This window comes from Aquarana catesbeiana, linkage group LG01, assembly GCF_042186555.1.
Source record: "Aquarana catesbeiana isolate 2022-GZ linkage group LG01, ASM4218655v1, whole genome shotgun sequence".
NCBI lineage: Eukaryota > Metazoa > Chordata > Amphibia > Anura > Ranidae > Aquarana > Aquarana catesbeiana.
Window position 1 is genome coordinate 193,804,526 of NC_133324.1, and position 144,179 is coordinate 193,948,704.

The 144,179-nt window shown below is 42.8% G+C and overlaps 1 protein-coding gene across 2 annotated transcripts; it reads right to left on the reverse strand.

Annotated features, from left to right (window-relative positions):
- Positions 1 to 1,856: 1,856 nt before the first annotated feature.
- CCDC112 (coiled-coil domain containing 112) lies at positions 1,857 to 47,913 on the reverse strand. 2 transcript variants are annotated; one of them, XM_073624640.1, is made up of 10 exons: positions 47,761 to 47,913; positions 35,931 to 36,049; positions 33,672 to 33,793; positions 32,680 to 32,769; positions 31,859 to 31,934; positions 20,646 to 21,030; positions 19,195 to 19,611; positions 17,268 to 17,363; positions 16,098 to 16,216; positions 1,857 to 4,219 (listed from the first exon to the last, which is right to left on the reverse strand). In XM_073624640.1, the coding sequence occupies exons 1-10, from the start codon at positions 47,806 to 47,808 to the stop codon at positions 4,189 to 4,191; spliced, it is 1,503 nt and encodes a 500-aa protein (XP_073480741.1). In that variant the 5' UTR covers positions 47,809 to 47,913; the 3' UTR covers positions 1,857 to 4,188. The 2 variants fall into 2 exon arrangements, with proteins under 2 accessions (XP_073480741.1, XP_073480742.1); XM_073624641.1 differs by lacking the exon at positions 35,931 to 36,049 and having other exon boundaries at positions 47,761 to 47,864.
- Between the last annotated feature and the right edge of the window lie 96,266 nt (positions 47,914 to 144,179).

The window sequence follows — 144,179 nt, forward strand, 5'->3', positions numbered from 1 at the left end:
ACATGGTGCGTTACCACAGTTTTTCAGTGTGTTTTTCGCACTTGGGGAGCCTTTAACATGTGATGACAACACAAACACAATGCACATTTACAGCATTTATGAAACGCATGGCAAAGTGCACATTTTCTGTGCAGTTTCACATGCGTTTGGAAACACACAGATGTAAACAGAGCCTCACTGTTCTTCTGTAAACACACCAATTTCACTTTCAGGCCCCATTTACACCTAGAGTAGTGGGAGTGCATGTTTTTTGGCTCGTTTTTCCAGTGACACACATAGGGAAGCCAGTTGATTTTAATGGGCTGCGCTCCACCTGGCAAAGTAGCCCATAGGACATTTTTGTAAATTTGTTACTCCATTTGTCACCTGTTTTTTCATGTGGCAAAATGTGCGTTTTCTTCTGTGTTTGGTGTGCCGTTAATGACACTGAAAGCGCAACTAGGTAATTTTAGGTGTATAAATGTGGCCATACACTATACAATCTGATTATACACTCTCTTTACAATCTCCTTTATATTTAGCAAAACTATATAATAGGAGGAGACACCATCAATTCAATCACTCTGTATCCAATCAGGCAGGCACTTGCACTACATCAGGGATGTCCCGTGGGCTGCATGTGGACCCAGGGAATTTAACATGCACCCTGAGCCCATCCAAAGGGACGCTGAGGAAGTCAGGCAAATTCACACATGGAGGAATGCCGGGGGTACAGTGAAAACTTAGTTGATGTGTGAAAAAAAAAAGGGTGAACTTAGCCTTTAAATGTACCAGAAGATTTAAATACACTATCAAACTGAGGCCAAACTCCAGCTAACACTTTATAATCAGTTACAGCTGTGTTTTTTTTCCCTTCATGATAAATGTTTACATAAATAAAAGCTGATCAATGTAAGCACCCCTGTCAGTGTTAAATGGTTTCTCTCATCCCTGTAAACTCATGCATCTGGAAGAAAGCTTGTTCTTTAAAAAAAAATCAAACTTACTGGCCGAATCACCAGGTGAAAATAAAGGAAAGAAAGACTAAAAAAGAAAATGAATGCAGCCATCACATCTAAGAATTTTGTAAGCTGCAATATAATAAATGTTTGCTTTTATGTTTAACCCTTTCGAAGGTTTTCTGAAAGCACATGATCAGTAGAATAAAATAAAGGTGCTACTGATTTTTTAGACCCCGTGTTATTTGCGCAAATGTTTATCAAACCAATATATTTGCAAAAAATACACTAAAACCATTATTAGCAGATAAACAGTCAGTTCCTGCTAAAGCCCTACTAAATATAAAAGCTTAACCTGTACTGAGTTAATAAATAACAAATATTTGTAACTTTTAAATTGTGCCTTTTTGCGAAATGGTGAAAAATGAACAGATGCAAAAGTGTAAATATCCAAATTTCTCTAAAAATCTGAAGGTTTTAAATTTTTCCCTTACAGCTTTCAGAATTTGTGAAAGACCCCCAAAAACCATATTTTCTGAAAGCATACGACCTCTAGAATAAAAAGAAGGTGCTACTGATTTTTTAGACCCCGTGGTATTTGCGCAAATGTTTATCAAACTAATATATTCGCAAAAAATACACTAAAACCATTATTAGCAGATAAAAACACAGCTAATTTTACAAAATTCCTTTTAGATATAAAAGCTGAACCTGTATGGAGTTAATAAATAACAAATATTTGTAAATTTTAAATAGCGCCTTTTTGCAAAATGATGAAAATCAAACTACCCAAAAATTTCTTTAAAAATTTGAAGGTTTTCATTTTTCACTTACAGCTTTCAGAGTTTGTAAAAGACCCCAAAGCATATATTTGCATATGACCTCTGGAATAAAAAGAAGGTGCTACTGATTTTTTAGGCTCTGCGGTATTTGCGCAAATGTTTATCAAATCAATATTCTTGCTAAAAATACACTAAAACCCATTATTAGCAGATAAAAACACAGCAAGTTTTACAACATTCCTGCTAAATTCCAACTAAATATAAAAGCTTTACCTATATGGAGTTAAACTTAATACATAACAAATATTTGCAATTTTTACATTGCGCCTTTTTGCAAAACTGGTTAAAATCGAACTTACGCAAAAATGTAAATATACAAATTTCTCTAAAAATCTGAAGATTTTCATTTTTCCCTAATGCCCTGTACACACGGTCGGACATTGATCGGACATTGGATGGATGTTGGCTCAAACTTGTCTTGCATACACACGGTCACACAAAGTTGTCAGAAAATCCGATAGTTCTGAACGCGGTGGCGTAAAACACGTACGCCGGGACTATAAACGGAGCAGTAGCCAATAGCTTTTGTCTCTTAATTTATTCTGAGCATGCGTGTGCATCCCTGTAAAGGTACGCTGTGTATGCCCTGTATGAACAAGGCCTTCGACCCCTTTTCACACAGACACACCGATCAGATCTGCCTGTCCGTTTTTAGGCGGGCCCAATCGGACCACACATTGTTCTCTAGGGAGAGGCTGATTTAAATGGGCGCGTGTCCGTTTACACCTGCCTTCATCCGATCAAGTCCAGTCCGCTAAAAACAGAGTGACGGTTGTTAACATTTAGGGTTAATAACTCTGATCAGCAGGTTGTAATTCACTGATCAGAGTTGTAGAGTTGTTCAGCAGAGTCTGAACAATTCTGATATAAGCTTATGGTCATTGAAGTGACCATAAGCTTATAGTAGAGGGATAAATGAGGTCCGTACGGACTTGGCCACCTGCAGGCACTTCTGTAGGTTTGTACGGCATATGGACTTAGCAGTTAAAGGGTTAATACTGCTTTAAAAGCAGTAATAAGTCAATAAGTTCATTTGCTGGTGGCTGGGAGTACTCCCTGCAAAGGTTTTGGGGGGGGGGGGGGGACATCAAGACAACAATGATTTACAAAAACATGTTACCTCTGTTATTGAAATTTGCAAGTCCCTCTCTAGGTGTTTTCACTGCATATTCTGTCTACCTTTTAAGCGCACATTAGAAGATTTTCCTATTTAAGTCTAGAGAGGACTGCTTTGATATATTCTAGACAAGCTCGGCAGGCGTAATGTTCCAAGTGCCTGCCATAAGATCTTCTGGTTGGCAGATCTCAGCAAAGGTCTAAGTAACATATGTCTTCATCTTATGCACCCTAGACCCTTGGGTGGAGTTTTCCTTTAGATATAAGGCTCCATTCACACACACTCCATTCACAAGTCACATAACTTTGGATGGGTGCAACTTGGATGTGACTTGTCCCTCTCCACTTGACCCACTATTGCACCACTGTTGCATGTAAAACATTCAAGTACAACTTTCATGTAACTTTTGAGGGTTAAAAGGGGTTGTAAACCCTTGTGTTTTTTCACCTTAATGCATCCTATGCATTAAGGTGAAAAAACTTCTGACACTGACCGGCCCCCTAGCCCTCCCGTTTTACTCACCTGAGCCCATTCGTTCTCTTGGCGGAGACGCGCAGTACCTCTCTGCCCGGGGATCTCGGCTCTTGATTGGATAGATTGATAGCAGCGCAGCCATTGGCTCCCGTTGCTGTCAATCAAATCCAATAACGCAGGCGCCAGGGGCAGGGCCGAGACCAGCATTCTGTGTCTAGTGACGCAAATGCTGGACTCGGGAGCGGGCCCGCAAGGTAACCCCCAGGAAGAGCGCTTCTCCTAGGGGGTTTACCGATGCGAGGAGGAGACGTGAGTGCCATTGGGGGACCCCAGAAGATGATGATCGGGGCCACACTGTGCAAAACAAACTGCACAGTGGAGGTAAGTATGATATGTTTATCATAAAAAAAAAAAAAAAAAAACTAGAGTTTATAACCCCTTTAATATTGAAGTGTATGGCCCTCAAGTTGCACTCCATAAGTTGCGTGATTTGGAGTCGTACAAGTGTGAATGGAGCCTTAGTAAAGTAGTGCCAACTGGTCTGGTGAAAGCACAGAGGGAGTTCACAAACAAGCCACTTACAAATGCAGTCAACAAAAGTCCATTCATTTGCATCAACATCAGGGCAGGGATTGGTGGTGCTTAAAATAGTCATATATTGAACAATATCAAATGTTAGGTGAAAAAAGAAGGACTCCCTGGAGCCGCACATCCGTCCTGTCCCTGTGCTGGGTATGTGAATGGTCACGCCCCCAATGCGTTTCACTTTGCCCCTCGGAGCTTAGTCATGGGGATCAAATGTTAGGCACCATTCTAACTATAAGCCTTGCCTCCATGATGGGACAGCTCTGAAAAAAAATACAGAAAGTATAGTTAATAATAATAATCAACATGTGATTTAATTAAATCACAATATCTGTATTGCCTTCTGTCATTGCTCATGTTCTATATGTGTTGTCTTCCTTTACCTGCTGCAATCATTGTATGCATTGAAAGAGCAATTTATCAATAAAAAAGTTTTGATTAAAAAAAAACATGTGATTTAATTGTATGTCACCATCTAAAAATTTCCAGTTATAACACAGCTTACTCAGCATTAAGTTGTCACCAAGGCAGCCTGATAGGTAAGTGATGAACTGCTTTGCTGTGCTAGGATTTAATCTACACCAGAAACATTATCTGCATGGACTTGGAATGTTCTCTCCATTGGTAGCGTGGGTTTAATCCAAGTATTCTGACTTTCTTCCTACCAGTATTGGTAGGATAATGCAGCTTTAATCATGGTGTGCATATCGGTTTGCCTTACCTAGGGAGATTATCCCGTTAGCTCCTTGAGGATCTGATGTGAATGATTTACGTATTCTGTACAGTACTACATAATTATTCTGCACTATAATGAATTCAATATAAATTATACAGCATTAAGATTAGTAGTTTATGCTACCAATCTCCTACAGCATAAGACTGCAAATATCTAGTAGTTATTCACATTCAACTGGACTTGTTCTGTAATGTTGAACTGAAGACGTGGCCGAGACAAGCTAAGAAATGTCTTAGTCCAGTTGAATGTGACTAACTACTGCTAGATCATGGATAAAAAAGAACCTTCGCAGACATACAGAAGAGTGCAATTTTACTTTAGACCTGCTGGACTTTGCCATTTCTCCATTTCCCACAGCCATTACATGGAATGCTTAAAGGGGACGTACAGCCAAAGCTTGTTTGGCTATACTTCTCCTGTGGATCAAAGGAGTGCAGATCGTTCCGCACTACTGTGACCAGTTTTTAGCAGACAGCGGGCTAAAGTCCACTGTCGGGCTGATATCACAGAGCCAATCCAGGCTCGGGAAAGATCGCGACCATATGGTTGGGATTTGCCCACATGCCTGGACTGGCACCCGGCTCAGGCTCTCAGCAAGCCTCTGAGAGCCTGAGCTGACCGCTCCCACTCCCTCCTCAGCCCAAAGCTCCAGTGGGGGGGGGGGGGGGGGGTGCTAATTGGGATGCAGAGCAGAGAGCTGGTGACTGACACCATCTCTCTGCTCATAGGACTCTGAGAACCGAGCAATCAGCAGTGTTAGATCGCTTGGTTCTCAGCCTTAGAGCCGGCGGGGGACAGATGTAGCATCACACCAATGCTGCATCCACCCAGGTAAATATGACTAAAAACAAATTCCCATGCTTCTCTTTTAAACGTGAACTGCAGGCAGATATAAAAGAGATAAATTAAAGTCGTTAAAAAATCTTGGACATGAAACCTAACCAAAGCATATCCATCCACAGTGTGTACTGGTCTCAATCAGAAGCACTAAGTTTCTTTTCTGTCTGCCGCTTCGTTCCTCTGCTATCAGCATGAATCATTTCTAACGTGTTCCTGACAACAAGAGAAAAATGGTGACAGGGGAGGGAGCTCCAACTGATTGACAGCCTCAGCTCTGTTCCTGTGTACTGTGAGAAGGGGGTATGTCCCTTTCCTCCAATCAGCTCTCAGAGTCGCCTTACTGAGCTCTGCAGAGTAACTTCAACTTACCACTCCCCTCCTTTTTTCTGACAACTCAGACACTTTATAAATTATGGACTTTGAAGTGATGTAGAGAAGAGAAAGACAGCAGATAAATAGGTACAAGCTATGTAGGAGGATTTCTTTAATCTGCGTATCACCTGAGGCCAGTCACTTCACTGGGTATATGCAAGGGATTACAACCACTTTAATATAGCTCTGTAGTTAAAACCTGAATGCACTTTTTTAAATGCAACTAGTGAAAAGTACCTGAATTTATTTGATATCAGCTTCTTGCATTCCCAGTAGACTGGAAGAGGAAAAGGCACTGGGAGCCAATTAGGGTTGCTACATACAAATGTGCCAACAAGGTACAGACGAGCACAGTGATGATCTGGTTAGTCCCTTGCAACACCTGCAATGTTTAGTCCGAAGGCTGGTGTGTTAACTCCATTCTTATTTCTTAAGAGTAACAGAAAGTAGTGTTATCCTGTTGGTTGTTCTGTGTGGCAGGGCTGTATTTTTCTCAGCACTGCATGAACAGAAATACTAATTATTTAGCAAGCAAAACAGCTCCCTTATATGCATTTCATCTGTGTATTTGGCCAGTTTAGCTTTCATGATAAAAGAAGGGCCGATTTACCTGTGAAATGAATATTGATAAACTAAATATACATTAAACACACTGATGAAAAGGTGTGACTGTTTGTTGTAATGTAGAAAGGAAACGTGTCAAGCATAACTATGTATGCTGTGGCTTATTGAATATATTGAGTAAAATAAGAATATGTATTAACTGAGAAATGTTATGTGCCTTTGTTCTAAAGATCTGAAACATAAGATCTATATATAGCAAGATATTTTATATATATATCAGTGGGGACGGAAAGTATTCAGACCCCTTTAAATTTTTCACTCTGTTATATTGCAGCCATTTGCTATTTGGGGATCCTCTGCCATTCCTCCTTGCAGATCCTCTCCAGTTCTGTCAGGTTGGATGGTAAATGTTGGTGGACAGCCATTTTTAGGTCTCTCCAGAGATGCTCAATTGGGTTTAAGTCAGGGCTCTGGCTGGGCCATTCAAGAACAGTCACGGAGTTGTTGTGAAGCCACTCCTTCGTTATTTTAGCTGTGTGCTTAGGGTCATTGTCTTGTTGGAAGGTAAACCTTCGGCCCAGTCTGAAGTACTAAGCACTCTGGAGAAGGTTTTCGTCTAGGATATCCCTGTAATTGGCCGTATTCATCTTTCCCTCAATTGCAACCAGTTGTCCTGTCCCTGCAGCTGAAAAACACCCCCACAGCATGATGCTGCCACCACTACGCTTCACTGTTGGGACTGTATTGGACAGGTGACGTGCAGTGCCTGGTTTTCTCCACACGTACCGCTTAGAATTAAGGCCAAAAAGTTCTATCTTGGTCTCATCAGACCAGAGAATCTTATTTCTCACCATCTTGGAGTCCTTCAGGTGTTTTTTTTAGCAAACTCCATGCGGGCTTTCATGTGTCCTGCACTGAGGAGAGGCTTCCGTCGGGCCACAAAGCCCGGACTGGTGGAGGGCTGCAGTGATGGTTGACTTTCTACAACTTTCTTCCATCTCCCGACTGCATCTCTGGAGCTCAACCACAGTGATCTTTGGGTTCTTCTTTACCTCTCTCACCAAGGCTCTTCTCCCCCGATAGCTCAGTTTGGCCGGACAGCCAGCTCTAGGAAGGGTTCTGGTCGTCCCAAACGTCTTCCATTTAAGGATTATGGAGGCCACTGTGCTCTTAGGAATCTTAAGTGCAGCAAAATTTTTTGGCCAGATCTGTGCCTTGCCACAATTCTGTTTCTGAGCTCTTCAGGCAGTTCCTTTGACCTCATGATTCTCATTTGCTCTGACATGCACTGTGAGCTGTAAGGTCTTATATAGACAGGTGTGTGGCTTTCCTAATCAAGTCCAATCAGTATAATCAAACACAGCTGGACTCAAATGTGTAGAACCATCTCAAGGATGATCAGAAGAAATGGACAGGATCTGAGTTAAATATGAGTGTCACAGCAAAGGGTCTGAATACTTAGGACCATGTGATAATATTTCAGTTGTTCTTTTTTAATAAATCTGCAAAAATGTCAACAATTCTGTGTTTTTCTGTCAATATGGGGTGCTGTGTGTACATTAATGAGGAAAAAAAAATCAACTTAAAAGATTTTGGCAAATGGCTGCATTATAACAAAGTGAAAAATTTAAGGGGGCCTGAATACTTTCCGTCCCCACTGTGTATATTATTATTTATATATATATATATATATATATATATATATATATATATATATATATATATATATATATATATAGCAAGTTAATAAAAATAGGAATTTTTATATTTTTATAGCAGCTTATCTGTAAAATCCTTTTCTTTTGATGTACATCACGGGACACAGAGCCTCAGTAATTACTGATGGGTTATATAGGGTATCACTGATTGGACACTGGCACACCCTTAACAGGAAGTTCAACCCCCTATATAATCCCCTCCCCTTACAGGGATACCTCAGTTTTGTAGCAAAGCAATATAAGTGTATTAGAAGAGGGGCGGGACCTCTGTGTCCCGTGATGTACATAAAAAAAAAAAAAAGGATTTTACAGGTAAGCTGTTATAAAAAAATCCTATTTTCTTTCTCGTACATCACGGGACACAGAGCCTCAGTAATTACTGATGGGACGTCCCACAGCAATGCTATTTGAGGGGAGGGGACCACACACGTAGGGTGTAATCAGACCTGAGGACCTTGTACTGCTGCCTGCAGCACACTACGCCCAAAGGCGATATCCTCATGTCTTCCCACATCCACCTGATAAAATCTGGTGAATGTATGGACTGAAGACCACGTTGTGGCCTTACAGATTTGAGCCATAGAGGCCCGGTGATGCACCGCCCAAGAGGCACTAATCGCCCTTGTGGACTGTGCCTTGACCTGCAAATGTGGAATTTTTTGTTTCAAACCGTAAGCCTGAATAATCATTTGTCGAATCCATTTCGAAAGGGTAGACCTTGACGCTGCCTGCCCTCTATTGGGACCTTCTGGTAGTATGAACAAAACATCCGTTTTGCGAACTTGAGCAGTTGCTTCCAGATAGGTCCTGACTGCCCTTACTACATCCAAAGAATGTAGTGACCTTTCTTCCGAGGAACAGGGATCTGGAAAAAAGGAAGGCAGAACAATATCTTGGTTTAGATGGAAATCTGAAACCACCTTTGGTAGAAAGCTAGGATGAGGGCGCAATACCACTCTATCCTTATGCATGATCAAATAAGGCTCTTTACAGGAAAGGGCTGCTAACTCTGATACTCTTCTAGCAGAAGAAATGGCTACCAGGAAAACTAACTTCCTTGTCAATAAGACCAAGAGAATCTGACGTATGGGCTCAAAAGGCTGTTTCTGTAAAACCGACAGAACCAAATTCAAGTCCCAAGGGTTTAGGGGCGCTTTAACTGGAGGATTAAGACGCGTCACCCCTTGCATAAAGTTTCAGACCAAGGAATGAGAAGCAAGTGGTAGTTGAAATAACACTGATAAGGCCGAGACCTGGTCCTTGATGGTACTCAAGGCCAGCTTCATCTCTAATCCTATTTGTAGAAAGTCAAGAATTCTACCAATGACATATTTTCTGGGATGCCAACCCCTGGCTTCACACCAGGATACATAAGTCCTCCAAACTCTATGATAAATCACTCTGGAAGCTGGCTTCCTAGCATTGATTAAAATAGAGATCACAGGACCTGAAAGCCCACGACTCCTCAGAACGTGGGTCTCAACAGCCAAACCGTCAAATTTAGCGTTTGTAAGGCAGGATGGAATACTGGACCTTGAGATAACAGGTCTGGACGTGACGGTAGGGTCCACAGGGAACCCACTGTCATTCTTACTATCTCTGCATACCAAGCTCTTCTAAGCCACGCTGGGGCCACCAGAAGTACTGACTTTTTTTCCTGCTGGATCCTGCGAAGGAGCCGTGGCAGTAGCATAATAGGAGGAAACACATAAATCAGTGAGAACTGATGCCACGGAATCACCAACGCATCTGTCCCGTATGCAAGAGGATCCCTTGTTCTTGCCACAAACTTGTCGACCTTGTTGTTGATCCTGGACGCAAAGAGATCTACATCTGGTATACCCCATCTTTGGCATATGGCCCAAAAGACATCGGGGTGAAGAGACCATTCCCCTGGGACTAACCGTTGGCGACTCAAATAGTCCGCCTGCCAGTTCTCTATCCCTGGAATGAAAACTGCCAATATGCATGGCACATGCTTTTCTGCCCAGACTAAAATCTGGTTCACCTCTCTCTGAGCTGCAAGACTCCTGGTGCCTCCCTGATGATTGATATAGGTTTTTTTATGCCTGTACCTTCTTGTTCCAAGCAGACAGGATACTGTGTTGCAGCAGTCTTGAATGAAACTGAGCATAGGGAACTGCTTCGAATGAAGCCACCATCTTTCCCAGCAGCCTCATACAAAGACGGACCCTTTTTGGTCCTGACTACCTGAATCAGCTCTCTTAAGGCACTGATCCTTGCCTGAGGTAAAAATACCTTCTCTTGGCTTGTATCTATGACCAGGCCAAAATACTCTAGTCTTCTTACTGGTTTTAAGAAAGATTTTTCTAGGTTGAGAATCCAACCTAGGTGTTCCAGGTAGTTGACTGTGGTCATCAAGTTCCCGCTCAAACAGGCTAGCGACCGGTCTATCAAGAGCAGGTCATCTAGGTATGCTATGACAGTTATACCCTGAGCCCTTAATCTGGCCAGAGGAGGAGCCAAGATCTTTGTAAACACCGAGGTGCAGTGGCTAGCCCGAAAGGCAGGGCCACAAACTGAAAATGGTGTCCTTCTATTTCGAAGCGCAAGTACTTTTGATGAGCAGGAAAAATGGGTACATGCAGATACGCATCCCTGATGTCTATTGATGCCAGAAATTCTCCTCCCTGTAGGATGGAGACTACTGACCGGATTGATTCCATGCGAAAGGATCGAATCCTTAGGAATCGATTTAGATCCTTTAGATCCAGGATGGGTCTGACATCTCCATTTGGTTTTTGAACCGTAAAAAGGTTGGAATAAAATCCCAATCCTTGTTCTTCCGTGGGAACCACCACGATAACCTAGAGTTACCGTAGAGATTACCCATCTGTCCTGAAAATCCTCCTGCCAGAGCTTTGAGAACCGTAGCAGTCTTCCCCCCACCCGAGCGAGCGGGGGTGCTCCTTCATAAAGAGGCTTTAGCGTCTTGTCTAGTAGGCTTCTTCCCCCAGGACTTCTTTTTACCCTGGGGTCGACTCTGAAATTTATTTCTTGACCCTGACGGAGGAGGCCGTCGCGACTGCCTGGAGGCTGATGCTCCTGGCACTGGGGAAAGAGCCCGTTTGAAAGAGGGACGCTTACTCCTTTTCTTAACAGGTAAGAGAGTGCTTTTCCCACTAGAGATCCTTTGGATATAAAACTGTCCAAATCTCTCCAAATAGCCTTGCACCACGAAATGGAAATCCAGTCAGAAGCTTCTTACATGGTGCTTTGGCTGACCAATTTTTCAACCATAAGATTCTACGCATATGCACCAACCCAAGTGAAAGATGAGAGGTTTTGATAAGGTCGCTGGAAGGTTAGCCAACCCCTGGGTCTGCTGTTCAGGTAGAACTTTGAGGACCTGCTTAACACGGTCTCTCAAGTATTGACAGACTCCGATCGCTGCCACTGCAGGTTGAGCTACTGAACCTGCTAAGGAGAAAATATTTTTCAACAGGGATTCCATCTTTTTATCAACAGGATCCCTGAGCATCTGAGCATTGTCTACAGGGCAAGTCAGAAGGTATTTACGGAGGAAATGGCGGCGTCAACAGCCGGTATCCCCCACATCTTTATAAACTTTTCTTCCATAGGATAAAGTGTTGAAAACATTTTAGGCGGAAAAAAACGTTTATCTGGGTGATCCCACTCAGAATAAATGAGCTTTTCTAGTAAATTATGAACAGGAAAAGCATGTGTTGTTTGAGAAGGCTTCAGTGAACCCAAAGAAGAAGAGGGTTCTTTAACTGACTCAGATACGGGTAATTTAAATGTGGAACGGACCAATCCAGCAAGGATCTGTACTAACACCTTCTCATCCTGAGAAGCTGAAGAGGGCCCTTCTCCACTTGATTCCTCAGAGGAGGAATCATCAGTCCCATCCCGATCCTCTGAAAGGGATTCTTCTCCTTTTTCCCAGGAGTTCCTCTGCCTGAGGGTCCTGGGTAACAGAGGAAGACCCATTGCGTTTTCTACCACTGAGCGAAGATGCGATTAAGGCCATTAATCTTTCCTCTAGTCCATTAATGGTTGAGGAAAAAACCTCCTATATACAGGGGGCTGAATTGCCAGAAGCAGATGCAGCCCCTGCCCCCGACGGCTCTCCCAGGCCGGCCATCCCAGGTCCTTCGGGGGGGGGGGAAAGGCGCTGCAGAAGGGGGGTCCTCAGAGCCTGAGGGAGATCCCCTAGAGCCTCTGGTTTGTGGGGTATTTGTACCTCTTCTACCCATAGTGCAAAGCAACAAGGGGGAGGTATCACACAAATAAAACACTGACTGCTGAGCGATGTATTACAGCAACTGTCGCTTCTACCAATGCCCAGTCAAATGTTTCTAAGTAAATGCTGCCTGGGAGAATGCCTGTGTCCCACCTTACATGCGACCGTCAGCTCTGTGTCCCTCCATAGGCTGAATGCACCTGAAAAAGTGTGCTTTTTATCGCCTGTGCAGCCAGCGATGTGGGCGTCTAGGCACGCCGGACATCGCGCTAACGCTCCGAACCCATCCCGCCCCCCTCCTCGTTTTTTTAAAAAACGAGCGCCTTCCCGCGCGAGCCGACCTTCCGGGACAAGTATGGAGGGGAGGCTGGGGTGGAGGAGGAAGGAGAGAGGCCGGCAGATGATGGGATCTGCCAATAGTAGTGGCGGCGGTAGCGCGGTGTTCTACCGCCTTTCAAACCACCGCGGCCCCCCTAATCTTGGGAGGAATATCCCTGAGGAAGAGCCCCCCATCCCATCCTACCTGGAGCTCGGCTGGAGGAGCTGTGCAGCGTGAACACTGAGACAGACAAATCAAGCATGTGAAGGTATGTGCTCTTGGCAGCCCCCGGTGGCGACAATAGGCATAGCATACATTTACTTAAAGGAGAAACCTACTAGAATTAAAAAATTCTGAGGAATCTCCCTTACCTTATCTAGCTGCAGGGTTCTGTTATACAGACCCAATCTTGACCTCTCACGGTGGGCTCCGTTTGGAAAACCTTCAGAGACAGGGGCCCCCTAGAAAAGGAGGATCCACAGTTCTGGGCCCGTAAAGCACCCCGCCAGGGATATGGCTAGAAAAACCAAATACTGGATCCCGGGGTCCAGCTCTCTAAAAAGAGAAGCATTACAGGTAAGAACTCATTTCTTCGGGCACGAGGCCCTGGGTACCATCCAATTCGGCCTAAAAAGGACACTTTGAAATGGATCCGGTTTGCATGGCTTGCCCCAGTATAGGATATAGGATATTCCCCTTGGAGCTCAGCACAGCACATCTTTACACGTGACCAACACCTAAGACACTGGTGAAAAAACTGAGGTATCCCTGTAAGGGGAGGGATTATATAGGGGGTTGAACTTCCTGTTTAGGGTGTGCCAGTGTCCAATCACCTAGTGATACCCTATGTAACCCATCAGTAATTACTAGGGTTGTCCCGATACCACTTTTTTAGGACCGAGTACAAGTACCGATACTTTTTTTCAAGTACTCGCCGATACCGATTACCGATACTTTTTTTTTTTAATGTCATGTGACAGTTTTTTTTTTATTTTTAATAATGCTTTCTTTTTTTTCGGGGGGGGGGGGGGGGGGGTGAACGGTGTCTGTTTTTTTTTTTTTTTTTATTTACAATTTTTATTTTTTACAATAATATTTTTTTTATTCATTTTTGCAATATGTTTTTTTTTTTTTTTAATCAGCCCTGTTGGGGGGCTTTGGTGAGATATCAGGGGTCTTAACAGACCTCTGATATCTCCCCCTTGAGAAAGAGACCGAGGATAGAGATTCCTCAGTCCCTTTCTCTGCAGCCTCAGCTGCACTGAGAATGAATGGAGAGAAGACAGCGGCTCCTCTCCATTCATAAACTGACACATTGTAATCACAGGAGATTACAATGTATCAGTTATGTGAATGGACAGAGTCAGTTGACTCTCTACATACACAAAGGAAGGAGGAGGAGGACGGCGGAACGGAGGGGACAGCAGAACGGAGGTGGACAGATAAGGAGAGGGGGACAGAGGAACGGAGGGGGACAGAGAAGGAGAGGGGGACAGAGGAACGGAACGGAGGGGGACAGATAAGGAGAGGGGGACAGAGGAACGGAGGAACGGAGGGGGACAGAGAAGGAGAGGGGGACAGAGGAACGGAGTGGGCATGGAGGAGGATGAGGTGACAGTCAGCGGTGATCGCGTGGGGAAGTTACAAGCACCGATCACCGCTGTATGTCACTGAAAGCCGCGGGGGGGAAGCTTGTAACTCCCCCACACGCCGATCACCGCTGACTGTCATAGTATCGGCGGAAGATCGGGAGCATTTGCCCGAGTACAAGTACTTGGGCAAATGCTCGGTATCGGTGCCGATACCGATACTAGTATCGGTATCGGGACAACCCTAGTAATTACTGAGGCTCTGTGTCCCGTGATGTACGAGAAAGAAATTGTAAATATGTGAAAGTGAAAAATAAAAAATAGTTAAACTGAATAGTGAATATAGTCCATTTATAAATTTATTTATGGACTTTTTGATAATCGCACTGCACTATTCAGTTCAACTATTTTATTTTTCTCTTTCACATATTTACAATTTTATTAACATTATATATATATATATATATATATATAAAAATAAACAGAGTCCATTTAATGGAGAAACCGATAAACATTGGCCACTGTGTAGGTGTGTTTCCAAATAAAATGTGCAGGTGTTCAAATCAGTGCAGCACCTCCACCATCAAACTATTTAGCCGCTCACCTTATAGATATAACCCCTAAAATCAGGATGGTCAATATGCGCTTTGCCCTATGGGGCAATAAGGATCCTCTGATGGTAAGAAGCACTCAAAAGTAACGGTTCCTTTGCAGTATATATAAAACAAACAGAACCACATATAGTGCTCTCTGCTAAAATCGATATATAATAAAGGATAAAAGAAAAGTCCACCCAGGACGTAACGTGTACGGGAGAGGAGCCACCTATGACATCACCTGTGGCCATCGGTTATAATAAAGGGTAAAAGAAACTCACAAATCCAGCACTTGCATCAAAGGGCAAAACACGAGCGCTCCAAGATTACATCTCAATGTGGAAAGATGGCCACAGCCTCTGCAAACTATAAATCTATCTCTGGCCACAAGGGGGGTGTGTTAAGGTACCCTGTGTCACACACCACGGATGCATGTCCGATGCTCTATCTTGCCAGACCAACGGTGGAAGGGCTTGTGTATGGTGCTTTGTTGCTGGCAGGTGCAGAGCAGCAAGACTAGCCTGTACTGTTCATGAGCTGCCTATGAAATTAGATTCATGGGTGGGGAAAGACTGATAGGGTTCTGAAGAAAGCATCCACCCACTCTTTGCATGACATCATTGCTGCAGATTGTGGGACTACAAGGGGTTGTTACATGGTCATCCTGTTCAGGGGAACGCAGGGGCAGCCAGTCGTATGAAGCAGAAATGCAGGGCCAGAGGAAATATTTAACCTACATTAATTGATTTATGGTCACTTTTGAAGAAAGCAAAGCATGTTTCAAGTAGGCTATGAGAGGACTATTGCACACATACTTTAACCCCTTCCCGCCGATCGCCCCCGGCCTTTACGAGTTCTAAATGCCGGGAGGCGAGGGCAGGCATTCCGGTCATGTGACCACTATGATTGGCTGTCACATGACCGGAAAGCTCCTGAGTGCAAATAGGCATTTAGGAGTTTCCATTTCCAAACCGGTAAGTGCGCTCTCAGCACAGAATTGTTTACAATTCGGATGCATATATGTGGCCTCTCTGTGTTAAAGCCCACCTGTCGATACTCCACATATATGCATACAACTGGTGGGAACAGGTTAATTGTTGCACTTGCAGTTCAGCTGTATAAATACTTTGTTATGGTTTAACATGTCAGCTGCCATAGATTATTAATTATATATATAATTACCGATGAGGAATGTGTAAAAGTGGAGTTGTTCCCGACGGCCCTGTATTTTTGAAGCGCTCTTCCCATCCTTTTGTAAGCTTACATAGCCTGGAAGGATCTCTATCAACATGAACTTGTACCTATAATAAAAATAGAATTTTAGAATGTGGATTAAAATAAAAACTGGAGAGTTGCCCCTAGGTTTTGACAAGTACCCGCTTCCACTTCTGCCCAGGTTGCAAAGGTAATTCCAGCAGAAGTACACCCACCCCAAACCACAACCTTCTGGGACACACTACAGGTCCCAAAAGGCTGTGAGACCATTCACAAAATGCAGCTTGCGAATGCGCAGTGGGCAGCGACTGTGAGACTGTAAGGAGTCACAGGTGGCTGCCCAACGTCGAGGACTCGAAGACTGGCGAAGAACCAGTCCAGGTGAAGAGGGCGCTAGATCCTTGGACAGGTGAGTGTCTGTTTATTAAAAGTCAGCAGCTACAGTTTTTGTAGCTGCTGACTTAAGCTCCCCTTTAACCTGTTTTAGTCTAATATCACACATTAAAGAGGAAGTCCAGCCTAGGCTTGTTTGGCTGGGCTTCTCATATGGGTCACAGGAGTGCAAGTCCGCTCTCTGCTGACGTCACGGATATCAGTCCAGGCACCGAATCAACTCAACAATGGGAGTCTGGATCCGCCAGGTGCCTGGACTGATGCCCACCTGGACTTTACAAGGGGTTCTATGCATTAAGATAAAAAAAACCTACTGTGTGCAGCAGCCCCCCCCTCCTCAGCCCCCCTAATACTTACCTGAGCCCCACCTCTGTCCACAAATTCCTCAGTGATCTGGGACTCTCCTACTGATTGGCTGAGTCACAGCAGTGGAGCCATTGGCTCCCGCTGCTGTCAAAGTCAGTTAGCCAATAAGAAGAGAAAGTGGGCGGGGCCAAACTAGGGCTCTGTGTCTGAATAGACACAGAGAGCTGTGACTTGGCTTGGGTGCCTCCATGGCAAGCTGCTTGCTGTGGGGGCACTCAACAGGAGGAAGGGGCCAGGAGCACACAAGAGGGACCCGAGAAGAGAAGGATCTGGGCTGCTCTGTGCAAATCCACTGCACAGGGCAGGTAAGTATAAGTGTTTGTTATTTTTAGAGAAAAAAACGAGACTTTACAATCACTTAACTTAATATCAGGTTACCTTTTCTTTTAATTTCTCCAGTCGCTTCTCTTTTTCTTTCGCTTCTTCTTCTTTGGCTCTTTTTTCTTGCACTTTTTCCTCAATTTTTCTCTGATCCTGAAACAGGGTTACATAAGTCATTAAAATTCTGAAAAATATCTGCAAACGCTTTGTGGCAGAAGAAAATTAAATGCACCTTTTACTGTTTACAAACTAAAATATCCCAGTGAGAGATGCGATTAGTCTTAGACGTCCAGAAAAACACTTGTTGGTTTATTTTTTCTATCAGTGCCCCATTGTAGAGATTTCCCTTCACTTTCTGTCCAAGTGATGCAACAGGAAGAGCATTCTCTGATTGGATGAGGTGGAGAAGGAAGGCAGTGGCGTCCCAATCCCCACCTCATTCAATCAAGATGACACTTTGCATCTATTGAAAAAATTGAAAGTGCTCTCTTAATGGTGCAGGTGCTGAGCAAGCGACCTCCTGTGTTCAGTAAGTACAGTGTAGCTGCTCAGCGTGGGACTTGAAAGCTAGCAGCAATCACTGTAGTAGCAATTACTACTACAGTAATGTCCAGCTTCCAGGTATGAAACAAATACTTAGAGAATGGTACAAGTTGGACAAATGTAACTATGTGAAAAAAGCCATATATTCAGTTCAGCTTTAAAAGAGAAGTATGGGAATGCTTTATTTTTCTTGAATCATGCTTAGCTAGGTGGATGCTGCATCTGTCCCCCGCTGGATTGAACACTGAGAACCAAGCGATCAAACAGCGCCGATCGCTCGGTCCTCAAAGCTTCGTGAGCAGGTGATGGACTGTCAGTCATCCATGCTCTGCCCCTCGCTGCTCAGTGGAACGATGGGTTGTGGAGGGGGCGGGATAGGCCACTGACAGCCTAAGCTGGGTGCCGCTCCAGGCATGTGGGAAAATCCCAACCATATGGTTGCCATCTTTCCCAAGCCTGGACCAGCTCTGTGGATGTCAGCCGACAGCAGACTTTAGCCCGCTGTCTGCTGAAAACAGGTCACAGGAGTCTGGAATGATCTGCACTCCTGTGATCCACAGGAGAAGTATAGGCAAATGAGCTTTGGAAGTACTTCTCCTTTTAATAGCTGTCAAAAGCAGGCTACATTTGCCCATCAAAGCCCTTAAACACAGGTTCTTAGCCAGTTGTTACCAAACAAGTATCCCATTGCAGGATTTGCCCTCAACTCTTGTCCTGGTGACAAATGTAACAATTTGATTTTCCATCATTTTCTGTATTGGTGATAATGGTCACTAAAGAGAGTGAATCTACCTAATCGGGACACAGACAACAAAAAAAATGTACAGGGGTCTTCATCCCTAGTCTAGTCAAAAAACAAAAAAAAAAAAAAAACAAAAAACTAAATTTTGGCTTTGCGTACACTATAGCCAAACATATGCTGCAAATTGCTATTAATATTATCCAGAATGTTAAATAGTTGAAATAAAAATTACATTGGTATTGCCTAGTTCAAAATCTCTGTCTATGGTCTGTGTCCTGTACTAAATTTACAAACACACAGGCTGCTTTAACACAATACAATTTAGATTTCACTTAGCCAATAAAATAGAGAGATTGCTCGTTTGATTTGGCATATGTATTCAAATTCAGTACTATTAAAATTTCACTGTAGTTTCATTTTGTCTCATTTTAACTATTGCTTATCCAAATAAACTAACACAAACAACTATAAATGACAATAAGGCATTTTGTTAACAGTCTACTGAAATGCAGGGGTTTCTAAAACCATAGTGGCACTGTGACAAAAGGAGTTAAATTCTGAATTATCTGCTCTAATACATGTGTTTCCACAGGGGTGTGTGCCAGTGAACTGGTTTCCAAAATGAATACCCCTTTAACATATATGATCCATAATTCTACTGTAAAATATTTTGTGGTACTGTATAAGTAAAGAATTTACCCTGTCCTGAAATCTATAGATCTCCATTGCAGCCAGCCTCCTCTTCTCCTCCCTCTCAGCTTCTTCCCTCATCTCTCTTTCCAGCTGTAGAAACTCTTCTTGCTCCTTCCTAATTCTTGCATGTTCTTCCACTATGAGTTTGACTTCCAGCTGCCGCTGGCGCTCCTTTCTCTGTTTTCTCTGCTGATCTTCCTCTTCTTTTAGCTCTGCCTCAAGCTTTGCGGCAGCCTCTATTTCCTTCTGCCTCTTCCAGGCCTCTATTTCCTGCTGCCGTTTCCTTCTTTCTTCTTCTAACTTCTGCTTCTGAGCTTCATCCTTTTGTTGCTTATCAGATTCTGTTATTTCTTTGGTCTTTTCTTGAATTTTTGATATTTCTTGTTTTTCTTGCTGTTTCCTAGATTTCCACTTGTAAATAGCCTAACAGTAAAAAACACAAAACAAAGAAAAAAATGCAAAGTTCAGTAAACAAACCTGCCAAAATTTAGGCTCGGTTCACACGTCTGGTGCAGTTTCATTCACCGGTTAAGGTGTAATTCAGGTGCAAATTTTTACTTGAAATCGCACCTGAACCAGACAGAAAAATATACAGGACTCTTTTTTTTTTTTTTTTTTTTAAAAAAAGGACTACAGTGGGCACGAACATATGTGAACCAACTCCATAGAGAGCCAGTTCGGCTCACATCATGCGAATCGGAAGTGGTTCAAAATGCATCCAATTCGCATAGATGTGAACCGAGCCTTATGCCCCATACACACGATCAGAAATTCCGTCAGAAAAAACTTGGATGGTTTTTCTGACAGAATTCCACTGAAGCTTGCCTTGCATACACACGGTCACACAAAAGTTCTCTGAACTTTCGACCATCAAGAACACAGTGACGTACAACACCACGACGAGCCGAGAAAATGAAGTTCAATGCTTCCGAGCATGCGTCGAATTGTTTCCAAGCATGCGTGAGATTTTTTGCGCGTCCGAATTGCATACAGACAAACGCATTTTAGGATAGGAACTTTTTCCAACCGAAAAATAGAGAACCTGCTCTCAATCTTTTGCTGGCTGGCATTCTGCCAGCAAAAGTCCTATGGAGCATACACACGGTCGGAATTTCTGACCAAAAGCTCACATCCGACTTTTGCTGGCGGAATTTCTGATCATGTGTACGGGGCATTAGTGTTTTAAGCCCTTTAGGTAAAAAACGTATTTACAAACACTGAGTACCTAGACTTTTATAATGCACAGATATGCTACAAAACTTTAATTTTACATTTCCGATATTGAATATTTTCCTAAAATGAACACATTTTGCATGGTAAAATGTTTGCACAGTTACAGTACTACATTTGAGTTAATATAAAACTCAGTTTATCATAAAACACACTTTAAACATGCAACATACACTGTACAACAATATAAAGTAACAGAACTTTATAAAAAGTAAAATGTTGCTCACTTCCTTTTTCTTTTCTTCCAAAAAGAGAAGCTCCTGATACCAGGCCTCATGTAGCTGGATGTCCTCCCGTGTCCTGCTAGGCAAGTATGCCAGGGCCTCTTCCAAGTAACCAGGCTTACATTTGTGTTTGGTCCACACTTTCAGGAAGCTCTGGTGGTCATAGTCATCCCATCCTCCCAGACGGCCTCCAGTCTGCTGCAGAAATTTTTCAAAAGCCACCACTTCTTCTGGGAGCTGGCTGGAGAGAATGCCACCCGACAGGGCTTTTCCAGAAGGAGCCTTGAAGGATCTTTCAGGTGGATTAATGAATGATGCCTCTATTTTTTTCTCCATGGCAGTCAGCTCAATTAAGGTGGTCTTTTCTTCCTTTAATAGGTCTTCATAACTAAAGCCATCCAAGATAATTACATTTTGCTTCTGTAAATTCATTTTTACATCCACTTAGCTAGGTACATATGCAAAGATACAGTTTATCTGAAATGTTAGTAAACAATAACTTGGTCTGAGAACCACCCATTAATGTTGTTTTCTGTGAAGTTTAAACCAGTGGCGAAGGTAGACATTCTTTCACCCAGGGCAAAGACTCTGTGTCAATAGGGCAGAGGTTGGTGTCAGTAGTTTTTAATACTTTGTAAAAACATGGAAAATGAGAGAGAAAGAGAGAAAGAGAGAAAGAGAGAAAGAGAGAAAGAGAGAAAGAGAGAAAGAGAGAAAGAGAGAAAGAGAGAAAGAGAGAAAGAGAGAGAGATTTCCCCCATATTACACCAGGAGACCCCCACAATTACAGCTTTCAGATGCCTGCAATGTACCTGTATGCCATCAACAGGGTTCCCTGATCACTTCATTATCTGTGGAGAAGGAGTCAGTGGTTTGTCATATCATCTAATATCACGGACTCCTTTCACCTGCCTGTTGGCTCCATCAGCTGCATACAGCGCTCACAGGTGAGCTAATTCCGGCATCAGGTAGGGTGATGCCACCTCCTCCACTCCCCTCACCGTCAGTCCTCTGCTTGTCCTGCTTTCTCCTCCACTCCTATACTAAGCTCCCCTCACCCTCCCGCCAGGCAGTGCCTGAAGTTTACCCCTGGCTACAGGTTGTGAGCAGACCCAAAAATAGATAGCTTCATGGTCCGCATCAATACCAACCCCCTGCCTGTCAGTAAGGCAGAAGCCAGAAGCTCCTAGTGCATTCCTCCACTTTGTCCTGGCTAGGAGAAAGGAATCCTCAGCTCCCTCCTCCTGTGTTGCATGCTTGCAGATCCTCCTTCTAGAGGTTCAGAAGCACTGTCCTGGCAGGGAATAACAGGGGGAGAGAGAACACAGTCCTCACCTCCTCTGGCTCTCTCTACTCCTCACTCCCAGCACTGGGCTGACAGGAGAAGTTATACTGCTCTCACTGCTCCTGTCAGCAGTGCCCCTCTCAATGCAGCGCCCGGGTCACCCTAGTTTCAGCTCTGGTTTAAACTAAAGGCTTGTTCACACCAGCATGCTGCGGAAATGCACATGTCAGTGCTTTGCAGTGCCATTTATGTTGATTGTTTTGTACAAGGTTTGTTGCGAACTGGGAAAAATGCAGCATGCACTGACATTTTTTATTTTAAATCAGATTTTTTTATTACATTTTTTAAAAGCAGTACACACAGAACACATACACAACCTGTCTACAATCTAGTCACAGTGGGTCAATAAAAGCAAAAGAAACAGATAATATGTTGGAGGGGTGTTAGAGATAATATGTGAATTGCAGCCCATTCAATTTTAATGGGATGCCTAACACAATGTGCCTCATTGCATGGAAATGGTAAGTTTAACAGGTAGGGAGTATAACAATTCTGATATGCAAGCTCCCTCAGGACTCCGAAGGTCTTATTTATAAAAATGCCTGAACCCGTCTGTGTGGCACAAAGCTACCACGTGTTCAAGTTAGAAAAAAAATAAAGATGGTGGGTAACCAGGGGACAATATACGCTTTAAGTACTATGCTATAACACAGAGAATGCCGTGACTGAAGAAGGTTGTGATCACCAACCAATATGTATAGCATACAAACGTGGTTGCAAACACAAAGCTTACACCGGAAACACTGTACGTGTAGCCTGGGCTTGGTGTAGGCCGGTGTTATCCTTTTATAACTATAAAATATCCATAATAACTAAACTATTTTAAAAACACAATGGTGGGTGATTTAATGCCTCAGCATAAAAATAAATTATTCTCCTTAATTCCTTAACCACTTGCCGACCGCCTAACGTAGATATACGTCGGCAGAATGGCACGGGCAGGCAGAATCACGTACCTGTACGTGATCTGCCTCCCGCGGGCGGGGGGTCCAATCGGACCCCCCCCCGGTGCCAGCGGCGGTCGGCATTTCACTGGGAGCGTTGGGAGGTGAGGGGGAGACCATCCGATCGTGGCCCCCCCTCGCGATCGCTCCCAGCCAATCGGAATCCTCCCCTGCCTGTGTGTAGTTTCACACAGGCAGAGGATGTGATGTCATCTCTCCTCGGCTTGGCAGTTTCCGTTCCAGCGCCGAGGAGAGAAGACATGTAAGTGCACAAAACACTACACACACACACACACACACAGTAGAACATGCCAGGCACATAAAACACCCCGATCCCCCCCCCCAACCACCCCCCCCCCGTCACAAACTGACACCAAGCAGTATTTTTTTTTTTCTGATTACTGATTGGTGTCAGTTTGTGACAGTTACAGTGTTAGGGCAGTGAGTGGTAGCCCCCTTTAGGTCTAGGGTACCCCCCTAACCCCCCCTAATAAAGTTTTAACCCCTTGATCACCCCCTGTCACCAGTGTCACTAAGCGATCATTTTTCAGATCGCTGTATTAGTATCGCTGGTGACGCTAGTTAGGGAGGTAAATATTTAGGTTCGCCGTCAGCATTTAATAGCGTCAGGGACCCCCATATACTATCTAATAAATGTTTTAACCCCTTGATTGCCCCCTAGTTAACCCTTTCACCACTGATCACCTATAAGTGTTACGGGTGAAGCTGGTTAGTTCGTTTATTTTTTATAGTGTCAGGGCACCCGCCGTTTATTACCGAATAAAGGTTTAGCCCCCTGATCGCCCGGCGGTGATATGCGTCGCCCCAGGCAGCGTCAGATTAGCGCCAGTACCGCTAACACCCACGCACGCAGCATACGCCTCCCTTAGTGGTATAGTATCTGTACGGATCAATATCTGATCCGATCAGATCTATACTAGCGTCCCCAGCAGTTTAGGGTTCCCAAAAACGCAGTGTTAGCGGGATCAGCCCAGATACCTGCTAGCACCTGCATTTTTCCCCTCCGCCTGGCCCAGCCCAGCCCACCCAAGTGCAGTATCGATCGATCACTGTCACTTACTAAACAAATAACTGCAGTGTTCGCAGAGTCAGGCCTGATCCCTGCGATCGCTAACAGTTTTCTTGGTAGCATTTTGGTGAACTGGCAAGCACCAGCCCCAGGCAGTGTCAGGTTAGCGCCAGTACCGCTAACATCCAAGCACGCACCGTACACCTCCCTTAGTGGTATAGTATCTGAACGGATCAATATCTGATCCGATCAGATCTATACTAGCATCCCCAGCAGTTTAGGGTTCCCAAACACGCAGTGTTAGCGGGATCAGCCCAGATACCTGTTAGCACCTGCGTTTTGCCCCTCCGCCCGGCCCAGCCCAGCCCACCCAAGTGCAGTATCAATCGATCACTGTCACTTACAAAACACTAAACGCATAACTGCAGCATTCGCAGAGTCAGGCCTGATCCCTGCGATCGCTAACAGTTTTTTTGGTAGCGTTTTGGTGAACTGGCAAGCACCAGCCCCAGGCAGCGTCAGGTTAGCGCCAGTACCGCTAACACCCACGCACGCACCGTACACCTCCCTTGGTGGTATAGTATCTGATCGGATCAATATCTGATCTGATCAGATCTATACTAGCGTCCCCAGCAGTTTAGGGTTCCCAAAAACGCAGTGTTAGCGGGATCAGCCCAGATACCTGCTAGCACCTGCGTTTTTCCCCTCCGCCTGGCCCAGCCCAGCCCACCCAAGTGCAGTATCGATCGATCACTGTCACTTACTAAACAAATAACTGCAGTGTTCGCAGAGTCAGGCCTGATCCCTGCGATCGCTAACAGTTTTCTTGGTAGCATTTTGGTGAACTGGCAAGCACCAGCCCCAGGCAGTGTCAGGTTAGCGCCAGTACCGCTAACATCCAAGCACGCACCGTACACCTCCCTTAGTGGTATAGTATCTGAACGGATCAATATCTGATCCGATCAGATCTATACTAGCATCCCCAGCAGTTTAGGGTTCCCAAACACGCAGTGTTAGCGGGATCAGCCCAGATACCTGTTAGCACCTGCGTTTTGCCCCTCCGCCCGGCCCAGCCCAGCCCACCCAAGTGCAGTATCAATCGATCACTGTCACTTACAAAACACTAAACGCATAACTGCAGCATTCGCAGAGTCAGGCCTGATCCCTGCGATCGCTAACAGTTTTTTTGGTAGCGTTTTGGTGAACTGGCAAGCACCAGCCCCAGGCAGCGTCAGGTTAGCGCCAGTACCGCTAACACCCATGCACGCACCGTACACCTCCCTTGGTGGTATAGTATCTGATCGGATCAATATCTGATCTGATCAGATCTATACTAGCGTCCCCAGCAGTTTAGGGTTCCCACAAACGCAGTGTTAGCGGGATCAGCCCAGATACCTGCTAGCACCTGCGTTTTTCCCCTCCGCCCGGCCCAGCCCAGCCCACCCAAGTGCAGTATCGATCGATCACTGTCACTTACAAAACACTAAACAAATAACTGCAGCGTTCGCAGAGTCAGGCCTGATCCCTGCGATCGCTAACAGTTTTCTTGGTAGCGTTTTGGTGAACTGGCAAGCACCAGCTCCAGGCAGCGTCAGGTTAGCGCCAGTACCGCTAACACCCAAGCACGCACCGTACACCTCCCTTAGTGGTATAGTATCTGAACGGATCAATATCTGATCCGATCAGATCTATACTAGCGTCCCCAGCAGTTTAGGGTTCCCACAAACGCAGTGTTAGCGGGATCAGCCCAGATACCTGCTAGCACCTGCGTTTTGCCCCTCCGCCCAGCCCACCCAAGTGCAGTATCGATCGATCACTGACACTTACAAAACACTAAACGCATAACTGCAGCGTTCGAAGAGTCAGGCCTGATCCCTGCGATCGCTAACAGTTTTTTTTGTAGCGTTTTGGTGAACTGGCAAGCACCAGCAGCCTAGTACACCCCGGTCGTAGTCAAACCCGCACTGCAGTAACACTTGGTGACGTGGCGAGTCCCATAAGTGCAGTTCAAGCTGGTGAGGTGGCAAGCACAAGTAGTGTCCCGCTGCCACCAAAAAGACAAACACAGGCCCGTCGTGCCCAGAATGCCCTTCCTGCTGCATTCGCCAATCCTAATTGGGAACCCACCACTTCTGCAGCGCCCGTACTTCCCCCATTCACATCCCCAACCAAATGCAGTCGGCTGCATGAGAGGCATTTTCTTTATGTCCTCCCGAGTACCCCTACCCAACGAACCCCCCCAAAAAAGATGTCGTGTCTGCAGCAAGCGCGGATATAGGCGTGACACCCGCTATTATTGTCTCTCCTGTCCTGACAATCCTGGTCTTTGCATTGGTGAATGTTTTGAACGCTACCATTCACTAGTTGATTATTAGCGTAGGGTACAGCATTGCACAAACTAGGCACACTTTCACAGGGTCTCCCAAGATGCCATCGCATTTTGAGAGACCCGAACCTGGAACCGGTTACAGTTATAAAAGTTACAGTTACAAAAAAAAGTGTAAAAAAAAAAAAAAAAAAAACCACAAACAAAAATATAAAATAAAAAATAATAGTTGTCGTTTTATTGTTCTTTCTCTCTCTATTCTCTCTATTGTTCTGCTCTTTTTTACTGTATTCTATTCTGCAATGTTTTATTGTTATTATGTTTTATCATGTTTCCTTTTCAGGTATGCAATTTTTTATACTTTACCGTTTACTGTGCTTTATTGTTAACCATTTTTTTGTCTTCAGGTACGCCATTCACGACTTTGAGTGGTTATACCAGAATGATGCCTGCAGGTTTAGGTATCATCTTGGTATCATTCTTTTCAGCCAGCGGTCGGCTTTCATGTAAAAGCAATCCTAGCGGCTAATTAGCCTCTAGACTGCTTTTACAAGCAGTGGGAGGGAATGCCCCCCCCCAACGTCTTCCGTGTTTTTCTCTGGCTCTCCTGTCTCAACAGGGAACCTGAGAATGCAGCCGGTGATTCAGCCAGCTGACCATAGAGCTGATCAGAGACCAGAGTGGCTCCAATCATCTCTATGGCCTAAGAAACCGGAAGCTACGAGCATTTTATGACTTAGATTTCGCCGGATGTAAACAGCGCCATTGGGAAATTGGGAAAGCATTTTATCACACCGATCTTGGTGTGGTCAGATGCTTTGAGGGCAGAGGAGAAATCTAGGGTCTAATAGACCCCAATTTTTTCAAAAAAAGAGTACCTGTCACTACCTATTGCTATGATAGGGGATATTTACATTCCCTGAGATAACAATAAAAATGATTTAAAAAAAAAAAAAAAAATGAAAGGAACAGTTTTAAAATAAGATAAAAAAAATAATAATAATAAAGAAAAAAAAAAAAAAAAAAAAAAAGCACCCCTGTCCCCCCTGCTCTCGCGCTAAGGCGAACGCAAGCGTCGGTCTGGCGTCAAATGTAAACAGAAATTGCACCATGCATGTGAGGTATCACCGCGAACGTCAGATCGAGGGCAGTAATTTTAGCAGTAGACCTCCTCTGTAAATCTAAAGTGGTAACCTGTAAAGGCTTTTAAAGGCTTTTAAAAATGTATTTAGTTTGTCGCCACTGCACGTTTGTGCGCAATTTTAAAGCATGTCATGTTTGGTATCCATGTACTCGGCCTAAGATCATCTTTTTTATTTCATCAAACATTTGGGCAATATAGTGTGTTTTAGTGCATTAAAATTTAAAAAAGTGTGTTTTTTCCCCAAAAAATGCGTTTGAAAAATCGCTGCGCAAATACTGTGTGAAAAAAAAAAATGAAACACCCACCATTTTAATCTGTAGGGCATTTGCTTTAAAAAAATATATAATGTTTGGGGGTTCAAAGTAATTTTCTTGCAAAAAAAAATTATTTTTTTATGTAATCAAAAAGTGTCAGAAAGGGCTTTGTCTTCAAGTGGTTAGAAGAGTGGGTGATGTGTGACATAAGCTTCTAAATGTTGTGCATAAAATGCCAAGACAGTTCAAAACCCCCCCAAATGACCCCATTTTGGAAAGTAGACACCCCAAGCTATTTGCTGAGAGGCATGTCGAGTCCATGGAATATTTTATATTGTGACACAAGTTGCGGGAAAGAGACAATTTTTTATTTTTTTTATTTTTTTTTGCGCAAAGTTGTCACTAAATGATATATTGCTCAAACATGCCATGGGAATATGTGAAATTACACCCCAAAATACATTCTGTTGCTTCTCCTGAGTACGGGGATACCACATGTGTGAGACTTTTTGGGAGCCTAGCCGCGTATGGGACCCCAAAAACTAAGCACCGCCTTCAGGCTTTCTAAGGCCGTAAATTTTTGATTTCACTCTTCACTGCCTATCACAGTTTCGGAGGCCATGGAATGCCCAGGTGGCAAACCCCCCCCCCCCCAAATGACCCCATTTTGGAAAGTAGACACCCCAAGCTATTTGATGAGAGGTATAGTGAGTATTTTGCAGACCTCACTTTTTGTCACAAAGTTTTGAAAATTGAAAAAAGAAAAAAAAAAAAAAAAATGTTTTTTCTCGTCTTTCTTTATTTTCAAAAACAAATGAGAGCTGCAAAATACTCACCATGCCTCTTAGCAAATAGCTTGGGGTGTCTACTTTCCAAAATGGGGTCATTTGGGGGGGGGTTTGTGCCACCTGGGCATTCCATGGCCTCCGAAACTGTGATAGGCAGTGAAGAGTGAAATCAAAAATTTGCACCCTTACAAATCCTGAAGGCGGTGATTGGTTTTCGGGGCCCCGTACGCGGCTAGGCTCCAAAAAAGTCCCACACATGTGGTATCCCCGTACTCAGGAGAAGTAGCTAAATGTATTTTGGGGTGTAATTCCACATATGCCCATGGCCTGTGTGAGCAATATATCATTTAGTGACAACTTTGTGCAAAAAAAAAAAAAAATTTGTCACTTTCCCGCAACTTGTGTCAAAATATAAAACATTCCATGGACTCAATATGCCTCAAAGCAAATAGCTTGGGGTGTCTACTTTCCAAAATGGGGTCATTTGGGGGGGTTTTATGCCATCTGGGCATTTTATGGCCTTCAAAACTGTGATAGGTAGTGAGGAGTAAAATCAAAAATGTACGCCCTTAGAAATCCTGAAGGCAGTGATTGGTTTTCGGGGCCCTGTACGCGGCTAGGCTCCCAAAAAGTCCCACACATGTGGTATCCCCATACTCAGGAGAAGCAGCTAAATGTATTTTGGGGTGCAATTCCACATATGCCCATGGCCTGTGTGAGCAATATATCATTTAGTGACAACTTTTTGTAATTTTTTTTTTTTTGTCATTATTCAATCACTTGGGACAAAAAAAATGAATATTCAATGGGCTCAACATGCCTCTCAGCAATTTCCTTGGGGTGTCTACTTTCCAAAATGGGGTAATTTGTGGGGGTTTTGTACTGCCCTGCCATTTTAGCACCTCAAGAAACGACATAGGCAGTCATAAATTAAAGGCTGTGTAAATTCCAGAAAATGTACCCTAGTTTGTAGGCGCTATAACTTTTGCGCAAACCAATAAATATACACTTATTGACATTTTTTTTTACCAAAGACATGTGGCCGAATACATTTTGGCCTAAATGTATGACTAAAATTGAGTTTATTGGATTTTTTTTAGAACAAAAAGTAGAAAATATAATTTTTTTTCAAAATTTTCGGTCTTTTTCCGTGTATAGCGCAAAAAATAAAAACGGCAGAGGTGATCAAATACCATCAAAAGAAAGCTCTATTTGTGGGAAGAAAAGGACGCAAATTTCGTCTGGGTACAGCATTGCATGACCGCGCAATTAGCAGTTAAAGCGACGCAGTGCCGAATTGTAAAAAGTGCTCTGGTCAGGAAGGGGGTAAAACCTTCCGGGGCTGAAGTGGTTAAGGAGGTTCCTTTCTTTCCATTTTTTTTTTTTTTTATAATTATTTTTTATATTTTTAATTTTTTCCCCCCTCTGCATTATATCTATTTGCATTTTTTGTACCTGGTAGAAGATAAATGAATAGTATTTTGTATGTATTTTTTTAATATATTGTATTGTGCATGTATTCCATTATGTTATTCTGAGTTTGAGGTTTTCTCATATATTTTAGCTGGTCATCATCAAGTGTGATCCCTGAAGAAGCAATTTGTTACGAAACGTATCGATATGCTTACCTGCACAGTATTTTGGGTTTTACCAATGCTACCTGTTTAGTGTAACCAGTATATCCAGTCAATTTGCTTTTAAAAGACACCCCTATGGTTTTAAAGAATTTATTAATAACATTTTTTCTGTCTTGTCTTCCCATTGTTTTGGCACATTTAAAGTCCCTTTATATGTTGGTGGGAGGAAGGGGATTTGTTTGTCCTTATGTCCCCCCTTTTGTGGTTACATTCTTTTCCCCCTTTTCCCTCCTCCACCCTTTTTCTTCTATACGTTATTTGGGATGGTGCCACAATGTGGACGCTTCTTAGCATATTGCTCTGACTGCACACATATACATGTATATCACTAGGGGGTTGATTTACTAAAGGCAAATATGCTGTGCACTGCAAGTGCAGTTGCTCTAGATCTGAGGGGGACCTCTGAAATGAGGGGAAGCTCTGCTGATTTCTATCGTCCAATCATGTGCAAGCAAAAATGCAGTTTATTTTTTTTCCTTGCAAGTGATTGAATATTTTTGCAAAGTAAAGTTTTACCTCATTTACTAAGCTCCGGAGCAACTGCACAGAATATTTTCCTTTAGTAAATCAACCTCAATGTATTCACCTGAATACTGACAGCTGGTGCAACCACTGCCAGTAAAAAAAAAAAAAAAACACCTTTTGCTGCTTTGTGGTGCATTATCACACATTCGTTAAGCCCCATACATAGGGGCCAAATGTCGGGAGACCTTGGCCGGTTCAATAAAAACCAGCCAACATTCGGTCTGTGTGTATGCCAGCCAGTCCGACAGTCTGTTCGGTCGGCTTCAGTCAGACGTGCATGCTGGAAATCCAGCAGCTGACCAACTCCCAGTCAGCGGTCTCAGCCAATGACTGATAAGAGTGTTCTGGTGGGGAGGGGGGGTTGGTGTCCCCCTGTAAGAACACAACAGCTGAGCGAGGGAGATCACTGTACTAACGTTGGATTGTTAGTACAGTGGCTCCGACCATTCTGTGCATTAAGATTAAAAAAAAAAAAATTTCTGTGTGCAGCAGCCTCCCCCCCCCCCCCCCCCAATACTTACCTGAGACCCATCTCGATCCAGCCATGTCCACGAGTGCCTCGGCTGTCCGGGACTCTCCCTACTGATTGGCTGAGACACAGCAGCGGCGCCATTGGCTCCCACTGCTGTCAATCAAACTCAGTTATCCAATAATGAGAGAGAGAGGGGGAGAGAGAGGACAGGGCCAAATCACAGCTACATGTCTGAATGGATACACGGTGCTGTGGCTCAGGTACCCCCATAGCAAGCTTCTTGCTGTGGGGGCACTCAACAGGAGGGAGGGGCCAGTTGGTCCAGCCAGGGACCCGAGAAGAGGAGCATCTAGGCTGGTCTGTGCAAAACTACTGCACAGAGCAGGTATCAATGACATGTTTGTTATTTTAATAGGAAAAAAAAAAAAAAAAAAGAGAGACTTTACAAATCACTTTAATATGGATAAGCTGCCATGCACCACAACACAGGTGTAAGTGCATTATTTTTTTTCACTGAACACCACAACACTCAGATGGTGTGTATTGTGGTGCACTGGCTTGGGGCATTGGGATGCAAAATGAATGGCACCACAATCCACTGCACATGCAATGCATTAAAATGGTATTTTGCTGCCTGTCATTGCAACGGACAGGCCTGTATGAAGAAATAAATACAAATAAATAATCAACTTGTATCTCTAAAAAAAAAAAAAATCTGAATCTGTCTACAAGATAAGATTAAATAGCTTACATTATTCGTTGTTCTTCTTTAAAGGCACTGATAGCGTTGTCTACTTCTTCCATCATTTCTCTAAGTTTCTCTACAACTGTAAAAAAAAAGCAACATAAAATTCCTACTATAAAAATAGGTACAGTATTAATATAATGCATCATTAATACTGATCAAGTGCACATTTAAAATGTATGCCATGGCCAAATAAAAAATACATGCGCAATACATACACATTACCTGTGTTTTATTCCCTTAAAGACCCTGCAAGCACAGAAAAATACCGATTGATATGCCAGAAACGCACTCCGCTCAGCATTGTCAGCTCAGCTGAAATATCTTTCCCTAAATTTCTCAACCCCATCCTATCTTTTTATCCACAACAAAGAGTAATCATTCTGTAGTCTTGTGATAACTATTATTTGTAGACTTCTTGAGATAATACAGGACCAGAGCACAAGACAGCTCTGAATTTCTAACATAATCAACAGGTATAATAAAACACATTCAGTGGTATACTGAACAGACCAAAAAAAGCGAATAAGGGGTTGGAAACACTTTAATTGGGCATAATGTACTATTAGCAGAACAAAATAACGTGGGAAAAGAAAAAGACATGGAAATGTCCTCATTTAAAAAATGTCTAAAATGAAGACATGCAAGTGCTGCTCCTACCAGCCAAACAGATTACCCCCTTAATTCCCTGCATATGCTGGAAGTGACAGGGAAAAGCTGATTAGTTATAGGGAAAGCAGTTCCTCTTTCAGCTACTCTCAGAGATAAGTGCTAATCTGTATTTTTATAAAAATATAGTAAATCACATTAGTAAAGAATAGACTTACATTCTGAAGTAGGCTTCACATCTTTTAATTGGAGTTGGAGTCGCTTTACATGGTTATGAATTTTTGAAAGATGCTGTTGAGTTTTCATTTCTGTTAAGTAAAATAAAATATTCAAAGTGGAAGTGCCATAAAAGGCTTGTAATTTATATGATAATTGCTATAAAATACCCACAAAGAGAAACCGTATTATAGGGTGGTTTACTATATTTTATTAGTAGCATTTAAACATTACTTGTATTGAGTGGGCTGCAACTATGGACCTCCTTCTGCAAATGATAGCTGCCTGCCTCAAGACTTAAAATCACTGATACGGAATGATCATGCAGTAAGCAAATTCAGACTGAAGTCAGAAGTAATGATTTGCAAGCTTAGTCATTGATTCATAATACTTTGGAACCAGGGGATCAGAATAGCAACCAAGAATTGGCTGTATTTGTCAAAAAATAATATTTAAAGTGGTTTTGTGAAAAATGAACATAGCATATCCCTCTATAGTGTGTACTTGCCTTGATCCAAAGCACCTAATGTGGTTCAGATCAGATCTCTCCTCCCTCTGCAGGTGTCACTTCGGACAGCTTATGTGGACACAATATGGGAGATGCCCCCCTTCCAGCACACAGTAGGTGATTGACAGCCTCTATTATGCATGTTTTCTTATGAGACTGTGTAGAGGGGGGGTGTCCATTGCCCCCATTCAGGTCACAGATTACACTAAACTCCCTACTCTATGCTGTGCAGTGTGTGACATCAGATGCCCGCCCCCTGCCTTCTGGAGTTGAGAAAAAGCCAGATCGGTGTATTTTATTAGGCTGTAGAGAGGAAAGGGCTGTAGATAAACAGGTACAACTTTTGTCTCTGTGTATAATGTAAGGCCAGTCACTTCACTGGGTATTTGTAGGGGTTTACAACAACTTTAGAGTTGAATGAACCCATCCCTTTTAACTATTAGGAGAAGATAAGCGTTTTAGACCAAGAGTAAGATAACACTTTACTTTCTGCTCTTCTGCCATTTGTCAGCTTTTGCTCATATTCTTCCAGCGTGCCGTGCTCGGCCTGGAAGTCGTTTTTCTTGTTAGAGAGAAGCCCATTTCTGTCTTTCTCAATAAGCGTTATTCTGAAAAAAAGAAATATCCTTATAGACACAAAAAAACACAGTGATGTGTACATAACTAATATTCCATTAAAAACCCATTTTAAATTTCTGACTTTCAATAGGATAAGGGTATTAATTGGTATAAATTTTTCATTGTTTCTTCCATCCTCTTTGTTTCCAAAGCAAAGTTGAGACAGTTTTTTTCCTGAAGGCTTTTTTGTTTTTTTCCAAAAAATTGGAAAAAGAAAAAAAAAAAAATTGTGGAATATTTTATTTTAACATGATGAATAAAATATTTTAAGACAGGGTGTTCAAATATTTTCCAAGTCATTTCTAAAAAAAATGTATGATATCAGATTATTCTAATTTCTGTGCACTGAGTGAGGACAAGCAAGTCCTAGGTAACAAACTGAATCCTCCAATACAAGAACAGTATGCATTTCTTCCTTTAGGAGGTGCTGTGCTGCTATTGTAACAAGAACCGGTCCGGTCAAACCTTAAGTTTTTAGAGGTTCCTAATTGTGATGACAGACAAAAAAAGAGTAGCTGCAGAAGCAGAGACTGATACTGACAATTTCAGCTCAGAAAATGATTCTGATTAAATGTCCATTGAAACTTAGTCCCACTCTCTGCTTAACACTTCCCCCATCTTCAATTCTATTTATGAGAATGGGGTTTTTATTTTTATTTAATACTGTGGAGAGGAAATATGAAAAATTGTTACTTTTGGTTTTGAAAATTGTTTTTTGGAGGCATTTTGGCTGTTCCACATAAACTAGTAAGCAGTTCATGAGATTGTTGCTCCCTTTGTTACAAATAAATATTATAAAAAAGTAAATTCTGTTTGTGATAATTGTTTGGCTGCACTATATTTTGAATATGCTAGTTGTGATAATTTTATGCCAAGTCAAATTGTCCATAGTCATATTTTATGTTCCTAAAGTAACAGAATGACTTTCAATCTTAAAAAGACAAAAAAGTGCTAATGTAGCATTTTTTAAAATTTTTCCGAAAATTTCCATTTTTACCCCCCCCAAAAAACTGTTTTTTTTCCGAGCTTCAAAATTTCCAGAAATTTTACATCTCGAGACTTGTCACAGCAACAACATCTTTTTTCCCCATAAAAATCTGCAAAAGACAGATGCCTTTGCATACCCCTATCATCCCTCTTTCACAGGTCAATATATTCAGAGGGCTTCATCACAGTACTACAGTGAGATTTTGGCATTCTCAAAAAGACAGATACTTGATTACACTGCAGTGGGAACTGATCTCCTCCTGCCTGATAATCAGAACAACATTCATTCAGCAATCACAGAATCAAACATAAATGTTTGTTTGTACCATAAATGTATTAATTTAAGAGGGAACAGTGCAAGAGACAAGTATAAGGCCTCTTTCACAGGGGCAATTCGATCAGGTCCACATGTCAGCTTTTTAGGTGAACCCAATTGGACTATCCACTGTCCTCTATAAAGCGGCTGATGTAAACGGACATGTGTCCGTTTACACCCACCGACATCTGATCCAATAAAAACAGACAGATGGGGGGATTCATTCCACATTTGTCTGGCGGATCGGATTGGATGACAGTGGGATATAAACAGACAGGCGGTCCATTTACATCTGACCGCCCATAGAGGAATACGGGCTGTATCCGTGTCCACTCTGCATAACCTGAGCGGACACAGCCCTGTCATCCACCTGCTCAGCGGGGGATCAGTGGATCGCTCCCCCCCCCGATGATGAGCAGGCAGATTTGCTGGCGGAGTACTCCAGTGTGAAAGAGCCCTTACATTAAACAGTTTCCCTGGGGTACCGCAAGCACAAGACCCAGTTTGCCCTGGATCAGCATCATGAGTTGTCAGTCTCCGGGCAGGTGACCGGCTGCCAGAACCACACATTTGTATAACAATCTTTCATTTGAAAGTCTGTTTGTTAGCCAGATAACGTATGCACAACCAACTGGACATGGCCATCACCACAAAGGTTTGACATGACATGGCAAAAGGATATGGAACATAACTTGCCAACATTCTCTATGTACTCTGTAGTTACTAGCTATCAACACTGTAGTTGTAAATACATGATGGGCAAGTGAAAATAGACACGTTTTTATGTATTTCAAGTTACATACAAGACCAAATTGATCACTTACTGATGTTTAAGTTTTTCAGCTTCACGGAAGAATTCTGCTTTTTTTGCTTGCTCCGCTTTAATCTTCCAGTTTTGCACATTATACTCTCTCTCCGCACCACTGAAAAAACTCCCGTCATCCTGTGTAAACCACATATTAATAATCACGATAAGACACTAATGTGGCTAGCATTTTTAGAAAAAGGTCAGCAATAGCAGACCCCATATTCTGTTTTATGACAGGTTTATGTTAACACACACCTCATGTCCAGGGATATTTAAAATCTGGAAACTACCATCTTACCAAAAGGAGTGCAACCAGCCACTGGTCTTATACAACAGGTGCTACCAGATCTCCATAATGGTCCAGACAGAGTTGCCAAGTTTTTAAGGTCTATCTAGAGTCAATTATTGTGCTGATTTTTCTTAAAATTGTACTTAATAAAATAATGTGGTTGTTGCATATGGGCCTAGAGAGCCTTTAATGTGTGCTGGACCAGCCTGTCACCCAGAAATTTGCACCCGCAAGGTACACTCACAATGCTGCGTTGTGACAATGCATGGTAAAACAAGGGCATTATCATGCAATCCCGCAAATCACCTGCTCTATGTGTCCTTCATTTTAAATGGCACCCTAATGCACTGTGCAGTAGAATGCAATGCACGTCACATCATATTGCACACATCCTGTGGGATATGGTGTGCAAGGTTGTTAAAAAAAAAAAAAAATATGTATTTTTTCTTTTCAAATAATTTATATTGAAGTAAAAAAAAAAAAAATCAACAGCATTTGAGTTCCAGATTGAGCAACAAGAACTGCAGAAGTTAACAAAACTGGGTATATAAGGGTGTAGTAAGGTCGGGGTGACAGTCCCAGGCCCCCTGAGGTACCAGAGTAGAGCTAAAGCAGACGTGGTTGCAAAAAGGCTTTGGTTTAATAAAGTGTTGCTTTTATGGAGTGAAAATAAGCTAAAGTCACCTGCTAATAGTGTGCATGTGTATTTTTGATCCAATGTGATATGTTAGTAATTTAATTTATAATGAATGGGCCAGCCGCCTTAATGCATCAAAGCACAGCAACAGATTGATAAAGTTTGAATGACCCCTGAAGATCTGTCACCTATGAAAAGAACCAGGGAGTCTCTTGAAATGGTTTGACAGAAAACCAAAACCATTCTACATAAACATGTCAAGTATATACCCGTACTGGGCTTGATGATTGGCCAATACAGATGACAACTTCCTGGGGGGGGGGGGGCTTGTTTATGTGGTTTTGGACTAGTATCTAAACACACCGATTTTATCCCCGATTGTCACCAGAACTAGAAGTGAAGGTAAATCTTCCAAAGTGGAAAGCTGTCTTAGGGGGGGAAAATCACCCTTACTTTGTAGAGATTTCCTCTTACTTCCTGTTGCACCTCCAAGACAGCAATGGGGAATCATATCAAACAGCTTTCGTCCACTCATCCCTAACACAGGTAATTTCTCCATGTGCACTTACATATGAACACCCTCAAAACAGCTGAAACAGCTGTGGCCAACATAAGATTGTCATTGCTTTGTACAGGCTGAGTGGCCACAGCCATCCACATCCACCTGTGAATCCAGCCACAGGAATATGCTGCCACTACAATAACCTGTGAATGAAGCCTTAAGCCTCGTACACACAACGCGATTGTTGGCCAAACGAGCACAACGCGATTGTTGGCCAAACGAGCGCCTGATTTTTGTCAAAAGGGCGTGTGCCTGTATTGTCTTGCATACAAACGGTACACAATTGTCGGCCCACAAACAGAAAGGTAGTGACGTACTACGAGGAATTTCAGCTCTTGAGCGCCACCCTTTGTGCCCCTTTTCCTAATTTCGTGTTTGGTGAGCATTGATTCCGAGCATGCGTGTTTGTACTTTCAACTTTTATGTGACGGACTTGTGTACTGACCATCAGAAAATCTGAAAACCAACCGTTGTCCGCCGAAAATGTACTAGCATGTCATCCAACATTTGTTGGCAGAAAGTTGGACAACAATTGTCAAAAGGAGCGTACTAACGGTCAGATTTTAAGCCAACAGTCTGTCAATAGACAATCCCCTGCCAACAATCGCATCGTGTGTACGAGGCTTTAGACTGCAAATAGCAGCAGCCTGGACAGCAGGACAGGTGAGTAATACGAGTCCATTCACACTTCTGTGCTGAGGTATTGCACATTACGTATATTGGTGGTCTGCAGAGCCACTGATTGTGAATGGTTCCCAAATGCCCCTTTGTTAAAGCGCACCCCAATGCGTAGTAACACACTACTTTGTGCTGCACTAGCAAGAATGTAGCCGGTCCCGTTGTTGGTCTGTTGTGGCACATTAGGCAGCCTATTCAAATGAATGGGCTGCCTTAAAAGGTATAACTAAAAGGCAAAACTTTTTTATTTTTGGATAGAGTGAAAAGAGATTAGAACACCTGTCAGGTTTTTAGTGCTGTTTGTGCCCTCGTTATGGAGATTCACCCTATTTTTCTGACAACTAGCAATGAGCTTTGGTTTGCTCAGGTTCTCTTCCAAATTCACGTGACCGAGCCTGCTAGGATGTTGTCACCTGTAATGGGCCAATCATCTGTGTCCGAGGCATTCCCCACCCTGCAGCTGCATGTAAACATGCCCTTGTATATGTGCGCTTTTGGGGCATGGAACGCCTCCACTGCTGATGACTGGCCTATTACAGGTGACAGCTTCCTGACAAACCATGTGGCTTCAGAAGAGCATTTGAACACACCCAAGCTCATTTCTAGGGACAACCTGAAATTTCATAACTTTAGAAGGATTTTCTCTCACTTTCTGTTAAAGGATAAATTCAGTTTAAAAAACAAACAACTAAATGAACATTTTTTGCAGGTAAAAAAAAAAAAAGGGCATTTATTATTATTTTTTATTTATTTATTTTAGGAGCCTGGAAGACATTGCACCATCAATCAGCAGATTGTCATGCAGGACTCATGCAGACTGTCAGTGTGAGCTGTCTGCCTGTACATCATATGATCAGGCAGTTTCACACTGACAGGAAAACTCAATCAACTACCACAGAACTCAACAGCATTGTGGTAGTTCATTGAAAACTACAAGCCGACAGCCGCAAAGGATGTCTGGACCTGTGTATATACCTGTGTATGAATAACCATACATACCATGGCCGTGTGGGCAGAGCCCTGCATGGCTGCGCTGTTTTTAAAAAGTGACAGCTAGTTCAGGGAACGTCTCTCCATACAGCTCCCTCAGGGACAGAGGGCAGCAGGGAGCGGAGGGCAGCAGGAAAGCTGAAAATTGGCCTGGGAAGGAAGGGGGTGAAAGTGCCCAGTATTGAGGTGGTTAAAGAATACATTCACCTTTGGAACCAAGTTACACGTTTCACCTGTTTTTAGGAGCACCCTAAAAACGGGTGAAACATGTAACTTGGTTCTAAAGGTGAACCAAGTTAACCACCTCAATACTGGGCACTTTCACCCCCTTCCTTCCCAGGCCAATTTTCAGCTTTCAGTGCTCTCACACTTTTAATGACATAGTTACATAGTAGGTGAGGTTGAAAAAAGACACAAGTCCAACCTATGTGTGATTATAAAGTGGGGACGGAAAGTATTCAGACCCCCTTAAATTTTTCACTCTGTTATATTGCAGCCATTTGCTATAATCGTTTAAAGTTAATTTTTTTTCCTCATTAATGTACACACAGCACCCCATATTGACAGAAAAACACAGAATTGTTGACATTTTTGCAGATTTATTAAAAAAGAAAAACTGAAATATTACATGGTCCTAAGTATTCAGACCCTTTGCTCAGTATTTAGTAGAAGCACCCTTTCGATCTAATACAGCCATGAGTCTTTTTGGGAAAGATGCAACAAGTTTTTCACACCTGGATTTGGGGATCCTCTGCCATTCCTCCTTGCAGATCCTCTCCAGTTCTGTCAGCTTGGATGGTAAACGTTGGTGGACAGTCATTTTTAGGTCTGTGCCTTTCCACAATTCTGTCTCTGAGCTCTTCAGGCAGTTCCTTTGACCTCATGATTCTCATTTGCTCTGACATGCACCGTGAGCTGTGAGGTCTTATATAGACAGGTGTGTGGCTTTCCTAATCAAGTCCAATCAGTATAATCAAACACAGCTGCACTCAAATGAAGGTGTAGAACCATCTCAAGGATGATCAGAAGAAATGGACAGCACCTGAGTTAAATATATGAGTGTCACAGCAAAGGGTCTGATATTTCAGTTTTTCTTTTTTAATAAATCTGCAAAAATTTCAACAATTCTGTGTTTTTCTGTCAATATGGGGTGCTGTGTGTACATTAATGAGGAAAAAAATGAACTTAAATGATTTTAGCAAATGGCTGCAATATAACAAAGAGTGAAAAATTTAAGGGGGTCTGAATACTTTCCGTCCCCACTGTATGTCAGTATTACATTGTATATCCCTTTATGCTGCGGTCATTCAGGTGCTTATCTAATAGTTTTTTTGATGCCCCCCCCCCCCTGGAAGGGAATTCCACATCTTTGCCGCTCTTACAGTAAAGAGCCCTCTACGTATTTTAAAGGTTAAACCTCTTCTCATTTTAATGAGTGGCCATGTGTCTTGTTAAACTCCCTTCCGCGAAGAAGTTTTATCCCTATTGCGGGGTCACCAGTACGATATTTATAAATTTAAATCATATCCCCTCCCAAGCGTCTCTTCTCCAGAGAGAATAAGTTCAGTGCTCGCAACCTTTCCTCATAACTACTATCCTCCAGACCCTTTATTAGCTTTTTTGCCCTTCTTTGTACTCGCTCCATTTCCAGTACATCCTTCCTGAGGACTGGTGCACAGAACCGGACAGCATACTCCAGGTGCGGCTGGACCAGAGTCTTGTAGAGCGGGAGAAATATCGTTTTATCTCTGGAGTTGATCCCCTATTTAATGCATGCCAAGATTCTGTTTGCCTTGTTAGCAGCAGCTTGGCATTGCATGCCATTGCTGAGCCTATCATCTACTAGGACCCCCAGGTCCTTTTCCATCCTAGATTCCCCCAGAGGTTCTCCCCCCAGTGTATAGATTTCATTCATATTTTTGCCACCCAAATGTATTATTTTACATTTTTCTACATTAAACCTCATTTGCCATCTAGTCGCCCACCCCATTAATTTGTTCAGATCTTTTTGCAAGGTTTCCACATCCTGCGGAGAAGTTATTGCCCAGTTTAGCTTAGTATAGTCCGTAAATACAGAGATTGAACTGTTTACCCCATCCTCCAGGTCGTTTATGAACAAAATAAATAGGACTGGTCCCAGCACAGAACCCTGGGGAACCCCACTACCCACCCCTGACCATTCCAAATACTCCCCATTTATCACCACCCTCTGAACTTGCCCTTGTAGCCAATTTTCAATCCATGTACTCACCCTATAGTCCATGCCAACTGACCTTTTTTGTACAGTAAACGTATATGGGGAACTGTGTCAAATGCTTTTGCAAAATCCAGATACACCACATCTATGGGCCTTCCTTTATCTAGATGGCAACTCACCTTCTCATAGAAGGTTAATAGATTGGTTTGACAAGAATGATTCTTCATGAATCCATGCTGATTACTGCTAACAATACCGTTCTCATTACTAAAATCTTGTATATAGTCTCTTGTCATCCCCTCCAAGATCTTGCATACTATTGATGTTAGGCTAACTGGTCTGTAATTCCCAGGGATGTATTTTGGGCCCTTTTTAAATATTGGTGCTACATTGGCTTTTCTCCAATCAGCTGGTACCATGCCAGTCAGTAGACTGGCAATTACTTGACTGCGTTCCCTAAGTACCCTCGGGTGCAAGCCATCTGGTCCCAGTGATTTATTAATGTTAAGTTTCCCAAGTCTAATTTTAATTCTGTCCTCTGTTAACCATGGAGGTGCTTCCTATGATGTGTCATGAGGATATACACTGCAGTTTTGGTTACTGAAGCCCCCCCCCCCGTGAAGACTGAGGAGAAGAAGAAATTCAATACCTTTGCCATCTCCCCATCCTTTGTAACCAGATGTCCTTCCTCATTCTTTATGGGGCCCAATATAGTCTGTTCTCCCTTTTTTACTGTTTACATACTTAAAGAAAAAAGACAATTGCGCTGTAATGCAACGCTGTACCCAAATATATTTGTTATCATTTTCTTCCCACAAATAGAGCTTTCTTTTGGTGGTATTTAATCACCGCTGGGCTTTTTTATTTTTTGATTAAAAAAAAAAAAAAATGTAAAAAGACCAAAAATTTTGAAAAAAAAAAGTTTTTCTTAGTTTCTGTCAGACATTTTTGTAAATAAGTAATTTTTCTCCTTCACTGATGTGCACTGATGAGTCTGCACTGATGGGCAGTGGTGAGGTGGCACTAATATACAGCACTGATGAGCCCAGAGTGGCATCATTGATGAGCACTTTTTGGGGCTGCATTGTTATCAGTACACTGATTACCTATACACATCTTCCCTGTGAGCAGATGCCGCTGATCGGCTCTCCTCACCTCACACTCTGTCTGTGTGAGGCGAGGAGAGCCGATAAAGGGCATCTCCTTGTTTACGTGTGACTGGCTGTGATTGGACACAGCCGATCACATGGGTAAAGAGCCGCGGCTCTTTGCCGAGAACGGGGTCGCGCCGTGTCCAAGTCATTTGTCTATATGGTGGGCGGGAGGCAGTCAAGCTTCCCCGGCTACAGGATAGGACGTTAGAGGAAATCTCCCCAATGCAACATAGATGGCAAAAAAAAATTTTAAATGACGTGTTATAACCCTCCCTTACTATGTCCAACATGAAAAAAATAAGTTTTACCTTTAGATCTACTTTAGAGTGGAACTTCAGTCATTTTTTTCCTCTTTCCATCTATTAAATCTTCTGCCCATGTTGTTTTAACTTTGGATAGTAAAACATTTTTTTTCTGCCAGTAAATACCTTATACAGTCCACTTCCTGTTTCTTGTCTGGTCATTAGCCTAGGCTTATGACATCACGCACAGCGCTTTCTCTCTCACTCTCCTAAGAGTTTGCCAGGAAGGGAGGGGGGATAAGTCCTAAGATTGCCAATGAGAGCCACAGAGCTGGAGTTGTGCCTCTGTGTGTCTGTGTAAATCCAGGAAGTGAACAGGCAGCAGCTTCAGCTGCCCACAGTTAAAATGGTTGCAGCCAGACTCCGTGGAGGGAGATTTCTGCAGCATATTTGGCAAAAATAATATGCAAAGTGGTTGGAGGGAAGCTTCAGAATGGCAAAGATGTTTTTATTACAAATTATGTGAGCAGACTGTAGTTTCTCTTTAATGTAACACATTAAACACACAATGTTAACACGCATGGATTAACTCTTTTGCTGCCACCGCTGTATGTTGTACGGAGGTGTCAGCAGGGGGTGTGGGGGTGTTTTACACACACTCCCAGTGGCTGCAGCAACATCAGTTCACTGACCTCCCCCTTCTCTTACAGATGCATTGTTCCTGAAGCTGCGTTTTACTGGCTGGTGTCACTTTCCTCAGCCAATATGGCTGGGGAAGAAGCGATCTGCATTCCACCAGGTTCATGGAGGACAGGTGAGACATCAATACCTCATTAAAGTGAAACTTTTTGTCCCCTATGTGATAAAAAAAATGATTATATATAAATACAGTATCTCACAAAAGTGAGTACACCTCTCACATTTTTGTAAATATTTTATTATATCTTTTCATGTGACAACAGTGAAGAAATTACACTTTGCTACAATGTAAAGTAGTGAGTGTACAGCTTGTATAACAGTGTATATTTGCTGTTCCCTCAAAATGACTCAACACACGGGCATTAATGTCTAAACTGCTGGCAACAAAAGAGTACACCCCTAAGGCCCTTTCACACTGGAGCGATTTGTAGGCGCTATTGCGCTAATAATAGCGCTGCAAACCGACCCGAAAGTGCCGCTGCGTCTCTCCAGTGTGAAAGCCCTCGGGGCTTTTACACTGGAGCGGTGCGCTAGCAGGACGGGAAAAAAAGTCCTGCTAACAGCATCTTCGGAGCGGTGAAGGAGCGGAGTGTATACCGCTCCTTCACCGCTCCTGCCCATTGAAATCAATGGGACAGTGCAGCTATACCGCCGGCAAAGCGCCTCTGCAGAGGCCCTTTGTGGTGGTTTTTAACCCTTTCTTGGCCGCTAGCGGGGGGTAAAAGCGCCCGCTATCGGCCGAATACCGACGGTAAAGCGCCACTTACAATAGCGCCGCTTTACCGCCGACGCCGCCCCAGTGTGAAAGGGCCCTAAGTGAAAATGTCCATATTGGGCCCAATTAGCCATTTTCCCTCCTGGTGTCATGTGGCTCGTTAGTATTAGAAGGTCTCAGGTGTGAATGGGGAGAAGGTGTGTTAAATTTGGTGTTATCTCTCTCACTCTCTCATACTGGTCACTGTAAGTTCAACATACCACCTTCATGGCAAATAACCCCCATCATACTGGGGGTTATTTACTAAAACTGGAGCATTCAAAATCTAGTGCAGCTCTGCATAGAAACCAATCAGCTTCCAGGTTTTATTGTCAAAGCTTAATTGAACAAGCTAAACTTAGAAGCCGATTGGCTACCATGCACAGCTGTACTAGATTCTGAGTGCTCCAGTTTTAGTAAATCAAACCCATTGAGTTGATCTACTAAAGGCAAATCCACCCTGCACTACAAGTGTACTTGGAAGTACAGTCGTCTTAGATCTGAGGGGGAAGATCTGAAATGAGGGGAAGCTCTGCTGATTTTATCATCCCATCATATGCAAGCAAAAATGCTGTTTGTTTTATTTTCCTTGCATGTCCCCCTCAGATCTACAGCGACTGCACTTCCAAGTACAAAGTGGATTTTCCTTTAGTAAATAACCGCCATTGAGTCTGTAGAGTGGGATATGTCAGGAAGAGATTAGATGCAGACTTGTATAGTCCAGCATGCATCCAAAGTGTACTCATTATACTCCAGAATAACGATGAGCTCCGGCGTGTTAACACACTCCACGTGCCGAGCCTGCCAGGAAGTCGGCACGGCGCTGCTCTAATCACAGGCAGTGAGACATTTTCCCAATGTGCGGCTGCAGAAATCGGGACAATGTCTCACTGCCTGTGATTAGCGCAGCGCCCTGCCGACTTCCTGGCGGGCTCGGCACACGGAGTGTGCAAACACGCCGGAGCTCATCCTTACTCCAGACCTCCCAGCTCCCATGCAGTGTGCACACAAGGTAACCCACCCTGAGCCCTCAGGGTTTACTCACACCACATGCAGTCCAGTGTTTTTTTTTTTCTGCATCAAAAACACATGGAAAGTAGGTTATATGGTTTTCAATGGCATAGTTCACACCAGTGCAGTCAGTTCCAAAAAAAAAAAAAAAAGCGGAACATGCTGCATTTTTCCTGAACTGGACTGTACTGGAATATGGTAAAACCCACCGGAATACACAGGAAAGCATCAAAATAGTATCAAAAATGCACCGGACCCCAGTACAGTGAAAAAAACAAAAAAACAAAAAAAAAACAACAAGAAAAAAAAAAAAAGCTTCTGGAAATGCATCAAAAATGCACTGGACCATGTCAAAAACGCATTAAAAACATGCATGCAGAAACACATCCGGAACTAATCTGGAAATGCATCAAAAATGCACGGGACCATGTTAAAAAAGCATTAAAAACGTGCATGCAGAAAACACATCCGGAACTGATCTGGAGTGCGTTTTTTGTGGTGTGAACCAGCCCTTAGGGTTTATTCATGCCAGATGCGCTGGGGTGTGTTTGTGAATGCATTCCCAACACATAATATAAGAAAAAGAATGGCTCCTGATGAACGCAGGTCACACCGGTGTGCTGTATTGCATTTGTCCAGTGCTGAAAAAAGTACAGCATACACTACATTTTTTTTCAGTGCAGCTCATTGCAACACAGTGTGTGCAAGCATGCATAAACGCACTGCTACGCAAAAGATTGCTTTAAGCACCTCAATACAGGGCACTTACACCCCCTTCCTGCCCAGGCCATGTTTCAGCTTTCAGCGCTGTCACACTTTGAATGACAATTGTGCGGTCATGTTACACTGTAACCATGTGAAATTTTTTTTATCATTTTCTTCACACAAATAGAGCTTTCTTGGTGGTATTTAATCACTCCTGGGTTTTTTAATTTTTCCTAAAAAAAAAAAAAAAAAAAAAAAAAAAAGACCAAAAATTTTGAAAAAAAATGAAGTTTTTCTTAGTTTCTGTCAGTAAATTTTGTAAGCAAGTAATTTTTCTCCTTCACTGATGGGCGCTGATAAGGCAGCACTGATGGGCACTGATAGACAGCACTGATGAGGTGGCACTTATGGGCACTGATGAGGAGGCACGAATATGCCGCACTTATGGGCACTGATAGGTGGCAGTGATATGTGGCACTGGGCACAGATAGGCGGCATTGGTGGGCACAGATAGGTGGCACTGATGGGCATTGATGGGCAGCAGTGATGGGCAGCACTGATAGGCAGCACTGACTGGCATCACTAATGGCCACTGATTGCTGGCACTTGTGGGCACTGATTGGTGGCAGTGGTGGGCAATCATTGCTGGCACTGGTGGGCACTTAAAGCGGAGCTCCACCGAAATTTTTTTCTTTTAAAAGTCAGCAGCTACAAATACTGCAGCTGCTGACTTTTAAAACATGGACACTTACCTGTCCAGGGCGCCCGGGATGTCGGCATCCGAGGCCGAATCGTCTCTCGGTCCTCGGGTGCTGCCGCCTCCATCTTCGGTAAAGAAATCAGGAAATGAAGGCTTGCGGCTTCACTTCCCGGTTCCCTACTGCGCATGCGCGAGTCGCGCAGCGCAATATGGATGGTCCCTGCTGTCTCTGGGACCCGTGTGTTTCCCAGCAGTGGGTGCAAATACCTGTATTATACAGGTATCTGCACCCCCCTCCCCCCTGAAAAGGTGCCAGTTGTGACACCGGAGGGGGGGGGGAATCCGATGAGCGGAAGTTCCACTTTTGGGTGGAACTCCGCTTTAATTGTAATCAGTGCCCTGATTACATACCTAGCTGTCCCTTGTGAGGAGATGCCGCTGAACGGCTCTCCTCTCTTCACACTCTGTCAGTGTGAGGTGAGGAGCGCCGATTACCGGCATCTCTGTGTTTATATGTGACCGGCTGTGATTGGACACAGCCGATCACATGGTTAAAGAGCCACGCTTGAGAGAGGTCGTTCTGGAAGGCCGTCATATGATGTCCACTCAGAACGAGAGCCGCACCGCCCAGCCATCATTTGAGGGCTGCTTCACGCCACAAAAACACACTCCAGATCCATTCCAGGTGTGTGTCTGCAGGTGTGTTTGCAAATGTATTCCAGATGCTTTCTTATTTGTTCAAATTTTTTTTTTTAACTGTACTAGGGTCTGGTGAGTTTTTGATGCATTTTACTGCATTCCAGTACAGTTCAGTGCAGGAAAAATGCAGCATATGCTACTCTTTTTCTGGAACAGGAACGCCCTGGAACTGCAAGCACTGGTGTGAACTCTGCCATTGGAAACCATATAACCTACTATCCATGCGTTTTTGATGCAGAAAAAAAACCGCATTGGACTGCACATGGTGTGAGCTGGCCCTGAAAGAAAAACAATCAAAAATGCAACGCATGTAAAAAGCACATCATCACCTTTACAATGTGAATGTCCCCACAGTGCTCCATCCCACCATCAGGTTTCCTGTGTTGTGCTATGAAAACTGCCTGCTCCATTCATTCCCTATATACACGGACATGGCACTGTGTGCAGCTGCAGGGGTGTCACCCTGTGCTCTCTGCTATCAGTGTGAGCCCCCACACCCTAATTATTACTATCATTACACGGTGTGTACCTGCTGGCTGGCCTCTTCCCTCTCCTCTGCGGTTGCTAAGGTGGCCATATTCGTCCAACCGTCACATGGAAGTACATCCAGGAACACAACAAACCCCGGGGAGGGGCGGAGCTGGGGAGGGGCGGGGTCAGGCTGCAAGGTGTATGGTGCTGTCTGTGAACACGGGGCTGACTCTGCACATAAACATGAATGGATTGCTGGGAGGTGTGCTGTGCTTTTCCAGCACCACTATCTATAATACATTGTCACATGTCACATAGCATTCTGTATACTTCAGTCAGAGATGGAAAAGAAGAACACATTTTAAAGGGCTCATTCACACTATAGGGGGGATTCAGTGAGGACCTGTTCACACATAAATGTGCATAAAAATGCATGAGGGCCAGTTCACACCACGTGCAGTCCAGTGTGCTTTTTTTCTGCATCAAAAACGCATGGATAGTAGGTTATATGGTTTTCAATGGAATAGTTCACACCAGTGCTTGCAGTTCCAGTGCGTTCCAGTTCCAGAAAAAAAAGTAGAACATGCTGCATTTTTTCCTGCACTGGACTGTACTAGAACGCTGTAAAAAGCATCAAAAACTCACGGGAACGTACCTAAACGCACCAAAAACACCCATGTTCTTATTTAAGGTTAAGGAAAAAAAGGGGGGGGAAATGCACTGGACTGCATCAAAAACGCATCAGAAACACACTAGAACGCATCAAAAACGTGCATGCAAAAAAGCATCTGGAGCGCATCTGGACTGCGTTTCTATGGTGTGAACTGCCCCTTTTTTTGCATGCACGTTTTTGATGCGTTTTTGGTGAGTTTTTGATGCATCCAGTGCATCCCCCCCCTTTTTTCCCCCTTAACGTTAACCCTAAATAAGAACATGGGCGTTTTTGGTGCATTTAGGTGCGTTCCTGTGAGTTTTTCCAGCGTTCCAGTACAGTCCAGTGCAGGAAAAATGCAGCATGTTCTACTTTTTTTTCTGGAACTACAAGCACTGGTGTGAAAACCATGTTATCTATGCGTTTTTGATGCAGAAAAAAAATGCACTGGACTGCATGTGGTGTGAACTGGCCCTTAGAGAAAATGGGGGGGAGCACTGGACTGCATTAAAAACACACAAAAACGCACTGGAACGCATCAAAAACGCACATGCAGAAAAGCACCTGGAACACGTTTCTATGGTGTGAACTGGCCCTTAACCTTAAATAAGGACATGTGTGTTCCAGTGCATTTTTTGGTGCATTCCAGTGCATTTGGATGCATTTTACAGCGTTCCAGTACAATCCAGTGCAGGAAAAATGCAGCATGTTCTACTTTTATTTTCTGGAACTGTAACGCCCTGGAACTGCAAGCACTGGTGTGAACTATGCCATTGAAGACCATATAACCTACTTTTCATGCATTCTTGATGCAGAAAAAACACACTGGACTGCACGTGGTGTGAACTGGCCGTTAGCCTAGGTTCACACTGACAGCGGGAATCAAATAACTCACACAATTTCATTACCGCATGTTGGTCTCAACTTCGGGGGCAATTTCAGAAACATCTGTGTGGGTTGCTGCACAGATGTCTATTGAAATCGCACTCCGAAGTCAGCAAAAGTAGTACAGAAACTATTCTTGGGAATCAATGCGGCGTTGCACCGATTCAGGCAGTCGCACGGTACCATTTCTGGCAATTGCTGCCAATTTGGCAATGTGAACCTAGGCTTAAGGTTAAGAAAAAAGAGATGGGAAAAAATGCACTGGACTGCATCAAAAATGCACTGTAACGCATTAAAAAAAAAACACGCATGCAGAAAAGCATCTGGAACACATTTCTATGGTGTAAACTGGCCCTGAAAGTGTTTAAAAAAATGGATGTGCATTGCCTTCCATTGACATGCATTTTTATGTGCGTTAACATGTGTTTTTATGTGTGCTAACCACTTGACCTCTGGAAGATTTACACCCCCCTTCATGACCAGGCTATTTTTTGCTATACATCACTGCGTTACTTTAAGACCCCTTTCACACCAAGGGCGTTTTGCAGGCGCTATAGCGTTAAAAATAGCGCCTGCAATCCGCCCTCAAACAGCTGCAGCATTGTCTCCAGTGTGAAAGCCCGAGGGCTTTCACACCGGAGCGCTGCGCTGGCAGGACATCAGGAAAAGTCCTGTCAGCAGCTTCTTTGGAGCGGTGAAGTAGCGGTGTGTTTACCGCTCCTCCACCGCTGCTCCCCATTGAAATCAATGGGGCAGTGCTGGGATACCGCTGGCAAAACGCCGCTATTGGTTTTAACCCTTTCTCGGCTGCTAGCGGGGGGGTAAAAGCGCCCCGCTAGCGGCCGAAATGCACCGCTAATCCGACTGTGGGCGGCCCGGTGTGAAAGGGCTCTAAATGACAGTTGCGTGGACATGCAATCCTGCACATAAATTAAATTGATATTGTTTTTTTCCCACAAATAGAGCTTTCTTTTGGTGGTATTTGATCACCATGATTGGTGGTTACATCATAAGAGGCGGACCTCCGGTGACTACGCCCCATGTCAATATAAGTAGTGGCACACTGCACACCCAGCATTAGAGCAGGAGAGAGCGTTGAGTCAACATCGGAAGAAAAACAGAGGGAGAAGACAGCGGTGAAGACCCGGCAGAGGCAGGAGACAGTGGACAGAGGGAGAAGAACTGGAGAGGGCTAGATGACATCAGCGGAGAAGACCTGGAGAGGGGAGAAGAACCAGCAGAGGCAGAAGACATCAGCGGAGGAGGCAGAAGAGCCAGAGAGGGGAGAAGAAGTCGGCAGAGACACCGGAGCTGCCTTAATAAATTACTTTAAAAACCCATGTACTGTGTTTTATTTTTGACACTTTGTTTTTAGGTGAATGGGTAGGGGTACAATGTACCCCATACTCATTCACATAGGGTGGGGGCCAGGATAAGAGGGCCCCCTTGTTAAAGGGGGCTTCCCGATTCCAATAAGCTCCCCGCCCACAGACCCCGACAAAAGACAGCCAGGGTTGTCAGAAGAGGCCCTTGTCATCATCAACATGGGGACAAGGTGCTTTGGGGTGGGGGGGCGCAGGGCCCTCCCTGCCCCAAAGCATCCACTCCCCCATGTTGAGGGCATGTAGCCTGGTACGGTTCAGGAGGGGGGGCGCTCGTTGTCCCCATCCTCTTTCCTGACCTGCCGGGCTGTGTGCTCGGATAAGGGTCTGGTATGGATTTTGGGGGGACCCCCACGCCATTTTTTTCTGCGTGTGGGTTCCCCTTAAAATCAATACTAGACCGAAGGGCCTGGTATGCTCTTAGAGGGGGAACCCATGTCGTTTTTTTTTACATTGTGAGTGGAGTTCCCCCTAAAGATTCATACCAGACAATGCCTGGTATTGTCAGGGATCAAAGTTGGATACCTGTTCTTTGAAGTCGGATGCATGTCGGACTCCAAGTCGCAGGGCAAAGTCAGATCCACAGTCGTATGACTGTGGTGTTGTAACAGTGTGAAAGAGGCCTTAACCGTGTGCCTAGCCAGTGTGTATGTGTGTACTATGTGCTGCTTTCACTAAGGGATATGCTGGTTTTTATTCCAGCACATCCCTGCTGACAGGACAGCTCTGTCTTGTGTACATAGACAGCAGTGGCGGCTGGTGCTCCAAATTTTTGTGGGCCGCAAACTGAAAAATACTGAACCCCCCCCCATCAATTGCAGCCTCACTGTGCCCATCAAATGCAGCCATTGTGCCCATCAAATGCAGCCATTGTGCCCATCAATTGCAGCCATTGTGCCCATCAAACGCAGCCACTGTGCCCATCATATGTAGCCACTGTGCCCATCATGTGCAGCCATTGTGCCCATCATATGCAGTCACATGTGCCCATCATATGCAGCCACTTGTGCCCATCATATGCAGCCACTTGTGCCCATCATATGCAGCCACTGTGCCCCATCACGTGCAGTCACTTGTGCCCATCATATGCAGCCATTGTGCCCATCAAACACAGACACTGTGCCCATCATATGCAGCCACTTGTGCCCATCATATGCAGCCACTGTGCCCATCAAATGCAGCCTCTTGTGCCCATCATTTGCAGCCACTGTGCCCCATCATATGCAGCCATTTGTGCCCATAATATGCAGCCACTCTGCCCCATCATATGCAGCCACTTGTGCCCATCAAATGCAGCCACTTTTGCCCATCATATGCAGCCACTTGTGCCCATCAAATGCAGCCATTTGTGCTAGTCAAATGCAGCAACTTGTGCCCATTATATGCAGCCACTTGTGTCCATCATATGCAGCCACTTGTGTCCATCATATGCAGCCACTTGTGTCCATCATATGCAGCCACTTGTGCCCAGTATATGCAGTCACTTGTGCCCATCAAATGCAACCACTTGTGCCCATCATATGCAGCCATTTGTGCCCGTCAAATGCAGCCACTTGTGTCCAGTATATGCAGCCACTTGTGCCCATCATATGCAGCCATTTGTGCGTGTCACATGCAGCCACCTGTGCCCAGTATATGCAGCCACTTGTGCCCATCATATGCAGCCACTAGTGCCCAGTATATGCAGCCACTTGTGCCAATCAAATGCAGCCACTTGTGCCCAGTATATGCAGCCACTTGTGCCCATCAAATGCAGCCACTTGTGCCCAGTATATGCAGCCACTTGTGCCCATCATATGCAGCCACTTGTGCCCAGTATATGCAGCCACTTTTGCCAATCAAATGCAGCCACTTGTGCCCAGTATATGTAGCCACTTGTGCCCATCAAATGCAGCAGGGCGCGATCCCGGCTCGGCTGGCACTTCACTAATCCCCCCCCCCCCCCACGCGACCGGTCCAGCGGCACTTACCGAGTGACGGGGCTTCCTCCTCCTCTTCTGTAGTGGCAGGAAGCACCAGCTGTAGCTCCTGTGTCCACTCGGCTCCTCAGGCTTCCTCCGCCCTGTCTCCTCTTCCTCCAAATCATATACAGCCACTTGTGCCCAGTATATTCAGCCACTTGTGCCCAGTATATGCAGCCACTTGTGCCCAGTATATGCAGCCACTTGTGCCCATCAAATGCAGCTACTTGAGCTAATCATATGCAGCCACTTGTGCCAATCAAATGCAGCCACTTGTGCCCATCATATGCAGCCATTTGTGCCCGTCAAATGCAGCCACTTGTGCCCAGTATATGCAGCCATTTATGCCCATCATATGCAGCCACTTGTGCCCATCAAATGCAGCCACTTGTGCCCAGTATATGCAGTCACTTGTGCCCATCATATGCAGCCACTTGTGCCCAGTATATGCAGCCACTTGTGCCAATCAAATGCAGCCACTTGTGCCCATCATATGCAGCCATTTGTGCCAATCAAATGCAGCCAGTTGTGCCCATCATATGCAGCCATTTGTGCCCGTCAAATGCAGCCAATTGTGTCCATCATATGCAGCCACTTGTGCCCAGTATATGCAGCCACTTGTGCCAATCAAATGCAGCCACTTGTGCCCAGTATATGCAGCCACTTGTGCCCATCAAATGCAGCCATTAGTGCCCAGTATATGCAGCCACTAGGGCCTCATCAAATGCAGCCGGGCGCATCCCCCGGCTCGGCTTTCACTTCATTAACCCCCCCCGCAGCCGGTACGGCGGCACTTACTGAGTGACGCGGCTTCCTCCTCCTCTTCTGTAGTGGCAGGAAAACGGCGGCTGTGGCTCCTGTGTCCTCTCGGCTCCTCAGGCTTCCTCCGCTGTGTCTCCTCTTCCGCCACAGCGTTAGGCATCCAATAGGATCGCCTAATGCTTTGGCCAATCGGGAGAAAGATCTCACTGACCTGCCTGCTGATTGGCAGGGAGGAACATTAGTGTGAAAATAGCGAAAATTAATTCGCCATGTCACACAACAGCACTAATTCTTTCATGTAGCGGTGTACCAGATGCTAAGTTGATGTGATGAAATGGAGGCATGTTTGCTATGCAATAAAACTCAATTTTTAATTGTTATTCCTTGTTGGTTGAAGCGTTTTGTTGTTCAAATTTTTGAACCCTATACTTCATATAAATTGTGTATAAAAAGTGCATATTTATTACCAGTGGAAAGTATGTATTAAAAATGAAAAACATATAAAGATATGGTACTGAAACATTCTACATTTATTTCAGTCGCAAATTTTGCATGAACAATTTTCACATAGTAACATATATCCAAAACTCAACAGCTTATAAACTGTATAAAATAGTAAACAACATTTTGCTGTTACAAAACATAGTAGGCAATTCTTAATATTAATATAAAGACACGTATGCATAACAAACCAAATGCAAATGCAGTTTACAATAATTCTCTATAATGAGACAAACTCCTAGGATTGTTGATCTTCTGTGACCCCTGGATTGCCTACAATTCCTACTGTTGACCTCCACTCATTGTAGGATATAGTAGTCAAATGCAAGTCAGCAGAAAGACCCACTGAGCACCCCAATGGGGAAGCCCTACAATTCGAACAGTATAACTCTAGGCATTTTTTTTATTTGGTTAGAGTGTTAAAACCCTTGAGGTGATTGTAGACAAGAGCACTTCTGAGAGAAACAATTGAGTCCGGCTAAACGCCTTTCCCAGAAGGGCTTGATGGGCTCTTTTCTTGTCATGCTTCAATTACATTGTCTCATTGTATTCCACTTAAGAAATTGCCCACTTCGAAGGAACTGGCTTCCATTTTTGCTCGGGAGATCTTTCACTTACATGGGCTACCCAAGGTGATCATCTCAGACAGGGTTAGTCAGTTTGTGTGGGAACCTTTTGTGCACAGTTGGGAATTCAGCTTGCCTTCTCCTCTGTGTATCACCTGCAGTCTAATGGGGCTGCAGAACGAGCCAATCAGTCCTTGGAGCAGTTCCTACGTTGCTATATTTCTGATCATCATAACAACTGGTCAGACCTCTTACCATGGGCGGAGTTTGCTCACAAAAGTGCCTTGAATTCTGCTTCCCGATTGTCCCCGTTTATGGCAAACTATGGTTTCCAACCTTCCATGTTGCCTGACTCATTTGTTCCGCAGAGTATTCCTGCGTTAGAGGAGTATCTCCGTGGTCTTCGTTCCATTTGGACACAAGTCCCGGAGGCTTTGCAACATGCTAATGATAGGTACAGACTCCATGCTGACCACAGACGCCTGCCTGCGCCTTCCTACCAGGCTGGAGACAGGGTCTGGCTGTCATCTCACTTTGAGGTCCCTCTCTGTTTATTGGGCCTTTCCGTATTCTCCGCAGGATTAACCCAGTGGCTTATGCATCAGATCTTCCTTCTAATTTGCGTATCTCAAATGTATTTCATGTCTCCTTATTAAAACCTTTTGTCTGCAACCGCTTTACCACCACCGTGCCACATCCTCACCCTGTACAGGTTGAGAACCATGAGGAGTATGAAGTACAGTACATTGTTGACTCCCATAGGTTCCGTGGGCAGATACAGTATCTGGTGCATTGGAAAGGGTACGGTCCGAAGGAACGCTCTTGGGTCTCATCCTCGTACATACATGCCCCTGTCCTCCTCCGTGATTTCCATAGATGTTTTCCCCTCAAGTTTGATGGTCCTCCGAGGGGGAGGGGTCGTTGAGGAGGGGGTACTGTCAGGGCTGGGCTCAGCCCATCCTTCTCTGAGATGGCCGCTCAGCTGTCAGCTAATTGCCAGCTGCTATCTCTCCACAGTGACTCACTTGTTGATGATATCCTACTCGTCAGTCCTGCTTACTTAAGCCATCCAGCCCAGATGATCTCTGCCTTTGCCTTGGTCAACATCACAGAGATTTTCTCCTGCGCTCCTGTTAAAGACTTGCTTAGCTGACATTCCTTCTGGCTCCAGATCCTGCTTGCTGTTCCACTACGCTGATTCCTGGCTTCTTGACATTTTGGCTTGTCTGACTATCCGTTCCGGTTACCGAACTTTGGCTATGTTTTGACTATGTTTGTTCTATTTACTTTTATTATTAAACAAGTGTGATGTAACTGTACTTCTGTCTCGGTCTGATTCATGGTTTCTGACACTTGGAACAGAGGAGGTGGAGGGCACATTGGGAGAATTTCTCTGGGAATCTCACAGGTCTGTATTTTCCAGGTTCTCAAGCTCTGGCGTGGAGGCATCAACACTGTCACTGCTGTCCAATATATTTCCTGAGGTTCTGTGTGAAGGAAAAGAAAATCAAATGTTCTGTGACAATTAGTAGGCAGCTTCACATATACTGTATCATGGCAAAATCAATGGGGAACTGCACTTACTGTCTCCTGTTCATTATACCCCTCAAAAACTGAAGCTCATTGAACAGTTAGTGCCTTTTCACTTGCTTTGCGGCAGAACCACTTGGTTGGTACCTAATGCTGTCAGATCTTTCTTGAATCAGTCCCTGAGTGACTTCCAATGTTTTTTAATGGCCGTTACTGTGCAAAAAAAAATAAATATAGATGTTGTTTTAAATATTTAAACATGACAAAAGTCCATCTATTGCGAGCAATATGTATTGTATCAACAATTAAAAAAACACAATTGAACCAGAGGACAGCAGCACAAACTAACCCCCTATAAAATTTAACCTACAGCATTACCTACAAGAGCAATGTTTCTCAACTCAAGTCCTCAAGTACCCCCCACCAACAGGTCATGTTTTCAGGATGAAACAACTGTGGTAAGTGAAACTGATCAAATCACCTGTGCAAAATAATGGAAATCCTGAAAACAAGACCTGTTGGGGGGTATTTGAGGACTGAAGTATACTCCTGTATACAGTATCAGCAGGGTGAGATTAATAGCAGCCATCTTATATACAGCACACACAGGAAGTGCAAAGAAGGAAGTGACTGCAATCCGTCCTCATAGAAAACAAATGGCATACATAGTGCAATATGCTAAAACTATTTATTAAAGATTAAGTAAAAACAAAAAGCTATGCAACTCACATGTTGCCGGTGCCCATATGCCGGCACCAAGCTTATCTAGCAGTTTGAATGGATGGTAAAGGTCGCCGTCTATCTTGTTCGCTGGCGGACGGAACACGCCTCGTCCCCGCTCGTGTTCCGGCTTGCGGTCCAAGCCTCGCTTTTGCCTGACGGGAGATGACGTTGTGGCATCACTTGTGAATTCCCAGCAGCCTCCACGCATTTCGCAATAGTAATAGCGTCATCAGGAAGTCCCGATGACGCAATTACTATTGCGAAATGCGTTGAGGCTGCTGGGAATTCACACGTGACGCCACAACGTCATCTCCCATCAGGCAAAAGCGAGGCTTGGACCGCAAGCTGGAACCTGAGAGGGGACGAGGCGTGTTCCGCCCGCCGGCGAATGAGACAGACGGTGACCTTTACCATCCATTCAAACTGCTGGATAAGCTTGGTGCCGGCATATGGGCACCAGCAACATGTGAGTTGCATAGCCTTTTGTTTTTACTTAATCTTTAATAAATAGTTTTAGCATATTGCACTATGTATGCCATTTGTTTTCTATGAGGACGGATTGACGTGCTAAACGCCATTGGTGACAGCTTAAAGTGGATTGGTTATCCCTTAATGAACCGAGGGCTTGTATGTTTTGTACTAAGGAATTAGGTCTTCAGATTGTGTTATTTATTTGTCCCCTCCTATCCTGCGAGGGGGTCTCTTCTAAATACATCATTTACACAGTTTGTGTTTTTTAGTCTTTGGGCTTGGTTAGACCACTGGGGAGGACCCCCTTTCTTTTTTCTTGGGGGCCTTCCCCTCTGGCCTAATATATAGGGGTGTAGCGCCCACCACCTTTAGGTGGGTGCTAATTAGTTAGTTAGGATAAGTGATAGGTAAATTGCCAGTGTCTTACCCTGTTGGTTAGGCTGGTTGGCTAATTTGGTTGGGAGATTTGATAGAATAGAGGAGGGTGTGGCCACCTACACTCTGCCCTGCAAGATTTCCATTACTTTCCCTGAAATGTTCACAAAGGTGGGTGGACTGGGGAAGCAGAGTGGCAGGTAGTTTTTGGAGACCGCTCTGAGCCAATCATTGTTTTGTTTGGGCAGAGGCGGGACTGTTATAAAAATCAAGGTCACATGTTTCCTGGTGTGGTTGGAGATGGGAATTGAATCCAGAAAGGCTGCAAAGATGTGATCAGCAAGGGGCAGGCTTGAAGGCCTGGGGGTGTAATGCTCTCAGTGCTGGATAGCAAAAGAACTGAACCTGAAGGCCTGAGGGTTCAGAGACCTCAGTGCTGGATGGTTCAGCAACATCAGTCAGCAACAGAAGGAGATTCCGGGAGAAATGTACCAGACATCACCAGCTGGGGTGGTTCTGGACATGCGGAGTGGGAAGTAGCTGCTAAAAGGCTGGAGTAGACTGGGATCGGCTTTCTGTGTTAACCATGGACTGTCGGTGGGAGAGAGCAAGGGGGGGGGGACCCAGCAGTACTCATTCATCTAGGACTTTCCTGAACTGACGCAGGAGGATTGCAGCAGTCAAGATAGGCAGGTGAGGCCTGGGGCTTCCAGCATCCATATACCACTATGTCTTTCAGAGGGGCATTGGTCAGTTCATTATGGGAAAGGACGGTGAATACATATGGAACCGGAAATTAAGAGGCAGCCCATACTTCCTTAACAAATCTTGTAACACTCAGCAATCAAGAGAAATAAAGTTCTCTCTAAAATTATTGGACTGTCTGCTGATGTTATTCATGCAGGGGAGGAAAACAGAATCCATTAACAGAAAGGTATGAACTAACAGCAGCTCCCAAGGGAGTAGTGCGCTACAGGGAGATATAGGGATTAATGCTTTTTTCTATGTATCTTTTTTAAGGTAATAAAATCATTGTAGTTTAACTCATGTAGGTGTGTGGAGATCTATTTTGTTTTTTATTTTATTGTGTTGGTTTAGCTTAACAGCAGGTCAAATGCACTTGTCAATGTACTCTGGTGATGTCAACACAAGCACAAAGCCTATCAACACAGGCCCTAAGGCTGCTGCTAACAATATAAATGTAACTGTTGTGTAATTCATGGTATATGTCCTTACAGATTAATTTAATTAGCAATAGCAATGTTCAAAATCGTTAATTGCCCTAGACCTGGAACACAGTATGCCACGCCAACTTACACATCCATCCACACCAGAAATCCTCACATTATGTTGGACAATTTTAAGAGCATTTATTGAAATTTGAATCCATTGTTAGCAGTCTGCCATTTAACTGCTTTGACATGATCTACACTTTAGCATGCCTAGTCATAAAGCCTTTATTACTAAGCATGCTAAAGTGTGAAATGCATCAAACCAGTTAAGTTGTAACCCGCTGTAGCAGTTGTTTTAAAGTTCAATAAATGCTACTAAGTATATGTTATAAAATGATAGTTTGATCACTTTTACATGCAGTAGTTTGAAAAGCTCAAACTATCCTTCATGGCCTTGGTTGTCATAGCAAACTAATCTAGGGAGAAATAACTGATGCAGTATTATAGCCTGCAAGTGACAAAACTGACACTAATAACCTTTCCTTTTATAACAATAATTTCTTTATTTCATATTCCATTTAGACGTAAAAAAAATATCAATCGATGCGTGGGAGGCTATTTTTCCATCACGTTTGACTGCTTTTTTTTATAATAAAAATTGAAAAAAGGAGACAAAAAAAAGTTCACCCCTTTTCATTGCAGTTAAAGAATGTGTGCTTTTTTACCTTCTTCTGAAGCAAGGAAAATCATATTTTTTTAATCTCATGTAGACCTCACAGCATACTTTTAAAAGTGTTAAATATATCAAATTGTGTACAGGTTTGGCACTTGGCACATAGTTTTAAGTCAGAGGGACTTTGTACAATAAGTCCATAGCATTAAACAAACATCTGCTCGTCCACTAAGTAAACTCCTGACTAACAGGGTGCATCCTAAGGGGTTCCCCAAAAACACACAGGCACCTCTTGTGCCTTTTTAGCATTCTGTCAGCCATTGGCCTTTTCATCCAGAAGCAAGCTCCCACAGCAGAGGATGGTACATTACCACCCTCAAGCTTACTAAAGAGGCAGGCTCCCTTAAAAGGCAGGGCAAAAGAAAAGACAGCTTTTGTGACACCAGTTGGGATGTGCCAGTGCATGTGCAAACCTTTTAGCCCATATAGAGCCCCAACCTCATACCAAAAACTGAAAGACCACATTTTTAAGCCCCAGAAACCATAAGCTTTGGCATATCTAGATGATGTTGTCATTTTAAGTTTTGATTAGGATTTATGAATACAAGAAGGTCCAGGCAGTTTTAGATTCCAATGGAACGAGAAGAAATCCTGGATAGCCACACTCCGGGATAAGGACATCTTTATTGAAGTAAAATCCAACAATACAGGCAAATGCAGAGAAGTACAGGGTGGTAAACTACTAACGCGTTTCACATCATTTGCATGCTTATTCTGGAACCAGGCGGTGTCATTTCAGAACAAGAGTGTTTGTGAGCTGCATTTCTCTGTCTACTAACCTGAGTTTTAGATTCCAACCATAAGGCTGGGGAGTCATAAAGCATCTAATGGACAAGACTGAAGGAATTAAAGTTGCCCCCAGCTAGTGTAAAAAAAGAGGTTAAAGACTTTGTAGAGATTGTGAGGTTTGTGCATAGTTTAGTTACTATAGCAGTTCCACTTACTGATCGCTAAAAGGGAGCAAGTTCACCATGGTGAAATAGAATGAAGAGGAAATCAGCTGTTAATTTGAAAAAAGGTGTTTGATCATGGAGGCCCAATCTGATTGCACTCAGGCAAGCTTTTATAAAGATGATGGGAGGGGACTTTGGACTTTTTAGGCACAGTAATACAAAGTAATTTACAAAAAAAGAGATTATTTATTGGTTGAAAAAACATATAAAATACGATTATTAAAAATCACAGAATAATCTAGATGCATAAATGTTCAATAAAGTTTACCACTGTACAAAGCCATATAAATAAATATACAAAACCCGGAAGTCTGAACATCAATTCAAAATAAATAAAAATCCGAGGATAAGGCTGGGTAGTGGATATGCGATAATTGTTTCAACTAGAGAATATGCTCAATATTGCGCGTGTCTTCACGCTTCTTCAGGAGCAAAGATTATTTTGGTATATAATGTGGTTCAAAGTATCAATGTTATGTAAAACATAATAGTTAGGACAGGGACAGTCTTGTAGTGTATAAGGTACGCGGTGTCCAGATTTAGCATAGGCATAATGCTTGCCAAATGAAAAATAACGTTAAGAAAATTGAGCTGGAGGGCTGAGGTGATTGAGAATAGGAAATTCTCAATTGGAATACTATAAAATAACATAGCAGGAATCCATCAAGTAGGAATCCAATGAAACATACTGGATATAGATATATAAAGGGCCTTCCAGGAGGTAAGCCAGGAGTGATGGGGGAGGGGAGAAATTAAGAGAGAATGGATGAATGTCCTAGAGGCAGTAGATAAAGTAAGCTGGACGTGACCCACGACCGTCAGTAGCATCCCCAGGGGATGTCCAAAGTCCCCTCACATCATCTTTATATACTAAATTCAGGACGTGGCACTTGCCGACTGGCTATCTATCCAGAGTACCATTCTGTGATATGATACATTTTCATGTTTAAATCAGGCAAGCTTTTATTTCTCCCATGTATGCAAGGGTGCCCCAAGCCTTATATTTCAATATTTATTTTCCATTATAGTCATAAATAATAAGCATTAAGTACAGTAAATATGACATGATTGCATGTTAATTTTAGTATTTTAATTTTCAGCTATCAGGTGGGGCTTTAGGCTAATTTTCACACATTTACATGCTGTTGTATTTGCTTTCCCCAAAAAAGCCTGTTGTGCACAGAGCTCAATAACCCAAGATGAGTAGTGGCTCTCCCCTCCTCCCCCCCCCCTTGCCTGCTTAGTTAGTTATATTAGGCCTGCACTGAAGTTTTATGCAGAGAGAGAGCCTAAAGGCAAACACCCTGTGCTGTGCAGTCTTTTTGGAAAATCTCTAATGCTTTGTAAGTCCTGTGTTATGACTGCACATGGTAATAAATGCTCATTGATAAAATTAAGTATACAAGTAGCTCAAAAAAATAAAACATCAGTTTAAAAGCATATATTATTTTACACCGTAAAATAAAATGGATCCCAAAAACATATTATTTCCCTTTTAATACAGTATGTAATGTAAGTGGGACTGGCTCAACTGGTATTGGCAGCGGCAAAACATGCATGAGACAGGAACACTCAGTAAAAGTCTACGCAGGTTTGTCATGCATTTTTATTCTGCAAGGCAGTAAACAAACAAATCATCAATGCAGGAATGTTTTGTAATGATAAGTCCATAGCATAAAACAAAACACCTGCTCGTCCGAGCCACTTACTGTCTGTGACTGACTAACAGGGTTTTCCCTAATGGATTCCCCAAAACAAACAGGAAGATGTGGTACCTTTTTGGTGTTCTCTAAGGACTAAGTCTTCACCCAGCAGCATGCTCTCATAGAATAGAGAGTGAGAGATCCAAATATCAGTCAGCTCACATATAAAAAAAAAGACCGGGGACAGCTGAGCCTCTACAAAGCCTAGGGGTTCCAGGATTCAGACCACAACTTATTACATCTTATTGTAATCTGAGAAAAGTGTGCTTCCTCCATAGCAGACAGCCCCTTGCCTTATGCGAGAAACGTAGGTGATATGCATACACTGCCCACAATCCTGCCAGCCAGTATCTTCTATTAATCAAATGTAATATCAGTACACATCTCTCATCTCTGGATACTCAAAAGATGTGAGCTACAACAAAAATCTTATTTTCTCCCAAAAAAACAGTTGATCCTATCAGAAATCCAGTGCTGTCCTTTGTTCTATGCACCTTGCAGTGTTATCTGAATGTTATAAGAAAGTGTGTTAGGATTACAGAACACCTTGTGCCAATGCTATGGAGGTGATGAAAGGGTGAAGGTGTATTTTCTGTCCTAGAGTGACAACACTGTACCTCCACAGTACAGTGGGTGAGCTCTGTCACCCTAAGACAGAAAGTACCGTATTTATCGGCGTATAACACGCACTTTTCCCCCCTTAAAATAGGGGAAAATCGTGTGTGCGTGTTATACGCCGATATATGCTGTCACCGAGGGGAAAGAGGGGACAAGCGCTGACAAAATAGAGCCGGATCTTGTGTGTACTCGGCTCGCAGTCACGCTCAGTCCTGCCCCTTGGACGGCTCCTAGCATGGACATCCCGGCATTGGACCGGCGTTATGTCCATCATAGGACCCGGGCCAAAGGGCGGGACTGGGCGTGACGCCGAGCCGAGTACACACGAGATCCGGCTCTATTTCGGCAGCGCTCGTCCCCACAGCATATATATAACGATGGCAGCATATATAACGGCAAGGCTGTAGATGGACACTGAGCAAGGTTGCAGATGGGTATTAAGCAAGGCTGCAGGTGAGCACTGAGCAAGGCTGCAGGTGGATACTGAGCAAGGCTGCAGGTGGATACTGAGCAAGGCTGCAGGTGGGCACTGAGCAAGGCTGCAGGTGGGCACTGATTAGGCTGCAGGTGGGCACTGATTAGGCTGCAATGAAGCTGCAGATGGGCACTAATCAGGCTGCATTGATGCTCACTGACCATTATTTTGCTTCAAAGTGGTTTATTTAAAAAAAAAGTTTTTTTCCTGAAACTTCCCTCTTAAATTGGGGTGCGTGTTATACGCCGATAAATACGGTACATCACAAGCAAGACCACTGGTGAAAATGAAGGAAACAGCCTGAAAAAAGACAATAAGTTGAGTCACCCCATCCAAAGACTAATAGACTGCAATATAAAATTATATTTTTGTTCTTTGGATACTCTAAGGCCTGGTTCACACCTATGCATTTTTTATTTTTTTTTTGCAAATCTGTTTTTTGAGTTTTAAAACATTTAACAGAAAAACAACATACACTGGTCATGACGAGTGCTAACTTTGGTACGTACAGAATTATGATATAAGGCAAACAGTTACATGAAACACGGCAGGGAACTTAAGTTATCACGATGGTCGCAGCAGGCTGGCTCCATGGGTAGGAGGACAGCGTGGAGCTAAAACGTGCATCTCAGAAATATATGTTACATTCACAATTGCAGATTCCTATTCATTAGCAGAAGATAATGGATTAAGTAGGGTGTGAGTCTGAGGCTGTGGAAGAATCTGCCAGCCATTTGGACCAAACCTTGTCATATTATTGAGGGCAACCCCTATTAGCATAACAATCTTTGTAAAGAGGCAGGCTGTTGCTAATCAATTGTTTCCACAGGGAGAGTAGGCTTACGCCAGCTGAGGGCTATGGCTTTGCGGGCGTAAAAGAGAAGTAGCCTGACCGGGGTGCGGCTTGCCACCGTGGGAATTATTTGTTCTATCAGGCCCAATATACATATTGCTATGGAGGGTTGAAGAGATATGGTGGTGACCTGTGTTTTGACCTTTAATATCTCCTTCCAATATTCGACAATTGCTGGGCAGGTCCAAAAAATATGAGTAAAGTCACCAGGTATTATTCCACAACACCAGCATCCTGGGGGGGAGGCGGGGTTCATTTTGTGTAATCTGTGTGGGGTAAAATATGCGCGATGGACCATCTTGAACTGTATTAGTCGGTCTCTCAGGGAGACCAGGGATCTGAAAGGGAAGTCCCATATGTCATCCCAATTGTCATTGTCAAAGTCAGGAATGTCATGTAGCCATTTGTTTCTGAGTTTTTCCAGAGTAGGGAGGGAGGTCATTATCAAATGAGAGTAAAGTCGCAAGGTGGGCTTATTTGCACATCCGGACCTGAGGAGGTCTTCAAATGTGGACTGGACGATCTGGAGAGGAGAACTGGAGAATTGGTGACTGAAGGCATGGGAGAGTTGTAGCTATCTAAAAAAATAGCTCTGTGGGATGTTGAAATCAGAGATCAATTTAGGGAGTGGGGCCAGAGATTATTGGAGATTACTTGTTCCACTGTTTTAGTCCAAGCGTGGGGTTCGGGCAATTTGTAAATATGCTCCAGGGTGGGGTTCAACCACAAGGGGGCAACTGGAGAAAATGCATTTTTAGGGTATCTTTAAATTTTAAGTCCCACCCCCCATGCACGCAGCGTGGTGCGCATGGAGGGGGTCAATGGGTATGGGGCCTTTGGGCCACGGGAAAGTAAAAATGTCAGCGCTTCCAACGATTTCACCACCGCCGCCCCAACCAAGGTGGCGGGGTTTGTCGTATCGGGAGCGAGCCACCAAGCCGCTGTAACTAGCTGGGTGGCCAGGAAATATTTATATAGGTCAGGGCATGCCAGTCCTCCCTGGGAGATAAAGGAGGGGAAGAGGCTATGTAGCTGGGTAAAAAAGGATTTGGGAATCCATTGCGGAGATTGGCGAAGTAGGTAGGTAAATTTGGGTAGTATTTTCATTTTTATCAGATTTATCCAACCTAGCAATGATAAGGGTAGTGACTCCTATGCCTTCAGTCTCAGCCGTGTCTCCTGAACCACTGGGGATAGGTTCAGGGGCAAGAAATCTGAAGCCTGCCTTGAGACCACCACCCCAAGGTACTTGAAGCTCTCAACCCATTATAGGGGTATATCGGAGGGGGCGGTGGTACGAGCTGCAGGGTCTATAGGGAACAAAAGAGACTTTGAACAGTTAACAGTTAATCTGCAGTGCCCCTTTGAGTGAGGAGTCTGCATCGTTGAGTAAAAGAAGGAGGTCATCCGCATACAAGGCGACCCTCTCCTCCAGCCAGCCAATGCGCAGGCCCTTGATGCCAGAGAGAGAAGGCAGTCCTGTTGCGTGCCTCTGGACAGAGGGAAGGGCTGTGACAGACCCCCCAACTTGTAGAGTGTCTGTAACCACGTAATAAATAGCAAGGGGAACCCCATTCTATGGAAGACCTCCCACAGAAAAGTCCATTCCACAGTGTCGAAGGCCTTCTCTATGTCTAAGGAGGCCACCACCCGGGAACCCTCATTGAGGTGTTGTGCATGTATGTTGGTAAATAAGCATTGTAGGTTGACATCAGTGGCTCTGTTAACCATAAAACCAGTTTGGTCAGTCTCCATCACAGACGGCAGTAGGGGTTGTAGTCTCATAGTGAGCAATTTGGTAAGAATTTTGAAGTCTGTGTTAAGTAGGGCAATAGGCCTATATGAGGTGCAGGTCATGTTGTGCTAATATTGCTAGGAGGCGTCCGTTTCGGTCTCCCTGTTCAAAAAATCTTTGCTTGTTACAGTAGATCTAGTCTGGTAAGTTCTGTTAGATGGAGGTGTAGTTCCCGTTTCACTGCGTTAAGGACATCAAAGCCAGATTCGGTGGGGTCGGCCGTGTAGGCCTCAGTCTGGGTATCTACCTTGTTCTGTAGCTCAGTTGTGGTAGCGGTTTATTCTCTACGGTTCTCTACGGATCCCAGCTATTGAGGAGATGTATTGACCCCTAGTGAAGGCCTTGAAGGCGTCCCAAATGACCTCTGGGGAGGAGGACCCTGCATTAAGTTCCCAGTATTCGGTAAGGTGAGGTGGGATAGTGTTGGTCAAGTCGGCGTGGAGAGCCAATGGGTTCCCAGGCACCAAAGGGTGGAGGTTCGGGAAATCCACTTGGTATCAATCCACCTTATGAGGCTCCTGCTCCTGCTCCATCCACAGACGCTTCCTTCCTCTGCTGCCGGTGCCGGTGTTCTGTCAAAATAGCCAATTCATCAAGATCTCCAATTACATCACTCCCGGTTACTGTAAACCGCCAGTAATTGGAGATTTCAACGACTTTCTCTTTTGACACAACACTGGCAACCCTATACACTCAGGTACACGGTATTATGAGCGGAGATTGTTCGTCCGCTCCGATAGTAACCAACAAAATGGCCACCTCCGTGGCGGTGACAACTTTTCCTCGTTACCCGCTGTTGTGTCAAAACAGCAAAGTCTTTGTGTACCGGACTGTACATGCTTGCCCGTTTTCTTTCAAAAGTCATCAAAATCTCCAATTAAGGACAAGAAGTAATTGGAGATCTTGATGAATTGGCTACCGGTACCGTTACCGGTACCATGCACTCTGATGCTCTGGGATGGCAACCTGTTGATCTCGATCTGGGCTTGCTGACCCGCCATCCCAGAGCATGAGGTCATGGACCACATCAGAGGGCTCTGCGGCCGTGGGTTGAACACCCATATTATAGTGAATATATCCACAATCCATGATGGCTGCAAGAGTTGTGAATACTATAATTAGATTTTAGGAGAAACTAAAGTATTTTTAATGATGAACATTCAAGACTATCCAACCACAAGTCTGTCTCTGACAAATCCAGGTTGTGGAGTTATATAATGCAAAAGCAATAAGCACAGAGCTAATTTCATAGATTTGATTGGTTAGGAAAAAGGTGCTAGCGTAATGATTGTCAGAGAGCAACAAAGTAGAGCTATGGTGATACACAACTGCTACACAATACAACTGCTGACACTGCTAGCACCTCCATCAGCAGGGGTATCCTTTCATGGCAACTCATGAACCCTCCCATGGAAGCCATAGCTGCCTACTAGGCTTAGCTTCACCTCATTTTTTTCTAATTCAGGGCCAGTAATTGTTATCCTTATAAGCAATGTGTATAAAATGCAGTGAAAACCCAGTATTGCCTGCAATATACAGTAGGTTACTTTAATAATTTAGCTTCAAGTCCTTTTTGACTTATCTGACATCCTGGTCACTATTAATGTGCTTTTGGTAATTCACATCACACATCTGACGTGCAGAAACCTCTAGTCCTAGACTATGTTTCTTTTTTCTTCTGGCTGTCCTTGAAGAAAATGAAATACGTTTAATGTATGAGACCTGCTGGTGCGGTGGTGCATGGAATTGAAAGATTTGAGGTGACAGCTGTATGCGGGTTATAATGGGAACATTTTATGTAATACTTTATGTATTATATCATTTGTCAGCATTTTATCACTTTTATTCCTGACATGTATGGACATTGCACAGAAGCACTGTTCTGTATGCTTGGTGTAAGCTTCAGTACCTGTTCTTATTCTGAATATAGAGATGCTGAGCAGTAGCACTTTTTTGTTCTGTATGTTGAGTGTAATTCTTAAAGTGTTGTTAAACTCAATTGATAAAGTTGTTATTACACTTACATGTTGTCTTGTGTTTGTGTTCATTCATTTAGTTTACTGTCTTCTCCTTTCAGCACTGGATCCTTTTTCTTTTTCTTACAGAACAGGATTTTCATGGGCATACAGGCTGCACCTATAAAACCTCCCTCAATCAAAATATTCCCCAAAGACAACCAATAAATAACAAAGAAAACTACAGACTTTATTGTGGCAAAAATATGGCTGCTGTACTTTATTTTGGATGTGTAAATAATAATAATAATAATAACCATAGATTAAATCTCATCAGTAATAAAATAATAAGAATATACAGTGGGGACGGAAAGTATTCAGGCCCCCTTAAATTTGTCACTCTTTGTTATATTGCAACCATTTGCTAAAATCATTTCAAGTTCATTTTTGTTCCTCATTAATGTACACACAGCATCCCATATTGACTAAAAAACACAGAATTTTTGACATTTTTGCAGAATTATTAAAAAAGAAACACTGAAATATCACATGGTCCTAAGTATTCAGACCGTTTGCTGTGACACTCATATATTTAACTCAGGTGCTGTCCATTTCTTCTGATCATCCTTGAGATGGTTCTGCACCTTCATTTGAGTCCAACTGTGTTTGATTATACTGATTGGACTTGATTAGGAAAGCCACACACCTGTCTATATAAGACCTTACAGCTCACAGTGCATGTCAGAGCAAATGAGAATCTTGAGGTCAAAGGAACTGCCTGAAGAGCTCAGAGACAGAATTGTGGCAAGGCACAGATCTGACCAAGGTTACAAAAAAATTTCTGCTGCACTTAAGGTTCCTAAGAGCACAGTAGCCTTCATAATCCTTAAATGGAAGATGTTTGGGATGACCAGAACCCTTCCTAGAGCTGGCCGTCTGGCCAAACTGAGCTATCGGGGGAGAAGAGCCTTGGTGAGAGAGGTAAAGAAGAACCCAAAGATCACTGTGGCTGCGCTCTAGAGATGCAGTCGGGAGATGGGAGAAAGTTGTAGAAAGTCAACCATCACTGCAGCCCTCCACCAGTCGGGGCTTTATGGCAGAGTGGCCCGACGGAAGCCTCTCCTCAGTGCAAGACACATGAAAGCCCGCATGGAGTTTGCTAAAAAACACCTGAAGGACTCCAAGATGGTGAGAAATAAGATTCTCTGGTCTGATGAGACCAAGATAAATCTTTTTGGCCTTAATTCTAAGCGGTATGTGTGGAGAAAACCAGGCACTGCTCATCACCTGTCCAATACAGTCCCAACAGTGAAGCATGATGGTGGCAGAATCATACTGTGGGGGTGTTTTTCAGCTGCAGGGACAGGACGACTGGTTGCAATCGAGGGAAAGATGAATGCGGCCAAGTACAGGGATATCCGGGATGAAAACCTTCTCCAGAGTGCTCAGGACCTCAGACTGGGCCGAAGGTTTACCTTCCAACAAGACAATGACCCTAAGCACACAGCTAAAATAACGAAGGAGTGGCTTCACAACAACCCTCATGACTGTTCTTGAATGGCCCAGCCAGAGCCCTGACTTAAACCCAATTGAGCATCTCTGGAGAGACCTAAAAATGACTGTCCACCAACGTTTACCATACAACCTGACAGAACTGGAGAGGATCTGCAAGGAGGAATGGAAGAGGATCTCCAAATCCAAGTGTGAAAAACTTGTTGCATCTTTCCCAAAAAGACTCATGGCTGTATTAGATCAAAAGGGTGATTCTACTAAATACTGAGCAAAGGGTCTGAATACTTAGGACCATGTGATATTTTAGTTTTTCCTTTAATAAATCTGTAAAAATGTCAACAATTCTGTGTTTTTCTGTCAATATGGGGTGCGGTGTGTACATTAATGAGGAAAAAAATGAACTTAAATGATTTTAGAAAATGGCTGCAATATAACAAAGAGTGAGAAATTTAAGGGGGTCTGAATACTTTTCGTCCCCACTGGATATCTTTGCTTAGTCATAAAAACTCAAGCAAATAAGTATACAGAAAATAAGTCCCCACCAGCTGGGCTTATAGCTATAAGACTGCCCTACCCCAAGCCAGCGGGCCGCTCAATACAAGACTGAAAGTCTAGGTTAAGTATATCATTCCCAATATCGCAAAGATGAATCAAATCTTGCCTATAAAGGCTTGAGATGCCACCTTCTAAATGAACACGATGGAACAAAAATCCTTCAATCTTTGGCATACATTTCTGAATACATCTATTATTTGTTTTCCTTATCTTATCCAGTTTTCTAAGCTCAGGAGAAACCAGCCATGCTAGACGTGGAATAATCTCAGAAAAAATTATGATTGTCTGTGGGGAGGCCATTTTAAATCGGTACAGATCCCCCTTAATCATATGCATGAGGTCTAAAGTTTTGGTACGCTCAATGTCATTGCCCCCTAAATGCACAATGAGAACCAAAGGGAGGGGGGGTGGGCAAGTCTGCATTAACCTGTTGAGATGAAAATTCAGATTTGTCCACATCAAACCCCTAATACCTTTCCATAGAACTGAAAAAAAACAGTATTCAAAGTCAAGTTTGTAGAGTTGCAACGTTGTGATGCACGTTTTGAGGCCCAGAACACAAATGAGTGGCTGATAATCCATATGTAGCATTTGTGACCTAGAATTTAAAGACAGAGATTAGGACGTACATAGGAAACATATCTAACAGAATCCCACCTACCCAGTTTTTTGATAAAGGCTTCATCCAATCCCAACCTTGCAGCTTCTGTTGCAAGGCCAATACGGAACGAATGGGACGTGTAGCGAAAATTGGCCATACCAAGAAAAGCAAAACATTTTTTAAGAACGGCATTTAACTGAAACTGCGTCTGTGGGGAACCATCCTTGTGAATAAGAAAATTTTGTAAAAAATTGGGTCTATGCTTAACAAACCTCTGAATGATAGCTACGGGACGAATAGTAGTATGGGGAAGGGTAAACCATATCCCCTTGCCTAGTTGATCCGTTTCGGATTTTCCGATAAATAAAATAACAGAATCATAAGATATAATTACATGGCTAAACTGAAGCCCTGTAGAAACCATCTTGTTCCCATCTGTTAGTTCCGAGATTCGTAAGGCCCCAAAAAAAGGCAAGAGTAAATGCCTTCTGAAAAATAAATTATTCATATACCAAAAAACATACCGAATTAGTAACAGCACACAACTCCTCCAGCAGACAGAGAGAAATGGGCCTTCTATCATCTGGGGTAAAGTTGACTCTCCTGTACCCCTTTAGAGCCTGATGAACCTTGAAAAAACTGTTACAAGCTGGGTAATCCAATACTTTAAAGAAAAAAGAAACATCAGCCAGTGTTTTCGCTAGATGGTTATATGATAATTGCTGTGCCATCAGATAACACAGAAAGGCTAAAATAGTTCCCTCTGATGGATGCTCGAATGGAGAACCTAGCGTCCTGTTAAAGGAAACCCACACATGCCATGCTTTAACATATTGAGCCCAAGTTTGAGGGGCCAGAGAATTTATGATTGCTGACACCACATGGCTTAAATCAAATCCCAAAGGTGTTTTGAACAGGTGTGGCTGGATCTGTACCTGGAAGGAGGCGTCTGAAACGGGACATCTGCAATCGAGAAAAAGCATCCGCAACATTATTTAGCTTTCCAGGTAAATATTGGGCCTTAACCCAAACACTGAATTTTAGACAGAGAAACACAAAATGCCTTAGGAGTTTAACAACAAAGAGCGATTTGGAGGATAGGCAGTTTACTACAAACAAAACTCCCTTGTTGTCAGTATTAATAATTAAACCTTTATTCCTAAAACATTCTCCCCAGATTTCTAAGGCTACCACTACTGGAAAGAGTTCCAGGAGTACGATATTCTTAATTCTTAATGTCTTGTTACCTACCCAAAACCTGGGGCCACACATCACATCACCAATGGTTGCGCCATACAGCCGCAAAACCCTTAAATCCTGCTGCATCAGTATACAATTCGTAGTCACTTGCAAAAATAAATTCTTCCTGGAAAAAAGACCGCCCACTAAAACCATCTAAGAAACGTGACCACACTAACACATCCTCCTTCAGGTCTGCGGTAAGTCTAATATAGGAAAATGGGGATTTATAACCTGACAATGCCATCTATAACCTCCTAGAAATTATCCTGCCTACAGGCATAATTCTTGTTGCGAAGGCTAAAAACTCCAATAGAGATTGAAGTTCCTTTAACAGAACTTTCCTTCTTCTGAGGAAAAAACAAAGTACATTTTTTTAAACGTTCTAATTTGGTAGCTGATAATCTAAATTCTATCAGGGATGTATCTATCTGAATACCTAAAAATTCAATAGAAAATGAAGGCAAAATTGTTTTCTCTTGGGCAAGCGGAATACCAAAGAATTCCGAAATGGTAAAAAACAAACGCAATAGATTAAAACAATGAGGAGAATCAGCAGGACCTATAAACTAAAAATTATCCAAATAAGGAATTATACTATCTTGACCAGACCCAAAAGCAATGACCCAAGGTAAAAAAGTTAAGAATTTCTTGAAATATGCACAGGATAAAGAGCATCCCATTGAAAGACACATGTCGTAATAGTTGTAGCCTTCAAAGAAAATACCCAATGAGCTAAACGCTTCAGGGGATATTGGTAGGAGCCTGAATGCCACTTTAATGTCTGCCTTGGCCATAAGGCACCCAACACCAAACTGCCTAATTTTCCCTATGGCTTCTTCAAACGAGCTGTAAGATACGGATGCTGATGAAAAATCAAAGTCATCGTTTAAAGAACCCCCTTTGGGAAATGAAAGGTGACGGATTAACCTAAATTAATCACTGGTTGCTAGAAGCCCATTTGGCTGTAAAGTTCACAATGTCCTTGACAACCAGTGATAGGGGGACAGCAGTGGCATACATACTGCTCTTCTACACAGCGTATATCTACACGGGCATTTTGCACTCTGTCTGTCTCTGTACGCCAGCTTGGCGTTGATCATAATTACCTCCAGTTTCGGTATCTACAATCCAGAGGTAACCCATTTTAAATATGGTGCAACCATAGTGCTACCTTAAAAAATTGGCAATATTAGGAATTACCTGAATCTGTCACCCGTTTTGGTAAGGTTACCCGAAACTAACGGCAGGGCTTTTCTGAATCAAGACATTTTAAAAAGCCATACCACCAGAAAAGTGGTGCAAATACTTTACTGAATTTTCCTGTCTGTATTTTCTTCCCACAGCACTTGTTTTTTGGACTGTTGTTTTTACAGCGTTTTTTCATATTCACAAAGCAGAATTTGGGCTAGGTTCACACTATTGTGACCTGCATTCTGTGTGTAGGCAGAAAATTCATTTAAGTGGGCTGCCCTACCTGAAGAAAAACAAAGAAACAAGAACCCTTACACCATGTGGTATGGCATGTGCGAAAATGCATGAAATAAAAAGAATTAATGGCACCCCCATGCATCTGGTATAGTGCAGGATGTTTCTTTGCAGGTTGGGAACGTGCACTTTTTCACTTGCGTTCCCCACCACAGAGATGTGAAACTAGCTTTACTGGTATCTTGATTTCACTACACAGTGGTATTGATAAACAGCAAGAACATACACAGATGCTTGTTGCCAATGCGTGTATTCATTTTGAAACTTTTTATTTAAAAAAAAAAGAAATTGTCCCCCAATTTATTATAAAATCAGTCCATCCAAAACAACTTAGCTACCTCCTGCTATGACAATTCAATCCTACCACTGATCATAATTTACCCATCCATTCACTTTTAACCGGTTCCGGGCTGCCTACCGCACATTTACTGCGGCAAGGTGGCCCGGCTGCGTGAAACCACGTGCCGCACGCTAATTGGCCAGAGGGGGAGCCGACCAGCGGGTCCGGCAGACCCAATGTTCGCCAGCCACTCGCGATCGTTCCCAGAAAAGGCAGAACAGCAATCTGTGTATGTAAACAAGGCAGATCGCCATTCTGTCAGAGGGAAAGAGAGAGATCTGGTGTTCTTGCTAAGCAGGAACACGGATCTCTTTCTTTTCCCAGTCAAACAATCCCCCACACAGTTAGCAAGCACTCACTAGGGACACACTTAATGCTTTGATCGCCCCTGGTGTTAACGCCTTCCCTGCCAGTGTCATTAGTACAGTAACAGTGCATATTTTTAGCACTGATCACTATATTAGCGTCATCGGTCCCCAAAAAAGTGTCAAAAGTGTCAGTTAGGTGTCCGATTTGTCTGCAATGTCGCAGTCCTGCTAAAAATTGCTGATCGCTGCCATTACTAGTAAAAAAAGAAATAAATAGAAATTCCTTATAAATATCCCATTGTTTGTAGATGCTATAGCTTTTGCGCAAACCAATCAATATACACTTATTGGGTTATTTTTTACCAAAAATATGCAGCAGAATACATATTGATCTAAACTGATGAAAAATTGGATTGTTTACATTTTTTTAGTGGATATGTATTATAGCAGAAAGTAAAAATTATAGTTTTTTTTTCAAAATTTTCAGTTTGTTTATAGCGCAAAAAATAAAAACCACAGAGGTAATCAAATACCACCAAAAGAAAGCTCTATTTGTGGGAAAAAAGGACATCATTTTTTGGGGTATAGTGTCGCACGACCGCGCAATTATCACTTAAAGTAACGCAGTGCAGTATTGCAAAAAATGGCCTGAAGGGGGTAAAACCTTCTGGGGCTGAAGTGGTTAAAGTATAACGAAGTCCAAAGTTTTTTATTGAGTGGGGAGGGATTAGAACCCCTGTATTTTTTTATTGCTGTCTGTGTCCCTGTTAGGTAGAGTCAACCTCTCTATTTTTCCTTCTTTATCCATCAGTAAAATTGAAAGGAAATCCAAAATTTTGGGTTGTTACTAGAACAGAAATAGAGGAGAAATCTTCCAATGTGTACACAAGTTTTGTTGCTCACTTTGGAGGGACTTCCTCTCACTTCCTGTTTTGGCTATGGGGCAGGAAGTGAAGGGAAATCTGCCCAATGGAAGAACTGAGAGGGTTTATATCAGTTCTGTATGCTATCTGAATTAAGAAAATGTTTATTTCTACTTTAAGTCCCATGCTGAACACTCTTCACATGGTTATTTTTTTCCTAGAGTAATATTGTTTCTTCATCAATCCAACCCTAGATATACCTTTATTTCTTAGCATACTTCTGAACTGAGATGACTGTGGACATACACATTCCTCAACTGCCCCTCTTTTTGAGATGAACAGAAATCTATAAATAAAGGTACTGTTTTAATGACACCTGTCTTTGGAGAAATAAGAGGATTGCTATTGCTGATCAGATTCTGGAAATACTGGTTGTATGCCATCCCCTGGATTCAGTACTTTCTGAGTCAAAAACATGGATTAAGTCCGGACTCATTTCATACTTGTTCCGGGTCAGTGACTCTAAAAGTTTAGAAGCCATTGATTAGCATGACAGCCATGAAGGTGACATTTCCAATAGGAGTGATCTGTAATAGCATTCTCTTTACTCCTCTGACAACTTGTGTTTTAAAGTGTTGCTAATGTGTTCTTAATTTAGATTTCTGACTAATTGTCTTTCTCATATTTAACCACTAGATGTCCTCGGTGTGTGAGTAAAAAAGGAGAAGTGAATGCAAATCATGTAAGAAAATATTCATTTCTTAAAGCATTGGCATAGCTCCCAACTGTCCCTGATTTTGAGGGACTGTCCCTAATTTGGAGCAATGCTCCTCTGTCCCTCTTTCCCCCTCATTTGTCCCTCATTTTGGTCTGATTGTATATAAAATGCACTTTTTATCTTTCAAAAAGTGTTTCCCACTAAATAAACATTTCATCCAAATTCTAAATTGCTGCATTTGTCAATTTTAAAAGCCAATACAAAGGAATAGTAGTGGTAAAAAAAAGTCCTTGTGGATTTAACCTTTTTTTTTGGTTAATTCTCCTTTATGGGGATGTGCCAGGGGGGCGTGTCCTATGCCTACGTATGTTTTCAAGTAGGTGTCCCTCATTCCCATCTCAAATTGTTGGAAGGTATGCATTGGTAAACACCGTACAATTTGTACACTGTTATTTTTAGGGCAGACACTGACTAAGCATTTCTTGTAGAAATCAGCATGAGCAAAAATATGATAGTATTTTTTTTTTTTAATAATGGTCATGTGACAATGATGCAGCTCTACTGGTCTGCAGGAGGGTGGTGGGGGGGACAAAGCCGACAATAGGTCATGAGGACAGTGATGTAGCTGTTGGCTTAGTTACAACAACTTCCAGTGTGCTTTGGTTTAATTCCGCTGCTGGAGGCAGAGATTGCCTTTTTTGTATTGGAGAAATAATGGTTTGGCACTGGTGCAGGTGCAGTTGCTCCTTACCTTGCCCACAGACACTATAGGGTTGATTTACTAAAGGCAAATAGACTGTGCCTTTTGCAAAGTGAAGTTGATCAAGAGCTTAGTAAATGTTAGTAAATTAGGTAAAGCTTCACTTTTTAATGAGTACCCAATCACATGCAAGGAAAATGAAAAAAAAAGGTGGTATTAAACCCAAAAATCAAACATTTATAATATTGCAGCTTACCATTGTGATGGCTGCATTCGTTTTCTTTTTTAGGTTTTCTTTCTTTTATTTTCACCTGGCCAATAAATCCCCTTCCACACGGGGTGGACTCCGGCAGGAGCGGAGCGGGGATCTGTCTGCTTATGCTAATGAGCAGGCAGATTGCTGGTTTGCGCCCACTGCGCTTATGCAGAGTGGATACAGCCTGCTCTCTTGTCAGGGTGGTCGGATGTACACAGACCCCCTGTCCATTTACATCCAACTGCCATCCGATCCGAAAGACAGAAGGGGAACAGATCCCCATTCACCTGTTTTTAGCAGATTCAATCAGATTGGATGTAAACAGCCACATGTCCTTTTGCCACTCCATAGAGGACAATGGAGGGTCCAATCAGGTCCGCCTGAAAAACTGATAGGCAGACACAATCGTTCAGCTCATGTGAAAGGGGACGAAGTCTGTTGTTTTTTAAAACAGCAAGATCTCTTACAAATGTAGCGGTTACAGGGATGAGACAAACCATTTAACACTGACAGAGGTGCTTACAATGGTCAGCTTTTAGTTATTTATGTAAAACCTTTATCCCAAAAGGAACAAAGCTGTTTGCGGTAACTGATTATAAGGTGTAAGCTGGAGTTTGGCTTCGAATTTTTAGTGTATTTAAATCTGCTAGTACATCCAACACTCCCCTCCAAGTCAGACTGACAATGCTGCCCCCTGTACGCCTTCATCCAGAGTGGTGGCATGCTAATACAAGAGGTGTGTTACTGGCCAGATCACCAGGTGAAAACAGAGGGGAAAAAGCTGAAAAAAAAACACAGAAAAAAAAGAAAATGAATGCAGCCACGACATCTAAGGATTGGCAAGCTGAAATACAATATTTTTTTGATTTTGAGTTTAATACCGCTTTAACATGGCTATAGTGAAGGAATGGGAACATCTTAAAGTGATATTAAAGTTTTTTGGGTTTTTTTGTTTTAAAATAACAAACGTGTTATACTTACCTGCTAAATGCGGTGGTTTTGTACAGAACAGCCCAGATCCTCACACTACTCACATGAATAAAAACAATATGCGCATTGTATAAATGCCCCCAATGATGTCACATATGAAGACATGTGTTGGGCTGAGCTAACGCATGTGACATCGCCACACCTACCTGGACCGGTAATTTTTGTGAGGCATTGTTGGAACCTCTCATCATGCATCTTGGGATTGTTATGCATAAAAAGTGCATATTGTTTTTGTTCATGTGAGTAGTATTCATACTTTGAGTGCCAGGTTCACACATATGCGATGACAGGCTTCACATGTGCATCACACCGCATTGCTGTGCAGATCACATGCGATGTCTGTGCGATGCAAATTTCAGCCATACAAACTGTATGGCTGAAATCGCATCGCATTCACACCAAAATGGTGCAGAACCCTTTTTTTAGTCCGCACTGGAATTGGATTGTATGGGTGTTCACACCTATGCAATCCGATTTCTGCACCAATTGGCAGTTTGCACTGCGATATGCAAAAAAATCTGGGGGTGTCATTAACCTTCTATTGACATCCGCAGCGGTTCACATAGGACAGTGTGAACAGCCGGCGGGTGACATGTGATGCGGGAACCTGCACTGAAATCGCACAGGTTCTCGCATCACGTATGTGTGAACTGAGCCTTATGTGCAATAAGACCTTTTAGACAATTTTACACTATGTGGATTCTTCCATGTTGATATTATGTGGAATTTCGTGCAATTATGGTTTCCATTGATGTTACCATTGATTGGATTCACGAGATATACTGCTGTATGATGGGATTGTCATATTAATGCTGATTTGACTCTGTAGTGGAGTCCTCATGTTCAGGTAGGAGTCCATTGCTTGTGGTTGGTGAAGGCTCACGTTGTGATTGTCAAAGTGGATTGAACACCTTTCTAAAAAGTGCCGCTGCAGTGTTTTTGAAGACCTAATCTGGACTTTTTTTTCACCTATTTATGCACATGTGTTTGTTTTATATTTTATGTTATAGTCACCTTGTACAATATCATATGTTCTGCAATAGTCATCCCACCACAGGGGTCACTGTAGACTTGCAGAGCTCTTGCTGTAGACTCACCACTGCAACTTTACCCTTGCTAGAAAATTGCCACGCAAATTTGCAACAAAAGTGTCAACCAGAACTTGTTCTTCAAGTGCTCTGCAAGTGTACAACTTGCCAGTGAAAATGTGCAGCAGGTTAACAGACTTACAATTCAACACTGCCACAAATATGTGGCAAGTTTTCCTTGCTATCTGGGATGCGAGTCCCATGCTCCCTCTGCCACTCTGTCACTGGGGCTTCCATCCTATCCTGGTCTTCTTTTGAGTTTGCCATCTTCGGGCATCTTGATCAGCTGGCTGACGATAACATAATTCCCATGCATGTGGGTGGAAGTTAAATCACCATGGATCTCAAGGCATGCAGAGATTGTGCATTGAGCTACACATGCATGGCCTAGTGTTAGACATGTGTATGACGAAAAAATTTGTTTAGTTTTGTCCCGTTTTGATTCGTAATCTAGTTATTTTGTTTAGTTAAATTCGGTTGATTAGTTCAATTAGTTTTCGGAATTTGTCTTTGGAATTTTCTTTGAATTTAAGAATTTTTTCGATTCGAAACGATCAAATCGATAAATTTTCGAATTGGTCAAAAAGAAAAAGTTATGTTTTCGATTTGAATGCAGCAAACTGAACAAACAAAATAAAAATCTTCATGAAATGATTACAATGACTCTTTAAATCACCTTTGGCTAAACAAAAGCAGCATTATTTCGAAATGGTACTCTAATAAAACACAGTCTTTGATTTCAGCAATATATGTAGTGAGAATTCGACTGGACTGGTTAAATGTAAAATTTGATTAGAATTTCAGTCCGAATTTCCAAAATTTGAACGAATTTCGTTCCGTTATTCAGAGCATTTGGTAAAATTTGTTTATATTGTAATTCGGGTATTTGGATATATCCGAATAACTAAAAATTTGTCCGAATATTAATTCGGACCGAAATGAACCACACATGTCTACCTAGTGTACAAACAGCCAAGGCAGAACCTTTTATGGCAGAAGAGACATACAGAGATTCTGCACTAAAAGCCTACTTACTAGCATTTATTTTGTTTATAGACCTTCGTTCCACTTTAACTACAAAACAACCAATAATGTGCTGTCATTTCAGATGTTGGAATGGCTTTGTTTGAATAATTTGCAAGCTATGTTGCTTACAAGTAGTTTAGATTTCTCGGCAGTTTAAGACATAACACACTGAGAGCAGAAAATGGCAAATTCATCTACTGCACTGCTACCAAGGGTTGATCCACCTGCAAACAAAGCTCTTAAATACGCATACAGAGGGAAATAAACAGCACATTCAAGAGGCTTGGTGTCTTAGAGATTCAGTTTTACTGTTATGTGTTTATACACAATTGACATTGATTACACTTATTGTACTTCGCAAGAGTTTTGTATAGATGTATCAGTCGTAAATGACTAACCGAAAATGTTTCGACTCTTAAAGACGTTTCCATGGGAACTGGTGATTCTGTGCTTCTTTGTTCTTTAATTTCTTCTTTTTTTTTTTTCTTGGACAGATTATAGTAAGTTAAAGCTGAACTTCAGGCAGATATGACAACAATTACAATTAGATCGTGCTATGTATTCATTAAACAATGACATAGCAATGTACTATATTTTTTTTATAACGCTAGTAAGAACACTTACAGCAGTACTCACACTGGGGAAAAGAGACTCAGAGCTCTTTTGCTTTGCGTGATGCTTTCAGTCAATAAATGTATTATAAATAAACATATATAAAGGTGCAGCAGTAGCAGATGTATAAAAACCTACAAATAAAATTAATACAAAAATAAAATTGTGCACACAAAAACAGTGATGTCCAGTGATGATTATTCAAATAGGAAAAATTAGTCCATTAAAAGTCACAAACGGTGTAAACAATGAAAAGATATAAAAAGTGCAGACATCTCCAAACCATAAAGTGAATAAAGAATAATCTTCTATGCAGAAGTATTCACACAAAGTCAACCAGTGGTAAGTAACATGAGCTCTTTACCAGAATGTATTGACCCCCTTAAATTGAGCAGTCAAATAGAGCTTTTGAACCACAATCAACAGACTCTGTCCATATCATATACTCACCAGGATGTTCATAGCCTCCTCCTATTCAGTCATCAAATAGCACTTCCCATCACTGGTCTACAGGCCATAGTGGATCAGCTCATAAAGGGTATAATAATAGACAGCCTCGTAGTGTGGTATAAATCTGTAGAAATGTATTAAAATAAAGTAATTCCCTCACAACTATAGAAACCAGATATGTATATTACAAAAATCCAAAGCCAAATTCCAAAATCTCACTGCGGCTCTCTCTGTGTGATGATGAAACGCTTAGGGTGGAGCCTATGTGACATTGCTAAAAGCCAGTCAGAAGTGCGAGTCCCCGGAGAGGCAAGGCTCTTGTGGACATCGCATGGATCGAGAGGGGGCTCAGGTTAGTATTGGGGGGGCTGGGGGGGGAGAGGTGCTGCACACAAAAGGTTTTTTACCTTCATGCATAAAATGCATGAAGGTAAAAATCCTTCAGCCTCTACAACCACTTTAATCATGTGTAAGAAAGGGTGTTGCCTTGTGATGTTGGAGCAGTGTTAAACATGTTTTGTTGTGTTGATCACTTAAAGGGGTTGTAAACCCTTGTGTTTTTTCACCTTAATGCATCCTTTGGAAAAAAGGTGAAAAAACACCTGGCACTGACCGGCCTCCCTAGCCCCCCCATTTTACTTACCTGAACCCCTTATTCCCTCGCCGGGGACATGCTGTCCCTCTTTCCATGGGGTCCCGGCTCATAGATTGATAGTCCCAAACAAGGAACAAAACACAGTTCTATTTTAGACAAGGTGATCCTGGTTGTTGCCGCTGACTGGTGGAATGCACGCCGACAACAGAGGTGGCCATACTGCATGGATGCAGTCTCACTACCGACGAGCTAGCAGCCCCAGTGCCGGGTAGGCACCATCAAATGTAAGCGGCCTCTTGGCTCTTTTTTATGCTTTTAGCTTTTTAATAAATTGAATTACGCTATGGATATTTCTACTGTCTTCTATATATCCCATGCCTAATACCCGAGGAGGAAGTTTTCCTATACATCTCCAGTCCATCCATGCGAGCAGGCACTATCCAGTACAAGCGCTATTTGACTTTCTTTGTAACAAAAGAAGTCAATTACATCTGGTAAGCAGATTTAATATCTAGCACTGTTGGGTGTCATTTATTATCGTTGGTGAAGGATTCTCACTATTTGCTTAAAAGACTATCTACACAGAAGATCACCCTGTCTAAAATAGAACAGTGTTTTCTTCCTTGTTTGGGACTATGTTCATGATTGCTACATTTTGTGTTCGATCGTTTGTTTTTAATTCTAGCTTTTTTGCTTATCATTGTTGCTTTATATCACTTAGGTATATATGTATGATCATTGCTCAGCAATTCACATCACGTATTTTTTGTTAGTATTATTTGTTAATATTAGCCACTATCTAGTGCCCTCTATCTACCACCTAACTTTAATCTATGACACTGAGGTTATAACTGATTATTACTGTGTGCCCAGCCACATTTCTTTTTTAGGCAAAAGAAAAAAATAGTTGACACATTGAATTGCGCATCTGCAAAATTCTTATAGCTGTCCAGATGGCAGTTCAGTACAATAGCAGAAATATATCAAGCAAAGCTCAGACACAAGGCAGAACAGAAGTAGTTTATTATTTGATACATTATTTGAGACAGATTGAAGGCTCAGCTACACATGATATTTCCATGACTCGTGAATATGAGATTTAACCATTTGCTGGCAGGTGCATAAGCTGAAATTAGTATATTGCTGTTAAGGAACCTGGTAAACCTTATGCTTAAAAATCATTCAAAATCTCATATGTGGAATGGGAAAATTTGCCCTGCATATTCATAATCTCTTTACTCTGTGTGATCCCAGAAATAAAGTCAAGGTCCCCAAATGTTAGGTGAGCCTATCTTTGCTATAATCTGCCTTAAAGCTGAACTCTGGGCATAAAAAAAACTTTCACTGAAATGTATTCATATTCAAATATATAAACATAAAGGATATAAATCTACTTTCTGGGAACCATTGCCTTTATAAACTCAGGCATTACCTTGTAAAAGTAGCAGTGACACCACCACTCTGTTGTACATAGCCTGTACAGAGAGCAGAGCGGTGGGAGGGGCCTAGCAGGTCCACCAACTACAGATTGCCTGCAGAAAACTTAAGGAGAGGGGTGGAGACAAGACTAGTCACCCCGCACAAGGAGAGAGAGCAGCAGTTACTAGTCTTTATTACAGGAAGCTTCTGCACAAGGGTAAAAGTTCATATGGGATTACTACACAGACCTGGAAGAAATACACAAACCACACCAAAGTTCAAGAAGAATACACATGCCAAATGTACTAAGACAATGTTTGCTTATTCTAGAGTTCAGCTTTAACTTATGTGACACAGTGGGGTTTCTTATCTCTGCCAAAACAGTGAATTTACTACATGCCAAATATAGTTTTTAGGACTTTCCTGCCCACTTTTATTTTTAAAAAAGTCAGAATTCATACAGGTATGTCTTCACACGCAGGGGGCTCACATCATTAATGCAATAGACATAACATTCAGCCCCCTGGCTTTCTTGTGACAGCTTTACTGCTCCAAGTACCTCTTCAGGATCTCTCCTGAACGTTAGTACCTTTGTGGTCCTCCAACCATGAACATGTCCCAGTGTGTATGCACAGATGCTGCACCTCAGCTCTGCATCTTCGTTACAGCTTCCTAGCTGTTCTGTCGCACATGGACTTTCTGTCAGGCTCAGGCCTTCCCCTGTCCTGACTTGGACACCATGGTGCACAACAGCACCTCACAAACTGACCTCCTCGAGAGGGTGGGACCCTGAGCTTTTTCTCTGGCTCCCATATGAATGCAGCACACACCTGAGCCATTAGTGTGATTGCTGCTCAGAAAACCTGGCGTAAGCCACAATTTTAAACAGTAGCACAGGGATACCTTGCTACAGTTATTAATTAAAATATGTCACAGTTATTTGTGAAAAGGCAAATATGAATATAGTTGTGTTACTCCAAATAAAATACAAAGCCAGTGTAGTGCTACCCCCGTAGGAGCCGCTGAATATGGGTATCTTCCACCCTGCACAGCCAGGCACACACATTTTGCACACACTCTGGAGACAGGAATCAGTCCTTGCAGCTTTTGTTTTTGTATTGTTATTAAGGGGATTGAACTTGGATGGGAATAGGGTTAATATGGGAAGCCCACTTGATCAACAAGGAAATATTCAGGGACACAAACTATTTTCATCCAGTATATACACACTTCTCCTCTTCTACCTCCAGCACAATCTTGCTTGTAGAACTACATCTCCCGGGACCAGTTAGCACTAACAATTCGATCCAACACAGACCCAGTCAGATCCAGAGCAAATGCCCTTTGCAGGCATGGACCACGGGCCCCTTTGGTAGTGTAACAGAAAAAGAGGTCTTTAGTGCTTAGCTGTCATATTGCTGTGGCTACTGATCCCAGTACCACCTCTTCAGGCACTGCCAGCCCATTTGGCTGCAGCTGCCCCTTTCACTAGCCCTCCTGGCTACTTCTCTACAGCAGTCCTCCCAGACTGACTCTGCATCCATCCCAGACTGCTTGCACCCGGTCCCTTCAGGCATGCCTCTCAGTCCTCTGACTGCAACACTCACCAGCCCTCTTGGCTGTCTTTTTCTCCCTGGAGATTTGCTCTGCAGTGTTCTCCTGCTGTCCTCTCCTTGCTCCCATGTCTCCTGGTCAGGGTCCCTTCCGCACCCGAGCCCAGGCCTGTGTTCACCCCCCCCCAGACTGGAGGCTGCTCTCAAAGGCCTCCGACAGCCTAACACTCCATCTCCATCTTCCACCTGAACTCCACTGCCCCAGCTGGGCTGACCCTAAGTATTTGAGGGGACATGCCCACTGCCAACCCATCTGTTGGAGATTGGTCAGGGCCCTCATAATACTCAAGACAGCTTCTCCTAGACCCCTCCCAGCTGCTTCTGGAATCTTCTTCAAGTTTCCAGCTAGCACGAGGAGGGGTCAACACTGACCCAGAAAAACACACATGCTTGGCTACCAGCCAAGCCTGACAATTTACCTACACTAACACAAAAATCCTAACTCTAGCACTCTAGCAACGCTAGAGGGTGCTACACCAGCATATGAACAGAAAACTTAAAGGACCCCACATCAGGTTATCCTTCCTGCCCTATTAATTGACTTTTTGTTCTTCTATTGTTGCTCTGTCCCATTAGTTGCACTATGTATTAGTTTGTTTATGTGATATCTTTTATAGATTCACACTCATTTGAAACTGTGAATGGGATCTTGGTATCCCCAAAGAAAGCGATGTGGACTATCCCATGTGACCAGAAGTTTGGCAGCGGCTGGCTGTAGGATGACCATTTGTAGGGACGTTGTTTGGCAATAACCTATTGAGCCAATATACATGTTGATGTAATTAAGATTGGAATTGATGTTTACCAGGGCTTTTTTTCAGCTGGAACTTGGTGGAACTCAGTTCCACCACCTCCAGCTCAGGCCCTCTGCACAACACTATCGCTCTGTGGTAGCCAAGCTGTCAATTGTAAACACAGAAGCCGGAATTCTGTGTTTACAAGTGACAGCTTGGTTCCCTCAGATCTGATCTCCTGAGTGGCTCCCGCTGAGTGCAGGATGGGGAGAAGGGGGATGCAGGTGCCCAGGGTATGTGCAGGGCATGGTTGAGTTCCTGCACCTATAATCTGAGAAAAAAAACGCCCTGATGTTTACAATATTTCTTATTTTAGTGCTTGGCTGCAATATATCTTCTTGAAGAAGCAGGCTATGACCCCTGAAATGCTCCTGCGTCGAAGCTACAGCGAGCTACTCATCCCCTAACTGCAGTGGGGTTGACGAGGAAAAATACTAAGAGCATTATAATATTTTCTTTGTCTTATCTGTTTGTGGCATATTTATATCTTTCTATGTTATGTCTGTAGTGGTACCCCCAGAAGGGCTGCTGAGTGTTGTGGTCCGTCTGTCACCCTGCCCAGCCAGGCACACAATTTCAAGCATTCAGAGACATGAAACAGTCCTTTCACTTGTTTTTTGTATTTTTATTGAGGGAAATTACCTTGGATAGGGAAATTATGAGATGCCAAGATGATTGAAAGTCAATGTTGGGACTATACTATATACACTCACGGTATGTACAATCTCCTCTCTTCCTCCAGCACATCACTTGCTTGCAGACTATCTCTCCTCAACACCTCCAGCACATCATGTGCTTGCACTTCCGGGACCAGTTAGCACTGATTTGTAGGCCTGGCACTGACTTCACCGAGCCTATGGTGAATGCCCTTTGCAAGCAGGGACTGCGGGCCCCTATAGTGTAGCAAAAATATGGAAGTCCTAGGTGCTAGCTGTCCACATGGCTACTAAACCCAGTACCACATCTTCAGGCCCTGCCAGCCCTCCTTGCTGCAGCTGCCTTTCTCTACTGCCCGTGCCACCACAGTTCACGCCTCTGGTTCTGCACCCATCTCAGACTGCAATCTCCCGGTCCTCTCAGGCGTGCCTCCCCAGTCCTCTCCTGACTGTGTGTAACTCACCAGCCCTCTTGGCTGCGACCTGTTGTTCCTCCCTGGAGACTTGCCCGGCAGTGCTCTTCTCCCGCTGTCCTCTCCTTGCTCCTCCTGTGCAGGACACCTCCACATGTTCTCAGAAGGCTCGTCCGCACCCGAGCCCAGGCGCAAGTTCACCCTCCCCAGACTGGGGAGCTTCCTAAAGGCCCTAGCACTCCATCTCCAGCTTCAACCCCGAACACCTCCTCTACAGCTGGGCTGACCCTGGGTATTTAAGGAGGCCTGCCCCTGCCAATTCAAGTTGGGGATTGGTCCGGGCTCCTCTGAATACCCCAGGCAGCTCCACCTTTCCTCTCCTCCTTCCTTTCCAGAAAACACCAGAACATTCTGGAAAGAAGTGGGAGGTGTTGGTAATGCTGCTTGTGAGTCACCCAGCCCTGCCCTGAGTTACTCCCAACCCAGATCAAAACACACCCAGGGTTGGCTGCCAGCCAAGTCTGGAAATGTACCTACTCTCAAAAAACACATACACTATCCTTCTAGCACACTAGAGGGCGCTACACTTTTTACCCATTTGGTACCGATAAAGTCCTTTATCTAGTTAAGTTTTTTGTGTAGTAAAACTTAGCTTTATTATAAGTAGCTCATATATATAGTACCATTTTAAAAATTGAGCCAGGAGACTTCCCTTTACAGTTGTTGCTACATGTAGATTTTAATGAGGTTTACTAGTAGCTAGCACTGCTTTGCTTTGTCTGATAGTACTCTATGTAGGGCTATGAAGGAAATATAAATACTTTGTGCACCTCAGACATGAAATATGAACAAAACATATCTCTCTATAGTGCGTACTTGTCTCAGTTAAGAGCACTAAGTGTCATTACTGTCTGCTTCTTTGATCCTCTGCTATCAGCATGAGTCATGCTGACAGGTTTTTCTGACACCAAGAGAAAAAAGGTGACAGGGGAGGGAGCTCCTGCTGATTGTCAGCCTGAGCTCTGTTCCTGTGAGCTATGTGAGGAACAGCTCACAGGAGCTGCAGAATGTAATTTCACCTCTCCGCCCCCTTTTTTCTAAAAGCGCAGACAAGCTGTATAAATTCTGCACTTTGAATAAATGTAGACAAGAGAAGACTGCAGATAAACAGGTACAACTTGTGTAGGAGGATTTGTTTAATTTCTGTGTATCACTTGAGGCCAGTCACTTCACTGGGTATATGCAAGGCTTTACAACCACTTTAAGGCAGTTCCCCAACTTAGAGATAAGCCGTGTCACTGTATGTAGTAATAAAAGTACAGAGTTCCCCTGAAAAGTACTTTCCAGTGTCACTACACACCTTAATTTGATGTACCTTTTTCTTTGCATTTTTTTTCTGAAAAACAGCAGTACACTATTGGGCCTTGAGCCTCATGGCTGCATATCTGTGGTGAGAAATGGTCTAAGGCACAGCTGCCTCTGACTGCTAGTATCACCAGATTTGAAGGAGATTCGATGATATTACTACTGTGCTGCTCACTGTTCTCCTTACTGAAAAAAAAACTGTAGGTCAAGGATTTTTGGGCTTCTGTTTCATCAGTTCTGTGTTCTTCCACCTCTGCTCTTGGTTTTTGAAAATTACTTCATGAGCTATTAAGGGGTAAGCTCTGACAGGAGAAAGCTAAGCCAAGTTACTCAACCAAGATGGCCACCTCAACAGTGACACAGTACAGAACATGCCATAATACATCAGTAATAGGGAACATGCCGGGTGCTTGTGTTGGGTTGATTACCCAGAAGAAGTATGCAAGTGAAGTAAGAAGACCAGTGTAGCAAGGTCCTGGGCCTCCATGAGCCTAATGGTGACCTCCAGAATCAGGGAAAGTTGACATCCTTCTTTGTAGAGTGGGTTACTAGGCATAGTGGGTGTAATGCAAGATGGAAGAATTGGGTGCCAGTCATTTTTTGAGCACGACCAAAAGAGATTTATTGTCTCTTAACAAGAACTGTTGGAAAGAGGGTTAGGACCTGAACATCCTTAGGCAGATGCAATAGCAATTGGCAGACTCTGAGACAAAATAAGCAGACAGCTATGCAGGTTGAGGGCCTTTAAGCTAGTTGCAGCACTGTATTTGTAGAACTGCTGTCTCCTATGGCAGCTGAACTTGTAGGTTTACTTCAACATAGATCTGTATACATACCAGACTTGGTTTCCCCATTGTGTAGGACCTGGCTTCCATCTCACAGCCTCCCGCTGTAGCTCACTGAGCTCCCAGTCTTCTCACCAGACCTTCAGATCCCAGCTACCCGCTGGATCCCCTTCCACAGCTAACCCGCTGTACACTCCAAGCGTCACCCATGCTACCGGCTGGGTCCCTGGCTTGGCTCTCAGATAACCCGCTGAATCCATTTCAAGTGTCACCCACGCTCACCCGCTGGGTCCCTGACTTGAACACTGAGGCTTTCCCAACTTGTTCACCGTCCCCAGCTAGTGAAAAAGGCCGCTCTGGTACTTCTTCAGACTTCACAGACCTGGCCTCTGATAACAGGAATAGTTGTCCCTTACTGGCGACTGTGCCCCCTTTATCTCTGACCTCTGGTTCTCACTTGCCTCTGGTAACAGGAGTAGTAGTCCCATGTGGCAACTGCTTCTCCTTCACCTCTGGCAACACTCTGTTCACTGTCCGGCTGAAACTCTGCAATGATCAGGCTCCCCTCAGACTGAGCCTCTACACACCTGGCTAGGCCTCAGGCTTAGGCCTAACCTTCAGCTGCTGCTTCACATACAGCCCCCAGCTAAAAGAACACTGATCACCTGACTCATTCCCCTTAAATAGACGCTCCCAGCATGCTTAGCCACAAATATGATTGGCTGAGAAATTATGTCTATGCCATTATGCCACCTATTGACAGAAGAGAGAAATGCACTAGATTCAGGCTTAAGGCAAAAAAGCCAGAGGATACAACTACCAATTAGCCAGGCTAATTACCGAAGTTTGTTAGCAACCCTTCCTAATACCAGGGTGCTACAGCAGTAACTCAGAAAGTATTGAAACCCAAAGGATCCATATAACACTTTGCAACTGTCATTTTCAGATGGCGTTTTTCCAGTGGATTTTTTCTTTCATATAAAATTGCATAGTGAATTTGTAGATCAGCACCATTTTAATTTTATATCGAATTGCATGATGCATATTTCCAGGATTGATAGAAAGGGCAGGGGTGCAGGAGGGGCAGCTACCTTGGGCACAGTGTATTTATGTGGGATAGAGAGCACTGTTGCAAACGGCACCTTCCTTGTTACATGCAGGGATTAACTATTAACAAAAATACTCTGGCTGTCAGTAGTTGCTCTGTTTCAGACTCACCAGACTCCAGGCTGTCTCTGCTCTGCCTCCTAAGTCCCAACATACTCCACCTCCCAGGTCCTGACTAGACATGTGCATTCGTTTTCGTCCGAATGCATTTTCGTCCGAATTTCAGGTATTTTCGTTATTGTTTTAACAAACGATAACGAAATTGCAGAATCCGAAAAATGAAAGATCCGACATAAGCAAATGCTTTATTTTCGTTTTCGTTGCTACAACAGTTCGATATAGATAGGAGATTCGACAGGATGATGACAATAACAATCTGTGTCCATCAAACCTGTGGTCGAATGTGCCTAACCTTAACTCTATTAGTCCAAGATTATTCTACATAGAGAGAAAAGATTTGACAAAGAGAGAAAAGATTCGACGTAGGGGAGAAAAGATTCGACGTAGGGGAGAAAAGATAAATAAAAATAATGATGATGATGAATGTTATTGGCTGATTGTAACCAAAGAGGAGGAGCAGTAAAATAGCTAGAAATAAGTACACACGTACTTTGGCTTATGGTGTCTGTTGAAAGTTCTAAGAAGATTCGACGGAGTAGGTAAACTATATGGAGTCGTACAGTTTAGCTGCTCCGTCGAATCTTCTTTGAACATTCGAGAGACACCATAAGCCTTCAATGACAGATTCGACCCTAATTTGGATTTTCGGACGAATGCAATTTTTAACGAAAAACGAAATAAATAAAAACGAATTTCGGGAGTAACTAAATAAATGTATTTTTCGGACGAAAACGAAATTCTGAAACGAAATATTTCAGTGTGCACATGTCTAGCTCCCAAACTCTACCATACAATCAGAGGCGTAACTAGAATCTTCAGGGCCCCGATGCAAGAAACCATGGAGGGCCCCCCTGACCCCCGGACAGGGCTCTTTTCTCCGAGCCCGATGGCGGAACACCAGGGTCCGGTCGCAAGTGGGTGGCTGCATGTAAAGGAATAGATTTCTCCCCCCCCCCCCGCTTCTCCTCCTCTCCCTCCCACATGCATTCAGCGGCTGCAGGAGGAAAATGGAGAGATGGGTTCCTCTATGAGGAACCCATCGGTGTTTCTCAATCTTTTTCCAGTCAGGGCATCCTTGAAGTGGCTGCACTGCAACCACCCTGCAACTGTGTGCATTGCATGCAGTTGCAGCATAGTGATGATGCATTTAAGGGGTTAAAACAGGCGGTCAGGAGGCAACATATTGCCTCTTTACCGGCTGTCAAATGCCTCTGAAAAGCAATCTGAGCATGGATCACTTTTCAGAGGAACAGCATTTTTTTTTGCTGGTACTATGAACAAGCAAAAAAAAAAAAAATTGGTTCCAATGGGACACATATAGGGGGTCAGGATTAAAAGCGCATACATAAAATGTGCATATATACATGTAAACACACATACATGCACACACACACACACACACACACATACATAAATACACACACATATAAACCAGTGGCAGACAGTGCTCAAAATTTTTTGGGGGGCGCAAGCAAACTGAAAAATTCTTTAAAAAACGCATCAATTGTAGCCTCACTGTGCTCATCAAATGCAGCCACTGTGCACATCAATTGCCACCACTGTGCCCATCATATGCAGCCACTGTGCCCCTCATATGCAGCCACTGTGCTCATCAATTGCCACCACTGTGCCCATCATATGCAGCCACTGTGCCCATCATATGCAGCCACTGTGCCCATCATATGCAGTCACTGTGCTCATCAATTGCCACCACTGTGCCCATCAAACGCAGCCACTGTGCCAATCAAACGCAGCCACTGTGCCCATCAAACGCAGCCACTGTGCCCATCAAACGCAGTCACTGTGCCCATCAAACGCAGCCACTGTGCCTATCAATTGCCACCACTGTGCCTATGAAACGCAGCCACTGTGCCCATCAAACGCAGCCACTGTGCCCATCATATGCAGCCACTGTGCCCATCATATGCAGCCACTGTGCTCATCAAATGCAGCCACTGTGCCCATCATATGCAGCCACTGTGCCTATCATATGCAGCCACTGTGCCCATCATATGCAGCCACTGTGCCCATCATATGCAGCCACTGTGCTCATCAAACGCAGCCACTGTGCCCATCAAACGCAGCCACTGTGCCCATGAAACGCAGCCACTGTGCCCATGAAATGCAGTCACTGTGCCTATCAAACGCAGCCACTGTGCCCATCAATTGCCACCACTGTGCCCATCAAACGCAGCCACTGTGCCATCAAACGCAGCCACTATGCCCATCAAATGCAGTCACTGTGCCCATCAAACGCAGCCACTGTGCCCATCAAACGCAGCCACTGTGCCTATCAATTGCCACCACTGTGCCCATCAAACGCAGCCACTGTGCCCATCAAACGCAGCCACTGTGCCCATCAATTGCCACCACTGTGCCCATCAAACGCAGCCACTGTGCCCATCAAACGCAGCCACTGTGCCCATCAAACGCAGTCACTGTGCCCATCAAACGCAGCCACTGTGCCTATCAATTGCCACCACTGTGCCTATGAAACGCAGCCACTGTGCCCATCAAACGCAGCCACTGTGCCCATCAAACGCAGCCACTGTGCCCATCAAACGCAGCCACTGTGCCTATCAATTGCCACCACTGTGCCTATGAAACGCAGCCACTGTGCCCATCAAACGCAGCCACTGTGCCCTGAAACGCAGACACTGTGCCATCAAATGCTGCCACTGTGACCCCCCTGCCCGTTCGCAGTCTGCCCGGCACTTACCCTGTCTCGGTGGGGCAGCGGGTGACGTCGACGAGCGGGGTCCTCCATGCGTCTCCTCCCATCCTCTCCTCCTGATAGGCATCCAATAGCGGCGCCTGTCGTTTCAGCCAATCAGGTGACGTGTAACAGACCCGAGCACCTGATTGGTGGAGAGGCGGTTCAGTGTTAGGAAAGCGAATATTTATTCGCTTTTCTAACACACCTGGGTGGACTGTGAGTGCCAAGCATGGCACTCGCAGTTCACCTATTTTGAAGCCTATTAGTGCTTTAAAAACACCCCTGCCGGTGTAATTCAGGCGCCCGGCGTCCAAAAAGGGGCCAGGCGTCTGAATAGGGGGGGGCAGTGGCGGCCATAGATAGATTCACACTATGCATGAATCTATCTATTTGTGATAGAGGGGTGCCTGGAGGGAGGGGGCGGCGCCCATGCGCCCCTATGGACGCACCGCTACTACATACATACACACACATGCACATATACATAGATGCACACACACTCTCACACATACATGCACACACACATGCACATACACACACACATACAGTAGATAAAAAACGGCAGAACTTTACCTTAGCTCTTCCTGTCGGGTACTGCACTGTAGGGGGAGACAAAGAGCACAGCACACACTGCTTTCACTTTGTAATCAATGTGAGCAGCTCCCTGCACAGTGCCGAATACAGTTCAGCTTAGAATCGGGGAGCTTGTCTCCGCTCCCCTATCAAAGTAGTGTATATAGGGGGCCCTCAAGGGCCCCCTGCAGCAAGGGGCCCGGTCGCCATGGCAACCTCAGCGACCCCTATAATTCCGCCACTGCATACAATGCTCTAAAGTTGCCTTGCACCAGGTGGAGCTGGTGCTGCACTGCTACTACATAAGCTAACAATAAAAGAGAAAGTCAGTCAAGCGGAGAAGATGTTTGGGTCAGCCAGGTACAGGTGAATGTGTCACTTCTTGAAGAGGCTATATGTATGCATCTGAGTGTGTGTATGTGGCTGCAAATGTGTGTGTATATGTGAGTGTATTTGTGAGTCTATAGGGGTATGTATGTGGGTGGGTGTGCATATGTATGTGAGTGTATGGGTGTATGTCTGAGATTGTGTATTTATATGTGAGTTTTTGGGTGTGTGTGTTGTCAGAATGCCTCATGGAGGTAGTGCTGTGTTATGACTAAAGGAAATGGAATTAATTATAAGAGGTGCTGTGCACTAGGGTATATATATATATATATATATTCCTGACCCCCCTGCACTCACTGGGCTGTAAGTTACTTTTACTCCTGACCTGCACTCTGCATGTTGCCCACTCCTGACCTCTGCACTATTCACAATACATACTCTTGACCATTGCACCCTGTACATTATCCACTCCTAATACTTGTATTTTGTACAGTACCCAGACCTGACCTCTGCACACTACACCTTACCCTCTTTTGACTTCTGCAACCTGTTACCCACCCGTGAACTCTGTGCTTTGTACATTCCCAGCTCCTGAGCCCTGCAGTCTGTATGTTACCCACTCTTGACCTCTGTACTTTACATGTTGCCCATTCCTGACCCCTAAACTGTGTACATTACCCTCTCCTGACCTGCACTCTGTATGGTACCCACTCCCCACCTTGCACTTTGTCCATTATTTGCTCCTGACCCCTGCACTCCATATATAGTTGTGATAGGAGTAAGACAATTGGGTACATGCATCTTAGAAATGGGCTGCAGTTTGGTATGATATATCAGTGCAGTTTTCCTTTCATATAATATCTCAGAATACATATTTCTTTCGGAGCAGCTCTCCTTTCATACAAAATCGCAGGATGCATATTTCTACGTGCACAGTTTTCCTTTCAACTAACATTGCAGGATGCATATTTATTTCAGTTCAGTTTTCCTTTCATATAAAATTGCAGGATGCATATTTCTGTCATAGTTTTCTAAATAAAATTGCAGGTTCTATTTCCTACACTGAGACAATAATCTATGGGCAGCTCAGAGTATGTTTCTATGGGACTCACACTCCTCTCATACAAGTAAGCATGAAGCAATCTACTTCAGAAGACACTACATGCAGTTTCTTCAAAGTGGAAAAACTCCTCTCCCACACACTTCTCATAGAACGCTTTGCTGACACGATGTTGGATTTTTCAGCTTTGCCAAGGTAACAGAAGCTAAGTTTAATTAAGATATTCATATCTGGTAAAACAGCTTGTCATTTTTGTATTTATTACAAAATCCTAGTGGCCACAGACCTACATATTGAAGACAATTCTGGGCATTTTTTAGTATTACATTTTGTAAATAAAAATTTAAATAGCGATTTAAAATAAAAAAGCAGGTCCATTCCACAGTGATTTCAGATTATATCTCCAGTCTTTTAGGTAAATGACAATTGGGGAGGACAGAGGACTGGGATAAATATAAAAAAGCAGGAATAGAAATATGGGAGCTGTCATTGCTGGTTACCTAATGAATCTAGCAAGCATGCAATTTATTTTTTATTATTTAGAATACTCGCTAATTTTTTATGGTTCGTGAACCAGGAGATTTTAGCTTTCGTCACAGTCAAAAGAGACATTGGGACTTTTCCAGGCCCTTGCAATAGAAATGCTGTGAGCCACATTACAAAGATTAAATTCTGGAAGTTACGAGGTATTTTCTTGACAAATTCATTGAGGACAGCAATTTGAGAGTCTTTTGGGATCTGTAGGCCATTGACTCTCCGAATAGGGTGAAAAAGACAATTCCAGTATCCCTAATCTTCCGGCATTCCAACCATATGTGGTACCCCAATGGTTACAGCCTCTGAAACATAAAGGTAGAGAACCTTCAATTTAGCTTTCTATTTGCCTTACAATTAATGTATGTGCTGTTTCTGACATGGTTTAATAGGTAGAGTGTCATTAACTCATATCTTGTGGAGATTTTCCCCCTTTAACCCACCTTTTAGGAGCTGTTTCTTGTAGGGGATGAGGCATGGGAAAGTGTGGTTTAATAGAATACAAGAAATGGTGGATCTGGTGATACCTAAATATATCAGTTTGGGCCATGTTCAATTTGTCTAAACAATTCTCCATTGTCAGGTGTTCCCATATTTTTTATGTTATGATTATTTTATACAGAAAGTATATAGGAATTAAAAAAAAAAATCAAACGTAAACAGTATTTATTTGGTTCACACAAGATTAAAGAGTATGTAAACCCAACCCTTTCATAGACCTGATATGTGCCTGCTGCTGTACCATGTTCTCTTTGTATTGCTTCCTTTATGTGAGATCCCTGGCTTAGAGGCTGTCACACATTCTCTTGAGTCATATTTTGAACTCAATTCATCCAAGAAGGTGTTAGGACCTGGACTTGAACCTGGGACCTCAGCTGTGTCTGGCAACAAATCTTCTCACTGAGCTATCTGAGATGCTGGACAGTGCCTTGTCAGATCCTTTGGACAACCCTGCCTTGTGCCTTGATTTCTGCTGAACCTTAAACTTTTTGCACCTACCTTGAATTTCCTGATATAAGCCATGTCTCTGCACTTCCTCCTTGCCAGAATATTGTGCTATCTCCAGCCTGTATCTTGCTCCTGTCTTCCCTGCTGCCGTCCATATTTGCTACTGTTCGTTATCAACCCTTGGCTTGTTTCTTGACTATGCTTCTGTCTGATCCCAACCAGTAAATACTCGTTAACAACCTTTTGAGCTTGTTTACTGACCACACTTCTGTTTGATCCTTACCTGCTTATCTGCTACTGGACCCCACCTTGCTCACCTCCTGGTGGGGCAATCCTGAGGACCGCGACCTGGTACTAACACACAGCAAAATCCATCTACACCATCAGGAGCTCTGGTGAACACCGGTTAGTACTTAGACTCCGCACCTCAAGTGAGCCTGCATCATCTGCCAGGGTGACTGCCTGTGTACCAGTGGCGGCCCGTCCAAAGGGGGTGCCTGGGCGGCGCCCCCCCCCCCCCCACTCCAGGCAGTCAAAAAAAAAAAGTCAAAAAAAAAATTTTTTTTAAGCTGGCCCCTTAAAAAAAAAAATACAAAAAACAGTCCTTAAGTGCACTGTGTTCGGACGCGGGACACAGTGCGACGCTGGACACAGTGCACTTATATGAAGCGCCACGTCTATGCAATCATGAGATTGCAGACGTGGCGCTGCATTTGCGAGCGTTTAGCCCACCTTGCGGCGCTTTGTGAAGCGCGGAGTAGCTTCCGCCCGGCCCTAGTATCTATTACTATGGCCGGGCTGTTTGATTGACATCTGAGTATGATGTCATTTCCTGCTTCTTTCTCTCTCTCTCTCTCTCTCTCTCTCTCTCTCTCTCTCGGCAACAGGAAGTATGAGAACAACGGAGCTCTGCACAGGAGACACCGCTGGAGAGGACAACACATAGCAAGGTATGTAACGGGGGGAGGGGGTTTGGTGGTGACACACGCTGCTGCAATTTGGGGACACACACTGCTGCAATTTGGGGACACACACTGCTGTAATTTGGGTACACATACCGCTGCAATTTGGGGACACATACCGCTGCAATTTGGGGACACCTACTGCTGCAATTTGGGGACACCTACTGCTGCAATTTGGGGACACCTACTGCTGCAATGTGGGGACACCTACTGCTGCAATGTGGGGACACCTACTGCTGTAATGTGGGGACACACACTGCTGCAATTTGGGGACACACACTGATGCAATTTGGGGACACATACTGCTGCAATTTGGGGACACTGCTGCAATTTGGTGACACATAATGCTGCAATTTGGTGACACTGCTTCAATTTGGGGACACAAACTGCTGCAATTTGGTGACACTGCTGCAGTTTGGGGACACATACTGCTGCAATTTGCGGACACATACTGCTGAAATTTGGTGACACATACTGCTGCAATTTGGTGACACTGCTGCAATTTGGTGACACTGCTGCAATTTGGGGACACATACTGCTGCAATTTGGTGACACTGCTCCAATTTGGGGACACATACTGCTGCAATTTGGTGACACTGCTGCAATTTGGTGACACATACTGCTGCAATTTGGTGACACATGCTGCTGCAATTTGGTGACACATGCTGCTGCAATTTGGTGATACATACTGCTGCAATTTGGTGACACATGCTGCTTCAATTTGGTGACACATGCTGCTGCAATTTGGTGACACATGCTGCTGCAATTTGGTGGTGACACATGCTGCTGAAATTTGGTGGTGACACATGCTGCTGCAATTTGGTGGTGACACAGGCTGCTGCAATTTGGTGACACAGGCTGCTGCAATTTGGGTACACATACTGCTGCAATGTGGGGACACATACTGCTGCAATTTGGGGACACACACTGCTGCAATTTGGGGACACATACTGCTGCAATTTGGTGACACTGCTGCAATTCAGTGACACATACTGCTGCAATTTGGTGACACTGCTGCAATTTTGTGACACATACTGCTGCAATTTGGTGACACTGCTGCAATTTGGGGACACATACTGCTGCAATTTGGGGACACATACTGCTGCAATTTGGGGACACATACTGCTGCAATTTGGGGACACATACTGCTGCAATTTGGTGACACTGCTGCAATTTGGGGACACATACTGCTGCAATTTGGTGACACATGCTGCTGCAATTTGGTGACACATGCTGCTGCAATTTGGTGACACATACTACTGCAATTTGGTGACACATACTGCTGCAATTTGATGACACTGCTGCAATTTGGTGACACATACTGCTGCAATTTGGTGACACTGCTGCAATTTGGGGACACATACTGCTGCAATTTGGTGACACTGCTGCAATTTGGTGACACATACTGCTGCAATTTGGTGACACTGCTGCAATTTGGGGACACATACTGCTGCAATTTGCGGACACATACTGCTGAAATTTGGTGACACATACTGCTGCAATTTGGTGACACTGCTGCAATTTGGGGACACATACTGCTGCAATTTGATGACACTGCTGCAATTTGGTGACACATACTGCTGCAATTTGGTGACACTGCTGCAATTTGGTGACACATACTGCTGCAATTTGGTGACACTGCTGCAATTTGGTGACACTGCTGCAATTTGGGGACACATACTGCTGCAATTTGGTGACACTGCTGCAATTTGGGGACACATACTGCTGCAATTTGGTGACACTGCTCCAATTTGGGGACACATACTGCTGCAATTTGTTGACACTGCTGCAATTTGTTGACACATACTGCTGCAATTTGGTGACACATGCTGCTGCAATTTGGTGACACATGCTGCTGCAATTTGGTGGTGACACATGCTGCTGCAATTTGGTGGTGACACGTGCTGCTGCAATTTAGTGGTGACACATGCTGCTGCAATTTGGTGGTGACACAGGCTGCTGCAATTTGGTGACACAGGCTGCTGCAATGTGGGGACACATACTGCTGCAATGTGGGGACACATACTGCTGCAATTTGGGGACACACTGCTGCAATTTGGGGACACATACTGCTGCAATTTGGTGACACTGCTGCAATTTAGTGACACATACTGCTGCAATTTGGTGACACTGCTGCAATTTTGTGACACATACTGCTGCAATTTGGGGACACTGCTGCAATCTGGTGACACATACTGCTGCAATTTGGTGACACTGCTGCAATTTGGGGACACATACTGCTGCAATTTGGTGACACATGCTGCTGCAATTTGGTGACACACACTGCTGCAATGTGGTAACACATACTGCTGCAATTTGGTGACACATACTGCTGCAATTTTGGTGTAACATGCTGCTGCAATTTGATGACACATGCTGCTGCAATTTGGTGGTGACACGTGCTGCAGCAATTTGGTGGTGACACGTGCTGCTGCAATTTGCTGGTGACACATGCTGCTGCAATTTGGTGGTGACACAGGCTGCTGCAATTTGGTGATACAGGCTGCTGCAATTTGGGGACACATACTGCTGCAATTTGGGGACACATACTGCTGCAATTTGGGGACACACACTGCTGAAATTTGGGGACACATACTGCTGCAATTTGGTGACACTGCTGCAATTTGGTGACACATACTGCTGCAATTTGGTGACACTGCTGCAATTTGGTGACACATACTGCTGCAATTTGGTGACACTGCTGCAGTTTGGGGACACATACTGCTGCAATTTGGTGACACTGCTGCAATTTGGGGACACATACTGCTGCAATTTGGTGACACTGCTGCAATTTGGGGACACATACTGCTGCAATTTGGGGACACTGCTGCAATTTGGTGACACATACTGCTGCAATTTGGGGACACATACTGCTGCAATTTGGTGACACTGCTGCAATTTGGGGACACATACTGCTGCAATTTGGTGACACATACTGCTTCAATTTGGTGACACTGCTGCAATTTGGGGACACATACTGCTGCAATTTGGTGACACTGCTGCAATTTGGGGACACATACTGCTGTAAATTTGGTGACACTGCTGCAATTTTCTGGACACATACTGCTGCAATTTGGTGACATATGTTGCTGCAATTTGGTGACACATACTGCTGCAATTTGGTGACACATGCTGCTGCAATTTGGTGACACATACTGCTGCAATTTGGTGACACATGCTGCTGCAATTTGGTGACACATACTGCTGCAATTTGGGGACACATACTGCTGCAATTTGGTGACACTGCTGCAATTTGATGACACATACTGCTGCAATTTGGTGACACTGCTGCAATTTGGTAACACATATTGCTGCAATTTGGGGACACATACTGCTGCAATTTGGGGACACATACTGCTGCAATTTGGGGACACATACTGCTGCAATTTGGTGACACTGCTCCAATTTGGGGACACATACTGCTGCAATTTGGTGACACTGCTGCAATTTGGGGACACATACTGCTGCAATTTGGGGACACATACTGCTGCAATTTGGTGACACTGCTCCAATTTGGGGACACATACTGCTGCAATTTGGTGACACTGCTGCAATTTGGGGACACATACTGCTGCAATTTGGTGACACATGCTGCTGCAATTCGGTGACACATGCTTCTGCAATTTGGTGGTGACACGTGCTGCTGCAATTTGATGGTGACACGTGCTGCTGCAATTTGGTGGTGACACATGCTGCTGCAATTTGGTGGTGACACAGGCTGCTGCAATTTGGTGGTGACACAGGCTGCTGCAATTTGGTAACACAGGCTGCTGCAATTTTGTGGTGACACATGCTGCTGCAATTTAGTTCTGACACAGGCTGCATTTTATGTGACACGGGCTGCATGTAAGGAGGGACTCTGCTGGGGGCACCTGATGTAAGGAGGGACTCCGCTGGGGACACCTGATGGCATCTGGTGGCAGGCGACGTGGCTAGTGACACACTCTGGGCTCCCACTGATTCTGCATTATGGTGAGTTGAATGATTTCATTTTATATTACAATGTAATAATAGAAATAATGCACTTCAATCATCCTGACACCATAACAATGGTGCCGGGATGATTGAAGTGCTAACACCAGGTGTTTGGAGTATCTTTATCTGCTGATTGTTAAACTTTCTAGAATACACATATTTCTATTGTTGTGTAGGATCTGGGCCTGCTGTCCCTCCATCCCTCTCTCCCTCCATCCCTCGTTCAACTCAGACACTAACCACACCACCTTAGAGCCACGCTTTAACTGAAACCACACCCATTTTCACCAAGTGGGAGGGGTCAAAAAGGTAGGGCGGGGCCTGGCGCCCTCCCATCCTAAAACTTCACCAGCCACCACTGCTGTGTACCTATCCTGCTGGTTAGGGGTAGTTCTGCAACTGCGATAGCAATTAGTCTTTGAGCCTGACCCCTGATTGTGACAGGAGGTATTCGCCCGGCGGTCAGGGAGGGCCACAAGGCTGTTATTCGAGGGGAGTTGATTGCTATAGGTTCTAAAATTAAATGGTATAAAGACCTCTCGGCTCTTCTACCTAAGATCAGTACATTTGAACAATCCCAAGAAAACGCCTTTCTTTCTAACCCTGCTGCTACAGCAGAGCTGGCGAGGCTGAGGACCAGTTTAGCTGAGTGTCTTGATAGGAAAGCATAGGACCGGTTCTATGAATATGGGAATAAGTGTGCTGACCAAAGCTTTAAGGAAACAGCAGTCCTCTAATCATGTTCATAGACTGATGGCACAAGATAAATCCATACAGGACTCTTCTGCCATTGCTTGGGAATTTCGCTCTTTTTATTAATCCCTGTATGCTCTCCCTAATGGCAACTGTTTGTTGACGGACTCGGAACGTTATGCTTGTATTCGAGATTACCCAGCGGAAGCAGCATTTTCCACGCCTTTCCGCTCAGGTGATTAAAGAGCTGGAACTCCCTATATCAGAGGAGGAGCTAGGCAAGATAATCGCTGGCCTTTTGTCAGGTAAAAGTCCAGGGCCTGATGGCTTTACCAACCAAAATTTTAAAAAATTTGCACAGGTTTTGCTTGGCCCTATGTGCTGTCAGTTCACCCTGATCAAACCAGGCTTATATTGGGCAGAGAGGCCTGTGATAATACAATCCGGACTCTCCACAATTTATTTTGGGCAAAGTTTGGCCCAAACCGGACCCCTTTTTTATTTTTATCATCTGATGCTGAGAACACATTTGACAGGATAGACTGAATGTACATGGAGGAGACATTACAGAGATTGAGTTTAGGGGAACATATGCTTGATTGGATTCTGGGTGAGAGTGAATGGCATACTATTAGATTCTTTTCCGATCGGCGATGGGACCCATCAGGGCTGCCCACTTTCCCCATTTTTGTTTGCCCTGATGCTGGAACCCTTCCTGCACATGGTTAGACATAATGGCGACATCACAGGCATTTGTACTGCATAGGCTCTAGAGAACATAAGCTTTTCTGCTTTTATTTGTCATCCGCTTACTACTCTCCTGGCCTTTATGATGGAATTGAGTAGATTTGGTCAGCTGTCTGATTTTAAGATTAAGTGGTAAAATCTCAGATTTAGTATAATTAATTTGCCAGAGGACTTCGCGAACCGTTTACAAAGTGCCTTTCCTTTTGTATGGTGTTCAGGTTCATTACCTTACTTAGGGTTCCCTATTGTGGCAGACTATAGCTGCTTGTACGATATGAATTATAGTACTCTACTGGACTGAATGAATGATTGTTGTTCAGTCCCTCCCTTCCATATTTTTTTTTCTTTTCTCTCTTCTCCCTGTCTGCCTCTCTGTTCATCTATTATGTTTTTGTTATTTGTGGGTCTGTATACTTCTATTGCACAGCCATAACACCGGTCTACTATTCTTTTGCACTTTAGAGTGGGTGGGAATTTTGGTTATTTTGGTGTGATCCCACTGCAGTATATGGCTCAGTGCACCCCTGAAACTGCCTTTTGGAATCTTTGTTTTTTTTTTTTTATGCTTTAGACCAGGGGTAGGCAACCTTGGCACTCCAGCTGTGGTGAAACTACAAGTCCCATCATTCTTTTGCCTCTAGGATTCATGCCTGTGATTGTCAGGGACTTGTAGTTTCAAAACAACTGGAGGGCCGAGGTTGCCTACCCCTGCTTTAGACCTTATACAATTGTAAACTGAGGTTATCAGATCATTGTATGTTTATTTGAAAATCCTCAAAAATAGAAGCTATACAAAAAAAATCACCAATCTGAACTAAACTGAGCTTGCCAGTAAAGGTTTTCCTGTGCAAGGTTATAGAGTTTTACAATGATAATATTCCTATACAGGATTATGGATTATTAACAAACATACATTTTAGGTTATACATTATCATTATTTAAATGTATAATAATAAATAAGGGAAACAAAAGGTGCTTTTTTGGAGTCCTGCTTTAAAGTTTTGCATTGAAAAGGCTAAATAATTACCATGGATAATTTTAGAGGATTATCATTTAATGGTAAAGTAGATTTAGACCCAGTCACTAAAATCTCATATATTTTATAAAATGTTAATGTTATTTTGTTATTTTAAGAGTAATTTTCATTCTTTTTAAATCTAAAGCTTTCATTAAAGTAATACGTTTTCATACTGCCATGGTCTAGGTCCCTGCTCGGGTACAAACTTGTATGGGGTAACAACATTCTATACATTTACTGCTTTAGCAACCTTTATGTCAACCAGTAAAGTTGTGTTAAGGGTAGGTTCACACTGCTGCCATCCAATTTTGATCTAATTTTCAGCATGATTATGTAGTGCAACTTGGAAGCAACTTGGATGTGGTTTGAATATTCTGTGGGGCCAAAATCACACTTAAATCGCACCAAAGTAGTACAGGACCCTTTTCCGAAATTGGGCTGTGCTGACATTGAAAACAATGTGATTTCCATTGTCATTCGATTCTGTATCACTCAAGTCGCATCTGAAATCACACTAGTGTGAATAGAGCCTTATGACGCGTACACACGATCGGACATTCCGACAACAAAATCCTGGATTTTGTTCTGACGGATGTTGGCTCAAACTTGTCTTGCCTACACATGGTCGCACAAATGTTGTCGTAAATTCTGATCGCCAAGAACGCGCTGACGTACAACACGTACGACGGCACTATAAAAGGGAAGTTCAGTACAAAGTGCGACACCCTTTGGGCTCCTTCTCCTAATCTCGTGTTTATCTCGTGTTAGTAGAAGTTTGGTGAGAGACGATTCCCGCTTTTCAGCCTCATGCTTTTCATTCCGTTACTGCTCTTCAGTTTGTGCTTGTCTGTTTTTCAGTGTGTGTAGTCAGTTCTTATCTGGTTTCCAGTGCGTTCTTGTCTGCTCGTTTCTGATTTTCAGCTCGCTCTTCTCAGACCTTTTTGTTTTTCAGTGTGCTCTGTTAGTTCGTACTGACCAGCCGAACGCTTTCTAGCAATGTTGCGGGTACATACCCATCATAGAGTTCGTGCTGTGCAGGGGCTTGGTGTTGGGGTTCTTACTTTGACCCAAGCCCAGTCCATTAACAGGGCGGGGAGGAGTTCAAGGACGAAGAATTGGTTACTCCAGCGTGACCAATTCTTTCATATGCCTTTCTTGCGGGAGATCCGTGAGAATAACCCTGATGATTTCAGGAATTATCTCCGAATGACGGACCCCATTTTTCACTGTTTGTTGGCTTTGCTGTCCCCTTATATTATGAAGCAGGACACCTGCATGCAGCAAGCCATCACTCCTGATCAGAGGCTAGTCGCCACGTTGCGGTACTTGGCAATGGGGGAGAAGTCTGCAGGACATCAAGTTCTCGACAGGCATCTCCCCCCAGGCTCTGGGGATCATTATTCCAAAGACCTGTTCTGCCATAATTCAGGTCCTGCAGAAGGACTATATTAAGGTAAGTTTTCTCCTTTAACATCACATTCTATGTATATAATGTTTGCTAATGTATTGTATTTCTTTCATCATTCCCTAATTACCATGATTGTAATATTCTGTGAATGTCCTCTTTGTCCTCATGCATGCTAGAAGTTTGTAAAGTTCCTTTTTTGTCCTTCATACATATTTGCCTTCACTAACCTCCCCAGCATGCTATCCTGGGCCCATACACACCTAGGCTAGTCACTTAACAATGTATTTTGTCAGCTCCATTGTAGTGCTTTACCCTAAATACCCCCTAAAATGTGTTTAAATGTTATTTCTGTCCTTAAATTCAGGCAGAGTGCAAAAGGCTTTTTTTTTGTGGTCCCAAACTCATTTGGAACCCTCCCTCCCCCCCAACCGCTAAGTCAATCGATACCAATCCTCTATCTGTTGACTTTGACCAACCCATACACACTATACCTACCTCTTTTGTGGTCATATTTATGGATGAATTAACCAAAGCATGTAGTGCAAGGGCCTGCCTGAATACTTTCAGATGGTACTGTTTAAAGTTTTGTTCTCCTATTATTTTGATAGGTAATTGCAGAATGTAAAAATGTGCTTCCATTTGTACAGTGTGTATTCTTATTTTTGTATTATGACACTTCTTACCTGTCCAGTGGGCTGCCAATAGTGTAAGTAAGGAGGGGCTGGCCAAAGTAACACACATTAGGTATGCATTCAGCTCTCAATGAAGTGGGGAGGGTTACCTGTCCAAAACATTTCCCCCCACCCACCCTAAAATTTTTACAACGGGCCATCAGAGGGGGTGAGTTATCTGATAAGTGTACCTTATATTTTTTTACTTGAAGTACTCCTTAAAATAAATGTTATACTGATATTGGCCAAGAATGTTTGTGTCTAATCTGTTTGCAATGTTATGTTCAAAAGTACAAATTTTTTTTTTTTTACTTGTTTGACTCCACAGTTTCCTTCAACGCCACAGGAATGGCAGACTGTGGCTTCCCAATTTGCCCAGTGGTGGGACTTCCCCAACACGTCCACATCGTCCCACCCCCCCAACTCGGGGTCTTACTATTACAGCTATAAGGGGTTTAATAGTATAGTGATGTTGGCGGTGTCATCTGCGTCATACGAGTTTTTGTATGTAGACGTGGGGAAGAATGGTGGAGTCATCGCCCAGACCGAGTTCTACAAACGGCTCCAGACTGGTGGCTTGCAATTGCCACCTGCGGAAGACAACGTGGCTGGTCTTCCGTTCGTCTTCATCGCTGATGAAGCGTTTGGGCTTGGTGAACACCTGATGAGGCCATTTCCCCCGAGGACCTTCACTCCAGACCAGAGGGTTTTTAACTACCGACTGGCCAGAGCCAGAAGAGTGGTGGAGAATGCTTTCGGCATAATGGCCAGCCGGTTCCACCTATTCCTGATGCCAATCCACATGGTGGAATATAAACTCAACCATATAGCACTTGCATGCTGCATTATGCACAACTTTCTAAGGAGAAATGCTATGAACAGTTGGGCCTGAGGCCGGATTTCCAGATCAAGCAACCCTGACGGCACTGGAACCTAGCCGTCCTGGCTTGCCCCCCCAAAGCGCCCGCGAAGTGCGACAAAAATATATGGAATACTTTGCGGGTAGGGGGGGGGGCATTGATATGCCAGCAAATGTGTAATATATTTTTTTAAACTGAACTAATATTTTATTTGATTTACTGCTTGTGTTTCTTTTAGCTGTCTCCTAGCTTCCCCAACGGGCTTTTCTTTTTGGCCATTTTCTTCAATAGTGCAAATGTAATTTATTTGATACATGAGGTGACTTCTTCTTCAGCTAACTATTATGTTATGGGACTGCTACACACACACATTGTTTTTGTTGTTAATATATGTAATGCATTAATGACAAAAATAATCATCCTTTTCAGCACCATGAATTAATTGTTTTGAGTCTCTAAAATGGCCTGATTGGGTCAAATTTTACAGCACTGTAGGGGTTATTTACTAAAGGCAAATACACTTTGCACTACAAGTGCACTTCAAAGTGCACTGAAACTGCACTGAAAGTGTACTTGTAGTGCAAACTGGATTTTCCTTTAGTAAATAACCTCCATTGCTACTGTAAACACCAACTTACTCCAAAAACTTGTATTGAGCATTGAAAGAAGAAGCCACACATTGTTGAGTAGAAAACATTTTACTCTGTGCACATTCACATGTGCGTTATAGAAAAGGGTTTTTGAACAAACCAATCTTTGATGTATAACATTTTTTTTTAGGTTTGACATTAGAAATATCATTTTTTTGATAAACAGGCATGTTTCAAACCATAACATACACAACTCAGGAACTTACAAAGTTCAACAGATGGGATGATGTCACCCCTGTAAAAGCCAAATTTTGAAGATGCACACAAATTCGGAGTCAAAATGGGAATTTCCCCCCTGATCCCATGCCTAATGTCAACATGTGCTAGCTCCCATCATGGGGGATCAATGGACGTGTTTCCGGGGTGCAACCCCTTCCTCTCACCTACTTGAGTTGCGAGGAAGGGGTTGCACCCACAAAACGCATACATTGATATCTTGTGATGGCAGATAGCACATTTCTTTTTTTTTAATAAGTTTTTATTAAAGACAAGAGAAACAGTACATTAATGTTTACATACAGTGTATAGGAGGCCTTTCAGCATTACCATATTCCCGGGCCATGTAGGTCTTTTGTAATTACTGAAACATATCCCAATAGGGATTAATCAATCACTGTCAATATTGCTTAACATCACATCTATTCAAAATCTTGTCATTTGTGTGAGTATATAGTGTGGAAAGATAACAGAAACAAGAAAGAATAGAGAAAAGACAGGGGGTAGAGGAGAAAGAGATGGGGGGGGGGTCCGTCTCAGATATGCCGCTTATATCAAAAGATTCTAACAGTAATACTTTATGTATTTGAAGCCATGATTTCCGCATAGGCAGGCGTGTATTTAAAGGCCACCCAACAGGACCATATGTTCTTTATTAGTTCGGTTTTGTTTCTAAGAGAGTAAGTTAGATCTTCCATATAGTATATTTGGTCTACCACCATTAGCCATTGGCGTAATGTAGGTGCCATGGTCTTTTTCCAATACCTGGGTATAAGAGCTTTAGCAGCGTTTAATAAGTGTGGAGTGATTGATCTCTTATATGGTCCTATTGGCCTATCTGTACAGTGCAATAATACTATCCAGGGGTCATTCACAACCTCCGAACCCTGTATCTCCTTGATCCAATAAAGAATGTTCAACCAGTATGGTCTAATAATCGGGCAATACCACCAAACTTGAGCATGTGAGGCTCGTTCCCCACATCCGTGCCAGCAGAGTGGGGATGTTTCTGGGAATGTTTTATGTAGAACCTCTGGGGTGTAGTGCCACTGTGTCAGGAGTTTATAGTTCACTTCTTCCAGTTTGGAGGATAATGATGATGAATGAGATAAAATGAGGATTGTAGACTTCTGAGTTTCTGTGAGATGCTTATGAAGGTCCTTCTCCCAATTGTAGATAAAGCTAGGATAACCAAAAGAGGCTAGTGATCATAAAACTTGGTAGAAGTATGAGAGAGGTTTCTCCACAGGTTGTTCATCTATAAAAAATAAAAACAGAATCTGTTGCGCTTAATAAAACATATAGTAGAAATTGCTGACACAAAAATTGCTGGATACAATTGAAGAGATATCAATAGGAATGGTGCAGTGCTAAAAAATATTAATGTAAAAATGTCCCAATAAGAACCAAAATAAATGTGGTCAAACAAAAGTCCTCTCCGTCAGGAAGAAATAATACTCTAAACAAACAAAAATGTGGCGCTAAAAATTAGTGTCCGTTACCGGGCAACCACCAACCAGAATGGTCATCTGGAGGTATGAATGCACAATAAAGTTTTATTAGGATGAAAACTCCACTATAAGGGAATCATCAATGTTTATTGTTATGTGGATAAATGTATTATACTCGTGAAACAAACAGGAATATGTACTGAAGCACATGTAACTTAAGAAACTAAATGGCACTCTCTGACAAGTGAACTAATAACCATACATCTGTGTACTCTCGAAAAGAGCATGCTAGAAAAAACAGTGTACAAAAAGTGGTATACCCTTAAAGGTTAAGTGACATAATAAATAACATCCAATAAATCATAAAAAAAAACGCTTCCGCTTGGAAATGTTAAAAAAGGGTATAGATAATAAACTGTGAATCATAAACTCCCAACATGTACAATTAGTATTTATCAAAAAGTCCTGAGAAATACATTTATCAGGTATTAATAAGGGCCAACTCGAAAAGTTCCCGTATGTCGAATTCCCTTAATTACTAATGACAGGGATAGACCTTGTATTCCCGGATCTTGGGAAAACCGGAATGAACCTTGAACCAACTTGACATGTACAGGGGTGTATGAATGGTTGGATAACCCTTACCGGAATTGGTGGACGCCCTAGCCGAAGGCTGGGAGTCAGATAAGGCTTATATCCGGAACATCCAAGGACTGTTATCCCGCCAAGGGAAGGTGCAGACCCCTGTCCTGGTGCAGTGAAGCGTGATGACAGCTACTCACCGGTCATCCCAAAAAATGGTCTCCCGACCTACAGCTCTCCTTGGTATGGATGTGGAGGTGATGTTTGTGTATATACACAATGCAGGTACATCCAGGGGACATATATCCCTCAAAAAAGAAACAGAAAAATCCTCCACATAGTGTAAATCCACTTCCAAAAGGTTTTATTGCGATAAAAATTATTCCGGTACCCCAACAAACAGGGCCGGATATAAAATGACAAACAGGTATAAAAAAGCGCTTTACAACAAATGTGGCTCAGCAGGCATAGCGGACCCGGCGCGTTTCGTCCGCATGGACTTCAACTGGGGTGTCATTTGTGTGAGTATATAGTGTGGAAAGATAACAGAAACAAGAAAGAATAGAGAAAAGACAGGGGGTAGAGGAGAAAGAGATGGGGGGGGGGGTCCGTCTCAGATATGCCGCTTATATCAAAAGATTCTAACAGTAATACTTTATGTATTTGAAGCCATGATTTCCGCATAGGCAGGCGTGTATTTAAAGGCCACCCAACAGGACCATATGTTCTTTATTAGTTCGGTTTTGTTTCTAAGAGAGTAAGTTAGATCTTCCATATAGTATATTTGGTCTACCACCATTAGCCATTGGCGTAATGTAGGTGCCATGGTCTTTTTCCAATACCTGGGTATAAGAGCTTTAGCAGCGTTTAATAAGTGTGGAGTGATTGATCTCTTATATGGTCCTATTGGCCTATCTGTACAGTGCAATAATACTATCCACGGGTCATTCACAACCTCCGAACCCTGTATCTCCTTGATCCAATAAAGAATGTTCAACCAGTATGGTCTAATAATCGGGCAATACCACCAAACTTGAGCATGTGAGGCTCGTTCCCCACATCCGTGCCAGCAGAGTGGGGATGTTTCTGGGAATGTTTTATGTAGAACCTCTGGGGTGTAGTGCCACTGTGTCAGGAGTTTATAGTTCACTTCTTCCAGTTTGGAGGATAATGATGATGAATGAGATAAAATGAGGATTGTAGACTTCTGAGTTTCTGTGAGATGCTTATGAAGGTCCTTCTCCCAATTGTAGATAAAGCTAGGATAACCAAAAGAGGCTAGTGATCATAAAACTTGGTAGAAGTATGAGAGAGGTTTCTCCACAGGTTGTTCATCTATAAAAAATAAAAACAGAATCTGTTGCGCTTAATAAAACATATAGTAGAAATTGCTGACACAAAAATTGCTGGATACAATTGAAGAGATATCAATAGGAATGGTGCAGTGCTAAAAAATATTAATGTAAAAATGTCCCAATAAGAACCAAAATAAATGTGGTCAAACAAAAGTCCTCTCCGTCAGGAAGAAATAATACTCTAATCAGCGAGATCCATAATGAAAGGAGACACAGAAGGGAGATGAAAACACCGTCACCAACACCCAAACAAACTGACCCTTACCATCAGTGTATGGGTTATACACGTGTGTAAAAAAAAGGCAGTCTTCATAGAATAAACCAACGATCTTCTAATGGATGACTCTATGGGTGTTAGATTAGTGATGTCCCGTATGGGTTTTGGGAGAGAATTAATGAAGGCCATCAATTGGTGGTATCTCCATTGAGTCATTAAAGACGCCGTTGATGTAGGAACTAGCGTTGAGAGTGGTACTACGCCAGAGGTAATTGTTACCTGGTGGAGTAAAACTGGATGTCTGAGATTCCAGGAGTGGTTTTTAGGATCCATATTACCTGGTGGAAAGTAGTTATGTCCCGTAAGAGGCATCAGGGGAGAGTTATAGGACCATTTGTGTGTTGTACACATAAAGTCCCAGGCCATTAGGGTGGATCGTGTAAGCAGTGATGTACTTGCAGCCAAAGATCTATATTTCCTTGGTACCCATAATTATGTATAAAGATCTGAACCACTGAGATCTATTTCTAAGGATACCCAAAGCTTGGAGTTTTTATGATACTTCCAGTCAGAAACCCTGTTCAGTATAGCTGCCTGGAAGTATCGTCTGATCAGGGCTTTTTTTCTCAGAGAACAGGTGCAGGAACTCCCCCCTTATGAGTCACCCTTCATCTCTGCCCCCCTACCCACCTCCGAGCACCATCTCTTGACTCCACCCCCTACCCATCTCCCAGTACTGCTCCTTTTAGAGAGTACAGAACCAAGTATCATTTTGTGCTACTAAATTGTATGGAAGCAGCAACAGACCCCACCACAGCAACAATAGATACCCCCACACACAATGACAGACCTCCCCCCACCAACAATGGACCCCCCGCAACAAAATACCACCCCAGCAACAATAGACCCCCACAAAAAATAGATCCCCAGTGACAATAGATCCCCCAGCAGTCAGTATCAATTGACCCTCCAGCACACCTTTCCATAGAATACATTCAGTGCTGGAGGTGCTGGAACTGCGTTCCCCTGCGTTCCCGCTGAGAAAAAGCCCTGCGTCTGATGTCCGGCAAAACCAGACCGCCCTCTCTTTTGGGTCTAGTAAGCAAACTTCTAGCAAGTCTAGGACGTTTCCTGTTCCAAACATATCTGTTAATAATAGATCTCACTAATGTAAAATATCCTGCAGGAATTTTATAAGGAATCATTTGAAACAAGAATAGCAGTCTGGGCAGAATGTTCATTTTCACCACACTTATTCTTCCCAACCATGAGTGAGCTAGCTGTGACAATTTCTGTAGGTCAGATATGATTGTATTCAGTAGTGGGATAAAATTAGTACGAAACAAAGAAGCGAGGTTAGGAGTGAGAAAAATACCTAGGTATTTCAATGAGCGAGATTGCCAGCTAAAGGGGAATGATTCCTTCAACTGGGCCACCATCCCTTTTGGTATTGAAATATTAAGGATTTCAGATTTTGTCACATTTATTTTAAAGTTGGAAATGAGGTTAAACTTTGAGAAATCTGCCATCAGGTTAGGGAGAGTGATCACGGGTTGTTATATGTAAAAGAGTATGTCATCGGCATAAGCTGCGTATTTGTGCTCTGTATTCCCCACTGAAATCCCGTGTATGTTGGTGTTGTGTCTGATTGTTGATAGGAATGGTTTGAGGGATAGGGCGAATAAGATTGGTGAGAGAGGGCAGCACTGGCGAGTGCCGTTATATAAGGTAAATGGGTTGCTTAGGGTACCATTTATTCTTAATGTGCTGTCGGGAATTTATAAAGGGCCGATAATTGTCTTAGTAGCATGGGGCCGAGACCCAAGTGGAATAGAGTCGCCAATAAATATTCCCAGTCCACCCTGTCAAACGCTTTTTCAGCACCAGTTGATAATAACAGGGTGGGCTGGGAAGAGCCCCTAACATGTGCAATCAGTGAAAGGGTACGGAGAGAATTGTCCCTTGCCTCTCTACCAGGAATGAAACCCGTTTGGTCATTAGAAACCCATTTTTGGGAGCCTGTTTGCTATAGCTTTGGCATATAATTTAGGTCGAGGTTTAGAAGAGAGATGGGACGGTAACTTCCACATATACTAGGGTCCTTACCAGGTTTCGGTATAATTGTAATATGAGCATAGAGAGTTTCTGGACGAAAATTGCCACCTGCTGAGATTGTGTTAGCCTATCGAGTCAATCTAGGAATTAGAACTTCCGCAAAGGAACGGTAGTATGCTACCGTAAGGCCATCGGGGCCTGGTGCCTTACCATTTGCCATGGATTTTAAAGCCACACACAGTTCAGCAGTTGTAAATTCTCCTTTCAAAGCAGTTAAGGCTTCATTTGGGAGTTTTGGTAGATTAGTGACAAGTATTCATGAATAAGCTTTGTTCTAGATTCGCGATCTGATGTATGCTGATGAATATGATATAAATGTTGGTAGAATGATCTGAATTCTTCTGCTATTGCAGAGGTTTCATGGACTAATACGTCGGTCGGAGACTTAATTCTGGCAATAAAATTTGCAGCTTTTTTCTGCTGTAAGGAACGGGCCAAAACCCTACCGGGCGTATTACCCCATTCGTGTAAGCGTTGAGCAACAATGCGGAACTGTCGCTTCTGATCCAAATGAAGGAGGACCTTCAGTTCCTCTCTTTTTTTGGACAGTGTTAAACACTGCAAGCGACAATCCGGTCTTGTGTTGTCACTCAAGGTCAGCTATCTCACGAACAAGTTCTGATTGCTGGTGTATTCGCTCCCTTTTTTTCCTGGACCCTAGTTCTATAAATTTCCCTCAGATAAAGGCCTTATGGGCCTCCCAGAGTGTACCTGGTGAAATTTCTGGGTGAGAGTTTTCTCAAAAATAGTGTTGTAGTTCATAATTAATCATTTTTTTTCCTACTTCATCTGAGATGGTCATTGAGCTTCCAATTAGTAATTTTATGTGGTATAGATGAGATTTTTAATTTGAGTGTTATTGGAGCATGGTCCGATAAGGTAGATGTTTCAATGCTAGTATCTATGGGAAGGGAGAGGTGATGATGATCTATTAAAAAATAATCGATATGTGAGTAAGAATGATGCACGTGGGAGTAGTGGGTGAAATCCTTCTCCCTAGGGTGCATTATCCTCCACACATCCATCAATTGGGCTTCATGTACACGTCTACGTAAAAACGCCAGACGTCTACGTGAGATACAAGATCTGTTAAGCGATGTGTCCACAAGAGGGTCCATTGGGGAATTAAAATCTCCAGCAAGAAGCACACAACCGTGTGCAAACTCGTTTTTGAAGAACGGTGGTTATAAAGCTCACTTGATCACGATTGGGAGCGTAGAGTGTTGCTAAGGTACAGGGCATACCGCCCAGACTGCCCTTCAAAAACAAGAAACGACCCATTGGGTCACTTACCATAGAGTCCAGAGTGAACGGAGTACCCCTATGAAACCCAATGGCCACTCCTTTTGCTTTATGAACATCTGATAAGCTATAATACCATGTGGGAAACTGATGGGAGAAGAGTTTTACAGAGGTTGTGTGTGTGAGGTGGGTCTCCTGCAGGAAGACCAATTCTCCCCCCAAGTGACCCAGTTCTCTGTGTAGATTGTGTCTCTTACCTGGAGCATAAAGTCCACGCACGTTAATAGATACTAGATTCGTCGTAGCCATTGGGTTCGACAGAAGAAGTCCGCTCTCAATGTTCTCCAAAATAAGCCAATCCGAGAGAGAGCACCAGAGGGGCAAGGAGGTAAGGTAGAAGGGGAAAGAGTAGGAAAGGGCAAGGAAGAGGAAGAAAAAAAGGAAGAGAGAACATTAACATTGTACAACCACAAAACAAAGAACCGCCATAAAAGAAGGTATTTATATGCACGCATAAAGTTGCTGTGCATATTTGGGGTAGGCCGGGACCCCAATACTCCCGCGCGCCCCGCCCCCGTGGGGACAAACACATGAGAGCGCGAGGATCCACAACACCCCAAAAGGGGAGGGCGCAGCCCGAAGCAGTGGACAGCAAGCACCCAAAATTAGTGTGGGTACTGTCTCGATGCCCCGGAGCCAACATCACATTATGCTGAGTACAACGAAACTAGTACATATACAAACCACTCTATAAATATAAGTATAAAGTCATTACAATTTAACAGTTACCAGGTCCAATATCCCTTTATCCACTTATTTATCAATGAACCTAAACCAAACAAACTACAAAGAATTGCACATCAGGGAAGCGTGACTGCAACAAATAAGGCAGTTACGTTACTTAAAAGACACCTAAATACTTGCGAACGTGGGGGAACTGCGACATCACAAATTGACATCTACTGGATCTCAGTCCATTAGTTCAACCGAGCTGGGGGGAAGAGCCCGGAGTATTGGATCAATGTTTTCAGTCCACTTTTTGCCACCTCGGTTCCGAATGGTTAGGAGGTGGTGGAATAGCATCATTCCATCCTGGTAACTCCGATGGGGGGATGTTGATATCCAAGCAGAACCTTTCCAGATCTTCCGGAAAACGAAGAATCGCCGTCTTGCCATCCTTGTTGGCGATAAGGGTTGCTGGAAAACCCCAGCGGTAGTTAATGGATGATGCTCGGAGTAGTTCAGTCAGGGGTCGCAGAGCCCTTCGACGCTCCAGCGTTTCCCTTGTTAGGTCCAGAAAAAATTGTAAGGTGGCTCCGTCAAAATCCATCAGGGCCTTTTCGCGGGCTTTCAGCATTATGAGCTCTTTTTCTTCTTAATAGTGGATCCTGCAAATAATGTCCCGTGGAATCTCAGAGGACAAGTTGCGGGGGTGCAATGCTCTATGCGCTCTGTCAATCTTCAGAGGATTGTCGGCCTCACGGCCTAGGAGGCCATTAAAAATACCGCGAAGGGACGGGAGGAGGTCTTCATCACCGGTAGCCTCCGGCAGTCCTCGTACCCTAATATTGTTCCGCCTGTTGCAGTTTTCCTGGTCCTCAATCTTATATAAGGCCATTCTGTGGGCTATGTTGAGGTTGCGAGTAACGGTTTGGAGGCTTCTTATAGCGGCTGCTTGGCGATCAAGCCTCTGTTCCGATTCCTCCACCCGCTCCAATACTTGCGTCAGATCCGAGCGGACTGCTGAGATCTCTTTCTTAAAGGAGCGTTCCAATCCCAAAAACAAGGAGGTGAGCTCAGATTTAGTGGGCAGTTCGCTGACCATCGACGCCACAGATGTGCTGCCCTCACCCTCCGAGCCGGCTGATGAAGCTGGAGAGCGGCATCTGGGATCAGGCCGAGTATGAGGGGCGGAGCCTGAGCCTCGTGGAGAGCGGCCTAATCCATCCATGTCCAGGATGTCCTCCAGGTTCCGCAAGGAATAGTTTTATGGATCTCGTAGAGGGTCCTTTCGTGGGTAGGGATTTGTCAGTCCTCTTCCGCATACTTTGCAGGGTAATGGCTGGTGAGAGTGAGTGGTTTAAATCCGCTAAATTCAGTGTCGGCTCCGGAGCTCGAGAGAAGCACGTCCTCACCGCTGCATGTCGAAACCACGCCCCCAGCAGATAGCACATGTTGACACACTGTGTGCATCTTCAAAATTTGGCTTTTAAAATACTTTAAAACTTGATTTAAAACCAAAAATTACACAACAAAATGGTACAATTTTTGTGTGTTTTAGATTCTGCCTAAAACATCAATGATGTTCTTCATTTTTTTTTTTACTTACCTTTTTTGTACAATTTTCACACATGGAGACACCCCTAGTATCCACTGGAGCACCTGTATGGGACACCCTAAAAAGTTTGTTCTGATATCCCATACTAGTGCTCCTGCGTCCAGATGTGTAAACAGCTGCGGAGTGTCCTCTCCTTACACTGGATCAAGTTTGCTTTTCATTCTAATTACAAACCCATCTAGACAACAATGTAATAAACTTGTTTTAATACAAATAGGCATGACCAAATGTAGTTAACCTGCATCTGCCAAAAACATTGTATTAGTGGGCGAATGAACGATGTTACTACGAACGATTACTGTGCCCACGAACCTGAAAGTTGCCATTTTAAACTGTACAACAGTAAAGAAAAGCACATGGAGCAGCACAAAAGTAATAATAATAATAGGAACACAGGACAACTACTTACTTTTTAGACGCACTTTCCTGATCCTTCTGTACTGATGGTGCTCCCTCAATTTCAGGTCTGACCAGCGTTTCCTCATTTGCTCCTTGGATCGTCGTACCCCAAAATTCCTGTGAAGACTTTTCACAACTTTAGTCATGATCTTGGCCTTTCTCACATTTGGGTTTGGGTACGGTCTATACTTCCCATCATATTCGGCTCTCTTCAAGATGTCCACCATCTCTACAAAGAACATATTTGAGGCTTTATATCTCCTCCTGGATCGGGACGTTTTTGGCTCAGGCTTTCGTCGTCGTTGCTGCTGCTGTCTGCATGCACTTGCTCTTTCTCCGCCATGTGCTCTCCCACTGCGCCGAAAGAGAAGGGGCGGGTAATATACTAGAAAGAAGGTCAAGGGCGGGCGGAGTTTCACGCATGGGCAGTGTATATAAAGCGTAACACGCGTGCATCATACGTATGATCTGTGAGCGGAGGAAGGAGTATCGGAAGACAAGATTGGGACAAGATTAGGAGAGTTTAGCCTGACATTAGGGTTTGTGATGTGTTGTGTCTTGCAGATAAAATGGATCGATTCAATGATCACGACTTCCTCCCCCTATTCATCGATAAGGACAGGGAGCTGCCCTGTCTGTGGCAGGTGAAACACCCCTTTTATAATCATAAAATAGAGAGGCAGCCAGCGCTGGAGCAACTGTTGGAATTGGTGAAGCTGGTGATCCCCACGGCAAACATCAATTATTTGAAGGCCAAAATTGGTGGCCTGAGGAGCACATATAATAGGGAGCGCAAGAAGGTCCAAGATTCCATGAGATCAGGAGCAGCAGCAGATGACGTTTATGTCCCCAGGCTGTGGTACTACGACAGACTGCATTTTCTGTCAGACCAGACTGAAATCAGGCAATCACTCTCCACTCTTCCTTCAACGCTTCCTTCCACCCCAGCTGAGGCTTCCAAAGTCCAAACTGGGCCTTCCACCCAGGAAGAAGATGTGGAGGAGCCCAGCTTGATTCAGGTATAGCATTGTTCAACATATTTATTGTCAAAAAATGAATGATGTTAACTAGATGTTATTATTGATCACTAATTTCTGATTTAACAAAGTGGTTTACATATCAATAGACAGTAGTAGCCTAAAATGATTGGGACAAGAATGAAAAATGCTTGGGTCAGAAGGATAGTCTTTTCTATTTGTTAACATTCAATTTGCAACAGTCATGAGCTCAAAATTGTGTGTGTTTGATGACAAAAAACTAAAATTATGTCCCTGTTTCATACACAGGAAAGCCTCAGCCAGGAGGAGGCTGTGGAAAGTGGCAGCCAGGAGGTGGTGGGGGAAAGTGGCAGCCAGGAGGTGGCGGGGGTAAGTGGCAGCCTGGAGTTGCCTGGGCCCAGTACCCTAACTGAATCCCAAGTCCCTCCCCTCCACCACCAAAAAGGCCCAGGAAGGGGATGAACGTGGAGGAGTCAGCACGTGGGTAAATTCAGCAGGCTTCTGCAGTCCTCAGAACCCCCAATCTCTTAAAAGGCCTATGCCTGCATGGCAGCCTGCAAAATGCAGGAAATGGAGGTGGGCCAACGCCTCATTTGTGAGGAAGTGATCTTCCAGGCCCTAAATAAGGGGTTGAGGGGCGAACTCGCAAGCAAAAGCCATGTTTGTGAGTTTGACCATCCTCCTCCTCCTCCACCTCCTGCCACAACTCCAACACCAGAGCCACAGCCTGGAAGCAAGCGTGGAAGGAAGAGTGGATGGAAGACAAGAGAGTGATGGCCTGGGTTCAGTCTGGTCTGACAAAAGACGCAGGCTGTTGTATGACCACAGCCTCGGGACATATATGTCATCTGCTGCTGTTCCTGATCTCTTGGAGTCCTGGACCAGATTGTGCTCCCTATTAAATAGACTCCTCAGGCTACCAATTTTGCCTGTCAAATAGTTGATGTGTGCTCTGGGGTACAAAGGCTTCACTAATTTCAACAGTTTATCCAGTGTTGCCTTCCTCTTTATTTTGTTATGACCCCTAATAAATGTCTATTTTTTTTCACAAATACTTGCCTATGTGTTTTACTTCAAAAAGGACAGTTTGTTTGTGAGTTGGCAGGTACATTTCAAAAATACAATGTCAAATTAACAAAGGACACTAACCCCAACCAACCTCCTTGAGGTTAAAAAATACAAGGTATTAATGGTGTTGTGGTAACTTGACACACAAAATGACAAAAAATATTATGGAGATCACTAGAAAAAAAAACATAAAAAAAAAAAACAGGAGATCTTGATAAAAAAAATAATAATTAGATTACTATAACAAAAAATTCTAAACATTATTCTGGAGATCAGGCAAAAAAAAAATAAAATAAAGATTATTCAGGAGATCATGAGAAATTATAAATAAATCTGTTTGTCAGAACTCTGTGTGAATATCAGCATCAAAACAACTTCATTATTCTAGCATTATAAAGAAGAAGAGAATGTGCTGCATTAAAAGATTTAAAAAATTGCAGCATGACGAATGTGCTTATCTCCATTACGAACGCTAGTTTTACCAGACCGATCGCTTCCGTCTCGTACTTGATTCAGAGCATAATTGCTATTTTTTTCCCACTAAAGTGGAGTTACCCTTTAACAATACGCACTGTTTATTGAATACATGTGGAAATATGCAACAAGAGCTACAATTCAGGGAATTCCAGATCAGAAACACAAGTAATTTCTATATGTGAAATGGAATAAAAGCATTTATTTTGCATGCATTTATTTCTCTGTTATTGTCTACAGGAAGACTATTTAATAACTTAATCAATCATACAGATTGCAGTCTGGTTAGGAGAGAACAGAATAGCATGCTGTGAGGTTTATACCAGCAGTTATATCTGCAGTAAATCTTCTTTTGGCTTTTTTATGCTTTTTTTGCTATAACTTAAAAAATTTGCATGCAGTATTTTAATTTGGAGGGATTCCTTTAATTTAAATTTCTTTTTGGTAAATCGGCTAAATCAACTCTTTTTATGGCAGCTAGCAACAATTACTTCCCTCAAGGTATATTATAAATGTTTAATACTGAATGCCTTCCACAAACATGTCACTGAACACCAAATAAGAGTTATATTTCTAATTTAGGACACTGTACTAAACCTGCAAATGAATATTCCAGCTCACTATAAATTCCTTCAGTTGTTTCATGCCTGGCACTGAAGATGTAAAATTAAGCTAAAAGTGCTGTATGCAAGTTGGACCCTTCAAATTTAGGTTGTAGCCACAGGTACTTGAATAATTTCCATAAATTTGCAAACTATTCTAAAAAGAGGAATTCATAATTTTATATTTTTTTAGTTGCATGGCATCTAACTACTTTCAGTTTTAAGATTGTATACTATACTATGCAGTGTTATAGAGGTATCCTAGTTGTGTATATATACGTATAAATAGAACTTTGCTATTTGCTTGTTGTAAGCGATAGTGACAGGCTCCTCTAGATTGTACTATTTGGGGAGGCGAGCCCCATCCTGCCTTCCTGAAAGGACTTCTAGCTTGATCTTAAAAAGATACAGGAGTATGCTGACATTAAGCGGTGGCACCAAGGTAGCACAAGTTACTTGACATTTCTTGAACCAGAGTTACGCAACTAATATATATCTCTGACAGTTGATCAGGCTGAATTTACAAGACTGCCTCCACACCTGTCAGAGCTCTGTGTAGCCTGTCATATTGCATCCTTGCACAGTAGCTCCCTGCTAGGTTTATTATGTCTGCAATATGCTCACTCCACTCCTGTGTCTAGCGTTGTTTGTTTTTTGTTTTTTTGTGTTTTGTAAATGTTATATGTGTGGCCAAGTTATCTAATGATTAGTTTAGCCTATGGCTTTACATGATTTAGCTAGCAATTTTATTGATGTTTTTAGCCGGTAATTCTTCCAGTAATGAGATGTGTTCAATCTATTTAATAATTAATAAAATTTATATTTTTTTTATTAAACCAACAGATTTTTGATATGATTTAAATATGTTGCATAAGTAACCCCTTACCCGGTAGTCTAGTACCGGGATTCTGTTTTGTTTTAAATATGCTCACTCCAGCTATCTTGTATGAGCTTCCATAGTTAAGCTGTGGCCCCTTGGGACTGCATTTTCATTTTTTTTCCCTTTACTTTACCATAGTGTTTTTTGTGGGACAATTTTTTATTGGATCAGTGCTCTGTGTTACTGGTCAGAGCTCAAGAATTGTTAAACAGATCTGACAGCAGGGCTTGTTTCCAGTGAAAAATGAAATCATTCCACTTGCCTAGGATTGGTCTCATAGACAGGTGATTGTGGACAGTGGTTTATCTGTCTTGGTTCTAGGGCTTGGGCCTAATGGACCAAGACTTAGCTGTTGCATTGGTTATGGGTTATGTTAATATTGTTTTGTTGGTTATTGTGGCCTCCCAAATAAAAGGGTTCTGTCATGACTCTGCAGTAATACTTTCATGCCCTGTCTGTCTCTTACCTGGTCTGTGTATCAGCCTTAGGGCTTGCACTCACACTTGCATGGTTAAGTAATCTTCTCTCTGTGTGGCTCCACCCTAGCCTCAACAGGAACCACTATTTAACACCGTTTCCTCCAAGCCTGCCTTGCCGAGCAATATTGTGTGTTTGGTTTTCTGTTTCCTGCTTGCCGTGTGCTCGTCTGTCTCTGTTACCGATCTTGGCTTGTTCTTGACTATCCCTGCTTGCTTGTGACCCTGACCTTTTGGCGTGTTCTCTGTCTATCCTTGTCTGTTAGTCGCCCTGACCTTTGGCTTATCTCCTTACTATCCCTTGTTATCCTGGGCTGCTGCTTCCTCTCTGTCCTCCTGTAGCCTACCTTGAGCATGAGCTGGGTGACCATGGGGGCCGCGACCTGGAGTCAGTTACAGCTCAATCCATCCTCACCACTAGAGGCTCTGGTGAACCCCTGCTGGCTCTTAGACTCAGCACTCTAGGGAATCTTATGCTCTAGCTCCCAGTGGGATCTGTGTTGGGGCTCCAGTGGACCTGCCTTCCTGAACCACCCAGAGTTCCATCCGCAGCAGTCAGCCGTAGGGTCCACTACCTTAGCGGTGCACTCCTGACTCCAATGGTGTGCATCTGTCACCTGGACTCAGGTGACCCGACAGTTTGCTCAGCCATGGACCTGGCTGATGTGCCGTTACCTGCTGATGATCAGCTGCAGGGCATAGTCCGCAGAGTCAAGACCCAGAAATCTAATCAGACCCAGGTGATGCGATTCCTTCAGGATTTGGCTTCCCGCTTTGAACAACTTTAAGCCTCCTTAGGATCCCCGGTTCGGCAACCTCAACTGCAATCTGCTGTCGTATCGACTCAGATTACAGTCGCAGCCGCTAACCCTTTGCACTTACCAGCTCCATCCCGTTACTCTGGGGATTCCAAGGCCTGCAGAGGGTTCCTTAGCTACTGTACCATTCATTTTGAACTCCAGCCTCAAAACTTCCCGTCTGATCGGGCTAAGGTGGCGTATATTATTTCTCTCCTGTCCGGCGAGGCTTTAGCCCGGGCTGCCCCTCTATGGGAGAGGAATGACCCAGTGGTTTCCAGCCTGTCTAATTTCTTGAAACTCTTTCGGAATATCTTCGAGGAACCAGGTTGAGTCTCTTGAGCGGCCAGCACCCTTTTACGTCTCCGCCAAGAGTCTGCTTCTGTGGCACAGTATGCTCTACCTTAGCGGTGCACTCCTGACAGTGTGCATCTGTCACCTGGATTTAGGTGACCTGACAGGTTCATACTCCTTCCCTGAACTAACTTCTGCCCCAAATGTCTATTAATAGGTCAACGCTCATCTAAAAGAAAAATAATTTTAATACAAAAAAAACTCCATCCCCAACACTATGCGCCACCCATGTTTCAAAATGTGTAATTTGGCCAGCCATTACTTTGCTATTTCCTGATTACAGTTCACTGGGTCAGCTATCTGCTAACTGGATAAGGGTGATGATGCCTAAAGTGGTTGTAAAGCCACTTTAATTCTTCCTAAAATCCCCTCTGTTATACTACAGTATGTGCCCCAGTGCATGTTGTTTATCAAAAATATGCCTCTTCATACTTAATTTCAAAGTGGCCACTGTCTTCCCCGATCCAACAGCTACAGCGGGGAGGGGAGGAGTGGTCACGTGAGCGTCGAGTGTGCTCTGAAATTAGGTATGAAGTCACATATTTTTGATAAACAACATGCACTGGGGCACATACTGTAATATAATGGAGGGGATTATAGCAAGCAAACAATATTTTTTTCAGCAGCAGGGAAGCGATCGGCCACGACACAGCTGACAGATAGGGAGCAAGGAGAGATAGGGGATGACGGAGGCACGTAAACTGACCACGGTGTCAGGGTTCAGCAGCCATGATACACTGTGGTCAGTTGACAGGGGAGAGGGCAGAACCAGGCAGGATCAGCCAGGTATTTCAGATGATACAAGGGGCCAAATTACACAGCACAAGCACTGTGCTGCATAATATGCTTTACTGAAACAAGATCCTTTGTTACCCTAAAAAAAAAAAAAAACACTTTAAAATGATTGTAAAGGCAGAAGGTTTTTTTATCTTAATGCATCTATGCATTAAGATAAAAAGCCTTCTGTGTGCAGCAGCCCCTCTCAGCCCATCTAATTCTTACCTGAGCCCAATCTAGATCCCTCCTCATTGGCTGAGACAGCAGTGTAGCGCCATTGGTTCTCGTTGCTGTCAATCAAAATCAGTCAGCCAATGAGAAGTGAAATGGAGCGGGATCGGCCCACGGCTCCGTGTCTGAATAGACACAGGGAGCTGTGGCTTGCCTCGGGTGCCCCCATAGCAAGCTGATTGCTGTGGGGGCACTCAACAGGAGGCAGGGGCCAGGAGCACTGGCGAGGGGCTCGTGAAGAGGAGGATTTGGGCTGCTCTGTGCCAATTCACTGCACTGCGCAGGTAAGTATAACACGTTTGTTATGAACACCAACATGTCAAAAAAGTGCCAAAAAAGCATTCTATTGCTATATTCTATTGCATTTTATTGCAATTAAAAAATGTTTTACCACACATTTCTTTTTTAACTCCCATGTGAACCTAACCCATGTTTCCTGGTTGGGGAATAAAGCACCTTTTTTGATATATTGGACTTAAGCTGCGCATATATGGGTCTGTTTTTTTGATCAGCCAGCAGGCAGATCAAAAAAAAAAACTGAACAAACTCCCACATCCACACCTTTGGGGTGGACAGAGGAATCTTTCCCCGCTGTGTTGTTGTATTCTGACAGCGGGGACTTCTTCACTGTCAGAACACACTGATCAGAGCTGCAGCCACTGATCCAACATAAATATTACAAAAAGCCCTTTTGTGAGAAGTAATTCATTAGGTCGACTTCTCACAAATGGGAAAGCCCATAGGTGGATCAAAATCTGCCTGATTCAGCATGGAATGGACGAATTTCGATCCATATGGCCGTTCTTAGACATGTACGAGTCATTCTGAAATTTTCGCTGTTCGGAAATTCGGATGTATCCGAATTTCATTAGTGATGAATTTAAACTAATCTGAAATAACGAAAGGAAATTTCTGATGAAATTCGACTTCGAATCGCATTCAAATAGTTTTCTTATTTGATTCGAATTTCTAAATCAAATAAAATAGAATACAAAATAAAGGACTAGAATAGAAAAGAATAGAATCGACTAGAATAGAAAATAATAGAATAAAAAATAAAAGAATATAATAGAAAATAATAGAATAGAATAAAGAATATAACCATCTTCTGAAATCCGAATTTCAAATACAATAGATTTGAATTGGAACAGAATAGAATAGAAAAGAATAGAATAGAATAAAACAGAATAGAAAAGAAAAAACAATAGAATGGAATAAAATAGAATATAACCATTTTCCTAAATTAGAATTTTCAAATAGAATGAATTCCAATAGAATAAATTAAAATTCAAATAGAACAGAAAATAATAGAAAATAAAAGAATAATTATAATTGAAAAGAATAGAATAGAAAAAAAAAACAATAGAATAGAATAAAAAAAATAAAGAATATAACCATCTTCTGAAATTAGATTTTCAAATAGAATAAATTAGAACTGAAAAGAATAGAATAGAATAGAAAAAAAACAATATAACAGAATAGAAAGAATATAACCATCTTCCAAAATTTGAATTTCGAATAGAATAAATTTGATTTTGAATAGAATAGAAAATAATATAATAAAATAGAAAAGAATAGAAAAGAAAAAAACAATAGAATAGAATGGAGATTTCGAATAGAATAAATTCAAATCCAAATGGAATTCGACCGAATTCGGAAAATTCTAATCAAATTCGAATAAACAAAACAAATTCCAAAAACAAAACAAAACACATTTTTTTTTGTTCTGCACACATCTAGTCGTTCCTATTCATGAGAAGTCAATCTGTCTATACCCAGCTTAATTTTCAGCAGCCATTCTTTTCATTTTTTTGACGTAGGTGCATACATATGAAAGTCTGCAGCTGCATTTTACTAATAGCCATTGTGAAGGCTATTCTTCTAATCATATAGAGCATGAACTGTTTTTAATGCTGCCTTTATTTACTGTATAGAGTTTCCAAAATGTTAAATATTTTCATTGTATGAATTTAAATGTCTAGCACTACTCCTCTAAGCATGGGTAAAAATGACCCCCAAAGTGGTGTTGCAGACTAACATTTCACTCCCAGGGTTAAATCCTTTTTTTTTTTCTTTTTTAATATATATTTTTATTGCAATTTTCACTGAAAAAATTTATAGAAGTTTACATAAGAGAGAAATGAAAAAAATCACTATTAACAACATGTAAATGTACGATAATACCCATTAATACTCTCAATATATTTAGAAAATTTGCCCTTGTAGATTAATGTAAGTAAACATGAAAAATATTAGAAATAATTTACAGATGTACATTAGTGATTGAACAATAGTAACCATAGTTAAATATAAAAAAAAAAGAAAAAAAAAAGGGGGACGACTTGGGCCGTCCTATAAAATATTAGGAAAAATTTGTTTTATGGTCAAATGAGAGAGTTTTAAGATAATAGGGTTGCAAAATCAGGTTTTTCCATAAAAGATATCTAGGGGAGCCATACATCTTGAAAATGGGAGTTTTGGTCGTGCGGATGCGCCGACAACTCTTCCATTCTCATATGCTTGTTTAACCACTTACCCACTGGGCACTAAAGCCTCGTACATGGTACGATTGTTGGCAGGGGATTGTCTGTTGACAGACTGTTGTCCTAAAATCTTACCGTTAGTACGCTCCTTTTGACAATTGTTGTCCAACTTTCGGCCAACAAATGTTGGATGACAGGCTAGTAAACTTTCTGTAGACAATGGTTTGATGTCAGATTTTCGTATGGTCAGTACACAAATCCATCACACAAAAGTTGAAAGTACAAACACAAATGCTCGGAATCAATGCTCATTAAACACGACATTAGCAGAAGGTGCCCAAAGGGTGGCGATCAAGAGCTAAAATTCCTCGTAGTACGTCACTACATTCGTGTTTGTTGGCCGACAATTGTGTACTGTTTGTATGCAAGACAAGATCCTGGCACAAGTATGACATGTTTGTTATTTTTTTTTTAATAATCAAGGCTTTACAATCACTTTGAGGCCTTCATGTAACGTCTTTATATCCTGCTGTGAGGTTATTACAATGCTTAGCTTTGTATCATGAGCAAAATCTGAGATTGAGCTATTTATACCAACCTCTATATCATTTATGAATAAAGTAAACAGAATTTGTCCCAGAACAGAGCCTTGGGCTACCTCACTCACAACTCCAGACCAGTCTGAGTACACGCTGTTTATCATCACCCTTTGAACACGCCATTGTAACTAGTTATCCAGGTACATGCAACATTGTCCATGCCAACAGACCTCAATTTGTAAATTAAGCATTTATGGGGAACTATATTGAATACTTTGGCAAAATCCAGACACAATACATCCACAGGCCTTCCTCTATCTAGATGACAGCTCACTCATAGAATTGGTCTAGAAAGAATGATCTTTAATTAATCCATGCTGGTTACTACTAATGATACTGTTTTCATAAGCAAATTCTTGGATATATTTCCTTATCATCCCCTTCAATAGTTTACATACTATTATTGTTAGGATGACTGGTCTGTAGTTTCCAGGTATATATCTTGGTCCCTTTTTAAATATTTGTACCACATTGGCTTTTCACCAATCAGCTGGTACCATTCCAGTCACTAAGCTGTCCTTAAAAATTAGGAATAATGGCCTGCTATAACCTGGCTAAGTTCTTTGAGGACTCTCGGGTGTAAGCCTTCTGATCCTGCTGATTTATTTATGTTACATTTTTCAAGTCTTTATTAGACACTTAGGCTTCTGTTAAAGCGGAGTTCCACCCAAAAGTGGAACTTCTGCTCATTTGTTCTCCCCCCTCCAATGCCACATTTGGCACCTTTTGAGGGGGAGTGGATACCTGTCTTTGACAGGTATCCTGTTTCCACTTCCGGGAGCCACAGCCATGGCTGTTGACACCACCGTTCAGCTCCCTCCTCCTTCCCTGGTTGCCAGGCCAGTAGGAAAGAGGAGCAGAGCCTCACGCATGCACAGTAGGGTTCCCGGCGTGAAGCGGTAAAGCTACACTTCCGGGTTCCCTTACCCGCAATGGCTGCGGCAGCACCCGACAGCTGAAAGAAACATCAGCTGCGGTGCAGACATCTCTGGACTCCAGGACAGGTAAGTGTCCTATTATTAAAAGCCATTAGCTGCAGTATGTGTAGCTGCTGGCTTTTAATTTTTGCAGCGGTGGGCGGACCTCCGCTTTAACCACAAGGGTACATTCCAAGTTGTGTTACTAACAATACAGTCTTGAATATTATATCCCTTCTTTTCTTTTTTAAAAACTGAGGAGAAGAATGAATTTAACCGCTAAGCCACCGCCCACCGTCATATGACGGCTGGACGAGGCTTCTGTTGTTCTGGGAGGACGTCATATGACGTCCTCGCCCTACCGAGCCACTAGGGGGCGCGCGCGCGTGCCCGCTGCGTCACTCGGGACCCGGTGCGCGTGCCCGGCGGCCGCGATGTCCGCTGGGCACCCGCGATTGCCGGGTAACAGAGCAGGAGCGTGGATCTGTGCATGTAAACACAGATCCACGTCCTGTCAGAGAGGAGAGGAGACCGATGGCGTGTCCCTTGTACATAGGGACAGCGATCGGTCACCTCCCCCAGTCAGTCCCCTCCCCCCACAGTTAGAATCACCTCCTTAGGTCATACATTAACCCCTCGAGCGCCCTCTAGTGTTAACCCCTTCCCTGCCAGTCACATTTACACAGTAATCAATGCAATTTTATAGCATTGATCGCTGTATAAATGTGAATGGTCCCAAAAATGTGTCAAAAGTGTCCGATGTGTCCGCCGCAATATCGCAGTCACAATAAAAATTGCAGATCGCCGCCATTACTAGTAAAAAATAAATAAATAATAAAAATGCTATAAATCTATCCCCTATTTTGTAGACGCTATAACTTTTGCGCAAACCAATCAATATACGCTTATCGCAATTTTTTTTTTACCAAAAATATGTAGAAGAATACATATTGGCCTAAACTGAGGAAAAAATTTGTTAAAAAAAAAAAAAAATTGGATATTTATTATAGCAAAAAGTAAAAAATATTGTGTTTTTTCAAAATTGTCCCTCTTCTTTTGTTTATAGCGCAATAAATAAAAACCGCAGAGGTGATCAAATACCACCAAAAGAAAGCTCTATTTGTGGGGAAAAAAATGATAAAAATGTAATTAAGGTGCAGTGTAACATGACCGCGCAATTGTCATTCAAAGTGCGACAGCGCTGAAAACTGAAAAATGGCTTGGGCAGGAAGGGGGTGTAAGTGCCCTGTATTGAGGTGGTTAATATACAGTGGATATAAAAAGTCTGCACACCCCTGTTAAAATGTCAGGTTTCTGTGATGTAAAAAAATGAGACAAAGATAAATAATTTCAGAACTTTAACCACTTGCCAACCAGCCGCCGTCATTTTACTTCAGCAGGTCGGCACGATTCTGCGAGCCGTCGTAGCAGTAGCTCGGCTCGCGGGATCGGGATAGCAGGCGCGTGCCGTCGGAGGCGCACGCACGTACCCGCGCCCGCTGCACAGCGGGGGTGCCGATTCTCATAGCCAACGGTCGCGATGACCGCTGGCCATGAGCGATCGCGGGCACGAGAGGCAGAACAGGGACATCTGTGTGTAAACGCACAAATCCCTGTTCTATTCTGTGAGGCGTGACAGATCGTGAGTTCCTATTAGCTAGAAACCACGATCCGTCACTTCCTCTAGGTCAGTCCCCTCCCCCTACAGTTAGAAACACACAGGGAACACAGTTAACCCCTTGATAACCCCTTCCCTGCCAGTGACATTTGTACAGTAATCGGTGCATTTTTATAGCAATGATTGCTGTATAAATGCCAATGGTCCCAAAAATGTGTCAAAAGTGTCCGATGTGTCCACCATAATGTCGCAGTCCCGATAAAAATCGCATATCGCCGCCATTACTAGTAAAAAAAAATAATAAAAATGCTATAAATCTATGCCCTATTTTGTAGTTATAACTTTTGCGCAAACCAATCAATATACACTTATTGCGATTTTTCTTTTACCAAAAATATGTAGAAGGATACATATTGGCCTAAACTGAGAAAAAATTTGCTTTTAAAAAAAAATGGGGATATTTTTTATAGCAAAAAGTACAAAATATTGTGCTTTTTTTCAAAATTGTCGCTATTTTTTTGTTTAAAGCGCAAAAAATAAAAACCGCAGAAGCGATCAAATACCACCAAAAGAAAGCTCTATTTGTGGGAAAAAAAGGACGTCAATTTTGTTTGGGTGCAGCGTCGCACGACCACGCAATTGTCAGTTAAAGCGACACAGTGCTGAATTGCAAAAAATGGCCCAGTCATTCAGCAGCCAAATTTTCTGGGGCTGAAGTGGTTAATGTAACCTATAAACTGTACAACTCAGTTGAACAATAAACTGAAATCTTTTAGGTGGAGGGAAATAATAATAATAATATGGTTGCATAAGTGTGCACACCCTTACACTAATACTTTGAGGAAGCCCCTTTTGATTTTAATACAGCACTCAGTCTTTTTGGGTATGAGTCTATCAGCATGGCACATCTTGACTTGGCAATATTTGCCCACTCTTCATTGCAAAAACACTCCAAATCTGTCCGATTGCGAGGACATCTCCCGTGCACAGTCCTCTTCAGATCACTCCACAGATTTTCAATGGGATTCAGGTCTGGGCTCTGGCCAGGCCATTCCAAAACTTTATTTCTTCTGGTAAAGCCATTCCTTTGTTGATTTGGATGTATATTTTGGGTAATTGTCATGCTGAAAGATGAAGTTCCTCTTCATGTTCAGCTTTCTAACAGAAGCCTGAAGGTTTTGTGCCAATATTGACTGGTATTTGGGACTGTTCATAATTCTCTCTACCTTGACTAAGGCCCCTGTTCCAGCTGAAGAAAAACAGCCCAAAAGCATGATGCTGCCACCACCATGCTTCACGGTGGGTATGGTGTTCTTTTGGTGATGTGCAGTGTTGTTTTTGAGCCAAACTTATCTTTTGGAATTATGGCCAAAAAGTTAAACCTTGGATTCATCAGACCATAACACATTTTCCCACATGCTTTTGGGAGACTTCAGATGTGTTTTTGAAAAATTTAGCCAGGCTTGGATGTTTTTCTTCGTAAGAAAAGGCTTCCGTCTTGCCAGTCTACCCCATAGCCCAGACATATGAAGAATACGGGAGATTGTTGTCACATGTACCACACAACCAGTACTTGCCAGATATTCCTGCAGCTCCTTTAATGTTGCTGTAGGCCTCTTGGCAGCATCCCTGACCAGTTTTCTTCTCGTCTTTTCATCAATTTTAGAGGGATGTCCAGTTCTTGTCCAGTCACTGTTGTGCCATATTTTCTCCACTTGATGATGACTGTCTTCACTGCATTCCATGGTGATACCTTTTAACAATGAGATCCCTCTGATGCTTTGGAAGCTCTCTGCGGACCATGGCTTTTGCTGTAGGACGCGACTAGGAAAATGCCAATAAAGACCTACTAGAACAGCTGAACTTTATTTGGGGTTAATAAGAGGCACTTTAAATGATGGCAGGAGTGCACTGACTCCTATTTAACATGAGTTTGAATGTGATTGCTTAATTCTGAACAGAGCTACATCCCCAGTTATAAGAGGGTGTGCACACTTATGCAACCACATTATTTTATTTTTTATTTTTACTTCCCCATCCTAAAAGATTTCAGTTTGTTTTTCAACTGATTTGTCTAGTTTATAGGTCACATTAAAGGTGGAAAAAGTTCTGAAATTATTTATCTTTTTCTCATTTTTTTACAGCACAGAAACCTGACATTTTAACAGGGGAGTGTAGACTTTTTATATCCACTGTAGTTTATGGGACTAATATGCATTGACTTAATTTTCATACTATAAAGGTATTTAACACATTTTTGGGGATTACTTTTTTACACTCCCCGTCTTGTGTCTCTTGTGGTCTATTTTAGCTGCCCCGGTTGCGCTCATACATTTCTTACTCCGTTCCTTGTGGTGTTGGAATGCCGACGATGACCCCTCGACCCCTCGGCCATTTTTTCCCCTTCTAGATACTTTTTTACGCTAAAGTTTAGGTATGAAGTTTACCCTTAGTGCTTTTATATTTGTCAGAATATACTGGCTAATGCCATTGTTTTATATGTTCTACAGCACTCCCATTTTTCATCAGTGTTCACTTCTTTTAGAATTTTATCCTATGTAATTTATAAAAATAGTTTTAAAAAAAACAAAAAAACATTCAATCTTGCACAGCTTTCACTGCACACTACGAGCTTCTCATAGTGTACACTGTGAGCATCTCTGCGAGCAAGTTCGATAGAGCCTGCCCTGATTCCTGGCAGTTTTTCAAATAAAATAAGAATCTATAACAATAAAAATCTATATAAAAACCTACCCTTCTCTCCCACCTTCACTATAAAAACCCATGTCTGAAATCTCACCACTCCCAAGCTCCAAACTTCAGAGGGGCAGTCCTTCAGATGGAGCAGAAATACTATAAAGGTATTTAACACATTTTTGGGGATTACTTTTTTACGCTCCCCGTCTTGTGTCTCTTGTGGTCTATTTTAACTGCCCCGGTTGCGCTCATACATTTCTTACTTTATTCCTTGTGGTGTTGGAATGCCGATGATGTCCCCTCTGCCTTTTTTTTTTTTAAAGGCCATTTTTTCCCCTTCTAGATACTTTTTTACGCTAAAGTTTAGGTATGAAGTTTACCCTTAGTGCTTTTATATTTGTCAGAATATACTGGCTAATGCCATTGTTTAATATGTTCTACAGCACTCCCATTTTTCATCAGTGTTCACTTTTTTTAGAATTTTATCCTATGTAATTTATAAAAATAGTTTAAAAAAAAAACAAAAAAACATTCAATCTTGCACAGCTTTCACTGCACACTACGAGCTTCTCATAGTGTACACTGTGAGCATCTCTGCGAGCAAGTTCGATAGAGCCTGCCCTGATTCCTGGCAGTTTTTCAAATAAAATAAGAATCTATAACAATAAAAATCTATATAAAAACCTACCCTTCTCTCCCACCTTCACTATAAAAACCCATGTCTGAAATCTCACCACTCCCAAGCTCCAAACTTCAGAGGGGCAGTCCTTCAGATGGAGCAGAAATACTATAAAGGTATTTAACACATTTTTGGGGATTACTTTTTTACGCTCCCCGTCTTGTGTCTCTTGTGGTCTATTTTAACTGCCCCGGTTGCGCTCATACATTTCTTACTTTATTCCTTGTGGTGTTGGAATGCCGATGATGTCCCCTCTGCCTTTTTTTTTTTTAAAGGCCATTTTTTCCCCTTCTAGATACTTTTTTACGCTAAAGTTTAGGTATGAAGTTTACCCTTAGTGCTTTTATATTTGTCAGAATATACTGGCTAATGCCATTGTTTAATATGTTCTACAGCACTCCCATTTTTCATCAGTGTTCACTTTTTTTAGAATTTTATCCTATGTAATTTATAAAAATAGTTTAAAAAAAAACAAAAAAACATTCAATCTTGCACAGCTTTCACTGCACACTACGAGCTTCTCATAGTGTACACTGTGAGCATCTCTGCGAGCAAGTTCGATAGAGCCTGCCATGATTCCTGGCAGTTTTTCAAATAAAATAAGAATCTATAACAATAAAAATCTATATAAAAACCTACCCTTCTCTCCCACCTTCACTATAACAACCCATGTCTGAAATCTCACCGCTCCCAAGCTCCAAACTTCAATGGGGCAGTCCTTCAGATGGAGCAGGAAGAGGAAGGTCCCTTGAGACATGTCCTGTGACCTTGGACTCCAGGTGGACATTACCATCCATCGGCCATTGACACTGTGAATGAGGAAACCGTGGCACTACACATGCTTGTTGGGCTGCCAGAGCCATTTTCCTATTAACAGTCAGTGTCACAGAGATCAAGACTTTGTGCTTGCAGCATCTCATCATCCATCCAGCTGCACCCTTTCAGGACTGTGCCCCCCAGCACAGGCTCATCCTCTCCAGTGGACTTCCATATATGTATATGTGTATATATATATATATATATATATATATATATATATATATATATATATATATATATATATATATATATATCGTATCTCACAAAAGTGAGCACACCCCTTTACATTTTTGTAAATATTTTATTATATCTTTTCATGTGACAACACTGAAGAAATTACACTTTGTTACAATGTAAAGTAGTCAGTGTACAGTATGTATAACAGTGTAAATTTGATGTCCCCTCAAAATAACTCAACACACAGCCATTAATGTCTAAACTGCTGTCAACAAAATGAGTACACTCCTAAGTGAAAATGTCCAAATTGGGCCTCAAAGTGTCAATATTTTACAATATTTTGTGTGGTCACCATTATTTTCCAGCACTGCCTTAACCATCTTGGGCATTGAGTTCACCAGAGATTCACAGGTTGCGACTGGAGTCCTCTTCCACTCCTCTATGACGACATCACGGAGCTGGTGGATGTTAAAGACCTTGAGCTCCTCCACCTTCAGTTTGAGGATGCCCCACAGATGTTCAATAGGGTTTAGGTCTGGAGACATGCTTGGCCAGTTTACCCTCAGCTATTTTATCAAGGCAGTGGTCGTCTTGGAGGTGTGTTTGGGGTCCTTATCATGTTGGAATACTGCCCTGCGGCCCAGGCTCCAAAGGGAGGGGATCATGCTCTGCTTCAGTATGTCACAGTACATGTTGGCATTCATGATTCCCTCAATGAACTGTAGCCCCCCAGTGCCGGAAGCACTCATGCAGACCCAGACCATGACACTCCCACCACCATGCTTGACTGTAGGCAAGTACTTCTCGCCTGTTTGCCGCCACACAGGCTTGACGCCATCTGAACCAAATAAGTTTATCTTGGTATCAGACCACAGGACATGGTTCCAGTAATCTATGTCCTTAATCTGCTTGTCTTCAGCAAACTGTTTGGGAGCTTTTTTGTGCATCATCTTTAGAAGAGGCTTCCTTTTGGGACGACAGCCCTGCAGACCAATTTGATGCAGTGTGCGGCGTCTGAGCACTGACAGGCTGACCCCCCACCCCTTCAACCTCTGCAGCAATGCTGGCAGAATCCATACGTCAATTTCACAAAGACAACCTCTGGATATGATGCTGAGCACGTGCACTCAACTGCTTTGGTCGACCATAGCGAGGCCTGTTCTGAGTGGAACCTGACCTGTTAAACCACTGTATGGTCTTGGCCACCATGCTGCAGCTCAGTTTCAGGGGCTTGGCAATCTTCTTATAGCCTATAGACCAGGGATATGCAATTAGCGGACCTCCAGCTGTTGCAAAACTACAAATCCCATCATGCCTTTGCCTCTGGGTGCCATGCTTGTGACTGTCAGAGTCTTGCTTTGCCTCATGGGACTTGGGGTAGTTCTGCAACAGCTGGAGGTCCGCTAATTGCATATCCCTGCTATAGACCATCTTTATGTAGAGCAACAATTCTTTTTTTCAGATCCTCAGAGAGTTCTTTGCCATGAGGTGCCATGTTGAACTTCCTGTGACCAGTATGAGAGAGTGAGAGCGATAACACCAAATTTAACACATCTGCTCCCTATTCACACTTGAGACCTTGTCACACTTATGCCGCGTACACACGACCGGACTTTACGGCATACTTGGTCCGGCGAACCGGAGTCCGTCGGACAATTCGATCATGTGTGGGCTCCAGCTGACTTTTTTTTCTCAAAAGTTTGACAGACCTAGAAATGAAACATGTTTCAAATCTGTCTGACTGACTCGAGTCCGGTCGAAAAGTCCGCTTGTCTGTATGCTAGTCCGACAGACAAAAACCGACGCTAGGGCAGCTATTGGCTACTGGCTATGAACTTCCTTGTTTTAGTCCGGCCGTACGTCTTCACGTACAAATCCGTCGGACTTTGGTTGATTGTGTGTAGGCAAGTCCGTTCATTCGGAAAGTCCGTCGTAAAGTCAGTCAAAAAGTACGCCGGACAAAGTCTGCCGTAAAGTCCGCTCGTGTGTACGCGGCATAACAAGTCACATGACACCAGGGAGGGAAATTTACTAATTGGGCCCAATTTGGACATTTTCACTTAGGGGTGTACTCATTTTTGTGCCAGCGGTTTAGACATTAATGGCTATGTGTTGAGACAGCAAATTTACACTGTTATACAAGCTGTACACTCACTACTTTACATTGTAGCAAAGTTTTTTTTTAATTTCTTCAGTGTTGTCACATGAAAAGATATAATAAAATATTTACAAAAATGTGAGGGGTGTACTCACTTCTGTGAGATACACTATATATATATATATATATATATATATATATATATATATATATATATATATATATATAGTGTATGTGTGTTTTTTATACTTTTGTGAGGATTCATTTTTAAATTTTCCTTGTAATTAAACCTTGGAACTTACTACACCAGAGTGGTCAGGCTGCCTCCCTCCCTTCCCCTCTCTTAGTCCTTCAGATGGAACCTGTGCAATAAAGCATGGAAATTATACTACTAGCATATGGCCCTTTGTTCCTTATCACAAAACCCATCTTATGCCCCGTACACACAAGCGGAAATTCCGCCAGCAAAAGTCCGATGTGAGCTTTTGGTCGGAAATTCCGACCGTGTGTATGCTCCATCGGACTTTTGCTGGCGGAATTTATGCCAGCAAAAGATTGAGAGCAGGTTCTCTATTTTTCCGTCGGAAAAAGTTCCTATTGGAAATTCCGTTCCTCTGTATGCAATTCTGACGCACAAAAAACACGCATGCTCAGAAACAATTTGACGCATGCTCGGAAGCATTGAACTTCATTTTCTCGGCTCGTCGTAGTGTTGTACGTCACTGCGTTCTTGACGGTCGAAAGTTCAGAGAACTTTTGTGTGACCGTGTGTATGCAAGCCAAGCTTGAACGGAATTCTGTCGGAAAAACCATCCAAGATTTTTCAGATGGAAATTCCGCTCTTGCGTACGGGGTATTACTCTTTTTTTTTTTTTTGGTATTGGGCTACATCACAATTGCAACAAGGATCAGATATTATGTTTTCTTAAATCTCTCTGTAAGTTATTATATGCTGTTTGTAAAAATTGACTGCAAAATGGAAACTGTATCTAGATGGAACCCATTTTACTGTTTGTTATAAATTGTATGTGAAATCGAAATAAATATTTCAAATCATTAAATATCTATGAAAGCTAGGAAACAATTAAATAAATAGGTAATATACTGTAAATGAGCATGATAAGGACTAAAAGAGGTAAGAATAGTTATAAAAGTATCTGAAGGAATTTAGAAATCCAAGATCGAGTCCCTTATTAATAAATAGAATTATCATTCTCAGTTCAAAGGTTTACCTATTGACCTACCAATACATTCATGACTTCCACAGAGTAGTCTGGTGAGGGACATCCTTGTTTTCTGTTATCACATGTCTATGCAGAGTTGATCTTTTTTTAAAATTTCTGTTCAACAGTGTAACAACCCTGGTTGTGCTTGTTACATAGGATGTGATACATCACATAACTGACGTACAGCTGTATAAGCCTGCACTTTTGAAAGTTCATTTTGCATGCTTGACACTTTTGATGATCAGTTACAATCAATGTATCAATGTAGTTACACAGTCTGCAGTCTTTATACAGTGGAGAAAATAATTATTTGATCCCCTACAGATTTTGTATGTTTGCCCACAAAGAAATGAAGGGTCTATAATTTTTATCAGGTGTATTTAAATGATAGAGACAGAATATCAACCAAAAATCCATAAAAAAAACATATAAAACAAATGCTATAAATTAAGTTGCAGTTCAGTGAGTAAAATAAGTATTTGATCCCCAAGCAAAACAGGGTCATAATCAGCATTTTTCTTCCTCCAAACATGGCGAGTCAAGTTAATGCCAAAGAACTCAATTTTGGTCTCATCTGACCACAGCACTTTCTTCCAACCTTCTCTGAATCATTTAGATGTTCATTGACATGATATGACTGTACATGTGCCTTCTTGAGGAGGGGGACCCACCATGTTTGGAGGAAGAAAAATGCTTACTATGACTCTAAGAACACCATCCCTTCCCTACAGTCAAGCACGGAGGTGGAAAAATTATGCTTTGGTGTTGTTTCTCTGCTAAAGGTACAGATTGACTTTGCCACATTGAGGGGCCAATGGATGAGGCCATGTATTGTAAAATCTTGGATGAGAACCTTCTTCCTTCAGCCAGAACACTGAAGATGGGTCATGGATGGGTCTTTCAGCATGACAATGACCCAAAATATACCACCAAGGCAACAAAGGAGTGGCTCGAGAAGAAGCACATTAAGGTCATGGAGTGGCCTAGACAGACCTTAATCCCATAGAAAATGTATGGAGGAGCTGAAACTTTGAGTTGCCAAGCGACAGCCAAGAAACCTTAAAGGGTAACTCCACTTTTGTAGGGAAAAAATAGCAAATAAAGAAAAAATAATACAGCGCATATAATTGCGACACTAATCATATTGTAATTTAATGTTATTAAAAATACCTTTCCTTTTCAATCTGCAGCTGTAATTTTCTGAGAATGCATTGCAATATGGCTACCTGGAGTTGTTCCTGCTTGTGTGATTGGCTCACCAATTTTCCCAGAAGTCTGCCTAAAATACAAGTCAGATTTCAGGCATCACCTGCAACAAAAATTTAATTTTTGGAGAGATACTTTCAATAGGAATGCGCCTAAAGGGATACAGGCCAATCAGCTTTCCTCTTTAGTGCTCTGCAGGTGCCACAGCTAACAGTTAATTATAAAACCACTCCCATTAGACCCACTCAGAACAGAGGCACAGACAAACACACATGGATTTCTTCAGAATAACAAAAGGTAGGAATCTGTAACAAAGGTTGTTATAATCCTTGCAATGTACATGAACCACCCAGGGGGGGAATGTTTATTTCTTAACAAAAGTGGAGTTACGCTTTAAGGATTTAGAGAAGATCTGTAAAAAAGAGTGGACCAAAATCCCTCCTGAGATGTGTGCAAACCTGGTAACCAACTACAAGAAACGTATTACCTCTGTGCTTGCCAACAAGGGTTTCTCCACCAAGTACTAAGTCATGGTTTGCTTGGGGATCAAATACTTATCTTACTCGGGGGGGGGCAGGAGGCGGAGCCTAGCGGAGCAGACATGCATTGTTAGAGCTCCACACCGCTGAGGAGAGAAGAGAAGGACAAAGCGGAGCCTGCAGGCTCAAAAGGTATCCATTTGAACCTTTTTGCCCCAGGGAACAAACTGTGAAAGTTTGGGCAGGAAATATGGTACTGGGAGGAAACCGTGGCAGAAATAAAAATCAGCTCACAAAGAGCTCACAGGCACTCACTGCAGCTGAAGCAGCTCCAGTCACCTCACAAGATACAGCATCAGGGCGCTCTCACAGACAGAAAATGTCACAGCAAGACTCTCCATTTGAGTCAGATACAGAACAAATCCTCTCACAAACTTCTCCACAAGCCTCCTCAGTATCCCCAGTAATATTATTACAATTTGAAAAGATGCTTCATAAGGCTTTAAAACAAACCTCAGACCAAATAACAAAAAGCCTAACCAAAGAAATAAGAGAGCTGGGAAACCGCACCGCAGCCTTAGAAATAAAAATAGATGAAATTGAAATTACAACCCAAGAAAATATAACAGAATTGGAACAATTAAAAAAAGAGAATTTAATACTTCAAACTAAGCTCGAAGATTACGAAAATAGAGCCAGACGTTCAAACTTGCGCATAAGGGGAATACCTGAAACTGTGACAGACCTGCAATCTACTATTACTGCTCTATTACAAGAACTAAAGCCAGATATCCCTATTGAACGTTTAGAACTGGACAGAGTACACAGAGCCCTCACAGCCAAAAAGAAAGATGAACCCCCACGTGATATAATCACAAAATTTCATTATTACAGAACGAAAGAACAAATACTAATTGCTGCAAGAGAAAAAAAGGAACTTAATTTTCAAGGACACAATTATCAAATTTTTGCTGACCTATGCCAACTTACTATTACTAAAAGACGATCCATGAAACCCCAACTAATGGAACTGCAACGCCACAACATTATGTATCAATGGGGCTTCCCCTTTTCAGTCAGATTTAACTACCAAGGTACAATTTACAGAAGCAGATCAGCAGATGAACTACAACAAACCCTTTTAAAATTAAATCTGACAGAACCCACAAGCAGCAACACTCCCACACGCAGAAGAATGGCATCATCTTCACCTTCAGGCAGCACCCAGAAAATTTCAGAACAAAATGGGAATCATCATTCTCACAAAAGAGGCCGTTATGCCACATCATCCATGGACCAAGAAGATTCAATGGACTTACATCCTAATTCCTGATATCTCTTCATTTATTATACTAAGAGATGGTTCTCTATAAAAAACCTATATTTATAACTGAATGTAACTGCATTCTGATAGTCACACACTGTGTGGTATCATGTTACATTCCAGTTATATTTCTTATTACTTCTGATTCATATAGCCTTAGAATATATAAGTGAAATAAGGAAATTCTTGTTCAGTTATATATTATCAGGTAATAACAATAGATTTATTACTTTTAGGACAAATATGTTCAATAATCCAGAAGTAATGGAAGCTTTTTCTTTCTTTTCTTAAAACAAATATATTATTACCTAACTAGTTCCTAGAATTATGTTTTTGTTTATTCTAATCTGAAGCAATACAACCTCAATTTTATGAGTTAACATATCTAAACAGTTACATATGAATAAAATATGTAATTGTTTACTCTAAAAGGGTTAAAATCCCAAAATAATTAAAACTATCTTCATCAATACCAAAGTTATTAACAGTACCTTTCTAACTGAATTATTTAGCCTAGGGCAAGACTAACCATATACAACCACCCTGGAATAAATAATTTCAACAAAAACTATATTCTGCACTCCAATTAATGAAACATCATTTTGATGTCTTTTGACATAGCACTTCTCTCCTGTAAGCGGAAGATCCGTGTACCCCCATTAGCCCTCCTCATTCTCCCAACCATATTATGTGGGAGTGTGACGAAGGCACTTATTCCCCTGAGAGAGATATTTATTCTCTTTCACGGGTAAATTGTGATTACTTGCAAAAAATAATTTATACAATGTATCATCTAATCTCATATGTTTTTTGTTTACTCTTTACTCCAGAATTCACTGGTTTCTTTTCTATCTATTCATCTCTTCAGTCCACACAGGTTGATCTGCGTAGTCAGCTCTGCATAACAAAAAGTAAGTCAAAACTATTTGATCTATTGCCATGGCACCACTGAATATACTTTCCCTGAATGTTCAGGGAATAAATGTCCCTCAAAAAAGGACCAAAGCCTTCCGTACTTTCCATAACAAGAAGGCTCACATAGTATGCCTCCAAGAAACACACTTCACCAAAGATTCTACTCCAAAATATATTTCTCCTTTTTATCAACAAATTTACACGGCTTCTGCCTGTACAAAGCAAAGGGGAACTCTAATTGCATTTCACCGATCCACACCATTCACCTTATCATCAGAAATTAAAGACCCAGAAGGTAGATACCTGATACTCATGGGTTATATAATGGATACAGCAATCACGGTGATTTCCTACTACGCTCCTAACAAACAACCTACACCATTCCTCTCACATATATTACAAGTGATTAATACACACAAAATAGGAACAGTGATAATGTGTGGGGATTCGAACCAGGTCCTCCTCCCATTTCTAGATAAATCACCTTTTACACCATCCAAAATAACCTCTAGATTACCTTTTTCTCAACTTCTTTCCAAATACAATCTGGTAGATCCATGGAGAGAAAGTAACCCAATGAAAAAGAAATTCACTTATTTCTCGCACCCTCATCAAACCTTCACCAGAATAGATCATATTTTTCTAACAATAGGAATGATACCAGAAATTATTGCATCAGATATAATTCCGATTCCGTGGTCTGACCATAATGCAGTATACACTACTATAGCCTCAGCCATACCAAAAGCGCATGACCCAACGTGGTACTTACCGGACATAATGCTCAAACACCCACTACATCAGATGGCCATTGAACAAGCTTTAAAGGAATACATATCAATTAATAATACAACAGACATTTCCCCAATAACACTGTGGGAAGCTCATAAGCCTGTCTTGCGTGGTACAATACAAAGACAAATGGCACTATTTAAACGGGAACGCAAAAATCTAGCAAAAAAACTAGAACTCAATTTTAATGCAGCCTACATATCATTTCAAGATAATCCATCTCAGAGTACAAAATCTCATCTGGAAAAATCTAGATTGGAATACGATCTATTTCTCACTGAGTCAGTTGATAAATCCCTCAAACGCTCCAAATACAATTTCTACATGAATACAAACAAACCAGGTACATATTTGGCTCGGGCATTAAATTCAACTAACAAATCTTTCAAACCAATACGTTTGAAATTATCAAAAAATGTTTACACTTGTAATCCAGTTAAAATAGTCCATAAATTTCACTCACATCTCGCAACTTTATACAAGACAAACAATGAATTTAATCCTACAGAGGCTGAATCCTTCTTCTCAAAAATAACCTTACCTGAGTTATCTCAGAATCAAAAAAGCAGTTTGGATGAGCCTATAACTATAGATGAAGTTGCTAACGCCATAAAAGACCTAAAATTTAACAAAAGACCAGGCCCAGGCGGCTACACGGCTTTATACTATAAAACATTCTCAGAAATACTCTCTACCATTCTCACTGAAACTTTTAACAAACTTCTAGATGGACATTCTTTTCGGCAAGAAACACTAATGGCAATTGTTTGTATGATCCCAAAACCCCTTTCTGATGATACTTCCTGTGTGAATTATCGGCCTATCTCTCTGTTAAACCTCGATATTAAATTATTAGCAAAAATAATAGCAAAACGCCTCAATAGCATTATAGGAAAATTAATACATAGAGATCAAGTAGGCTTCATGCCAAATAGACAGGCAGGCGATAATATACGCAGGGCAGTGTTATTGGCACATATTGCTAAAAAACGGAAAATCCCTTTATGTTTTCTATCTCTCGATATTAAGAGGGCATTTGACACAGTATCCTGGCAATATATGCAATATTCATTACAAAAATGGGGTTTTGGACCCCATTTTTTAACATGGATCAAAGCATTATATAATAAACCCAAAGCCTATATAAAATATGCTGGATACAAATCTGAAGCCTTTAATATCGAAAGAGGTACCCGACAGGGTTGCCCATTATCTCCCTTATTATTTGCCCTTATACTCGAACCCATGGCCCAATACATCAGAACAAACCAAACTATAACTGGCATTGAAGTAGGAGGTATTACACACAAATTATGTATATTTGCAGACGATATATTACTTTTTCTATCATCACCACAGGTCTCTGGTCCTAACTTAATTCCAGCTCTTGATGGATTTGCAGCCCTATCCAGCCTTATGATTAATCCTAAGAAATGCCTAGTGCTTAATATTTCACTCACAAACATGGAATTGATCCCGGCTAGGGCTGCACTCCCATTCACATGGGCAGAAAAATCAATCCCATATCTTGGAATTCATTTAACAGCATCTCATTCTGACTTATTCTCAACCAATTATCCTCCTGTATTAAGACAGATCACAAATCTAATAAAACAATGGTCGCAACTTCCTTTATCCTGGATAGGGAAGATTAATGCAATCAAAATGACCTTTCTACCCAAATTGCTTTATCTATTCAGAGTCCTCCCTATTCCAATTCCTTCCTATTTTTTGAGAATAGTACAAAAAAGAGCAACTTCATTTATATGGGGCTCTTCTAAACCACGTATACCTATACACACACTACATCTTCCCAAAAATAAAGGAGGCCTGGGATACCCTAATTTTACTAACTACTACAGAGCAGCACATTTGGCCAGTCTGTCCAAATACCATGCAAAACAGGAAATCCCATTATGGGTATTTATAGAGGCTTCAGAAAATGACCCTCTATTAATATCAAATTTATTATGGCTTGATCCTAAAGACCGCTTTAAAATTCATAATCCCATAACTAAACACTTCTTATCTCTCTGGGATAAACTAAAAACCAAATATCAGTTACAATCTCCACACAATCCTCTCCTTTCTTTTATCAGAAATCCGGCCTTTTATCCGGCATGGATCTACCCAAATTCTTTTAAAGCTTGGACAACATCAGGCATTCAGACACTAAATGACTTCATAGCATCTAAATCATTCCTTTCATTCCCATCGCTTAGAGAAAAATATGATCTACCAAACTCTGAGATATTCAGATATCTCCAAATCAAAAATTTCTATACACCATTCCTAAAGGGGGATACACCATTATCCCAATTATCCATTTTTGAATCAATCTGTACAAAAGATCCATTTGCTAAAGGTACAATTTCATCACTTTATAATCAATTATATGGAGTAGCAAATCTTAATAGACCCTCTTACGTTCAGAGGTGGGAGGAGGACCTGGGACGAACTTTAGAAGACACAGACTGGTCTAACATATGGCTCACATCTAAGTCATCTTCACCCAACATCTTAGCACTGGAGACAAATTATAAAGTCCTAACTCGCTGGTACCTTGTACCCGCTAGAGTGGCAAAATATTCACCTAATACCTCAGCTCTTTGTTTTCGAGGATGCCCAGAAATAGGCACATATTTACACATATGGTGGACGTGCCCAGTAATCCAAACCTTCTGGAAGGAAGTCTTCGTGATTGCATCTAAAATATTTAAAAAAATAATACAACCAGATCCATATTTAACTTTACTTAATCTAAAACCGGAATGGTTAACACTCTCTCAATTCAAACTTATGATCCAACTAATAACAGCTGCAAAACAAACAGTGGCCAAGGCATGGAAATCTCCTACATTGGTACTAGCAGAAACAATTCACAGAATGAATAATACAATGTCCCATGCTAAGATGGTAGCCATCGATCAAAATCAAATTCCAAAATTTGAAAAACTTTGGCATCCTTGGATAAAACAACAGTTCCTGTCAAACTTCAATGACTCTGTCCTGTTGCCATGGTAACAGATTAAATGACTTACAGAGACACCCATTCT

Excerpts from the sequence above, each read along its gene's own strand:
- CCDC112 (XM_073624640.1), bottom strand. The coding sequence starts at position 47,808 with ATGGCCACCTTAGCAACCGCAGAGGAGAGGGAAGAGGCCAGCCAGCAG. Across the intron at positions 31,935-32,679 it reads TGTGAAGCCTACTTCAGAAT|TTGTAGAGAAACTTAGAGAA; the intron begins GTAAGTCTATTC and ends TTTTTTTTACAG. Across the intron at positions 16,217-17,267 it reads TGGAGAAATTAAAAGAAAAG|GTACAAGTTCATGTTGATAG; the intron begins GTAACCTGATAT and ends TTTTTATTATAG.